General features: G+C 42.8%; 1 protein-coding gene, 1 long non-coding RNA gene and 2 other non-coding genes across 4 annotated transcripts; 2 read left to right on the top strand and 2 right to left on the bottom strand.

Moving 5' to 3' along the window:
* Positions 1–70,670: 70,670 nt before the first annotated feature.
* LOC137315220 (uncharacterized) lies at positions 70,671–95,994 on the top strand. Its single transcript, XR_010961362.1, has 4 exons — positions 70,671–70,846; positions 74,340–74,435; positions 91,097–91,377; positions 95,816–95,994. It is a non-coding gene; the product is annotated as an uncharacterized lncRNA (long non-coding RNA).
* Positions 95,995–96,571: 577 nt separating this feature from the next.
* LOC137315190 (probable G-protein coupled receptor 139) lies at positions 96,572–127,642 on the bottom strand. The gene is made up of 2 exons (XM_067980068.1): positions 127,504–127,642; positions 96,572–97,470 (listed from the first exon to the last, which is right to left on the bottom strand). Exons 1-2 carry the CDS (start codon positions 127,640–127,642, stop codon positions 96,572–96,574), a joined length of 1,038 nt encoding a protein of 345 aa, XP_067836169.1.
* On the top strand, positions 117,429–117,523 carry trnai-uau (transfer RNA isoleucine (anticodon UAU)). The gene is made up of 2 exons: positions 117,429–117,466; positions 117,488–117,523. It is a non-coding gene; the product is annotated as a tRNA-Ile (tRNA).
* On the bottom strand, positions 119,591–119,685 carry trnai-uau (transfer RNA isoleucine (anticodon UAU)). The gene is made up of 2 exons: positions 119,648–119,685; positions 119,591–119,626 (listed from the first exon to the last, which is right to left on the bottom strand). It is a non-coding gene; the product is annotated as a tRNA-Ile (tRNA).
* Positions 127,643–144,179: the final 16,537 nt, after the last annotated feature.

Here is a 144,179-nt window from a genome sequence, read left to right as displayed (position 1 = left end):
GTAAACTTTGGCGAAAGTGAAACGAAATTCAGTGACTGTGAAATGACCAGGGGTTCTTGCAGCACAAGATGAAATTGGCGACATCGGCATCTGAGAGGCTGAAATGGTTCACATTGTTCCCGAGTTTCGGTAAGAGGCAGAACGGATTGATTTGTAGCGCTGGATGTCTCTGCATTCGACCGCCCACGGAGATGATGCTGGAAGTGTCTGCAAGGAGAGGGTGGGGCATAAAAAGTATTTAATTTATTCGAGCAAATAAATACGAATTTTCCTGCACGACACTTCAAACAGAAAAATGTCTGTTTCACGAAAAGAAGAATTGTGTGTTCGGTTCTTTAGATTGAAAGATCTCGTGCCGCCTCCTTTCCCATTCCATGCTTTCGCCAATCGCCCCCTCTTCCGCCTGTTAATAAATAAACTCACACCTGCTATTGCGATACGGCCGGCCAGAGGACTGCAAGTGCCCACATGAAAACATGAAGAAGGAGATGCTTCATGAAACATACCAGCTCCGGTGGAAATGTTCAGAAGCAAAAGGTAAATCTGCTCCAGGTGAGGTTCGAACTCACAACCTCGGGCATTTGCTCGAATCTGATACTGTTATATAAGTACCGCGCGCTAACGGATTGCGCCACGAGAGCCGCCCACGATTAGTATGCACAGCAAACAGTGTCATTTGCGGCCTGTGAGACTGTCTGTTCTTCCAGACAAGTTTCCAAGCAGACAACTGCCGTTCGGACATTGGTGTTTTCGTTGTCGAATTTTTGCCTGCCGCACAGGAAGCTGGGGTTTGATTACCGCCCAATGCAGGAGCATTTTCATCTGCGTTCATGACATCGCGTGAATTGGGATATTTTCTCTTCTCCACGTTCGTTGCGTTGACGAAACCTCGGCATTCTGTCCTCTGAAACAGGATCAGGAATTGAGTCAATTTTCACTGTAAGTAGGGGTACAGCCGTATTTGATTGGGATTTGAACCCGCGACCGCTCACATACACAACCAGTTAAACCGCCCGAAGCCAACATTATACCCCTCAAACAACAGGGAACCACGAATACTACTGTACAGACAATGTATAAATCGCAGCAACGCACAGCAGACCACCCAGTCTTTCAGGCCACTTCTGTTTTTCCAATCTCGTTTTCTAATCCGATGTGCAGCAATGTCAAGTTGAGCACTAACTATTTCAAGTCATCAATATTAGACTCTCTACCACATGCGTTTTGAATGAACGACTTGTATTATCAAGTAAAACTTTGCAGAATGTATTGCTCGAAATCTACATTGTCAACTGTCTCGGCATCCGCAGGTTATCCACTGAACCAAAAGTATAATAAAATTGCTAATTTTTCACTGTGAGGTCGAAGAGATATGAATATGGAGACATTAGCTACGAATTCATCAGCTGGGTTGCACTTTTGCTTTTCCCGCTGTCTCTCTCCATCTTATTTCTATCTCCCTGTCTGTCTCTCTTTGTCTTTTCATCTCTCTCACCCTGTTTCACTTACATTGTCCCTTTTTCTCTGCCCTGTCTCTCTCCCTTCCTTTCTCTTCCCTCTATCTTTGTTTTTCTATCTCTTTTTTCCTCTCTATCTCTCTATCACCCTCTTATCTCCGTCTCTTTTCTTCTTCTGTGTCTCTCTCTCTCTTATCTATATCTCTCATTCTCTCACGATCTCTCTGTCCCTCCACCTTGTCTCTCTCTTTCTCCCTCTTTTCTGTGACTTTTCCTCTCTATCCACTCTCTCTATCTCTCTTACGATTTCTCTCTCTCCCTGTCTTTCTCTGTTTTATTTTACTTTCTCAATCTTGCCTCCGCCTCCACAATTTCCCTGTCCCTCTCTGTCTCTCTGTCTTTCTAGTCTGCTTTGTCTCTCTTCGACCACTCTCTCTCTCTCTCTCTCTCTCTCTCTCTCTCCGTCTTTATTCTCTCTAACTCTACTCTCTCTTTCATTCTCGCTCTATATATCACTCTGTCTCCCTCTTGTCTTTTTCTTTCTCAGTGTCTCCCCTCTGCCCCCTCTCTGCTCTCCCTCTCACTCTCTCAGTGTCTTCGTCTCCCCCTCTTTTTTGTTTCTGTTGATTATTTCAGTGTTGTTTCCTCTGTCTTTCTCTGTCTCACTCTGCCTCTCTCTCTCCTTTTTTCCCTCTGACTCTGTCACACTCTCTCTGTCTCTCTTTGTGTGTCTCTCTCGCTGTGCCTCTCTCTGTCTCTCTCTTTCTCTCTGTCCGTGAATCTCTCTCTGTTTCTCTCTCTGTCTCTATCTCCCCTCTCTCTCCCTTTCGCTCTGACTTTCTCCCCATCTCCCTCTCTCTCTGTCTCCCTCGCACTCTCTGTCGCTCTCTGTCTCTCCCTCTTGTCTTTCGCTCTCTCACTGATTCCCCTTCTGCTCCCCTCTCTTCTCTGTCTCTTGCTCTCTGTCTCTTATCTCTCGCTATCTTCCTCTTCCCTTGGTCTCTCCCTGTCTATCGTTCGCTGTCTCTCTGTCTGCCTTTCGCTCACTCTCTCTTTTTGTTTCTGTTAATCATTACAGATTTGTTTCCTCTCTGTCTCATTGTATCTCTGTCCGTCTCTCTTTGTGTCTCTCTCCCTTTCTCTCTCTGACTCTCCCTGTCTCCCTCTCTCTCTCTCTCTGTCTCTCATTGTCTCTCTCTCTCTGTCTCTCTCATTGTCTCTCTCTCTCTCCCCCTGTTTCTGACTATGTCTCTTTGTATGTCTCTTTCCATCTATGAGACTCTATGTCTGTCTGTCTCTCTCTCTCTCTCCCTGTTTCTCTCCTTCTAACTCTCTGTGTCTCTGTCTCCATCACTCTTCGTCTCTCTCTCCGTCTCGCCCCTCTCTCACTCTCTTTCTCTGTGACTCTCTGTCTCTGTCACTCTTTGCGTGTGTGTCCTTCTCTCTCAGTTCCTTTCCCTCTCGTTCTCTCCCTCTACGTTCTATCTCTCTCTGTCTTTCTATCTCTTGGTCTCTCTGTTTCTCTCCCTCTATCTCGCTCAATCTGCCTCTCTCTCTATCTCAATCTCTGTCTCTCTGCCTCCTCATCTCTCTGTCTCTCTCTCTGTATCTCTTTCTCTCTGACTCGCTGTGTGCGTGTGTGTGTTTGTCTTTCTCTTTCTGTCTCTTCCTCACCCTCTTTCTCCATCTCTCTCCCCTCCTGACTTTTTTTACAAAGCGAGTGATTGTGATCAGGAATGATCACCCTCCTGAGGGGGTGGTGGAGTCTGTTTCAATCGTGGCTTTCAAAAGAGAATTGGATAAGCACTTGAAGGGGAAAAAATCTGTGCTACAGGGATAGAGCGGAGGGGTGGTTCTAGCTGGATTGCTGTTGCAGGGTGTTAGCACCGACTCGACGTGCCGAATGGCCTCCGTCCGTGCATGAACCATTCTCTGAATCTCTGATTCCAACAATCCTCTGGGGTGAGCGAGAACGTTTTCGGCAAAGATGCCATCTTCTGGTAACAGGGAGTTTTACACCTCAACTTTCGTTGAATCTCACAGCACCGGAGGAGGCCATTCAGCCCATCATCGCGATGTCGGCTCGTTTTCGGCTATGCAATTAGTCCCACTCTCCAGCTCTTTCATAATAGCCCTGCAATGTTTTTCTCTTCCATTATTTTCCAATTCCCTTTTTTATAGTCACAATTGAATCTGCCTCCCCCACCCCTTCTTGCAGTGCATTCCAGATTACAACAACTCGATGTGTAAACTTTGCAATGGAGTGAATAATGAGGAAAATTAGCAGAATACTTCTGGAGGACATAGTCAGACTGGTAAAATGTGCAGTCACATGGCAGATGCAATCTAATGCGGATAAGTGTGAAGTGATGCACTTTGTGAGGAACAACATGGAGAGGGGCACTATGATGTAAATTATATTATTTTGAGGCGGAGGGGATGCAATTACAGAGGACCTGGGTGTGCATAGTCACAGAATAGGGCAAGTTTATAAGAAAGCGTATGGGATACTTGGCTTTGTAAACAGTGGCATTGAATACAAAAACAAGGAAGTCCATGCTGAACCTTTACAAATCACTGGTTAGGCCTCAGCTGGAGTATGTGGTACAATTCCGGGCACCACACTTTAGTAAGGATGTCAAGGAATTGGAGAGGTTACAAAGGAGGTTTATCAGGAAGATATCAGGGATGAGGGACTTAAGTTAAGTGGAGAGATCAGCGGACCTGGGTGTAGCCACCAGCCTCTGACCTGAACCGCGGCACTCTGCAGGATCGCTCTAGATTGAATTCACTGATGATCTGTCAAGCAGCCCAAAGTGTCAAGTCACTTTCCACATCTCGAACAGTCAAACACTTTGTTCCTGTATCAATACACTGTTTATGTCCGGGCTCCTCGGTTTTATCCCTGTTTTCAATGTAACGTAACCTATCTTGTCTACAGCCATTCTGTGTTAGGTCCAACAAATCAGCAGCAATGGGACTTGTAATGATGGGATGTTGATGTTCTTGCAGGACCTGTTTCTGCTCTCATCTCACTTGTACATGTAATGCTTATTGGGTTCGGCCCAGAACCACACACTGGAATGAAACAACCTCAGTATCCACGTCATCAGAAACAGTGACATCTGCACACATTCCTTGCAGGCCATTGGTGCTGGGAATGGGCTCGGTTGGGCTGTAGTTCAGCGTGAGACAGACCACATTGTTACAATGAAGCTGGGAAAGCCCTGAGATATGATGCTATTAAGGGCATCACACCAGTAATCTATTGGAGCGGTCATAGCTGCCACTCCAGAAGAATCTCCACCAGACCCCTTGCTGTTGCAGGAATCGCCTGGACTGCCTCATTGTCCAGGGTGCTCTGCACGGCCTTACATTCCTCCTGTGCTGTTTTACAAATGCGGCTCTTGAACTTCTACAACTGATCGTCCATCTCCAGAATGTGGGAGGTGACTGTCTCCACGGCCTGGTCATTCAGCCTGTTCGAACAATTAGAAGTTCTGTTGCAGACTGGAGTCCTGAGATCGGCGGCCTTGGGCCTCTCAGCCAAGGGCAGTTGTTTCTCGGCCTCCCCAGGGGAGAAACGTAGAATTACTTGCAGCTCCTCCTTCACTCTGGTGTTCGGTGCTTCACCATGTGAGATACCCTCAGTCTCACTACATACATTCTCTCGAGAGGGTCCTACTGGGCTGGTGATGGAAACGGTGAATCGGGTGCAGGAATAGACGGTTCGGAGTTACCAAGCTTACTGTCATATCCTTACTTCTTTAAATGGTGAGAAAACTTAAAATTAACAAGAACATTAATTGCTGTTGCCTTTGACACAATAAAATGTCCCAAGGAGCTTCACAGGAGCGTTATCAGATACAATTTAACACTGATCCACAAAAGGAGATATTCGGACAGGTGAACGAAAACTTAGTCAAAAAGTTAGTTTCTAAGGAGCGTCATAAAGGAGTAGAGAGAGGCGGAGGGGTTTAAGTTGGGTATTCCAGAGATTTGGGCCCAGGCAGCTGAAGGAAAAACCGCCATTGGTGGAGCGAATAAAATTTGGGAGTGCACAAGAGGCCATAATTTGAGGTACGCCGTGATCTCGGAGGGTTGTAGGTTTGTGGAAGGTTACATCGAAAGGGAGTGGTAAGGCCGCAGAGGGATCTGAACACAAGGATGAGAATTTTAAAATCGAGGCATTGGCGGACCGGGAGCCAATGGAGGTGACCGAGCACAGTGGTGATGGAGAGTTTCAAAGCGAAGAACCGTGTGCAGGATTAGAGGGACGTCTCCACGCGACCTGAACACAGCACCGGAGGTTCTCTAAATGGTTCAGCGACTGGGATACAATCTCCCCAGTAATTGCTGTCCACTTGCTCGGTGTATGTGGAGGTTTGACCGGGCCGTGCTATCTTGTTTCCCAGGGAGTTGCAGTGATGAGATGTCTGAGGCTGCATTTGCTGCTTTCCACCGGCAGCGGGTGATTGGAGAGAGCGGGGCCGGACAGGCGGCCTCAATGTTGCTGCTTGTCGCGGCATCATTCACTCAGGCAGCTGGGGAACAGGGAAAAACTGATGGCTTTGTTGCCGCGGCTGAAATGCAGTTACAAACTATTGTTGTTAAGGGAGGCAGCGCTGCGGGATCCTTGAATGTTCTCTCACAGATCAACTGAAACCAGTCGAAATGTGCAGCTTTTAGAGGAGCTTTCCGCATCTTCAGAGCAGGAAACGGGAGTGAAGTAGAGATACTGCCGGTATGTGTGTCGTGTTGGACTGTGTGTAGAACTGTACAGAGAAATAAAGAATATACCGGGGCTGTGTAATATGGTATTTTATTCATATTTAACCCCCCAAGTGAAATATTCCACCGTTTGAATTGATTTATTTTCACTGAAGATCGTTTGCAAAATGATGCTACTCGATTTCGAACCGTGAACTTACTGTATATTAGGTAAAAGTGATAACCGCTACACTGCGGAAACTCAGCTCTGTAAATTATTATCGGAACAACTCAGAAGAGAAGAGCGGGATCCAAATATTTTCAATGCGGGAGGTGGATTCGATTCCCGTTCAGGGAATTAACCATTACAAAACAGTTTATTGTATTCATTACACAAAACTCATTAAACTCGGTAAAAAAAGATGAATAATTGTTCTAATCGCCATTAATGAACCGATAACTTTTTGTTTCAGACTGAAGGAAATCCGAACATGGTTACCGAGACAGTCAAAACTTTAAAAAGTTTTTGTGTTTTGCATGTGCGGAATTGTCTCCCGTTCTCATTTTACAGACGGTATTTTAGGACTTGATTAAAAATGTTCCGTGTTTATGACACCAGGACTCTGGTGCAACCTTTGTTAAATTCCCCACCTCATTAAAACACAACGGTAACTACTGCTCCACTCAATCATACAACCCCAACTAGTGCCCCTCATTTAAAGAAACTTAACTAGAGCCCCCCACTATTGTACAACCTCAAGTGTGTATTTTCAAAGTGTGAGTGTGTTTTTTTGACTGTAATATTTAAGTAATGGCAGCCTCCGATCCCTCCGTGTCTATGGAAAGTTTGTTCGTGACGAAAGTCGAATCGCGCCCTGACAATACAGGGAAATGGACTTCACATGTGTGTATTTCAGAACATCTTTCACCATTCAGTAACCAAGGAAGTGAAACACTCACAACGACGAAACAACACTCGAACACTCTGAATTTCATTTATCATGTTATCAAAAACACATTAAGGTTGAAGTTCACATGCAAACCGCCTGCGAATATGATTATTGAGATCACAGGCCCATTTCCCTGCATTGTGTGTGGGAGATGTTTTCCACTAAAATCCGTTCCTGTGGATAAAATGGTGTCGCCATAACCACACCTGCGGTTAATCAGCAATTTCCATTGGACAACACTGGGAGAGAGCGTGGTCAAGTGGCCTGAGCCCGGACATTGATGCTCCAATATTGTGAGGGCGCAATTCGACTTTCGTCACCATCTTTCCATAGACACGGAGGGATTAGAGGCTGCTATTACATAAATATCACATTCAAATAAACACACTCACACTTTGTATTTACACACTAGAGGTTGTACAATAGTGGCGGAGAGGGTGGCGGTATTAGTTCAGGTTTTTTAATTGAGGCGGCACTTGGTGTGGTTGCAAGATCGAATGGGGGCAATAGTTACTGTTGTGTTTTAGTGAGGTGGAGAAATTAAATTATTTTAAGATTCATGGTGACATAAACACGGAACATGTTTAACCAAGTTCCAAAATACCGTCTGTAGAATGAGAATGGATGACGATCAACATGGACAAAACACAAACCATATATTACATTTTTGATGGCGACTCGCGAACCTTGTTAGGCTTTCCGGCAATCTAAAACAGAACGTTACCGGTTGATTAATGGATTTGAATGTTACACCCAGGAGCGAGGATGGCCGCAGGGTCTAAGGCCAGTTATTCAGATTGCGTGGGTTCTTATTCTGGTCGTGATGTTCAGTAATTCAGCACAGAATCAGAGAATGGTTACAGCACGGAAAGAGGCCATTCGGCCCAGCGAGTCCGTGCCGGCTCTCAGCAAGAGCAATACAACGAGTCACACTGCCCCGCCCTATCCCCGTGGCATTGCAATTTTTCCATTGCAGGACTTATCCAATTCCCATTTCAAAGCCCCGATTGACTCTGCCTCCACCGCCCCCTCAGGCAGTACATTCCAGGTCACAACCATTCGCTGTGTAAAAAAGTTTTGCAACACCAGGTTACAGTCCTGGTTATATATAACCTGGTGTTGTAAGACTCCTTACATTTGTCCACCCCAGTCCATCACCGGCATCTCCACATCATAAAAAAGTTTGAACAAAGCATACGGGATCCTGGGCTTTATAAATAGAGGCATGGAGTACGAATGCAAAGAAGTTATGATGAACTTTTATGAAACACTGGTTCGGCCACATCAGGAGTATTGTGCCTAGTTCTGAGCACCGTACGTTAAGAAGGATGTGAAGCCTCGCTGTGCAAAAGAGTTTTTCCTCATGTCGCCTTTGGTTATTTTGCAAGTCACCTTCAATGTTTGTCCTCTGGTTCTTGACCCCTCCTCCAATGGGAACAATTTATCTCTATCAACTCTGTCCAGACCCTTCATGATTTTGAATACCTCTATCAAATCTCCTCTCAAACTTCTCTCCTCCAAGGAGATCAACCCCAGCTTCTCCAGTCTATGCACGTCTCTGATGTGTCTCATCCTTGGCATCATCCTGGTAATTCTATTCTGCAACCTCTCTGAGGCCTTCACATCCTTCCTAAATTGTGGTGCCCAGAACTGGACACAATACTCCAGTTGTGGCCGAACCAATGTTTGACAAAGGTTCATCATAACATCCTTACTTTTGTACTCTGCCGCTATTTATAAAGCCCACGATCCCATATGCTTTCTCCACCGCTTTCTCAACCTGCCCTGCCTCCTTCAACGATTTGTGCACATATACTCCCAGATCTCTGTGTACCTGCACCCATTTCAGTTCATAAGCTTTAGTTTATATTGCTTCTCCTCGTTCTTCCGACCGAAATCCAGCAGCGGAGAGAGAGGGGCATTCTGGGAGAAGTCGGTTCAGTCACCTCCACTGAACAGTGGGTAGCAGAAGAAGCCCTTCAGTGACGACCAGGAGGAAAAGCATCCAACCAGCAGAGCAGACAGAGGGGCATTCTGGGAGAAGTCGGTTCAGTCACCTCCACTGAACAGTGGGTAGCAGAAGAACTGGTGTCGAGGAGCAGTTAAACCCGAAACACAACACTTGTGTTTCCCTCTCTCGCTCCTCCTGCAACCAAAAAAACAGGAGGATCTGTGAGGAGGGCAAGCAAGTTGACGAGGAGGAGGATCGAGCGACTGCAGCTGCTGGAGTTATGAAGTTAAAGCCAACAGGTAAGTGATTGGATAGTGACTGGTAAGTAGTTTTACTTTTTTTTTTCTTGACATTGTAGATGTTGTTAAGCTAATTTAAAGGTTAAGTCATGGCAGGAGATCGCAGACCCGTGTCATGTTCCTCTTGTGGGATGTGGGAATTCAGGGATACTTCCTGTGTCCCTGGTTCCTTCACCTGCAGGAAGTGTGTCCAGCTGCAGCTGCTTGACGGCTCTGGAGCTGCGGATGGATAAACTTTGCGGCATCCGCGACGCTGAGTAAGTCGTGGATAGCACGTTCAGTGAGTTGGTCACACCAGATAAAAATTACTGAGGGTGATAGTGAATGGGTGACCAACAGACAGAGGAAGAGTAGGAAGGCAGTGCATGGGGTCCCCTGCGGTCATCTCCCTCCAAAACAGGTATACCGTTTTGGATACTGTTGGGGGAGATGACTCACCAGGGGAAGGTGATAGCGGCCAGGTTCATGGCACCGTGGCTAGCTCTGCTGCACAGGAGGGCAGGGAAAAGTGTGGCAGAGCTATAGTGATAGGGGACTCGATTGTAAGGGGAAGAGACAGGCGTTTCTGCGGACGCAACCGAGACTCCAGGATGGCATGTTGATCCCTGGTGCAAGGGTAAGGGATGTCTCGGAGCGGTTGCAGGACATTCTGGAGGGGGAGGGTGAACAGCCAGTTGTCGTGGTGCATATAGGTACCAACGATATAAGTAAAAAACGGGATGAGGTCCTACAAGCTGAATTTAGGGAGTTTGGAGTTAAACTAAAAAGTAGGACCTCAAAGGTAGTAATCTCAGGATTGCTACCAGTGCCACGGGCTAGTCAGAGTAGGAATGACAGGATAGCTAGGATGAATACGTCGCTTGAGAGATGGTGCAAGAGGGAGGGATTCAAATTCCTGGGCCATTGGAACCGGTTCTGGGGGAGGTGGGACCAGTTCAAATTGGAGGGTCTGCATCTGGGCAGGATTGGAACCAATGTCCTGGGGGGAGTGTTTGCTAGTGCTGTTGGGGAGGGTTTAAACTAATGTGGCAGGGGGATGGGAACCGATGCAGGAATTCAGTGGGAAGTAAAGTGGTGACAGAAACAAAAGGCAGTAAGGGAGAATGTACAAAACATGACTGGACAGATGGGCTGAGAAAGCAGGCAAAGACCAAGGGAAGTCTAGATTAAAATGCATTTATTTCAATGCACGAAGTCTGATGGGCAAGGCAGATGAACTCAGGGCATGGATGGGTACATGGGACTGGGATGTTATAGATATTACTGAAACATGGCTAAGGGAGGGGCAGGACTGGCAGCTCAATGTTCCAGGGTACAGATGCTATCGGAAAGATAGAGCAGGAGGCAAGAGAGGAGAGGGAGTTGCGTTCTTGATTCGGGAGAACATCACGGCAGTAGTGAGAGGGGATATATCCGAGGGTTCGCCCACTGAGTCTATATGGGTAGAACTGAAAAATAAGAAGGGAGAGATCACTTTGATAGGATTGTACTACAGACCCCCAAATAGTCAACGGGAAATTGAGGAGAAAATATGTATGGAGATGACAGACAGCTGCAAGAAAAATAGGGTGGTAATAGTAGGGGACTTTAACTTTCCCAACATTGACTGGGACAACCATAGCATTAGGGGCTTGGATGGAGAGAACTTTGTTGAGTGTATTCAGGAGGAATTTCTCATTCAGTATGTGGATGGCCCGACTAGAGAGGGGGCAAAACTTGACCTCCTCTTGGGAAATAAGGAAGGGCAGGTGACAGAAGTGTTAGTGAGGGATCACTTTGGGACCAGTGATCATAAGTCCATTAGTTTTAAGATAACTATGGAGAATGATAGGTCTGGCCCAAAACTTAAAATTCTAAATTGGGGAATGGCCAATTTTGATGGTATTAGACAGGAACTTCAGGAGTTAAGTGGGAGAGTCTGTTGGCAGGCAAAGGGACGTCTGGTAAGTGGGAGGCTTTCAAAAGTGTGTTAAAGAGGGTTCAGGGTAAGCACATTCCTTATAAAGTGAAGGGCAAGGCTGGTAGAAGTGGGGAACCTCGGATGACTCGGGAGATTGAGGCCCTAGTCAAAAAGAAGAAGGAGGCATATGACATGCATAGGCAGCTGGGATCAAGTGGATCACTTGAAGAGTATCGAGATTGCTGGAGTAGAGTTAAGAGAGAAATCAGGAGGGCAAAAAGGGGACATGAGATTGCTTTGGCAGATAAGGCAAAGGAGAATCCAAAGATCTTCCACAAGTACATAAAGGGCAAAAGAGTAACTAGGGAGAGAGTAGGGCCACTTAAGGATCAACAAGGTCATCAATGTGCGGAACCACTAGAGATTGGTGAGATCCTGAATGACTATTTCACATCGGTATTTACGGTTGAGAAAGGCATGGATGTTAGGGAACTTGGGGAAATAAATGGTGATGTCTTGAGGAGTGTACATATTACAGAGAGGGAGGTGCTGGAAGTCTTAACGCGCATCAAGGTAGATAAATCTCCGGGACCTGATGAAATGTATCCCAGGACGTTATGGGAGGTTAGGGAGGAAATTGCGGGTTCCCCAGCAGAGATATTTGAATCATCGACAGCTACAGGTGAGGTGCCTGAAGATTGGAGGGTAGCAAGTGTTGTGCCTTTGTTTAAGAAGGGCGGCAGGGAAAAGCCTAGGAACTACAGACCGGTGAGCCTGACATCTGTGGTGGGTAAGTTGTTGGAGGATATTCTGAGAGACAGGATCTACGGGCATTTGGAGAGGCAGGGACTGATTAGGAACAGTCAGCATGGTTTTGTGAGAGGATAATCATGTCTCACAAATTTGATTGAGTTTTTTGAAGAGGCAACCAAGAAGATAGATGAGGGCTATGCAGTAGACGTGGTAAACATGGGCTTTAGGAAAGCCTTTGACAAGGTGCCGCATGGTAGGTTGTTACATAAGGTTAGATCTCACGGGATCCAAGGTGAGGTAGCCAATTGGATACAAAATTGGATTGACGGCAGAAGACAGAGGGTGGTTGTAGAGGGTTATTTTTCAGACTGGAGGCCTGTGACCATCGGTGTGCCTCAGGGATCGGTGCTGGGTCCGCTGTTATTTGTTATTTATATTAATGATTTGGATGAGAATTTAGGAGGAATGGTTAGTAAGTTTGCAGATGACACCAAGATTGGTGGCATTGTGGACAGTGAAGAAGGTTATCTAGGATTGCAACAGGACCTTGATAAATTGGGCCAGTGGGCCGATGAATGGCAGATGGAGTTTAATTTAGATAAATTTGAGGTGATGCATTTTGGTCGATCGAATCGGGCCAGGACCTACTCCGTTAATGGTAGGGCGTTGGGGAGAGTTATAGAACAAAGAGATCTGGGAGTACAGGTACATAGCTCCTTGAAAGTGGAGTCACAGGCGGATAGGGTTGTGAAGAAGGCATTCGGCATGCTTGGTTTCATTGGTCGGAACATTGAATACAGGAGTTGGGATGTCTTGTTGAAGTTGTACAAGACATTAGAAAGGCCACACTTGGAATACTGTGTACAGTTCTGGCCACCCTACTATAGAAAGGATATTATTAAACTAGAAAGAGTGCAGAAAAGATTTACTAGGATGCTACCGGGACTTGATGGTTTGACTTATAGGGAGAGGTTAGATCGACTGGGACTTTTTTCCCTGGAGAGTCGGAGTTTAAGTGGTGATCTTATAGAAGTCTATTAAATAATGAGGGGCATAAATAAGGTAGATAGTCAAAATATTTTCCCAAATGTAGGGGAGTCTATAGACTCCCCTACATTTGGGAAAAGATTTTGACTATCCCCCTGCCACGAGGGGACATAGATTTAAGGTGAGAGGGGAGAGATACAAAAGGGTCCAGTGGGGCAGTTTTTTCACTCAAAGGGTGGTGAGTGTCTGGAACGAGCTGCCAGAGGCAGTAGTAGAGGCGGGTAGAATTTTGTCTTTTAAAAAGCATTTGGACAGTTGCATGGGTAAGATGGGTATCGAGGGGTATGGGTCAAGTGCAGGCAATTGGGACCAGCTTATTGGTATAAACTGGGCGCCAAGGACATGATGGGCCTCAGGGCCTGTTTCCATGTTGTAAACTTCTATGATTCTAAATATATCATTTCACACTTTTCTGCGTTGAAATTCATGTGCCACGTGTCTGCTCATGCCGCCAGCCTGTCTCTATCCTCTTGAACTCTATCACTATCCTCCTCACTGTTCACTACCCTTCCAAGTTTTGTGTCATCTTCAAATTTTGAAATCGTGGCCCGACAATCGGAAAAACAACCGTTCACCACTGCTCCCTGTTTCCTGTTACTGAGCAAATTTCGTATCCATGCTGCCATTGTCCCCTTTATTCCATGGGCTTGAACTTTGATGAAGAGCCTATTATGCGGCAATTTTCACACGCCTTTTGAAGTAAATTTACACCTCATCAACCGCATTGCCCTCATCGACCCTCTCTGCTGCCCCATCAAAAAACTCAATCAAGTTCGTCAAACATGATTGGCCTTCAATAAATTCGTGCTGGCTTTCCTTAATTAATCCACACTTGTCCAAATGACTATTAATTTTGTCCATATTTATTGTTTCTAAAAGTTTCCCCACTCCCGAGTTTAAACTGAGTGGTTGTTGAGTTTATCCTTATACCCTTTATTAACACGTGTGTAACCACTGTACGATCACTGCACCACACATCAGTTCCGGTAGTCTTGCCCCAACATTGCAATTCTGCACACAATACTGCTTGGAAAAGATGGGTTTTCGGGGAGGCAGAGACAGGAGAAATTATTATGGGGAATAAGGAAATGGCAGAGACGCTGAACAAATATGTTGTATCTGTCTTCACAGTAGATGGCACAAAAGGTACCGGAAGTAGTGGTGAACCAGGGGTCCATTGAGAGTGACGAACTTAAAGAAATTAAGATTAGTAAAGACAAGGTATTGGATAAATTAATGGGACTAAAAGCCGACAAATCGCCTTGACCTGATGGCTTTCATCCTCGGGTTTTAAAAGAGATGGCTGCAGAGGTAGTGGGTGCATTTGTTTTCATCATCCAGAATTCCCTCGATTCTGAGGCAGCAAATGTAACCCCGCTGTTCAAGAAAGGAAGGCGAGAGAAAACAGGAAACTACAGGCCAGTTAACCTGACATCAGTGGTAGGGAAAATGATAGAATATTTGATTGGGCTGTGATGAAAGGACACATAGAAAATCATAATGTGATTAGCGAGAGTCAACACGGTTTTATAAAAGGGAAATCGTATTTGACAAGTCTATCAAAGTGTTTTGATGGTCTAACCAGCAGGGCAGATATGGGGGAACCAGTGGATGTGGCATGTTTGGATTTTATAAAGGCGTTTGATAAGGTGCATCAAAAGAGGTTTCCATACAAAATAAAGACTCGTGGAGTCGGGGGCTAATATATTAGCATGGTTTGAGGATCGGCTGACAGACATAAAACACAGAGTAAGAAGAAACAGTTCATTTTCGGGTTGGCCGGTTTTAACTAGTGGGGTGCCGCGAGGATCAGTCCATGGCCCTCATCTATTTACAATCTATATTAATGACTGAGATGAGGCGACCTAGTGTAATGTAGCCAAGTTTGCTGACGGTACAAAGCTAGGTGGGAAAGTAAGCTATGAGATTGACACTTAGAGGATGCAAAGGGTTAAAGGCAGTTTAAGTTATTTGGCAAATCGGCAGCAGATGAAGTATAATGTGGGGAAATGTGAAATCATCCACTTTGTAGGAAGAATAGAAAAGCAGAATATGATTTAAAATGTGAGAGACTGGTAAATATTGATATTCAGAGGGATATCGGTGTCTTTATACACGAATCACAAAAAGCTAAAATGCAGGGACAGCAAGCAATAAGGAAAGCAAATGATATGTTAGGCTTGATGGCATGTGGTTGGAGTATAAGAGTAAGGACATCTTGCTGCAATTAAAGAGGTGTTTAGTGCACGCCTGATTTACTGTGTCCGTTTGGGCGGGCCTCCTTACCGAAGGAAGGATGTACTTGCCTTAGATACAGTGCAACGAAGGTTCACTAAATTGATTCCAGGGATGAGAGGGTTGTCCTTTGAGGAGAAATTGTTTTGATTGGGCATTTTTTCTCTGGAGTTTGGTCCGCCATTTAGGATTGAGATGAGAATAAAATCTTTCCTCACAGGATTGTGATTTTTTGGATTTCTCTACCCAGCGGGCTGTGGAAGCTCAGTCGCTGAGTACAGTCGAAACTAAGGGAATCAAGGTATTTGGGGATCGGGCGGGAAAACGGAATTGTGGTAGAAGATCAGCCATGATCTGATTGAATGGCGGAGCAGGCTCAAGGGGTCGTATAGCCTAATGATGCTCCGATATCTTATGTTCATCTGTATCGGTGCACCGTGGAGAGTAGACTTTCAGTCAGTCCCTATGGTCTATGGATTGCACCAATATTTAGAATGGATGTAGCTGGTGTTCAAATATACAAGGAGAAAACTTAGAGACTGTGCCAATATTTGCAAAGGCTACAGAGTTCTTGCCATTAAATAATGAGAGGTTAAGGCTGTAATTCTTATCTCAGGGGAACCACACGCTCTACAACGATTGCAAAGCGATCCAGAAAAATAAACAATATTTACAATAGATTCCATAGACTGCACTGAAATTCATTGTGCATGGAGAGACTGGACTAATATTTACATGGGATGCAGACAGTTTGATAGGATTTCGAGAGGGATGCAGAGATGGTGCCAATATTTATGTGGGTTATCCAGAGATGTTTCAATAATACTGGGAAATCTTGAGATGGCCCAATAATTTTAGAATTATCCAGAGCCTTTATCGTAGTCTATAGGAATATTTGCAGGGAGACCAATAGACTGTGTGAATATATACAGTACAATCCAACAAATTACCGATACTTAAAGGTAGATCCAGAGACGGTACCAATATTTGCAAGATTATCCTTTGATTTCCAAATATTAACGGGGTATCCAGAGATTACACCAATATTGGCAGGGTGTTCTTCAAGCTGACTGATAAAATGATTCAGTTTCTAACTCTCAGTGCAAACCAAACCCTTTAGAAATGTGTAGAAACTAACTAAAATTAATTAATAAATCACGTTCAGAAATAATCTGCAATCTGTAATTGAAGCTGCTCTCGGTTCACACCGATGCTGTCACATTGCGGGTCTCATAGTTGCTGTTCTTTCAAATATTAGTTATAATAATGTGCTGAGCTTTTAGATTTACAACTGTGAAATATTTGGATAAATATATGTTGTGATATAAAATGTATTGGGTTGAAAGGCGTTAACTGAACCTGTTTATTCTGTGACTGTAATTCAAGTCAGCCTCCACGGGCCCTAATTGTTTCACTGGAGAGTTTCCCTTTGCTATAAATATGGAGCTCCGTGCAATGTGTTATCCCATATGTCAGGTGAAGTACCACCTCCGGCCTGAACAGGGATCAGCGGCTCGACAGAGAGTGGGAGAAAGCGTCTGAATCTGAGAACAATAAATTGAATGTGACAAGAATGGGCCACTATCTGAGGACAATAGATTGGAATGTTACAACAATGGGTCATAATCTGGTTACAATCGATTGGAATGTTACAACAATGGGCAGGAGTTTCTCCTGGGAGTTTGATTATCTTTCTGCAAATTATGATAGACTAAGATTAGCTGTTCGGATATATTTGGCACTTCGGATTATTCAAAAGATTTACTATCCCATCCTCGCTGTTGCAGGTGTCCCTGGTAATATTCTTTATTATTAATTCCCTAAACCATGTTTAACTGTATTACTGTTCTTCTCATTTACTTCCCCTTCCTTGCTGTTAATTCTCTATATCAACCTATCGATTCTATAATCCACGATTAACTGTACGCCTGCTCCTCTCATTTATTTCTTCCAGTTAGCTGATTTTGGTGATCGTGGTGAGTTCAATGTCGAGCTATTATTTATATGTCCCACGTTTTACCGTATTACATTTCTTGTGAGCTACCATCCCCTCCTTTGTGCAGTTAGTGTTCCTGGTTATTCTCTATATTCACCTATTAACTCTATAAAACAGGTTTCACTGTATTATTATTCTTTTCATTTACAATTCCCTCCTCGCTGCTGTCGGTGTCCCTGGGAACTTCTATATCAGCTATTAATTCTATAACACGTGTTTCACTGTAATACTGTTCTTCCCGTTTACTGTCTGCTCCTCGCTGATGATGCCATTTTTGATAAGCCTCTATATCCAGCTTTTAGTTTTGTAAACTACCTTTCACTGTATTACTGTTCTCGTAATTTACTGCCTCATCTTCACTTCTCCTGGAGCTCCTGCCAAGCCTGCATATGTATATGGGGTATTCGGGACGCAATGTGTAACTACGATGTTTGCTGGTAAGTTTCTATATCTATATTGTATCTCTGGGAAAGAGATTTAATTAAGGGGTCTCCTGGTAAGTGTCTATATCTACATGTGTTTTCAGGATGCATGATGTAATTAAGGGGTCTCCTGGTCAGTCTCCATATCTACATGTGTTTCCAGGATGCGAGATGAAATTACGGGGTCGACTGGTAAGCCTCTATATCCACATGTGTTTCCAGGATGCGAGATGTAATTACGGGGTCTCTTGGTAAGTCCGATATCTGCATGTGTTTCCAGGATGTGAGATGTAATTACGGGGTCTCCTGGTAAGTCTCTATATCCATATGGAGTTGTCGGGATCGGAGATTTAATTACCTCCTCGGAAACCTCTATATCTAGATCGGTTTCCAGGATGTGCGGAAATGACGGGTTTTCCTTCTCAGTCTCTGTGGCTGCATGATTTATCCGGGATGGGAGATGTTATTCTGGGCTGTCCTCTTCAGTCTCTGTATCTATATGTGGTATCTCCGATGGGAGAAGTACTTACGGAGGTCTTCTGCTGAGAAATCATATCGATATGGGGTTTCCAGGATTGGAAATACAATTAAGGGATCCCCTGGTCAGTCAACATCAATATTTGGTTTCCAGGATGGAAACTAGGTCTCCTTGGATGTCTTTAAATCTGTATGGGGTATCAGGAATGGAAGTTATAATTACAGGAATTCTTGGTCTGTCCCGATATCTGTATGGGTTTTCCGTGATGGGAGATGAAATTACGGGGACTCCGCGGAAGTCTCTCTATCAATATGGGTTTTCCGGGATGGGCGATGTAATTTTGGGGTCTCCTCGTAAGACTCTGCACCTATATGGGGTTTCTGGAATGGGAGATAAAATTACGGGGTTCTGCTGCAAGTTTTGAATATCTATGTGGGGATTCTGGGATGTTCCATGTAGTTACAGGTGTCTCCTCATAAGTCTTTATATCGATATGGGGTTTCCGGGGTGAGTGATCTCATTACGGGCACTCTTCTTAGGTCTTTATATCTTTAAGCGGTCTCTGGGATGGTTGATGTAATTGCGGAGGTGTCCTGCTAAGTCTTTATATCTGTGTAGGTTTCTAGAATGGGAGATGTAATTCCGATATCGACTGGCATGTCCCTTTATCTGTATGGGTTTTCTGGGATGGGAGATATAATTATGGGAACTCCTGGTGATTCACAGAAATTTATTTGGATACCTGTGCGAGTGTTATTATTTGCAGATCATTCCAGGGTCATTGTCAACATTTACAGGTAGTTCCTGGATGAGTGTCAGTAATTACAGGGTTTTCCTGAGAGAGTGTCATTATTAACGGAATGTCCTTGTAGAGTGTCAGCATTTAGAGGTTGTTCCTGAGTGACTGTCAGTGGTTACAGGATGTTCCTGAATTTGTGTCAGTATTTAAAGGATGTTACTGAGCGAATGTCAACATTTAAAGGATGTTTCTGCATGAGTGTCATTATTTATAGGTTGCTCCTGTGTGAGTGTCAGCATTTACAGATTTTTCCTATTTCATTGCCATAATTTACAGGATGTTCCTGATTGTGTGCCAGTATTTACTTGATGTTCCTCTCTGAGGCTCAGCATTGACAGGATTTTTCTGAGTGAGTGCCAGTATTTGCAGATTATACCTGGGCCATTGTCATTATTTACAGGATGTTCCTGATTGTGTGTCAGTATTTACTGGATGTTCCTCTGTGAGTCTCAGTATTTACGTGTTGTTACTGAATGAGTGTCAGTATTGATAGGATGTACCTGAGCGAGTGTCAGTATTGATAGGATGTTCCCGAGCGAGTGTCAGTATTGATAGGATGTTCCCGAGTGAGTGCCAGTATTTACGCGATGTTCCAGAGTGAATGTCAGTGTTTACCAGATGTTCCTGAGTGAGTGTCCGTATTTAAAGGATGTTCCTGAATAAGTGTCAGTGTTTGCAGGATGTTCCTGTTTTATTGTTAGTATTCACAGGATGTTCCTGGGTGAGTGTCAATGTTTACAGCATGTTGCTGGGTGTGTATCAGTATTTACAGGTTTTTCCTGAGTGACTGTCAGTTTTTCCAGGATAATCCTGAGTGAGTGTCATTATTTACCGGATGTTCCCGAGTGAGTGTCTGTATTTACAAGCCGTTTCTGAGTGAGTTTCAATATTTTCAGGATGTTCCTGAATTAGTGTCTGTATTTATGGGTTGCTCCTGAATGAGTGTCAGTATTTACAGGATGTACCTGAATAAGTGTCAGTGTTTACAGGATGTTCCTGTTTTATTGTCAGTATTTACAGGATGTTCCGTTTTAGTGTCAGTGTTTGCAGGATGTTGCTGAGTGTGTATCAGTATTTACAGGTTTTTCCTGGGTGACTGTCAGTATTTACCAGATGTTCGTGAGTGAGTGTCAGTATTTACAGGATAATCCTGAGTAAGTGTCATTATTTACCGGATGTTCCCGAGTGAGTGTTTGTCTGTACAAGCCGTTCCTGAGTGAGTTTCAATATTTACGGGTTGTACCTGAATGAGTGTCAGGATTTATCGGTTGTTCCTCGGTGAGTGTCAGTACTTATTGGTTGTTCCTCGGTGAGTGTCAGTATTTATCTGTTGTTCCTCGGTGAGTGTCAGTATTTATCGGTTGTTGCTCGGTGAGTGTCAGTATTTATCGGTTGTTCCTCGGTGAGTGTCAGTATTTATAGGTTGTTTCTCGGTGAGTGTCAGTATTTAGACGATGTTCCTGAATGAGTGTCAGGATTTACATGATCTACCAGGTGAGTGTCAATATTTACAGGATGTTCCTGTGTGATGTTTTATTTGCAGGATGTACCAGGTGAGTGGAAGTATTGACAGAATGTTCCTGGATGAGTGTCATTATTTACAGGATGTTCCTGGGCGAGTGTCATTATTTACAGGATGTTCCTGGGCGAGTGTCAGTATTTACAGGATGTTCCTGGGCGATGTTTTATTTGCAGGATGTACCAGGTGAGTGGAAGTATTGACAGAATGTTCCTGGATGAGTGTCATTATTTACAGGATGTTCCTGGGCGAGTGTCATTATTTACAGGATGTTCTTGAGACAGTGTCAGTATTTACAGAATATTCTTGAGTGGGTGTCAGTATTCTCGATTGTTCAGAGGTGCGTGTCAGTATTTATAGGATGTTCCTCAATGAGTGTCATTTTTTTCAGGATGTTCCTTCGTGAGCGTAAGTATTTGCAGGATGTTCCTGTTTGAGTGTCAGTATTTACAGGATATTCCTGAGTGCGTGAGTATTTACAGGATGTTCCTGAATATGTGTCAGTTTTTACAGGATTTTTCTGAGTGAGTGTCAGAATTTACCGGATTTTGCTGAATGAGTGTCTTTTTTTACAAGGTGTTCCCGAGTGAGTGTCAGTATTTACAGGAAGGTCCTGAGTGTGTGTCCGTAATTACAGGATGTTCCTGAGTGTCTGTCAGTATTTTCAGGAAGATCCCGCTTGAGTGTCAGTATTTACAGGATGCTCCTCGGCGAGATTCCTTCCTTATACAATGTTCCTGGGTAGGTCTCAGTATTTAAACGATGTTTCAGAGTGAGTGTCAGTATGTACGGAACGATCCTGAGTGAGCGTCAGTATTTACAGTTCGTTCCTAGGTGAGTGTCAATATTTCAATTATGTTCCAGAGTTTGTGTCATTGTTTACAGGATGTTCTTGAGTGAGTGTTAGTTTTTACAGGATGTTCCTGATTGTGTCATTATTTACAGGATGTTCCCGAGTATCTGTTAGTATTCGCAGGATGTCCCTGAGTGTGCGTCACAATTGACAGAATGTTCCAGTTTGAGTGTTTGTATTTACAGCATGGTCCTGGGTGAGTGTCAGGATTTACAGGATGTTCCTAAGGTGTATCAGTATTTACAGAATGCTCCTGGATGAATTTCAGTGTATACAGTATATTCCTAGGTGAATCACATTATTTACAGAATGTTACTCGTTGACTGTTTGTATTTACAGCAGGGTTCTGGGTGAGTGTCAGTATTTATAGAATGTTCCTGGGTGAGTGTCAGTATTTAGAAGATGTTCCTTGGTCAGTGTCAGTAATTAAAGGATAGAGTCATAGAGTCATAGAGTCATACAGCACGGATAGAGGCCCTTCGGCCCATCGTGTCCGCGCCGGCCATCAGCCCTGTCTACTCTAATCCCATATTCCAGCACTTGGTCCGTAGCCTTGTATGCTATGGCATTTCAAGTGCTCATCCAAATGCTTCTTGAATGTTGTGAGGCTTCCTGCCTCCACAACCCTTTCAGGCAGTGAGTTCCAGACTCCAACCACCCTCTGGGTGAAAAATTTCTTTCTCAAATCCCCTCTAAACCTCCCGCCTTTTACCTTGAATCTATGTACCCTTGTTATATAACCCTCAACGAAGGGAAAAAGCTCCTTAGTATCCATCCTATCTGTGCCCCTCATAATTTTGTACACCTCAATCATGTCCCCCCTCAGCCTCCTCTGCTCCAAGGAAAACAAACCCAATCTTCCCAGTCTCTCTTCATAGCTGAAGCGCTCCAGCCCTGGTAACATCCTGGTGAATCTCCTCTGCACCCTCTCCAAAGCGATCACATCCTTGCTGTAGTGTGGCGACCAGAACTGCACACAGTACTCCAGCTGTGGCCTAACCAGTGTTTTATACAGCTCCATCATAACCTCCTTGCTCTTATATACTATGCCTCGGCTAATAAAGGCAAGTATCCCATATGCCTTCTTTACCACCTTATCTACCTGTTCCGCCGCCTTCAGGGATCTGTGAACTTGCACACCAAGATCCCTCTGACCCTCTGTCTTGCCTAGGGTCCTCCCATTCATTGTGTATTCCCTTGCCTTGTTAGTCCCTCCAAAGTGCATCACTTCGCACTTTTCCGGGTTAAATTCCATTTGCCACTGTTCCGCCCATCTGATCAACCCATCTATATCGTCCTGCAGACTGAGGCTATCCTCCTCACTATTTACCACCCTACCAATCTTTGTATCATCAGCGAACTTACTGATCATACCTTTTACATTCATATCCAAGTCATTAATGTAGACCGCAAACAGCAAGGGACGCAGCACCGATCCCTGTGGTACCCCACTGGCCACAGGCTTCCAGTCACAAAAACAACCTTCGACCATCACCCTCTGCCTTCTGCCACTAAGCCAGTTTTGTATCCAAAGTGCCAAGGCACCCTGGATTCCATGGGCTCGTACCTTCTTGACCAGTCTCCTGTGGGGGACTTTATCGAAGGCCTTACTGAAATCCATGTATACCACATCCACTGCGTTACCCTCATCCACACTCCTAGTCACCCCCTCAAAAAATTCAATCAAATTCGTCAGACATGATCTTCCCTTGACAAAGCCATGTTGACTATCCCTGGTTAATCCTTGCTTCTCCAAGTGGAGACTAATTTTGTCCTTCAGAATTTTTTCCAATAATTTTCCTACCACTGATGTTAGGCTCACTGGCCTGTAGTTCACCGGTTTTCCGTACTCCCCTTCTTGAATAATGGTATTACATTAGCGGTTCTCCAGTCCTCTGGCACATCCCCTGTGGCCAGAGAGGTTCTGAATATATGTGTCAGAGCCCCCGCAATCTCCTCCTTTGCCTCACACAGTAGCCTGGGATACATTTCGTCCGGGCCTGGCGATTTATCCATTTTTAGGCCTGCTAAAACCGCCAATACCTCCTCCCGCTCGATGTTAATATGTTCGAGTATATCACAGTCCCCCTGCCGTATTTCTATGTCTACATCGTCCTTCTCCATAGTGAAAACAGATGCAAAAAATTAATTTAGAACCCCTCCTACATCTGCCGGCTCCACACACAGATTGCCATTTTTGTCCCTAATGGGCCCTATTTTTTCCCTCGTCATCCTCTTACCCTGAATATACTTATAAAACATCTTAGGATTTTCCTTTATTTTGCTCGCCAGTGTTATTTCCTGGCCCCTCCTTGATCTCCTAAATTCTTTTTAAGTATCCCCCTGCACTTTTTGTACTCCTCTCGGGCTTCCTCCGTCTTTCGCCTTTTGTATCTGCCAAAAGCCCTCCTTTTTTTCCTAATCCATTCTCGTATATCCCCTGACATCCAAGGTTCCCGGGAGTTCTTGGAACCACCCTTGACCTTTACGGGAACATGTTGCCATTGTATGGTCTCAATCTCCCTTCTGAAAGACTCCCATTGCTCCGATGCGGATTTTCCTACAAGCAGCTGATCACAGTCCATTTTGGCCAGATCCTGCCTTATCCTATTAAAATCGGCCTTCCCCAATTTAGAACCTTTATTTCCGGCCCCTCCCTGTCCTTTTCCATGACCACCTTAAATCTCACCGAATTATGGTCACTGTCACCAAAGTGCTCACCTACTAGCACTTCTTCCACTTGGCCGGCCACATTCCCTAGAATTAGGTCCAGTCCCGCCCCCTCTCTTGTAGGACTTTCTACATGCTGGCTCAAAAAGCTCTCCTGGATGCACGTTAAGAATTTTGTACCCTCTAAGCCTTTTACACTCTGAGTATCCCAGTTAATATTGGGGAAGTTGAAATCCCCCACGATTATTACCCTATTATTTGCACAATTTTCTGAGATTGGCCTACGTATCTGTTCCTCGATCTCCCCCTGACTGTTTGGGGGCCTATAGTACACTCCCATCAAAGTGCTTGCCCCCTTTTTGTTTTTAAGCTCCACCCATATGGCCTCATTAGAGGAACCTGCTAATATATCATCCCTCCTTATGGCAGTAATTGATTCTTTAATTAATATTGCGACCCCCCTCCTCTTATACCTCCCCCTCTGTCTCGCCTGAAGATTCTGTACCCCGGAATATTGAGCTGCCAGTCTTGCCCCTCCCTCAACCATGTCTCTGTGACAGCAACAATATCATACTCCCATGTGTTTATCAACACCTTCAGTTCATCCACCTTATTCGCAAGACTCCTTGCATTAAAATAGATGCCATCCAGCCTTGCCCTTACATATTTGCCCTGTCTTCCAAGCTGACTTGTTTTTTTCTCTATATTTGGCTGCACATCACCCCCTATTGTAGCTCCACTCTGTATCCCATCCCCCTGCCAAGTTAGTTTAACCCCCCCCCCCCCCCCCCCAACAGTGCTAGCAAACCTCCCCGCAAGGATATTTGTCCCGCTCTGGTTCAGGTGCAACCCGTCCGACTTGTACAAGTCCCACCTTCCCCAGAAGCAGGCCCAGTGATCCAGGAAACTGAAACCCTCCCTCCTGCACCAACTCTTTAGCCACGCATTCATCTGTTCTATCCTCCTATTTCTATACTCACTAGCCCGTGGCACTGGGAGTAATCCAGAGATTACAACCTTTGAGGTCCTGCTCTTTAATCTGCTACCTAGCTCCCTAAATTCTTGATGCAGGACCTCATCTCCCTTCCTACCTATGTCGTTGGTCCCAATGTGGACCACGACCTCTGCCTGCTCACCCTCCCCCTTGAGAATGCCCTGTAGCCGCTCAGTGACATCCATGACCCTGGCACCAGGGAGGCAACAAACCATCCTGGAGTCACGTTTACGGCCACAGAAACGCCCGTCTGTTCCCCTTACGATAGAATCCCCTACCACTATAGCTCTTCCACTCTTTTTCCTCCCAGCCTGTGCAGCAGAGCTACCCCTGGTGCCAGGAAGTTGGCTGCTGCTGCCTTCCCCTGATAAGTCATCCCCCTCAACAATATCCAAAGCGGTATATTTGTTTGAGAGGGGGACGGCCACAGGGGACCCCTGCACTGCCTGCCTGCTCTTCTAACTCTGCCTGGTGGTCACCCAATTATTTCCTGCCTGTACAACCTTTACCTGCGGTGTGACCATCTCACTAAACGTGCTCTCCACGACGTTCTCAGCATCGCGAATGCTCCATAATGACTCCATCCGCAGCTCCAGTGCCGCAATGCGGTTTGTCAGTAGCTGCAGCTGGATACATTTCCCGCACACTTGGTCGTCAGGGACACCGGAAGGGTCCCTCATTTCCCACATAGAGCAGGAAGAGCATAACACGGGGCTGGGCTGTCCTGACATGACTTACCCTTTAACTAATTAATTCAAATTAAATGAATCCCAACAATTTCACTTCAATTAAAAAGGTATACTCAAGGGCCCTTGCTGAACAGCAGTCCCCCACTACACAACAGAGACCAGAGAATCCACAAACTCTAACCTTAGACAAATTCAGCAGGAAAATACTCACCAGCCAATCACTTACCTCTTCCTTGGTGACGTCCCACTTAGATTACTTTTTGCTTCTTATTTATCTTCGGTCCAGGAGTTAAGTCCCTGTGATGTGGCACAGTAGTGGTCTCTTGGTGCAGGTGTGCTGCTGCTTTTATTCCACAATCTCAGTCTTCTACTCTCAGGTCCACTACCGCTCTGCAGGAAAAGCAAGGCAAAGCAGCACCTCCTTCCCCCACTTCACCAAACTCCCACACTTACCGAACTCTCAGCACTCTGTGTTGTCCTCACACCGTGCTGTCCGCACTGACAGACCCCTGTATTTCTACAGTTGAGACTCAGATGAGTCAGGCCTGCCCCACCTTCAGGTACCAAATTGAATCTAGCTAACCAATTAACTTGCTACAGCAGCTCTCTGCTGAAGCCTGACAGAAACTTAGAAATTTAAACTTTTAAATTGACCTTAAACAGTTGAAGCAATATGCACTAGATTTAAAGAGATTAACCCTTCAACTCCCACACTTACCGAACTCTCAGCACACTGTGTTGTCCTCACACCGTGCTGTCCGCACTAACAGGCCCCTGTATTTCCTAGCTGAGTGTCAGTATTTACAGGATGTTACGAGGTCAGTGTCAGTATTTGCAGGCTGATCCTACGTGAGTGTCAGTATTTAAAGCATGTTCCTGTTTGAGTGTCAGTACTTACAGGATGCTCCAAGCTGAGTGTTGGTATTTACAGGATGTTGCTCGGTGAGTGTCAGTATTTATAGATTGTTAATAGGTATATGTCAGAATTTAGAGGATGTTCTTGGGTGAGTTTCAGTTTTTTCAGGGTGTTTCTGAGTCAGTGTAAGTATTTGCCGCCTGTTACTAGGTGAGTGTCAATATTTACAGGATATTCCCAGGTGAGTGTTTGTATTTACAGTCTGTTCCTCGCTTAGTGTCAGTATTTCAAGAATGTTCCTTAGTGAGTGTCAGTATTTTTAGGGTATTCCTGAGTGAGTGTCAGTATTTACAGGATGTTCCGAGGTGAGTATCATTATTTACACAATTTTCCTGAGTGAGTGTCAGTATTTACAGGATGTTTTTAAATTAGTGTCAGTATTTACAGGATGTTCCTGGTTGAGTGTCAGTATTTTTAGGATGTTCCTGGTTGAGTATCAGTATTTACAGGATGTTCCTGGTTGAGTGTCAGTATTTGCAGGATGTTCCTGGTTGAGTATCAGTATTTACAGGATGTTTTTAAATTAGTGTCAGTATTTGCTGGATCTTTCTATTTGTGTGTCAGTAATTATAAGTTATTCAAAAGTGATTCTCACTCTTTACTGGATGTTCCTTTGTGCGTGTCAGTACTTGTGGGATGCATAAACTTTTTTGTATTCCCTTTCGTTTAAAATCTGAGAAGTTATCTAATCGAAGTGTTTAAAGTCATAAATGGATTGAATCGGGTAGGTCCCGACAAATGTTTTCTATTCTGGTGGAATCCAAAAGTAGCGGGCAAATTATTCCATTCAGGAGCGAAATCAGGAGGCACTTTTTGACCCAACGGGAAGTGGAAACCTTGAACACTCTTCCCCAAACGGCTGTGTGCATTGGGTCAATTGACATTTTCTGGACTGAAATCGATAGCTTTTTGCTTATTAACAAATTATATGGATCAAAAGGGGTTTAAAAGGTGTTGAGATGCAGATCAGCCATGAACGAATTGGATGGTGAACAGACTCGAGCGGCTGAATGGCCTACTCCTGGTCCTGTGTCCCAGGTTTGCATTGACTTATTGTTACAGAATCTGTAGAATATCAACGCACTCGGGGTTTCCTGAATGGGCACGCTCCCTGGTAACCCTGTAAATATTGACTCACCCACGCATGTAAACACTGGAGCATTCTGGCGTCTGCCTGAATATGTAAACGCTCTGCCACTGCTTCGTTCGGCCTCAGCTGGATTATTGTGCCCAATTCTGGTAACCATACTTTTGAAAGTTCGTCAAAGAAAGAGTGCAGAGGCCATTAGCTAAAATGGTAGCAGGGATTAAGGATTTCATTGTGTGGAGAGACTAGAGAAGCTGGGATTGTTCACTTGGAGCAGAAAAAAGCCATGGGGAGATTTATTAAAGGTGTTCAAATTAATGAGGGGTTTTGAGAGAGTAAAAAAGTAGAAACTGTATCCACTGGCAGGAGGGTCGGCAACCAAAGGAACGGATTTAAGTTCATTGGGAAATGAAGCAGGGGGAGATGAGGAGATTTTTTTTAATGCAGCGACTTGTTATGATCTGGAATGTATTGTCTGAAAGGTGGTGGAAGAATATTCAACAGTAGCTTCCAAAAGGTAATTGGACAGACACTTGAAAAGGAAACATTTTCAGGGATATACGGAAAGGGCAGGGGAGTGGGACTAATTGGATAACTCTTCCAGAAGAGCCGGCACGGGCACGGTGGGCCGAGTGTCCTCCTTGTATGCTCTGAGATTATTTTACTGTCTGAAATATTGACACTGTCCATTGACGCTTGTCCAGACTAACACGGTCTGGAGATTGAATGGAAAGATCAACATTAATGGGGGATTTAGTGACTGTACCAAAATTTCAGAGGTTTTCAGAGACGATAGCACATTAACACGGGATCCGGAGAATTTACCAATCCTTAAAGTTGGATCGATGGACTTCCCGAATGTTTATCGTGGCGCCGAGAATCTGTGGCCATATCGACAAGAGTTAAAGTGACGGTGCGATGTTGACAAGTGGGTCCACAGATTATGTCGAAGTTTACTTTGGAATCACGGATTGTACTAATATTTACACATGGATCAAAGGCTCTACCAATACAGGCTCTACCAATACAGGGGGATGTGATTCATTGGAAACCGATTATCTTTCAGGTGTAATTTAATTCCTTTATTTTATTTAGTTCTCAATCCACTCCTGATTCCAGCAGAAATCCCTGTTTGTTTCTCTATTCCCAGTCCAATCACTGTTATTATATTTAAACTCTGTCTCCAGTAGAAAGCCGTATCACAAGTATAATAATCAGACCCATCACTTTATGCAGTAACAAATCATCAAATTTCACCCCGAACTCCATCAAACTGCTGCTTTTGCTCCCAGCCTGATGTATAATTTCCCTCTTCATTTCCCTTCCTTACAGTTAACTTGGTGACGATTGTGATCCTGTCCCGAGGAACGTGCGGCCTCTCCAAATGTGTCACTCGCTACCTGGTGGCCATGGCAGCGGCGGATCTACTGGTCGTTATCATCGATCTGATATTGAGACAGATTCCGATTGTTTATTTCGAACAATTTCTTTTCCTGTACGACATCCCCGTGTGTAATATCCACGCCGTCCTGCTTTATGCAGCGACAGACTGTTCTGTCTGGTTCACCGTCACTTTCACCTTTGATCGATTTGTGGCCATTTGTTGCCAGAAACTGAAAACTAATTATTGCACCGAGAAAACGGCGGCTGTGGTTTTGGGAACAGTGACTGTGCTGAGCTGTTTGAAGAACATCACCTGGTACTTTATGTTATGGCGTCGGTATAATCTTGGCAACCTTCCCTGGTTTTGTGCTGCAGATCGTCGTTTTACAGATTCCCTGGTGTGGGGAGCAATCGAACTCCTTCATTTTATTCTAACCCCGGGGGTCGCATTTGTTCTGATTCTGCTGCTCAATGTTTTAATCGTCAGACACATTGTAGTGGCCAACAGAGCCCGCAGGAGACTCCTGGACCACAGCAGTGAAGAGAGTCCCAGTGACCCAGAAATTACGAGTCGAAGGAAGTCCATTATTTTACTGTTCGTCATCTCGGGGAATTTCATGCTGTTATGGGCGATGCTTATGTTGAATTCTATATGGGTGCGGGTGTTAAGTTACAAAGGTCAGACTGCAATTCCGCCTATCTTTCTAGTGGAACTGGGATTCATGCTCCAGCTCCTAAGTTGCTGCACAAACACTTTTATTTATGCTGCGACCCAGACTAAATTCAGAGAGCAGTTGAAGAATATGCTGAAATATCCCTTTTCTCTAATTGTTGAAATCATTAAATGATGAGAACAACAAAATAATTCCCAGCATCAGAACTCAATCCTCTTTTATGTTCTGTCGGAACCGCTCCGCCCCCGGGTTCTGTGCCATAGAGATATTGGGGTCAATCGGCTATGACACTGAACCAGTCCAAAGTACTATCATCGGTTCCTAATTTGAATGGAAGTTTGCGGACGATCACAACCTCTGAGGTCCCTGCGGTGAATCTTGAATGTGGCCGGGAATTTCACTACAGCTTCCTGTCGAGACATTGTGGGACTGGAAAATCGTTGGAAGGTGTTTTAAATTATTGAAAGAAATGATCACTTAAACGTTCAGTAACATGACGGAAGACTCCTTAGAATAATAAAAAACATAAATGGAGAATAAGTGAACAATTACACAGGAACAGAAACACCCAGTAAACATTAACAGACTCAAGGAAACACGCTGCAAACATTAACAGTCGCTCCGAATGGCCCTATAAATAATAACCGTCTCACAGGAACGCACTGTAAACATTAACATTCACAGAAACCACCTGTAAACATTAACAGTTTCACCGAAACGCCACATAAATATTAACAGTCTCACAGACACACTCTGTAAATATTAACAGACTCACAGAAACACTCTGTAAACATTAACAGTCTCACAGAAACAACCTGAAAACATTAACAGACTCACAGAAACAGATTGTAAATAACAATATGCTCGCAGAAAGACACTGTAAATATTAATAGAATCACAGAAACACTGTAAACTTTAACAGACTCACACAAATACACTGTAAACATTAACAGACTGTCAGAAACACTGTAAACATTGACAGATTCAAGGAAACAGCCTGTAAACATTAACAAGTCTCACAGATACACGCAGCAAGTATTAAAATACTGACATCATTCCATACTAACACATTGCCAGGCACTTCTTATCAGCAACGAATCACTCCCAGAGACCCCCAAGATCTGTTAACAAAATGACAGAAGCATACTGTAAATATTACCGTTGATGAACAGACACCCTGTACCAACAACAACACTGCCAGAGACTTCCTGTAAACAATAACATACTCCCAATGACTCATGAATAGAAACACACCGATAGATTACAGAGATTAATATTAACATTCTCACTGAGACACTCTGTGCTTCATGGCCCACGGCCAGAGACACCCTGTGAACTGTAAAACACTCCCACTGATGCCAGGGATATTAAGAACCTGACAGAGACACAGGTGAATATTAACAACAATAACTCCCATTTATGCAGCGCCTTTAACGTAGTAAAACGTCCCAGGTCGTTTCACAGGAGCGATTATCTAACAAAGTTTGACACCGAGCCGCCTAAGTAAATATGAGGACAAGTGACCAAAAGCATCGGTAAAGAGGTAGGCATTAAGGAGCGTTTTAAAGGGGGAAAGAAAGGGTGAGAGGCAGACAGGTTTTGCGAGGGCACTTCAGAGGTTCGGCAGCTGAAGGCATGGCCGCCAGTGGTGGGGGGATGAAAAGCGGTGAGGGGATGAAAAGCGGTGAAAGGCAAGAGGCCAGAATTGGAGGGGCGCAGAGATCTCGAAGGGTTGTCGGGCTGGTGGAGGTTACAGAGATAAGGTGGGGCGAGGCTGCAAATGGGTTTGAAGACAAGGATGAAAATTTTAAAATCGAGGCGTTGCTGGACTGGGAGCCAATGTCGGTCAGCGAACACAGAGGGGCGGTCGGAGAACGGGACTTGATTCGAGTGAGAATTTGGACAGTATAGTTTTGGATGAGCTCAAGTTTGCAGAGGGTACAAGGTTGGAGGCCGGCCGGGAGGGCATTGAAGTAGTTGATTCTGGAGGTAACAAAGGCATGGATGAGAGTTTCAGCAGCGGATGAGCTGAGGCAATGGGTGGAGACCGGCGATGTTACAGAGGCGGAAGTCGGCGGTCTTGGTGATTGAGAGGATATGGGGTCAGAAGTTCATCTCAGATTCAAACTGGGCGCGAAGGTTGTGAACGGTGTGGTTCAGCCACACACATTAGCCAGGGAGAGGGATGGCGTCAGTGTCTAGGGAATGGAGTTACTGGCAGGGACAGAAGACAAGGGCTTCAGTATTCCCAAAGTTTAATGGGAGGAAATTTCTGTTCAACTAATACTGGATGACGGAGAAGCAGCGTGAAAAAGCAGAGGCAGTGGAGGGGATGGGAGAGATGGTGGGGATGTGGAGCTGGGTCTTGTCAGCAGCCTGAACTGGTTCCTCCCGGACTGAGCAGGATTACGATTGCAACAACACATCATCAGTGGTGTGAAACTTAGCTGTCTCACGACGGTCTAATCCGAGCTCCCGTTCAATATTCGAGTGTGAACAATCCAGCGCTGGGTGAAGTCTACTTCACAATGAGAGGAACAGCCGACATCGAAGGATCAAAAAGCGACATCCCCACGAGCGCTGGATCGCCACAGGCCGTCTGGAACCTGACGTTGTGTTTTCGGATGATGTCGGCGAGGCGCAGCATGTAGAGGAGAAATAGGCGGGGGCCAAGGAGAGATCATTGGGTTTTCCAGAGGTAAAGATGGAGGAGCAGGAAGAGAAGCCGTCGCGGGTGATTCTCTGACTCGACTGGATAGATGGGAATGGACCAGGCGAGGACAGTCCCAACTCGGCAAAGAGTGAGGGGAAAGAGCGAACCAAAGTCAGAGGGAGAGAGAGAGACACACAGTGAAAGAAGTGGTGAGAAATAGAGCGGGACAGATTGGAGATAGTGTCGCAGAGAGAGAGGGGGAGAGAATTAAACAGAAACAGAGAAAAGCTGTGACACAAACTCAAACAAAGTACGAGAGAAAAAGAGCATCGCACATTGGTCAAGAATTAATCTAGAATCGCAAATAAGACCCGGTTCAACAGGCCCCCGTGAACCCTATTTTTAAACCTCCTTTTATTACCTCCTTTTTATACCAATTTTATTCCCCTTTTTAAATCCACTTCAAATTGTCATTTGCAACGTCATTAAACCCCTTTTAATCCCTTTTAAACCTCATTTTTAAACCCAACTATTGAAGCCATTTTGCCCCCTTTTTAAACCCATTTTTTGGAGAGATTGTCTTTCTCCAAACTCTCCCACTGTGGTTCCTTTTGAAACCCATCTCTTTCTCACCAAGCTTAGTCTCTCTCCGGAAACCTTTTTAAACCCGTTTAAAACCTCACTAACCTCCTTTTAACTATTTAACCTCATACACCGCTTATTACGATCGTTTTTAAAACTTTTCACCTCTTAAACCAAAATTTTACCACCAACCCCCTTTTAAACTTTCACCCCCGTTTAACTCATTTTGACCACTTTCCTACCCTTTCAACCAGTAACTTATTCAACGCGTTTCAACCCTCTTTTTAACCCGTTTATAACATTAGTCCCCTTTTAAACCCTTTTTAAGCTCTTTAACATTCTTCTTAATCCCCTCCTGTGAGAGAAGCAAAGCGACCCCCAGACATTGAGCACAATGGAGGTTTGCAGACTGGAGGAGGGGGCAGGGGCTCTGGCATCGGTGCGTCTCACAGGAAGTGACCTCACCGCGTAAGACACTGACGACTCACATGGTCGACTGCAACGCTGCTGACCAGCCCGCTCCGCATCCGACATTTTGTCCATACCCAGAAGTGACCTCGTCACGTCGATGCCAGCTCAACATGTCCGCAGCCGGGCCCAGCTGGGCTCCGCCTGCTGCCCCGCACCCGAGTGACCGGTTGAGGATTCACCTGGTCAGGTGAAGCCATCTCCCAGAGTGCAACGCGGCCAGAGCTGTGGTTCGATCGGGGCTTGTCTCGGCCGCGCTGCATTATGGGAAGGCGGGGTCGTCATCTCCGCATCCGTCCAACCAGCTCCTGAAATCCGCAAAACCGCCGCACTCCAACGTGGACAGGCACCGAAAGGAACTGGAGTTGGGATTCAAACCCCGGGAGGCAACCAGGATCGCTCTTCGGCTCCTTCCAACCACCTGAACACATTGCCCACCCCATAAACTCCTTCCCACTCCCTCAAGCCCTTCCCCAAACACTGAACGATTTCCCTTAACAGCTTCCCAACCCCTGAAGCTCTTCCCACACTTTGAATTCCTTATACTCACAATGAGCCCCTTCCCATTCCCTGAACCCCTTTTCAACCCCATGAACGAATTCTTGATACACTCAACCGCTTCTCCTCCCCTAAACCCCTTCCCATCCCCTGAACCCCTTTTAACCCGCTGGTATGATTCCAACATCTTCCCCAACTCCTCACCATCCCCTGAACCTCTTCCCACTCCCTGAACACCTTCCCACTCCCTGAACGCCTTCCCTCCCACTGATACCCTGCCCCACCCGCTAAACCATTTACAATACTCTCGACCACTTCTCCTCCCCCTGAACACCTTCCGACCCAATAAACCCCTTCCCGAGCCCATTAATCCCGAATCCCTTCCCAAACCCTTGAACCACTTTCCCACCCTCTGAATCCCTACCATCCACTTCCCACCCTTGAAGCAGTTCCCCACACCCTGATCCTCTTCCCCAACACCTGAACCCACAAGGATCTGCGCTGGGGCATCAACTTTTCAGTCTATTTATTATTGACATGGATAACACAATAGAGAGCCATTTATCCAAGTTTGCAAATGACACAAGGATTGATGCCATAGCAAGTCGTGTACACGGGAGCAGAACATTACAAAGAGATATTTGTAGATTCAGGGAGTGGGCAAAACCGTGGCAGATGGACTTCAAACCAGTTAAATATGAGGTCATCCATTTTGGACCAAAAATGAGTAGATCCTAGAATTTATTTAAATGGCTGTCATTCCCTTGAGAATCGAAGCTTCTAATTCTAATGGAAGATCTAATTGAAGCGTTTCAGATGATAGAGAGGAATTGTTTCCTCTGGTTTGAGAGTGCAGAACAACGGGAATAACATTAAAATTAGGGTGAAGTCAGATAGAACTTCTTCAAACAAAGGGCAGTGTAAATCTGGAACTCTCGCCCCCAAAAGCTGTTGAGGCTGGGGATCCATTGAAAATTCCAAAACTGTGATTTATGGACTTCTGTTAGGCACGGGTATTATGAGTTATGGAACCAATGCGGGTAGATGGAGTTAAGATTCAGATCAGCCATGATATATTTGATCGAAACAGGCTCGAGGAGTTGCATGGTCTACTCTTGTTCCTTTGTCCCTTTGTTCCTATGTTCCCTTGTAACTATGTTCCAATGGAGGAGGGGTGGAAGTGATTATCCTCGGGGTCAGTGCTGGGCCCAGATCCCCACTCCGTATATATCGACTGTTCGGATTTGCAATCGCCATCACAATCGGAACATTTGCTGATGACACAAAATTAGGAGATTTGACAGCCAGTAACGAAAATTTAAATGAGTTCAGGAAGACATTGATGGTTTGGACTGGAATGGATTGACAGGTGCCAGATGTCTTAATGTGTAGAAGTATGAAGCACATTGAATAATGGTCCAGCAACACCTCGAATTTAAAATTTCCATCTTCGTGTTAAAATCCTTCCAGGGCCTCGTCGCTCCCTGTCTCTGTATCCTCCTCCAGCCCTACAACATCCACCCCCTCCCGCCCCCGCCCGAGGTCTCTGCACTCCTCCAATTCTTGCCTCTTGTGCATTTCCGATTTTCATCGTTCCACCATTGGCGGCCGTGCCTTCATCTGCCTAGGAAGTAACCTCTTGAATTCCCTCCCTAATCCTCTCCGCCGCTCTACCTCTGTCTCCTCCTTCAAGACGTTCCTTAAAATCGACCTCTTTGACCAAGCTTTTAGTTAACTGTCCTTATGCCTCCTGATGTGGCTCAGTGTCAAACTGTGTTTGATAATGTTCCTTTCATGGGACTTGGGAAGTTTTGATATTTTAAATGTGGTATATAAATGCAAGTTGTTGTCGATTATAGATATCGAATCATAGACTCACAGAATGGTTACAGCACAGAAGGAGGCCATTCGGCCCATCGTGCCCGAGCCTTCTCTTTGTAAGAGCAATCCATTTACTCCCATTCCCCTTCTCTTTCCTTGTAACCTGACTATTTTTTTCCCTTAGAGTATTTGTCCAATTCATTTTTGAAAGCCACGATTGAATTTGCTTCCACCGCCCTTTCAGGCATCGCATTCCAGATCATAACTACTCGCTGTGTAAAAAAGTTTTTCTTCATGTCGCCTTTGGTTCTTTTGCCAATCACCTTAAACCTGTTCCCTCTGGTTCTCGACCCTTCCGCTAATGGAAACAGTTTCTCTTTATTTACTTCATCTAAACCCTTCATGGTTTTGAGCACTTACCATCTCCTTTCAAGAGATAGAGGCGGAGGGGTCTAATTCAGTTATTCCAGTGATATGGGCCCAGGCAGATGAAGGCAAGGCAGCCAATGGTGGAGCGATTAAAATCAGGGGTTCACAGGAGGCCATAATTTGAGGAACGCCGTGATCTCGGAGGGTTGTCGGGCTCAGGGTGGTTACAGCGATTGGGAAAGGCAAGGCCGCGGAGGGATCTGAACACAAGGATGAGAATTTTAAAATCGAGCATTGACGGACCGGGAGCCAATGTAATTGAGCGAGCACATGGATGATGGACAGTTTAAAAGCTAAGCACCGTGTGCAGGATTGGAGGGACAGGGCGACTCGGGATAATTGGCCTAGGGCAGTGAGAATATCTCTTGAGCATTCAGATATTCAGCAGCTCAAAGTGGCAGGGAGATGAGATCTGTGTGTCAATTTATCCTGGCATGTGCAAAATCCATCGTCTCTCAATGACCAATATATTTCTTCACCTCTCCCTGCTTTCCTGGAAAGCGTTTTATTTTCCGTCGCTGCATTTGCTTCGAACATCTAATTCCCCCGGCATCTGGAGGAACAGAGGAAGATGGATTAAAATAATAGACAGAAGCAGAAGGAGGTGGCAGGTGAAACTGGCAAAAAATGTGAGTGTCACTTGCTTCAAATGAGGCCTGAGAGGCCGGGGTTGCCTTGCACCTTTCCAAGGAGATGCGTTGATCAGGTAGGTGTATTTTGGAAATGGAAACAGTTGCACCAGCAGCTTGTGATAGTATTTCCCCTCACTGTCCATTCCATATTCATGCCTACCCGCACTTGGTGCTTTCATTCTCTGAACACGTATTTCGTGTTCTGACAGTAAAAGCCAGCTTGTCTGGGGCGAAAGTGACCTGAACTTCAAAGGAACAATTAGGAAAAGCAGCGTTGGTCGGCTTGAAAGCAGTAAAATTGCAGCAGGTTCCATGGTGGTGAGGATTCGGATGCAGGTCGGGTAGGTTTTCTGGAAGGAACATAATAACAAGACTGAAAAATCACCTCCAGCCAAATGCACCAACAATTGTTCCGTCTTTGTAAAGGACTGAACGTCAGGACTGGGATTCAAACCCACGGCTCCACGCGGCCTGATACGCAGACGCCTGAGACTCCTGACTCCTGGGTGCAGTGGTCAGATTCTCTCATTTCCACATTAAAACCGCTCCGCCGCCCTATCCCCGTAGCCCTGCAATTTGTTTCCTTTCAAGTACTTTCCAATTCCCTTTTGATGACCATGATTGAATCTGCCTCCAACACTCCCTCGGGCAGCGTATTCCAGGTCCTCACCACTGGCCGGTGAAAAACGTTTATTCTCATGTCACCTTTTGTTCTTTTGCCAATCACCTTAAATCTGTGTCCTCTGGTTATTGATCCTTCTGCCAATGGGAACAGTTTCTCTTTATCTACTCTGTCTAGCCCTTTCATGATTTTGAATACCTCTATCAAATCTCTTCGCATCCGCCAATGTTCCAAGGAGAACAACCCCAGCTTCTCCAGTCTATCCACATACCTAACGTCCCTCATCCCTGGAATCATTCTAGTAAATCTCTTCTGCACCCTCTCTGACGCCTTCACATCCTTCCTAAAGTACGATGCCCAGAACTTGACACAATACTCCAGTTGTGGCCGAAACAGCGTTTAATAAAGTTTCTTCATGACTTCCTTACTTTTGTAATCTATGCCTCTATTTATACAGCCCAGGAATCCGTGTGCTGTTTAAACCGCTTTCTTATCCTCCCTGCCCCCTTCAATGATTTGTGCACATAAACCCCCAGATCTCTCTGTTCCTGTGCCGCTTTTAGAATTGTGCCCTCTAGTTTATATTGCCTCTCCTCGTTCTTCAACCGAAAAGCATGATTTCGCATTTTTTTGAGTTAAATATCATCTGCCACGTGTCCTACTATTCCACCAGCCTGTCTATATCCTCTTGAAGTTTATCACTTTCCTCCTCACTGTTTACTACACTTCCAAGTTTCACTGTTGATCTGACAGTGGAACACTAACCGATGAATTAAATACTTATTGATTTACTCTCTGCACTCTTCCTCGCCTTGTTTTGAGGCTTCCTTTATAAAGAAAAGCTCAGGAAGTGAGGTGGAATCTTTGGAGAAAGAAACTGAGTTAACGTTTCAGATCGAAGAACTTTCGTCAAAAGTCTTGGCGAATTTTCACTTTAATTTTAGATTTGCAGAAACCGCAGTATTTTGCTGTAAACAACCGAGATTGGCTTCACGCAAATCAGAATTCTTCTTGACAGACAAGGTCCGAAGGGAGGATTTACTGGTTACAGGAGAGCTGGCTCACTGTGACATGGATATTTCTGCAGTGAGCGACACCAGACTCTTTCCCTGTTTCCACAATGAATGTCGCTCTCTTAATTTTATTCACATTCCCACAGGATTCTGTGGATTTCTGAGCGATCATGAAAGGATCCCGCAGCGCTGCCTCCGTAAATAACAACAGTTCCAAGCCGCATTTCGAATGCAGCAACAAACCCATCAGTTTCTCGCTGATCCCCAGCTCCCGGAGTGAGTGAGGCCGCGATAGGTGCAATATTCAGACCGCCTGTCCGGCCTCGCTGATGTCATCACCCGCTGCCGACGGAAAGCATCGAATCCAGTCTCAGTCCGCGCGTTACTGCTCCTCCCCAGGAAAAAAATATATCACGGCGCAACCAAACCTCCACATACACCGAGATCAGGCACAAGAAAATCCGGGAAGCTTGGACCCTGGTCACTCGGTCTCCCACCAAGATTTACCGAGAAACAGAATGAAATTATCATTGGCCCACTGCGGGAAAACCAGTGTCAGCAGCGTAAGTGGTTTGGAGTCAGGACGGCTGAGCGATCTCAGGCGCTGCGCTCAGGTCGCAGTCTCTCCTCGAGGCGCAGGTTCGAATCCCCCTTCTGACATCTGGTTCTGAACACGCACCAACCTGTTCCTCGACCGGAGTTGATTTTTACGAGGAGTTTTGAAGAAGAAATTGTTTCCACTGGCAGGATGGTCGGTGAGCAGAGGAAACAGATTAAAGATAATTGGTCAAAGAACCAGAGATGGATGATGGGGAGAAATTCCGTTTCCGAAGCGAGCTGTTATGATCTGGAATGCACTGTACGAAAGGGTGGAGGAAGCAGATTCAATTGTGACTTTCAAAAAGGGAATTGGATAAACACTGGAAGGGCAAAAACTTGCAGGGCTGTTGTGAAAGAGCAGGGGAGTGGGACGAATTGGAGAGCCGACATCGCCATGATGGGCTGAATGGCCTCCACCTGCGCTAAAAGATTCAACGAACGGTGAGGCGTAAAACTCCCTGCTACCAGAAGATGGTACCTTTGCCTAAAACATTCTCGCTCACCGCAGAGGACTGTTGGAATCATAGATTCATAGAATGGTTACAGCGCGGAAGGAAACTCGTCGGCCCGTCGAGTCCGTGCCAGCTCTCTGCAAGAGCAATCCAGCTCGTCCCACTCCCCCGCTCTATCCCCATAGCCCCGTTCTTTTTTTCCCTTCAAGTACTTATCTAATTCCCTTTTGAAGGCCACGATTGAATCTGCCTCCACCACCCCCTCAGGAGGGTGATCATTCCTGTTCACCACCACTCACTGTGTAAAAAAGTTTTTTCTCATGTCGTCCTTATTTTTTTTGACAATCACCTTCAATCTATGTCCCCTGGTTCATGACCCCCCCCCCCGCGCCAATGGGAAGTTAATCTCTATCTACTCTGTTCAGACCCTTCATGATTTTGAACACCTCTATCAAATCTCCTCTCGATATTCTCCACTCTGAGGAGAACAACCCCAGTTTCTCCAGTCTATGCATGTATCCGAATCCGTCATTCCTGGAATCACTCTAGCAAATCTCTTCTGTACCCTCTCTAAGGCCGTCACATATTTCCTAAAGTGCGATGCCCAGAACTGAAGACAATCCTCCAGTTGTGGCCGAACCAGTGTTTTATAAAGTTTCATCATATCCTCCTTGCTTTTGAACTCTATGCTTCTATTTATAAAGCGCAGGATCCTATATGATTTCTTAACCGATTTCTCAACCTGCCCTGTCATCTTCAATGATCTGTGCACATATACCCCCAGATCTCACTGTCCGATGAAATGCAGCCAAATTTGATCGTCCACATTTAATAATAACTTTGGTAACATCAGTGATTCACTTAATATTGAACTTTCCTGTCTCCCTCCACCCACCCCCTGCAGGTACTGACTGTCGCTGAGGGACGGCCTCCACAAAGATAGGATGCCTTCTTGGCCCTTCACCCCAAGGGCCTGAACTTGTGTCTCAGAAAGGAGACTCGGTGTTAGCACCTACCGCACTTTCCACCAGGGGGCACTGCTGACCAGGAGTGATCGAGTGAGAGGGGGCGAGATGGGGAGAGAGAAAGACAGATGGAGGGAGAGAGACAGAGACAGAGCGAAAGAGAGAGAGAGACGGAGAGAGAGACCGAGAGGGAGAGATAGAGAGAGACGGAAAGAGAAAACCCGACAGAGAGACAGAGAGGGGGATAGAGACAGAGAGAGAAAGAGAGAGAGATAATGAGAGACAGAGAGGGGGTGAGAGAGGCAGATCGAGGGTGAGGAAGATACAGAAAGGGAAAGACAAACACACACGCACACATAGAGTCAGAGAGACAGAGATATAGACAGAGAGTCAGAGATAGAGATAGATTTGGAGACAGATACAAAGAGGGAGAGGGAGAGATACAGATAGAGTGACAGATAGACAGACAGTGAGAGAGAGGCCGTAGAGGGAGAGAACGAGAGAGGAAAGACAGACAGAGAGAGAAGGGCACACTCGCAGAGAGTGACAGAGACAGAGAGTGAGGAAAATAGTGAGAGAGAGGGGGAGACAGAGAGAGGGAGAGAGAGAGAGAGAGAAAGAGATAGAGACAGAGTCTTATGGAGGGACAGAGACGTAGAGAGAGACAGAGTTCATGGACATAGAGAGAGACGGAGTGAGAGAGACAGAGAGAGAGAGACAAGGAGTTGTAGAAAGAGATTGAGAAAGGGTGAGGCAGAGAGATAGAGAGAGACAGAGAGAGGCAGAAAGGGACAGAGAGAGAGGAAACAAATCTGTAATGATGAACAAAAACAAAGAGAGAGAGTGAGAGAAAGGCAGATAGAGAGACAACGAGCGAGAGAGAGAGAGAGAGAGAGAAATAGATAGCGAGAGATAACGAGAAAGGGAGCGAGAGACAGAGTAGAGAGTGGGAAGAGGGGGAGTCAGTGCGAGAGAGAAAGACAAGAGGGGAGACAGAGAGAGAGAGAGAGAGACAGAGAGAACCACACAGGGAACGATATGGAGAGACAGAGGAAGAGTGTGTGGGAAAGAAAAATATAGACAAAGAGAGATAATGAGCGAGAAACATAGAAGCATAGGAAATAGGATCAAGGGTAGGCCATTCGGCCCTTCGGGCTTGCGCCGCCATTCAAAATGATCATGGCAGATCAATTAACTCAGTACCCTTTTCCCGCGTTTTCCCCATATCCCTTGTTCCATTTAGGATTAATAAATGTATCTATCTCCTTCTTGAATATATTTAATGAATTGGCCTACACTGCCTCCTGTGGTAGAGAATTCCACAGGTTCACCACCGACTGAGTGAAGAAATTTCTCCTCATCTCGGTTCCAAATAGCATACTCCATATCCTGAGACTGTGACCCCTGGTTCTGGACTCCCCAGCATTCGGGATCAATCTCCCTGCATCTAGTCTGGCTGGTCCTGTTAGAATTTTATATGTTTCGATGAGATCACCTCTCATTCTTCTAAACTCGAGTGAATATAGGCTTAGTCGACCCAATCTCTCACGCGTCAATCCTGCCATCCCAGGAATCAGTCTGGTAAAGCTTCGTTGCACTTCCTCCATGGCAAGGACATCCTTCCTCAGATAAGGAGACCAAAACTGCACACAATGCTCCAGATGTGGTCTCACCAAGGCCCTGTATAACTGCAGTAAGACATCCCTGGTCCTGTATTCAAATCCTCTTGCAATGAAGGCCGACATACTATTTGACTTCCTAACTGCTTGCTGCACCTGAATGCTCGCTTTCAGCGAATCGTGTGCAAGGACACCCAGGTCTCGTTGCACCTCCCCTTTTCCCAATCTATCACCATTCAGGTAATAATCTGCTTTTCTGTTTTTATAAGGAGCTATGAACCTGTACTCCTAGATCTCTTTGTTCTATAACTGTCTCCAACGCCCTCCCATTAACGGAATAGGTCATGGCCCGATTCGATCATCCAAAATGCATAACCTCACATTTATCGAAATTAAACTCCATCTGCCATTTATCGGCCCACTGGCACAATTTATCAACATCCCGTTGCAATCCTAGATAACCTTCTTCACTGTCCACAATGTCACCAACCTTGGTGTCATCGGCAAACTTACTAACCATACCTCCTAAATTCTCATCCAAATCACCAATATAAATTACAAATAAAAGCGGACCCAGCACCGATCCCTGAGGCACACCGCTGGTCATGGTCCCCCAGTCCGAAAAACAACCCCACACAACCACCCTCTGTCTCCTATCGTCAATCCAATTTTCTATCCAATTGGCTACCTCACCTTGGATCCCGTGAGATTTAAACTTATGTAACAACCTACCATGCGGTACCTTGTCAAAGTCTTTGCAAAAGTCCATGTAGACCACGTCTACTGCATAGCCCTCATCTATCTTCTTGGTTACCCCTTCAAAAAACTCAATCAAATTCGTGAGACATGATTTTCCACTCACAAAACCATGCTGACTGTTCCTAATCTGTCCCTGCCTCTCCAAATGACCGTAGATCCTGTCTCTCAGAATACCCTCTAACAACTTACCCACTACAGATGTCAGGCTCACCGGTCTGTAGTCCCCAGGCTTTTCCCTGCCGCCCTTCTTAAACAAAGGCACAACATTTGCTACCCTCCAATCTTCAGGCACCTCACCTGTAGCTGTCGATTATTCAAATATCTCTGCTAGGGGAAGCGTAATTTCCACCCTAACCTCCCATAACGTCCTGGGATACATTTCATCAGGTCCCGGAGATTTATCTACCTTGATGCGCGTTAAGACTTCTAGCACCTCCCTCTCTGTAATATGTACACTCCTCAAGACATCACTATTTATTTCCCCAAGTTCCCTAACATCCATGCCTTTCTCAACCGTAAATACCGATGTGAAATATTCATTTAGGATCTCACCCATCTCTTGTGGTTCTGCACATAGATGGCCTTGTTGATCCTTAAGAGGCCCTACTCTCTCCCTAGTTACTCTTTTGCCCTTTATGTATTTGTAGAAGCTCTTTGGATTCTCCTTTGCCTTATCTGCCAAAGCAATCTCATGTCCCCTTTTTGCCCTCCTGATTTCTCTCTTCACTCTACTCCGGCAATCTTTATACTATTCAAGGTATCCACTTGATCCCAGCTGCCTGTGCATGTCATATGCCTCCGTCTTCTTTTTGACTAGGGCCTCAACCTTGCCTTGCCACCTATAAAGATTTCTATATGTTCACACCCTGGTCGCTCCAGTCCTGCACCCACTTAATTTATATTGCTTCGCCTTATTCTCCCTTTCAAAATGCATCACTTCACAATTAAATGTTAGCTGCGTGAATTTATACATATTTACAGGTTGTTTCTTTGAGTTTGTCCCTGTCTATATGATAGTTGTGTGATTCTGCAAATACTGACAGGTTGTTTCTCTGATTGTGTTTATCTATATATGATAGTTGTGTGAGTTTATACATATTTACAGGGTGTTTCTATGAGACTGTTAAAGTTTACAGTTTTATTCTGCGAGACTGCAAAAGTTTCGATTGGGTTTCATTGAGTGTTCAGATGTTTCCAGGGTATTTATCTCATATGTTAATATTTTATACGTTTTCCTTTGATTCCTTGGTGTCAATCCTTTGCTCCTTTTATTTTTCCATCCCCTCTGTAAACACCATAATATGTTTGGCTGGGTAATGTCACTCTTCAGAAACACGTTGTTGTTGTCTTGTTCTAGTTTAAGGCCTGAGTCGGGAGCAGCTCATCGTTCCATCGCCGGGATCCTTGCTTGGTAAGATTCTGCTAGTTTAGGAAAAGTTATTTGTCGTGAAATTTGTACCCTGATGGCTTGGGATGGAATAAAACAGAGAACCAGGTTCTGCGATCCAGCTTTTTTCTGCAGTTATTCCTTGCTTTTCTCTGTTATTATCTCGTATTTGTTCCTCCGCTTTAGCTCAATACAGGAGGAGGAACTCCGCTCTATCTGTTTTCTCCTCGGTATTTTATGGGCAGATGAAATATTTCGCATTCGCTTACCTTCAATTTAAAAATGTGGATTATCTGTTAAGCTATGTTCTAATGTAGAAAAGTGTTATTCTGACAACAAGTCTGTTTGTTAAATGACTGTGATTAATGTCAGTTGCAATGACGCTTAATTATGTGACTTGGGGATTTCTCCCTGCTTTAAATAAAGAACTCTCTTCGCCGTTTCAACCCATACAGTCAGTTCATTGCTTTCAGCAAAAAAGCCATCAGGCACTCTCACAGAATTAAAATCATGGATTGGCGGTTCGATCTTCAATACTTTTTGCATCAAATTCGGATAATAAATGTATTTCAGGATATACAGAAGATTTACTATCCCCTCCTCGCTGCTGCTGGTGTTCCTCGTAAGTTTCTACGTCCAGTTATTAATTCAATAAACCATGTTTAACTGTAATATTATTCTTGCTGTTTACCTTGGGACATACAGTTTTTAATGCCATTCTGTGTTATAATTTTTTGTGTCTTTGTTAACATATTGATTGATAAATATACTGGCATATCTTTGCTGCTATTGGTGTGGCGGGTAAATCTCTATATCCAGTTGTGAATTCTGAAAATTATGCTTAACTGTGTTTCTCTCCTTGTCATTTCCCAATCTATCCAGGCTTCTATCGGCTATTGATACTGCACGTGATACCGTGTTACCAAGATTCAAATATTCTGTATCAAACTTCAGCAATGATATTGGACGAGTCTATTTTTTGAACAACTTTCAGTCTGCTATCTGCACTGAACGTTTCTAACAGATCAGACGAATGTGCTGTTGGTTTTGGACACTTTCCACCTTCTGCTCTCCATGGTAACTTGCACAGAGTCACAGGAGCAAATCCTGGCACATCACAAACACGCCTTTAAATGTCTGAAAATATCCGCAAATGGTTCAATTCCAGTCATAGTATCATAATAGGCACATCACCGGAGGAGGACATTCTGTCCATCGTGCCTGTGCTGGCTTTTCAAAAGAGTTATCCAAATAGTACCATTCCCCTGCTCTTTCCCATAGCGCTGTATTTTTTCCCTTCAATTGTTTGTCTGATACCCTTTTGAAAGTTACTGTTGAATTGCCTTCAGCCATCCTTTCAAGCAGTGAATCACAGATCATTACAACTCGCTGGGTGAAAAAAAATGTTTCCTCAAGTCGCCTCTGGCTGTTCTACCGATCACCTTAAATCTGTGTCCTCTGGTGACCGACAAGGAAACATTTTGTCCTTTTTGACACTTCCAAATGCGTTGATGATTTTGAACAGTCAGTGTCTCATTTCCTAACATCTCCAGTTCTTTATTAGTGTCAAGGTTTCTGCCGGTTAGAATATGATTACAAGTATAATTTACATTCTCACAAAATGTTCATTCAGTTACATTGCTATATATTTATTTCTCATCTTTGTTTTGAAATTACAGTTGAAACCTACGCCCGTCTGGCACAATTGAGTGAATCTCTCAGTGAGTCCCAGAGTGACCCTCTATTGTCTTCTTCTGTACTTTAGGATAAGCGATCACAGCTGATGGGAACTGAAGTACTGAGGATAAGGAAAAAAATTGACAACCCCCCGTCTATTTTTCCATTCACGATTTTCAAACAATGGTGAAAAAAGTACCAGTACAATCCTCTCCCAATTATATTCGGATGCTTTACAAAATCAATCACCGACCACATTGCCTATTGGATAATTCGTCTGATTTCGACAATAATCAATGCAATTAATGGAACATTACATGGTCAATGATATCACACTATTTGAAGTCACAGCCCATTCTTACTGATGTTATTGTGATGTTATTTGGAAAATCTTCCTTTCACTGAGCTGCAATTTGTGTATTTCAACACAAATGTAGACAAATCAATCTTTAAAACACTTTTTACGCCTAGTTATCTTTAGAACTGCAGTGCACTTGTATTTATTATCTTAAAATTTACATGAGTGCATTTTAAATACAATTACTTGTAATTATTGCATGTCAAGGTTGCATTTTCTGCAGTTTACTGTTGCATTCATTTCAGATCTCAATATAATGAAACCGCATTAATAATCTAACCAGGAGCAGGAATCCAAGTGGCATTTTCCACTTCCCTAATACAGGGCACAGAAGCGAATCGCACCGCTCCAAATGTTGACTGATCCCGGGACACGAAGGATTCCTGAGAATTTCTGGTGTTTCAGTCCCCGTGACCTCGGGTGGTGTTTTTATCTGCTGGGCTGTAGGCAGCTGTCATTTAATCTCTCATTGATCTTACACCTGTTACTTTCATCATGTATTTATTCCCATTTATTTATTGTGTTCACGGATTATGTTAACAATAAACCCTCTCGTCAGCTCCAAAGGTAATGGAATTAGATTCTATTATTGAATGTCAGGAATGAGTTGCAGATTTCACTCTGAACTCCTTCAAACTGCTTTTTTGTTCTCAGCCTATTGGATAATTTCCCTGTTAATTTGCCTTCCTTACAGTTAACTTAGTGACGATTGTGATCCTGTCTCGGGGAAAGTGCGGTCTCTCCAAATGTGTCACTCGCTACCTGGTGTCGATGGCAGCGGCGGATCTACTGATCGTTATCATCGATCTGATATTCAGGCAGATTCCGATTGTTTATTCCGAACAATTTATTTTTCTGTTGTACATTCCCGTGTGTAATATCCACGCCGTCCTGCTTTATGCAGCTACAGACTGTTCTGTCTGGTTCACAGTCACTTTCACCTTTGATCGATTTGTGGCCATTTGTTGCCAAAAGCTGAAAACTAAACATTGTACCGAGAAAACGGCGGCTATGGTTCTAGGAACAGTGACTGTGCTGAGCTGTTTAAAGGACATCACCTGGTACTTTATGTATACGGGTAAATATGCACTTGATAATGACCCGTGGTTTTGCTCTGTTACGCCCGAAGTTACTGATTCACAATTGTGGACAGCAATCGAACTGCTTCATTATATTCTCACCCCGTTTGTCCCGTTTGTTCTGATTCTGCTGCTCAATGCTTTAATCGTCAAAAAACATTTTAGTGGCAAACAGAGCCCGCAGGAGACTCCGGGGCCACGACAGTGGGGAGAGTGCGAGAGACCCAGAGATGGTGAGCCGAAGGAAATCCATCATTTTACTGTTTGTTATCTCGGGGAATTTCATCCTGTTATGGGCAATGCTTATGATGCAATCTGTATGGAACCGTATGTATTATGTTCTTGGTGTTTTTTCAGCTCTTCCTAGATTTGTACAAGAAGCAGGATTAATGCTGCAACTTCTTAGTTGTAGCACAAACACTTTTATTTATGCAGTGACCCAGACTAAATTCAGAGACCAGTTGAAAAATGTGGTGAATTATCCCTTCACTGTAATTGTTAAATTCATTAAATAACGGGTTGAGACGCAGGTTTTTCTGAATAGAACTCAACTCTATTTAATATTGTGTCCAATCCACTCTACCCCGGTTTCATCCCAGAGTGACCAATGATCTGGAGAGAGGGAGTCTCAAATTTAAACCAGGCCATTAAAAAAATCTGCCTGCGCACAATCTAAGGTGACTTGTCGAAGGAACGAGTACGAGTACAATCCCAGAGTTCGTCCATCAAACACTTACATTCCCAGAGTTCGTCTGGTAAAAACTTATATTCCCAGGGATCGTCAAGTAAACACTGACATTCCCAGGGATTGTCCAGTAAACACTTACATTCCCAGGGATTGTCCAGTAAACACTTACATTCCCAGAGTTCATCCAGTAAACACATACAATCCCAGGGATCGTCCGGTAGACACTTACATTCTCAGAGATCATGCAGTAAATAATTGCATTCCCAGAGACAATCCAGTCAACACTGACATTCCCGGGGACCATCCAGTAAACACATACATTCCCTGGGGCCCTCTGATAAACACTTACATTCCCAGTGATCATCCGGTAAACACTTACATTCCCAGGGAGAATCCGTTAAACACTTACATTCCCAGGGAGAATCCGTTAAACACTTACATTCCCAGGGAGAATCCGTTAAACACTTACGTTCCCAGGGAGATACGTTAAACACTTCCATTCCCAGCGACCAACCAGCAAATATTACAATTCCCGCAGACCACCCGATAAACACTTGCATTTGCAGCGAGCATGTGATAAAACATTTTTATTCCCAGGGATTTTCCGTTAAACACGTCAGTTTCCAGGAACTATCCGATAAACTGTAACATTCCAAGGGGCCATCCATTAAACACCTAGGGATCATCCAGTAAAGGCTTGCATTCCCAGTGACCATCCGGTAATTACGAACCGTCCCACGCACCATCCGGTAAACACTTGCATTAACAGTGAGCATGCGATAAACACTCATATTCCCAGGGATTTTCCGGTAAACACGTCAATTCCCGGAGATCATCCGATAAACTCTTATATTCCTAGGTACCATCCAATAAACTTACATTCCCAGTGACTATCCAGTAAACACTTACATTCCCAGTGACCATACGATAATCACTAATATTCCAAGGGAGCATCTGGTATTCCCTTAAATTCTCAGGGACCATCTGGTAATCATTAACATTCTCAGGGAGCATCTGGTAAACACTTCAAATCCCAGGGACCATCCGGTAAACACTTCAAGGGACCAGAAACCATCCGATAATAAAAACGGTAATTCCCAAGGACCATCCTGTAAACATTTAGATTACGAGCGACCATCCAGTAAATAATTGCATTCCCGTTTATCATCCGGTTAACCCTTAAATTCCCAGAGACCATTTGGTATTCACATTCCTTCCCAGAGACCATTCGGTCAACACATCCCTTCCCAGAGACCATTCGGTAAACACATCCCTTCCCAGAGACCATTCGGTATTCACATTCCTTCCCAGAGACCATTCGGTCAACACATCCCTTCCCAGAGACCATTCGGTAAACACATCCCTTCCCAGAGAGCATTCGGTAAACACATCCCTTCCCAGAGACCATTCGGTAAACACATCCCTTCCCAGAGACCATTCGGTAAACACATCCCTTCCCAGAGACCATTCGGTAAACACATCCCTTCCCAGAGACCATTCGGTAAACACATCCCTTCCCAGAGGCCATTCGGTAAACACATCCCTTCCCAGAGACCATACGGTAAATAATTACATTTCCAGGGACCATCCAATAAACACTTATGATCCGAGGGACAAGCCGGCAAACACCTAAATTCTACGGGACCATCCCAGAAACACTTTTATTCCCAAGGACGATCCGTTAAACATTTAAATTTCCAGGGACCAGCCGGCAAACTCTTACATTCTAAGGGACCATCCCTTAAACAATAACCTTCCCAGGGACCATCCGACAAACATTTACATTTCCAGGGACCATCCGTGCATTACTTACATTTCCAAAAGACATAGGGTAAACATTTACGATTCACATAACCTTCCGGTAAACAAGAACATTCCAAGGGGCCATCGGTAAACACTGACATTCCGAGGGGCCAGCCAGCAAACACTTAACATCCAAGGGACCATCCAGTAAAAACTTAGATTCCCAGCCACCATCCGGTCAGCACTTACATTCCCAGCGGCCATCCGGTAAACACTGCTATTCCCATGGACCACCCGGTCAACACTTATATTTCTAGGGACCGTCCGGTAAACACTTACATTCCTAGAGACCGTCCGGTAAATATTTACATTCCTAGGGACCGTCCGGTAAATATTTACATTCCTAGAGACCGTCCGGTAAATATTTACATTCCTAGGGACCGTCCGGTAAATATTTACATTCCTAGAGACCGTCCGGTAAATATTTACATTCCTAGGGACCGTCCGGTAAATATTTACATTCCTAGGGACCATTCGGTAAAAAAAAATGACAATTCCCAGGGACCACCCGTAAACACTCAAATTCTCAGGCACATTCCGGTAAACACTTCAGTTTCCAGGTACCATCTGGTAAACACATTCTCAGGGGCACCCGGTAAACACTTACATTCCCAGAAACCATCCGGCGCCTACAAACCTTGGACCTGCTTTAGCTCCCGCCCCATTCACACACTGGTCACCGGCACCTACAGTCCCGGGATCTCCCCTACCTCCCGTCTCATTCACACACTGGTCACCGGCACCTACAGTCCCGGGATCTCCTCTACCTCCCGCCCCATTCACACACTGGTCACCAGCACCTACAGTCCCGGGATCTCCTCTACCTCCCGCCCCATTCATACACTGGTCACCGGCACCTACAGTCCCGGGATCTCCTCTACCTCCCGTCTCATTCACACACTGGTCACCGGCACCTACAGTCCCGGGATCTCCTCTACCTCCCGTCTCATTCACACACTGGTCACCGGCACCTACAGTCCCGGGATCTCCTCTACCTCCCGCCTCATTCACACACTCGTCACCAGCACCTCCATTTCCTGGATCTCCTCTTCTTCCCGCCCCAATGACAGACTGTTCAGCGGCACCTTGAGTCCCGGGATCTCCACTACCTCCCGCCCCAATAACACACTGGTCAAAGGAAACTACATTCCCGGGATCTCCTCTACCTCCCGCCCCATTAACACACTGATCACCGGCACCTACAGTCCCGGGATCTCCCCCACCTGACACCCCAATAACACACGGGTCACCGGCACCAACAGTCCCGGGATCTCCGCCACCTGACGCCCCATTAACGCACTGGTCACCGGCACCTGCAGTCCCGGTATCCCCTTTACCTCCCGCCCCATTAAGACACTGGTCACCGGCACTTCATTAATTTTATTTCGCTGTTTATTTTATTTCCTTGTACTTTCTCCAATATGATCAAACATTTGGTGCAATTAGTAGCCTCATATTATTTTACAACTTATAACTGCATGAGATGTAAACATTCACAAACGCTGTAAATTGAGTTCATAGACAGCATCAGGTTACAAATGTTTCATTGATTGCTGGATACACAGTCTTTGCAGCATCGCGGCCTGATGGAGAGAGGATCAGACTCTCTTTGACACAGGACTGACTCTGCTGTTAGAAAGTCTTCAGATCTTCACATTGGTCAGCGGCACCTGTAGTCCCGCGACCTCCTCTACCTCCCGCCTCATTCACACACTGGTCACCGGCACCAACAGTCCCGGGATCTCCTCCACCTCCCGTCCCACTAACACACTGGTCACCGGCACCTACAGTCCCGGGATCTCCCCTACCTCCCGTCCCACTAACACACTGGTCACCGGCACCTACAGTCCCAGGATCTCCCCTACCTCCCGTCCCACTAACACACTGATCACCGACACCTACAGTGCCGGGATCTCCCCTACCTCCCGCCCCATTAACACACTGATCACCGGCACCGACAGTCCCGGGATCTCCCCTACCTCCCGCCCCATTAACACACTGGACACCGGCACCGACAGTCCCAGGATCTCCCCTACCTCCCGCCCCATTCACACACTGGTCACCGGCACCTACAGTCCCAGGATCTCCCCGACCTCCCGCCCCATTCACACACTGGTCACCGGCACCTACAGTCCCAGGATCTCCCCGACCTCCCGCCCCATTCACACACTGGTCACCGGCACCTACAGTCCCAGGATCTCCCCTACCTCCCGCTCCACTAACACACTGATCACCGGCACCTACAGTCCCGGGATCTCCCCTACCTCCCGTCCCACTAACACACTGATCACCGACACCTACAGTCCCGGGATCTCCCCTACCTCCCGCCCCACTAACACACTGGTCACCGGCACCTACAGTCCCGGGATATCCTCTACCCCTCGCGTAATTAACGCAGTGGTCACTGGCACCTTCATCGTTTCATAATATAAGAGTAGGTAAATCACAGGATGAGGCCATTCGGCCCATCGTGCCTGTGCCGGCTTTTAGAAAGAGCTTTCCAATTAGTCCCATTCCCTGCTCTTTCCCCATAGCCCTGATTTTTTTTCTTTTAAGTATTTATCCAATTATCTTTTGAAAGTTATAATTGAATCTTTTTCCACCATCCTTTCAGGCAGAGCATTCCAGATCACTACAACTCGCTGCGTATCAAAGTAGTATAATTTTATGTCACAGCACAGAAGGAAGCCATTCAGCCCATCCTACCTGTGCCGGCTCTTTGAAAGTGCGATCCAATTAGTCCCATTCCGCTGGTCTTTCCCCATAGCACTGTATTTTTCCCCATCAATTATTTTCCAATTTCCTTGAGAAATATTGGATTGAATCTGCTCCCGCCAATCGTTCAGCCAAAGCATTCTATGCCATAACAACTCTCTGCTTAAAAAAAGTTTCCTCATGTCGACTCTGTTTCTTTTGTCAATTAATTTAAATCTGTATCCTCTGGTTTCAAATACGTCTGTCACTGGAAACAATTTCCGCTTATTTATTCGGTCAAAAACTTTCATGACTTTGAACACCTTTAGCGAAGAGTGCTGGCTTTTCTAAGTGCCAATTAATGCTTTCCAGGGTTATTGTGTTCAATTTTTTGAACAGGCGTGTAACATTTGCAATTCTCCATTCCTCTGGAACCGCCCCCATATCTAAGGAGGATTTGAATATTGTCGCCAGAGCCTCCGCAATTTCTACCCTTACTTCCATCAGTAAATTGGGATGCATTCCATCTGGACCGGGTGACTGTTCTACTTTGAGTACTGCCAACCTTTGAAGTACCTCCTCTTTATCTATTTTAGCCTGTGCAATATCATTCCTACCTCCTGCTTGACTGCTACATTGGCAGCGTCCTCTTATCTACTGAAGACCGATGCGAAGAATTCATTTAGTACCTCAGACAGAACTTCTGCCCACACAGGAAGATCTCATTTTTGTCTCTAATCGGCCCCACCCTTCCATTACCTATCCTTTCACTATTAATATGTTCATAAAATACGATTGTATTCCTTTTTAATATTGCTCCTAATCTATTATCACATTCTCTCTTTGCTCCAATTATTCTACTTTTCAGATTTAGTTTGGTTCTCTACTGTGTTATGAACCGTACACGTGTCATAAACCTCCTTTATCTGTTTCATTTTAATGTCCACATCTTTAGTCTTCCAGAGAGCTCTCGCTTTCGATGTCCTTCCTTTCCCCCGTGGGAATGTGTCAACTCTGTACCTGAACTCGCTCATCGTTCAAGGCCTCGCATTGTTCAATTGCTGCTTTGCCTCCCAATTCATGATTCCAATTCACCAAGGATTTTCAAAATGGAATTGGATAAATATTTAAATGGAAAATATTTAGGACCACAGGGAAAGAGCGGGGGAATGGAACTATCTAAACTCCGCTTATTAGAGCAGGTACGGGTTAGATTGGCCAAATGACCCGTCCTCTGCTGAAACCATTATAAAATTCTATAAGGCAAGGTCTCTTTTCAACTGAATGAAATTAGCCACCCTCCAGTTAAGTATTTTTATACTTGGTTGTTCCATGTCCTATTCAATAACGATTGTAAACCTAATAATATTGTGATCATTGTTCCCCAGGTGCTCCCCCAATGATACATGCTCCACCTGCCCACTTCATTCCGCAGAACTAGGTCCAGGACTGCTTCCTTCCTCATTTGGCTGGAAACACACTGATCAAGAAATTGAGTACATTTCAGGAAATACTCCACTGTTTGCCATTTACACTGTTACTGTCCCAGACTATATTTGGGATAATTCAAGAACCGCATTATCACTACTCTATAGTTCTTTCATCTTTCAGTTATTAGCCTGCCATTTGCACCTCTATCTCCTTCCCACTATTTGGTGGCCTGTAATATACACCCATGAGTGAAATAGCTCCTCTTTTGTCCCTTAATTCTAAACAAACAGATTCTGTCGTTGACCCCGCACTACATCATCCCTTTCCAGTGCTAAAATACTTTATTTGATCAAAACTGTCTTCGACCCATTCCTTTCTTCCCTTCCCTATATTTCCAGAATAGCGTATAGCCCAGAATATTAAGTATCTAATCCTACTCGCCCTTGAACCAGGTTTCTGCGATTACCACTATATCATAGTCCATGAGGCGACTTGTGCATGGAGTTCACCAACCGTATTTTCCACGCTACCAGTAATTACACACACTCACTCCAAACACATCGTAGACTGCCTCATCACTTTGGCTCACTGCTTGATTCCTCCTATATCTGTACTACTATTTAATCTACTGAAATTTGTCTCTCCCAGTCCTCTGTGCACCTTGTTACTCCACGCCAATGTTTCGTTCTGGTGCCCACCCACTGCCAAATTATTTAAAACCCTCCCCGACAGCACCAGTTAAACTCCACGCAAGGAAATTTGTTCCAGCTCTATCGAGGCGCAAACCGTCCAGCTTGTACAGATCTCTCCTGCCCCAGAACTGATCTCAATGTCCCAGGAACCTGACGCCATCCCTCCTGCACCATTGCTCCAGCCACGCATTTACCTGACTTATCTATGTGTAATTTAATGCAAAATGTCTATAAATTAAAATCGCTTATCTAAAATTTTAGAGAACAAATCTAACTTCAAGCAGTGGATGAATCATTTGAAACCATGTATTTATTAAAGCAGCTTTTATTTATTTAAAGTGACATTCTTGTGATCGAAAGCAGCTATTCTTATACACGATATAGATAATTTAAACCAGCTTGTGGCAATCGATATCTATCACCTAATTTGAAAGCACTTGTTCCATTGTTTCTTATTATTTATATGTCCATGTTCAAGGTAACGGGACACTGACCAGTTCAATGGGAGTAAGGAGACAATGGATGTTCTTAAATGGACATTTATTCCTCACTCCCTCCAATTATATCCTGCTCTTTCACCGAGCTCAGTTGGTCGCTCCATTGCATCTGAGTGGGTCGTGGATTCGTTCTCCACTCCAGATGCTTAAGCCCACAATCTCGGTCGCCAATGCCGAGGGGGTGCTGCACTGTCGTCGGTGCCGTCTTTCGGATGAGACGTTAAACTGAGGCCCCCTCTGCCCTCTCAGGTGGATGTAAATGATCCCACGGCCACTGTTGGAAGAAGAGCAGGGGAGTTCTTTGCGGCGTCCTGGCCAACATTTATCCCTCAACTAAAATCACGAAAAACAGATCATCTGATCATTCTCCCATTGCTGTTTATTTGACCTTTTGGCTGCCACGTTTCCAACATTAGAACAGTGACTATTTTCATTGGCTGTGAAGCGCTTTGGGACTTCCCGATGCCCTGAAAGGCGCTAGATAAACGCAAGTTATTTCCTTCTGTTGCCTGAAGACTGCGTGTGATCTTTCCTCCGAACTTGTTCAACAGTCTCTCACGGGAATATCTCCGGATTCTCTCTACTTCATATACTTGGGATAATGGCCAGGTACTCAAATTGACAGGATATGAATGGTAGTGTCCCACAGGGATCTGAGGTCGGACCACAAATATTCACTGTGTTTATTAACGACTTAGATGTCGGGGTAGGGAGCCACATAGGCAAATTTGTCGATGACATAATGATAGGCAGCATTTTAAAAGTGTAGATAGAAGCATAGAATTACCGAGAAATATTAATAAATTAATTAAATGGGCAAAACTGTGGCAAATGGATCACAATGTAAGGTACTGTGAGGTCATCCATTTTGGACCTAAAATGATAGATCAAAGTACTTTCTATATGGTGGAAAGCTCGAACCTGTGGAACTCCAACGAGACTTAGGGTTCCATGTACATGGATCATGAAAATATCATGGGCAGGTCCAGAAAATAATCAAAAAGCCTAATGGAATGCCAGCCTTGATTCTAGAGGACTAGAACACAGGGGGTACAAGTTACGATACAGCTACACAAAGCCCTGGTTAGACTACAGCTGGAGATCTGTCTTCAGTTCTGGACAACGCACCTTCGGCAGGATATTTTGGCCTTGGAGGGAGTGCAGCGTAGATTTACTAGAATGATAACTGGACTCGAAGGGTTAAATTATGAGTTGAGATTATACAAACTAGGGTTGTATTCCTTTGAATTTAGAAAATTACGGGGTGATTTGATCGAAATTTTCAAGATGTTAAGGGTAACTGATAGAATAGATGGAGAGAAACTATTTCCGCTGGTTGGGGATTCTGGGACGAGGGGACAGAGCCTACAAATTAGAGCCAGGACTTTCAGTAGTGAAGTCAGGAAACACTTCTACACGCAAAGCGTGGTATAAGTATGGAACTCTCTTCAACAAACGGCAGTTGATGTTTGTTCAATTGTTGATTTTAAATCTGAGATTGATAGATTTTTGTTAACCAAAGTTATTAATTGACTTGGATATGAATGTAAAAGGTATGATCAGTAAGTTCGCTGATGATACAAAGATTGGTAGGGTGGTAAATAGCGAGGAGGATAGCCTCAGTCTGCAGGACGATATAGATGGGTTGGTCAGATGGGCGGAACAGTGGCAAATGGAATTTAATCCGGAAAAGTGCGAGGTGATGCACTTTGGAGGGACTAACAAGGCAAGGGAATACACAATGAATGGGAGGACCCTAGGCAAGACAGAGGGTCAGAGGGATCTTGGTGTGCAAGTTCACAGATCCCTGAAGGCGGCGGAACAGGTAGATAAGGTGGTAAAGAAGGCATATGGGATACTTGCCTTTATTAGCCGAGGCATAGAATATAAGAGCAAGGAGGTTATGATGGAGCTGTATAAAACACTGGTTAGGCCACAGCTGGAGTACTGTGTGCAGTTCTGGTCGCCACACTACAGGAAGGATGTGATCGCTTTGGAGAGGGTGCAGAGGAGATTCACCAGGATGTTACCAGGGCTGGAGCGCTTCAGCTATGAAGAGAGACTGGGAAGATTGGGTTTGTTTTCCTTGGAGCAGAGGAGGCTGAGGGGGGACATGATTGAGGTGTACAAAATTATGAGGGGCACAGATAGGATGGATACTAAGGAGCTTTTTACCTTCGTTGAGGGTTCTATAACAAGGGGACATAGATTCAAGGTGAAAGGCGGGAGGTTTAGAGGGGATTTGAGAAAGAACTTTTTCACCCAGAGGGTGGTTGGAGTCTGGAACTCACTGTCTGAAAGGGTTGTGGAGGCAGGAACCCTCACAACATTCAAGAAGCATTTGGATGAGCACTTGAAATGCCATAGCTTACAAGGCTACGGACCAAATGCTGGAATATGGGATTAGAGTAGACAGGGCTGATGGCCGGCGCGGACACGATGGGCCGAAGGGCCTCTATCCGTGCTGTATAACTCTATGACTCTATGACTCTATTTGGGGCTAAGGCGAGTATATGGAGTTAGGTCACAGGTCAGCAATGATTTCATTAAATGACGGAAAAGGCTAGAGGGGGTAAAAGGCCTACTCCTGTTCCTATAATCCTTCGAAACCAAGAGAGGTGATCCCAGGCTTCAGTCTGTCCTCATCCAGCAGAGAGAGCTGGTCTTCCGCTGAACGTTCCTCACAGAAGTTGTCTCTACATTTCAAACACTGTCAGTATTGGATTCACGGACAGGGCACAATGAAAAGGAAACTTTCTTGCTGCTCACCTTCTGAATCCAGGACTTTGGCTTTTTGTTGGATCCTCCACAGTGAACTGGATATAGTTATAAAACAATGTTAGGCAACACCTTTATAAATCGCTGGGTTTGGCCTCGGCTGGAGCATTGTGTCCAATTCTTGGGCACTACACATTAGGAAAGCCTTGGAGAGGATGCAGAGGAGATTTAATGGTATAGGTCCAGGGATGAGGGAGTTCATTTACGTGGGGAGACTGGAGAATCTGGAATTGTTCTCCTTGGAGCAGAAAGGCATAAGGAGAGATTGTCGAGAATAGAGCCAATGATAGGCGACTTCAACCGGAAAGAAAGTCGGTAACCAGAGGAGACAGATTTAAGATAATCAGCTGAAGAACCAGAGTGCGACGATGAGGAGAATTCTCCTTTGTTAGCGAGCTGTTATGATCTGGAATGCACAGCATGAAAGGGTGGCGGAAGTTGATTCAATTGTGACTTTTCAACCGGAATTAGATAAATACTTGAAGGGCTAAAATTTGCAGTGCTATGGGGAAAGAACAGTGGAGTAGGGCTAATTGAATAGCACTTTCAAAGAGCCGGTCTCAACAGAAAGGGCCGGGTGGCCTTTTCCTGTGATGTGGGATTCAACGAACGATGAGGTGTAATACTTCCTGCTTCCAGACAACCTTTGTCTGAAACATTCCTGCTCCCACCAGAGGCCTGTTGTTGAAATCCAGCTGAGTTTAACCCTCCGCATTCAACAGTAACTCTGGTAACATTAGTGATTCACATGATTTTGAAGTTTGCTTTTTCCCAGCCTCCCACCCCCATAGATACTGACTATCCTTGAGGGGCGGGCTCCACAATGACAGGCTGCCTCATTGGTATTTCACCCCAAGGGCATAATCTCCTGTGTCAGAATGGACGCACCGTGTCAGCACCTACTGCACCTTCCACCAGGGGACCCTGCTGACCAGGAGTGATGGAGAGATAGAAGGGGAAGAGAGGGAGAGCGTGTGAGAGAGGGTGACAGAGTGAGGGAGCAAGGCAGATAAAGATAGAGAGAGAGGGTGACAGAGACAGAACGAGAGAGAGAGAAACATGGAGACATAGCGGGACCGAGAGAGACATGGAGAAAGGGGCTGATAGAGAGAGAGAGAGAGACAGAGACAGAGCGAGCGAGAGAGACGGAGAGAGGAACAGATAGGGAGATAGATAGAGAGAGGGGAGAGGGAGAAAGAGCGAGAGAGAAAGGGAGAGAAAGACAGAGAGACGGAGTGAAACAAAGAGAGCTGGAGATAGAAAGACAGTGAGAGAGACAGATTGCAGGAGGAGAGAATGGGAGATAGAGGGTGAGAAGGAGATCGAGAGAAAAATACAAACACTCACACACACACACATGGAGTCGGAGAGAGACAGAGAGAGAGAGACATAGAGATGGGGAGACAGAGAAAAAGAAAGAGAGTGGAAGGAGAGAGTAGGAGATAGAGGGTGAGAAGGCAACAGAGGGAGAGAAAGACACACACACACGACATCAGAGAGAGAAAGAGACAGAGGGAGACCTAGAGATGTGGAGGCAGAGAGAGAGCAACAGATAGAGAGAGGGAGATGTCGAGAGACAGAGAGAAACCGAGAGAGAGAGAGAGAGCCTTTTAAAGGGACAGAGGCAGAGAGAGAGGCAGACAGACAGAGAGACAGACAGAGAGACAGAGGGAGAGAGAGACAAGGAGTTCGACAGGGAGAGTGAAAGATAGATTGACAGTAATAGAGACAGACAGGAGTGGGAAGGAGAGGGAGATAGAGGGTGAGAAATAAACAGAGAGAGAGAAATACACACATACACAGAAATTAAAGAGAGACCGAGAGAAAGGGAGACAGAGCGAGAGGCACATATAGCGTTAGACAGGCAGAGAGAGCGAGGGATAGAGGCAGAGGTAAAGAGACAGAACGGGAGAGAGAGACCGAGAGAGAAACGGAGAGATAGAGAGAGACCGGAGAGGGAGAGGGAGTGAGAGAGAGACGGAGAGAGACAGAGAGAGAAAGAGAGAACGAGAGAGACAGACAGAGACAGAGCGAGATAGAGAGCGAGAGTCTCATAGAGGGACTGAGACAGAGAGAGAGGGGGAGAGAGAGATTGAGTGGGACACAGATAGAGAGAAAAGGAGTGGGACAGAAAGAGTGAGACAGAGAGAGAGAAAGAGAGAGACGGAGAGGTAGAGAGAGGGAGAGACAGAGAGAGAGGGAAAAGTCTGTAACGATCAACAGAAATAAAAAGTGAAAGAAAGAGAGATAGACACACACACAGAGCCAATCAGAGAGTGAGACAGATAGCGAGAGATAGAGAGACGGAGAGCGAGAGACAAAGCAGTGAGGGGGCAGAGGATAGTCAGGGAGAGAAGAAAGACAAGAGGGAGAGACAGGGAGAGAGACAGAGATGGGGACAGAGTGGGAGAAAGGGTGAGAGAGAAAGAGAGAGCCAGAGAGAGAGAGAGACAGAGCTCGATCGGGAAAGAGAGAGGGGATATCGAGGCAGAGAGAGACAGAGCGAGAAACAGATAGAAAGTCACAGACAGCGAGAGTGAAAGGGATTGGAGCAGACACACAGAAAGAAAGACAGGGATAGTGTTACAGAATCATTGTCAAAAAGGGAGAGAGCGGGACAGAGAGAGACTGTGCTGTGTTAGGAAACAACTCTCTAATCATCAACAGAAACAAAAAGAGAGGGGGAGAGAGAGACATAGGGAAAGCGAGAGATGGAGAGAACAGAGAGGGGGACGGGATGACAGTGAGAGAGAAAGTCAAGAGTCGGAGACGGAGAGAGATACAGAGCGAGAGTGAAAGAGAGAGTAGAGACAGAGACAAAGTGCTTGGAGGGAGAGAGAGACACAACAGACACAGAAAGACGGAGAGACCCAAAGAAATGGAAAGGGAAAGAGTTGAGGTGGAGGCAAGAATGAGAAAGTAAACTAAAGACAGAGAGGGAAAGCCAGGGAGAGAGGGAAATAGAAAGATAGAGAGAGTGGTGAGAGAAAGAGGAAGACACACAGAAAGGAGGGAGAGAAAGAAAGACAAGATGGAGGGAAAGAGGGATAGTGAGAGATTGAGATTTAGAGAAAGAGACAAGAGGGAGAGAAAGAGAGAATAGAAAGAGAAAGAGACAGCGAAAAGAGGGAGAAAAAGAGATAGAGAGAAAAAGGAGGGAGACAGAGAAACAGAGATAAGGGCAGAGAAAGAGAGAGATGCAGGGCAGAGAGAGTGTGACCAAGAAAGTGAAAAAGTGTCAGATAGAAAAAGAGACAAAGAGAAACAGAGACAGAGAAATACATATGAACAGGCAGAGAGAGACAGGGAGACCGAGATGGGGAGAGAGAGAGAGGCAGATGGAGAGACAGAGATAAAAGGAGAGAGAGAGGTAGCGACAAGGAGAGAGACAGAGAGAGACACACACACGGAATTACATAGAGAGACAGAGAAAAATAGAGACAGAGAGAGATAATGAGCAAGAGGATGAGAGAGTGAGCGAGGGACAGACAGAGAGAGGGCGAGAGAGAAACAAAGGTAAACAAGCAGAGACAGAGAGGGAAACGGTTGAGAAAGAGTGAGGAAGAAAACCGGAGCGACAGGTAGATAGAGAGACGGGGACACAGGATGACAGAGAGTGAGTCAGAGAGAGATAGAGATCTGTGTCTTTTTCTGTTTAAAAGAGGTGTGTGATCAGTCCCCGATCATACCGTGTCTGTTAAAAAGGAGTGTGTGTAACATGAGCCAGAAACATCTCTAATCTCTGCAGAAATGTGTGAAATAGGCCTGAAACATCTCCACTCATTGCAAAATGTGCAACATGGACCTGGATCACCTGTCATCTTCACAACAATTGGTAACATAGGCCTGAAAAATCTGTAATCTCCACAGTAATGTATCGTATAGTCCTGAACCTCATCTAATATCTACAACAACCTGTAACATAGGCCTGAAACATCTGGATTTTCGCAAAAATGCGCAGCAAAGACCTGAGATATCTGCAATATTTCTAACAATGTGTAACTTTGTTCTGAACGTCTCTAATCCCTGCAACATTGTGTAACATAATCCTGGAACATCAATAATCGCTCCATCAATGTGTAACACAGGCCTGACCTACCTGTTTCAGGCCTATGTTATACAATGTTACAGAGTTTAGAAATGTTTCAGGCCTATGTTACACAATGTTACAGAGTTCAGAGATGTTTCAGGCCGATGTTATACAATGTTACAGAGATTAGAGATGTTTCAGGCCTATGTTACACAATGTTACAGAGTTTACAGATGTTTCAGGCCTATGTTATACAATGTTACAGAGTTTAGAGATGTTTCAGGCCTATGTTATACAATGTTACAGAGTTTGTAAATGTTTCAGTCCTATGTTATACAATGTTACAAAGTTTAAATATGTTTCAGGCCTATGTTCTACAATGTTGCAGAGTTTTAAGATGTTTCAGGCCTGTGTGAAACAATGTTACAGAGTTTACAGATGCCTCAGGCCTATGTTATACAATGTTACAGAGTTTATTGATTTTTCAGGCCTATGTTTCAGTTTGTTACAGTGATTACAGATGTTTCAGGCCTATGTTATGCATTGTGGAAGAGATTACAGATGATTCAGGCTTATGTTGCACATTTTTGTACAGTCCTTTGTTGTCTCTCCCTTGTATCACTGCATCTTTCGAGTTGATTTCCTTTTGTCACTTTACTCTATCAGATTTTATGTTGTTTCCATTTGACATTCACTTGCAGAGGTTTCTGAACAATCGTTGTTTTGAAGGTTACTGGTTTGTCTTTCAGCAGGTTACAGTTGTTCATGAGATTCATTGCCTGAAACGGAAGAATCTGGGCTGGGGAATCGTTTTTATTTTTGTCTCAAACCCCCATTGAAAACAAAACAAAGTGCGCTGAGTACTTTCTCCACCTATTATTTTGCACCGGACTCGGGCCGAGGAGCAGATCTCAGCTCCGGCTGAAATCTCCGTTTTGCTGAAACAGACGGACAAGCTGAATTTAAAGCGGCGCCGACAGCTCCAGGTGGTCGGGGAGGGGCGGAAAGTGGACGGGGAGCGAGGTTCGCTGCAGTACGGAAGGTACCGAAAAACTGATTCCTGCACCGGATAGTGAAAAAGCTGCTAGGTATATTTTGCATTAACCGAATGTTACAATTTGGGGAAATGTTCAGATAAACGCAGCTGCAATAACATCTTTATTCTCAAACAGCCAGTGAAATAAACGTCAGCTTTGAAAAGCAAAGTCCGATCAAAAAAATGTGAGCAAATGGTGATTGAATTCCAGTGTTTAAAAGGGGTGTACTGTCAGTCCCGGATCACTCTGTGTCTGTTTAAAAGGGGTGCACTGTCAGTCCCGGATCATTCTGTGTCTGTTTAAAAGGGGTGCACTGTCAGTCTCAGATCAGTCTGTGTCTGTTTAAAAGCGATGTGCTGTCAGTCCCGGATCATTCTATCTCTGTTTAAAAGCGATGTGCTGTCAGTCCCGGATCATTCTGTCTCTGTTTAAAAGCGATGTGCTGTCAGTCCCGGATCATTCTGTCTCTGTTTAAAAGCGATGTGCTGTCAGTCCCGGATCATTCTGTGCCTGTTTAAAAGCGATGTGCTGTCAGTCCCGGATCATTCTATCTCTGTTTAAAAGCGATGTGCTGTCAGTCCCGGATCATTCTATCTCTGTTTAAAAGCGATGTGCTGTCAGTCCCGGATCATTCTGTCTCTATTTAAAAGCGATGTGCTCTCAGTCACGGATCATTCTGTCTCTGTTTAAAAGCGATGTGCTGTCAGTCCCGGATCATTCTGTCTCTGTTTAAGAGCGATGTGCTGTCAGTCTCGGATCATTCTATCTCTGTTTAAAAGCGATGTGCTGTCAGTCCCGGATCATTCTGTCTCTGTTTAAAAGCGATGTGCTGTCAGTCCCGGATCATTCTGTCTCTGTTTAAAAGCGATGTGCTGTCAGTCCCGGATCATTCTGTGCCTGTTTAAAAGCGATGTGCTGTCAGTCTCGGATCATTCTATCTCTGTTTAAAAGCGATGTGCTCTCAGTCCCGGATCATTCTGTCTCTGTTTAATAGCGATGTGCTCTCAGTCCAGGATCATTCTGTCTCTGTTTAAAAGCGATGTGCTCTCAGTCCCGGATCATTCTGTCTCTGTTTAAAAGCGATGTGCTCTCAGTCCCGGATCATTCTGTCTCTGTTTAAAAGCGATGTGCTGTCAGTCCCGGATCATTCTGTCTCTATTTAAAAGCGATGTGCTCTCAGTCCCGGATCATTCTGTCTCTGTTTAATAGCGATGTGCTCTCAGTCCAGGATCATTCTGTCTCTGTTTAAAAGCGATGTGCTCTCAGTCCCGGATCATTCTGTCTCTGTTTAAAAGCGATGTGCTCTCAGTCCCGGATCATTCTGTCTCTGTTTAAAAGCGATGTGCTCTCAGTCCCGGATCATTCTGTCTCTGTTTAAAAGCGATGTGCTCTCAGTCCCGGATCATTCTATCTCTGTTTAAAAGCGATGTGCTCTCAGTCCCGGATCATTCTGTCTCTGTTTAAAAGCGATGTGCTCTCAGTCCCGGATCATTCTATCTCTGTTTAAAAGCGATGTGCTCTCAGTCCCGGATCATTCTGTCTCTGTTTAAAAGCGATGTGCTCTCAGTCCCGGATCATTCTATCTCTGTTTAAAAGCGATGTGCTCTCAGTCCCGGATCATTCTGTCTCTGTTTAAAAGCGATGTGCTCTCAGTCCCGGATCATTCTATCTCTGTTTAAAAGGGGTGTACTGTCAGTCCCGGATCATTCTGTCTCTGTTTAAAAGCGATGTGCTGTCAGTCCCGGATCATTCTGTCTCTATTTAAAAGCGATGTGCTCTCAGTCACGGATCATTCTGTCTCTGTTTAAAAGCGATGTGCTGTCAGTCCCGGATCATTCTGTCTCTGTTTAAGAGCGATGTGCTGTCAGTCTCGGATCATTCTATCTCTGTTTAAAAGCGATGTGCTGTCAGTCTCGGATCATTCTGTCTCTGTTTAAAAGCGATGTGCTGTCAGTCCCGGATCATTCTGTCTCTGTTTAAAAGCGATGTGCTGTCAGTCCCGGATCATTCTGTGCCTGTTTAAAAGCGATGTGCTGTCAGTCTCGGATCATTCTATCTCTGTTTAAAAGCGATGTACTGTCAGTCCCGGATCATTCTGTCTCTATTTAAAAGCGATGTGCTCTCAGTCCCGGATCATTCTGTCTCTGTTTAATAGCGATGTGCTCTCAGTCCCGGATCATTCTGTCTCTGTTTAAAAGCGATGTGCTCTCAGTCCCGGATCATTCTGTCTCTGTTTAAAAGCGATGTGCTCTCAGTCCCGGATCATTCTGTCTCTGTTTAAAAGCGATGTGCTCTCAGTCCCGGATCATTCTGTCTCTGTTTAAAAGCGATGTGCTCTCAGTCCCGGATCATTCTGTCTCTGTTTAAAAGCGATGTGCTCTCAGTCCCGGATCATTCTGTCTCTGTTTAAAAGCGATGTGCTCTCAGTCCCGGATCATTCTGTCTCTGTTTAAAAGCGATGTGCTCTCAGTCCTTGATCATTTGGACCGATTCTCTGACCCTCTCCATTCACGGGCCGCGCTCCACGTTTGAAGCCCGAGCTGAGCGAGTGTTGTCTCCCATTGTGACGTCAGAGGCGCAGCGACAGGATCCCGAGACTCAGTCACCCGGTCCCACGAGCACTGATTCTGCACGATATCCGGGGCTGAATGTTCCCCAATGGAGCATTGTCTCAATGTACAGACAGGAATGGACAGAGCAGCACTCAGTCTGGGCTACAATTGGACACGAGTTCAATGTACAAACAGGAAGGGCTCAGTGTGGGGCTCAGTCTGGGCAACAGTGTGACACTGGTTCAACATACATACAGGAAGGGAACAGGATACGACTCAGTCTGGGCTACAGTGTGACACTGGGTAAATGTACAGACAGGAAGGCAACAGAATAGGACTCAGTCTGGGCGACAGTGTGACACTGGGTCAACGTACAGACAGGAAGGGAACAGGATAGGACTCAGTCTGGGCGACAGTGTGACACTGGGTAAATGTACAGAAAGGAAGGTCCCAGGGTAGGACTCAGTCTGGGCTACAGTGAGACACTGGGTAAATGTACAGACAGGAAGGGAACAGGATAGGACTCAGTCTCGGCTGCAGTGGGTCACTGGGTCAAAATACAGACAGGAAGGGAACAGGACAGGACTCAGTCTGGGCTGCAGTGTGGACTGGGTAAATGTACAGAAAGCAAGGTCCCAGGGTAGGACTCAGTCTGGGCTGCAATGAGACAATGTGTCAATGTACAGAGAGGAAGGGCCGAGGCTGGCGCTCATTCTGGGCTTCAGTGGGACACTGGGTCAATTTACAGATGGAAAGGGCCCAGGGCGGGTCTCAGTCTGGCCAGCAATGGGACACTCAATGTACAGAAGGGTCCAGGAGGCCCTCAGTCTGGGCTGCAGAGGGACATTGGGTCAAGGTACAGACAGGAAGTGCCCAGTGCAGGTCTCAGTCTGGGCTGCAGTCAGACACGGTGTCAATGTACAGATAGGAAGGGCCCAGGGTGGCGCTCAGTCTGGGCTGCAGTGGGACACTAGGTAAATGTACAGACAGGAAGGGATCAGGCTGGGTCTCAGTCTGCGCTGCAGTTAGTCACTTGCAATCGGACTCAGTGTTCCTGGGTTTGTGGAGTGAGAACACCCAAGTTTCCCGGTGACTGCTGGAAAGTGCACCTGTGTGGGTCTCCCATTGGCCCTCAGTGTGGGATGAGAATGTATTCATAAATCTCTGATTGGCCCCTCAGTGAGGGAGGAGGTCAAACCCGCTGTACTCTTGAGGAGGAGTGGGGATCTGGGGTTAAAAGGGATTGGATTTTTTTATACCCGGTTTACGCGGGAAGTAAATCACCCGAATTTCACGAAAACCGGGATCCAGGGGGAGGCGTTGTTATCCCGATTCGAAGCATCAGACCGACCACTGAGCCGCTGATATAATGTGGCGGGTGAATGTGGCCTGGTATTGGCGATTCGAGACTGTTTCAAAGTGCAAGTCCAGTTGTTATAAAGTAGCGCTCGTATCGTTAAACTAAAAAGTACTGATATTACTGACAGTATCTGTATTGATTATATTGCTGATATTACTGAGAGTATCTGTATTGATTATAGAGCTGATATTACTGACAGTAACTGTATTGATTATAGAGCTGATATTACTGACAGTAACTGTATTGATTATAGAGCTGATGTTACTGAGAGTATCTGTCCTGATTTTCGAGATGATACCACCGACAGTATAAGTTTTGAGTATAGAGCTTATACTTCTGAGAGTAGCTTTATTGATCATAGAGCTGATATTACTGACTGTACCTTTGCTCAATATAGCGTTGATATTACTGACTGTATCCATGCTCAATATTGGGCTTTTATTACGACAGTATCCCTGCTCATTTTCGGGCTGATAATTCTGACACTGTGTGTTGATGAAAGAGCTGGTGTAATAAAAATATTCACTGACTGACAAAGAATTTTACAGATCAGGAACAGCCCACTTGGCCCAACAGATCTTTGTCTGGATTTATGTTCCACACGAGCGTTCCCCACACTACTTCTTCGCATCCTATCAACTTATCTTTCTATTTCTGGCCCCCTCGTGTATTTATCCACCTTCCCCTTAAATGCATCTGCACTTTTCGCCTCAACCATTCCACGTGGTAGCGAGTTGCACATTCTAACCACTCTCTGGGTAAGATGTCTCTCCTGATTTCGTACTTGGTTTCATTAGTAACTACCTAATATTCATGGCCTCTAGTTTAGGACCGCCCTCAAGGGGTAACATCTTCTCTAGGTCCACCCTATGGAAATCATTTTGAATATAAAGACCTCCATCAGGTCGTCTATCAGTCTTCTCCTAAATAGAGAACAGAGCCACAGCCTGTTAAGTCTTTCCTGATGATGCATTGAACCAGTGACTCCAGGAATTAAAAGAAAGTAATGGCAGGAAGGAACACCCAGGCCACAATCTTCTCCCCTAGGACCGGATTAATGCCGGCAATGTCGGCACAATCCAGAGCACGTTAGAAGGGGAACTTAAAACTGCACCAATAAAATACCCGGAGCCGGCAGGCCGTGTTTGTGCATTGCTGCGGTTAAAGCAGATTAGTTAGAAGGACTGCACTGTCAAACTCACAAATTAAAAAACAACTTTCTGTACAATTGTTGTCTTGTCCTGCCAGGTGGGTGCGGGAGAACTGCTGGGACTCGCCCGGCAGAGGCGGAGACTCCGAAACGGCGCCAGAGAGTTCGATGTTCTGACCTGTCTCACTGTTTGTCGACTGAACGACAAGATTCTTATGATAGCGTGGGTTTGGGTGGGGGGTGAATTGAGATCCAGAATCCTGGACACATCAGGTCAGCATCTCGGCAGATACAAAAAGCATCAATTTCAGGACCTTAGTATTTAAAATCGACAGAGACAGAATCTCTTGTACTGAACTTTTAACCGTCCCCGAAATAAAATCGCAGGTTGGTTTCAGGGTTTCACTGTTTAATTCTGACTGGACACAGGGTGGAACAATGGGTGTGTTTACTATATTTAACAAAGTTTACCTTCGATTCCCTTGCACCGATTATCTGATCTTTTCAGTTGACCTATAATCGACAACCTATTGGAGGAGGGCATTCCGCATGTGTGAAAAAGTGCGTCCAGGTTTCACACCTGGAGGGCCCAGCGCTAATTTTAGTATTGTGCCCCCTTGTCCTGGACACCTCCATCAGAGGAAATGACTTCTCTGTAACTAATGAGTGTGGTGTATTATATTTTGGTGGGAAAAATAATGGGGCCACATACTGCTTGGATGATAAGTGTCTAAATAGTGTTGAGGAGCAGAGGGTTCTGGGGGTAAAGATACAGAAATCACTAAATGTGACGATGCAGGTTAATAAGGCCATTAAAAAGCAAATCAAGCACTGAGGTTCTTTCCAGATGGATAGAATTGGAAAGCAGAGAAGTTATGTTAAAGTTGTATAAAACCTTGGTTATGGCACACTTAGATTTCTGTGTACAGTTCTGTTCTCCATATGATAAAAAAGGATATAGAGGCACTGGAGAAGGTGCAAAAAGGATTTATTAGGATGATACGAGAACTGAGAGGTTATAACTATCAGGAAAGATTGATCAACATGGAGCTCTTTTCTCTGGTAAAGGGAAGATAGAGGGGTGACCTGTTAGAGGTCTTTCAGATCATCAAAATTGCGGGAGAAACCAGAACTAGGGGCCATAAATAAATGATAGTCACTACTAAATCCAATAGGGAATTCAGCAGGAACGTCTTTCCCCAGAGAGTAGTTAGACTATGGAACTCACGACCACAAGGAGTCATTGAGGCGAGTCGCCTAGATGAATGTTAGGGAAGCTAGATAAACATCCGAGTGAGAAATGATATGGTGGGAGGAGAAGATGAATTAAGGAGGGAGGAGTCTCGTGTGGATTATGGACCAGTTGGGCCGAATGGAGTGTTTCAATGCCGTACGTTCGATGTAATTCTGTGCAATTCTCTATTGAATCGTTTTATCAATTTATAAATCTCAATTAACGAACCCAGAGTCCATGCAAACCTATCATTTACCAACACTGTCCACGTAACAATGTACTTAATGAGATATCAACCCACCATTTAAGCACAATGTCCATTTAACGGTGCATTAAATGATATATAAACCCACCATTTCCCCACAATGCCCATTTAACAGTGCATTTAATGTTACTTAAACACACCATTTACCACACTGTCCATTTAACAGTGTATTTAATGAGAAATAAACCACCATTTACTCACATTGTCCTTGTAACTTTGTATTTGGTGATATATAAAACCATCATTTACACACATTGTCTCTTTAACAGTGTATTAAATGATATATAAACCCACCATTTACCCACACTGTCCATTTAACAGTTTATGTAATTATGACCACAATCTGTCCCTGTGATTGATCACAACAATCCGTCCCTCGGAATTATCATCACAATCTGACCCTGGGATTGATCACAACAATCCTTCCCTCGGAATTATCATCACAATCTGACCCTGGGATTGATCACAACAATCTGTCCCTCGGAATTATCACCACAATTTGTCCTCAAACACTTTCTCTCTTCGGACCTCTGAAAATGAGTGAAATTCGATCCTTATACCGATCACAGCACAGAAATGGTCATTTCCGGATTTAACAATTTAACTGCTGTATCTTCAGAATATTTACGATGATAAATATAACTGGGGAAAGACAGTGCTCATTCCACAAGTGACTGAGGTGGTTGATGCTCAGCGACAGCTGAATTCGGCGGTTAAATGGTTAATGTCCTCACTTTCAGAAACAGCCTCTCCTCAGCTCACTGACTAAACACTGTCTTTTGGCCCCAGGTTTGAAAGCGCAAACATCAGAAAATCGATGGGACTTTGAGCAAACAATGTCCCTGATGCAAATGTAACAATTTATTTCTAACCAAGTATCTTTTTTTACTGAACCTCCCTGGAAAAAGAAGAGAAGAAGTAAAATTTATAACTGACTTTGTTCGCAATTGGCAGCGAATCGTCAAACCGGTTCGATTAGATTCCACCAGAAAGGCCGCTCCCTGTTCTGAAACAAATGAGGAATGTTTGTGTTGAAATCCATCCTGATGTCTGGCAGCAGCTTTCACAGAAGGCGGAGCTCTGAATCTCACATAACAAGGATCAGATCAAATTCCCAAGTTGTGAACTGCTAAAATAAAGCAAGGAACTTGTACTCGATTGGTTTCAATGAAATAACAAGGATATAATTTGCAAAATCTGCACGGACAGTGAGAGACGGAAAATCCTCGCGGGATCAAGGTAAGGTTCATGTTGTGTCAATTTGTTTTATTAATTAACTTTTTCTGCCCCTTCCTCCTTTCTAAAGCCGATTTCCCGCGGTCTGATATGTTCCCCAGCGGATGGAGCTCTCTTGCTCGCGGATGGAACAATTCACTAATTGTTCGCTGAGACACGAACTGAAGGTCGGCTATTTTATACCGGGAATTTCAGGGCTTATCCCTTCATGGGCCCCACCAATCTCCCCACAGAAACATTTTAAAGCGGTTACAGGACAGAAAGCAGGAACACGAACTCTGGAGATTTACACAACCGTAGTCCAGCGGTGCCTCCTCCCCAACTTAGAAATTGATATTCAGTGAACAGGGGTGGGAACCTGACCTTTCTCACTCTATATGCATTTATTTGTAACTGTGACACTGGCTTTTTTTACTCACTGAATCGTTTTCTGCACGGTACTCTTTTATTTAACTGACCAAAAACTCATGGAACATACAGTTCAACTTAGTAAAGTTTTAACACAGTCGCAATGGCCGATTCTCGCGCTCTACCGGGCACCTGGAAAATCAGCCGATTACAACTCCGAGCAGGTCGGAGGATCCATCACTAAACTTTATATAAAAAGTAACCACTGAAATTACCAACAGGTGGGAGGGACCATCACTAATATTTAGAGAAAGATTAATACTGAATTACAAACAGGTAGGAGAGTCCATCACTAATCATTATATAAAAAGTAACCACTGAATTCCAAACAGGTGGCAGGGTCCATCACTAACCTTTATATAAAAAGTAACCACTGAAATTACCAACAGGTGGGAGGGACCATCACTAATCTTTATACAAAGAGAAACACTTGAAATTACGAACAGGTAAGAGGGTCCATCACTAATCTTTGTATGTAAAGTAACTCCTGAAATTACCAACAGGGAGGTGTGTGGATCACTTATCTTTATTTGAAAAGTAACTATTATATTACAAAAGGTAGGAGGCTGCATCACTAATCTTCGTTTAAAATGTAATTACTGAAATTACCAACAGGTAAGAGGGTCCATCACTAATATTTACATAAAACGTAACTACTTTAATTACCAACAGGTCGGTAGGTCCATCACTAATCTTTTTAAAGAAAATAACTAATGAAATTACCAGCAGGAGGAGTGTCCATCACTAATCTTTATATAAAAAGTAATCATTTAAATTACCAACAGTGAGGATGGTCCTTCAATAATCTTTATATAAAAAGTAACGACTGAATTACAAACAGCAAGGAGGGTCCATCGCTAATCTTTAATGAAAATTAACTACTGAATTACAAACAGCTACCACGGTCCATCAATAATCTTTATATAAAAAGTAATTACTGAAATTACCGACAGGTAGGAGGGTCCATCACAAATCATGATATAAAAGTAACTGCAGTTATTAACAACAGGTGGGAGGGTCCATCACTAATCTTTATAGAACAGTAACTAGTGAATTACAAACAGGGAGGAGGGTCCATCACTAATCTTCAGATAAAAAGTAACTACATAAATTACCAACATGTAGGAGGGTCCATCACTACTCTTTATATATAAAGTAACTCCTGCAATTACGAAGAGGGAGATTTGTCCATCACTTGTCTTTATTTAAAAAGTAATTATTGGATTACAAGTAGGTCGGAGGGTGCATCGCTAATCTTCTTTTAAAAAGTAATTACTGAAATTACCAACAGGTAGGACAGTCCATCACGAATCTTTAACTAAAAAGTAACGACTGAATTACAAACAGGAAGAAGAGTCCATCGATAATCTTTATATGAAAAGTAATTAATGAAATCACCAACAGGTGGGAGGGTCCATCACTAATCTTTATATATCAAGTAACTACTGAATTACAAACAGCAAGGAGGTTCCATCGCTAATCTTTAATGAAAATTAACTACTGTAATACATCAGCTACCACGGTCCATCAATAATCTTTATATAAAAAAGTAATTACAGAAATTACCGACATGGAGCAGTGTCCTTCAATAATCTTTACATGAAAAGTAACTACTGAACTAGAAACAGGTTGGAGGGTGCATCACTAATCTTTGTATAAAAAGTAACTACTGAAATTACAAACGTGTAGGAGGGTCCATCACAAATCTTTATTTAAAAAGTAACTACAGTAATTACCACCCGGTAGGAAGGTCCATCACTAATCTTTATGTAAAAATAACTACTGAATTACAAACAGGTAGGAGGGTCCATCACTAATCTTCAGACAAAAAGTAACTACAGAAATTACCAACAGGTAGGAGGGTCCATCACTAATATTGATATAAAAAGTAACCATTCAAATTACCAACAGGTTTGAGGGCCCGATCTCTAGTCTTTATATGTAAAAGCAAGTAACTGCTCAAATGAATCTTGTGTTTGATCACACTAATGTAATTAGTGTAGGTGTAAATTTAAGTTTTTGTTGCTGTTGTCCGTTTAAAGCACTGGTGTGAGCGTGACTGAAACAACAGATAACTGCATCTTACAAGGTCTCAAACTTGGTCGTACATTTATGGTAGAGAATAACTTCAACTATAGTTTGCAGAAATTTCCTGACCGACATGAACCGCTTTTACATTCAAACAGTGTGGAAAGGAAAGCACCGGTACTGATAGTTTGATTGGTTGCTCTTGCATTTGCGCACACATACAGCAAGGCGCACACAAAATGGAGAATTATAATTATAAAACAGCCGTCAAATCTTCAACTTAGAAATTTGTGGTGTTTTCTGAGATTGTACGACCCCAAAAGATAACGCAAAGATAAATGTGCAGCATCTGTTTAAAGTTACACGATTCATAATATTATACATTAGTGTTGATATTATTGAACGGAAATTCCTCACCTCCGACAGTGCTCATCAGTCAGGTGCTGATACCATGAGAGATACGGTAAATATATTCAAATAGAAGCACCAACCAAAACACATCTCCATGAACACACGGACAATGTCACTGTCCATAGAGAGCAGAAAATTCTCACACAGCTCCAAACTGTGTATGTAGATAGATATCAGATTCATAAAATACCGGAATTTAATATCAAAACTCAACACATTAAAAATATTAAAAATAAATCTGTGAATAAAATAATACAACAGCGCCAGACTGGGTAACACCGAGTGAAGGATCATTTAATTCATCACCTCGCTCCATATTGCCCTCCAGAATATTCACTACCTCAGGAATAAGTCTGGTGCTGGCCTGCACGGTGAGTAAACCTGACCAATTGGTGCTCCCAGTGCAGAATCTCGGCCGGCTACAACTGGGTTGTGAAGATCAGTGGGTCTCATTGGATTTCACTGGGCAGCTGTCTTTGCCGCACCTCATGTGGAGAGTTGATCCTTCCAGTCGGGAAATGCTAGATTCCAGAGCGAACAGCTGTTGTACTGATGGGGGAGGAGGGACTTGATATCGCGACAAGGCGACGTTTTATCATTCTCATTTCAATATTTCACTCTAACCCTCCTATTAATATATTTATTACAGAGCATCAGAATCTTGGAACGCCTGTCACCTCCATGGCTGAAGGACCAAACAGGGGAGAAGACCCAACATCATCAACAAGAATGAGAATAGACACCGGTAGGTTCAGAACAACCTTTAAAATATCAATTGTGTCCTGATAAAGGGTCCAGCTCACGAACAAGAACCTGCAGCTCACACAAGAAGAGAAAACCGAGCAGATATTTTGTGGATAGAGAGAAGTGAGTGAACATCTAGTGGGGCAGTGCAGTCACAGGTAGAGGGACATCAGTACTGGAACTGTCCGGTAGATAACTGGTGTTAGGGACTGCAAGGTGGATAGAGACAGTGACTCAGGCTGGCCTTCCTGATTAATAGTGTGACACCAGGGAGTAGGGGGACACCCCGAGTGGCGCAGGTGTGACAGGCAGGTTAGGCACAGGAATAGGAGCGCGATAGTGTTGCGAGATTCTATAGTCAGGCGAGCAAACAGACTGTTCTGAGGCCCTGAGCAGGTCCCAATTGGTAAGTTGCCTTCCTGGTATCAGAGCGAAGAACTTCCTGGAACAGGTTGGACACTCTCTGGGAAGGAAAGGAGAGAGGAAAATAGTCATGGCCGGAACGAATAACAAGGAAAGAGCTCCGTTTATAGAATGAATATTAACTCTGGAGCCCAAGACTGAACAACAAGGCCTGATGGTGGTGATCTCTGGATTGTTTTGCGCTGGGCTGCTTAAGGAGGACAATATGAGGCAGGTCAATGTGCGGCTGCAGGGCTGGAGCAGGAGGGAAGGGTTCATGTTCTTGGGACACGAGGGTGAGTTGAGGAAGACGGGAAGGGAAGGTTACGATCTGAACCGACAAACAACAATAGGGTGAGTTCAGGACGAAGGGAACTGATATATAAACCCAGAATTTATCGACATTGTCCGATTAACAGTGTATTTAATGATAAATGAACCTACCATTTACACACACTGTCCATTTAAAAGTGTATTTAATGATATATGAACCCACCATTTAACCAGACTGTCCATTTAACAGTGATTTAATGATATATAAACGAACAATTGACACACACTGTCCATTTAACAGTGTATTTAATGATATATGAACCCACCATTTAACCAGACTGTCCATTTAACAGTGATTTAATGATATATAAACGAACAATTGACACACACTGTCCATTTAACAGTGTATTTAATGATATATAAACCCAACATTTCCCACACTGTCCGTTTAACAGTGTATTTAATGATATATGAACACACCATTTACCCACACTCCCCATTTAACAGTGTATTTAATGATATTTAAACGAACCATTGACACACACTGCCCATTTAACAGTGTATTTAATGATATATAAACCCACCATTTACACACACTGTCCTTTTAAAAGTGTATTTAATGATAAATAAACCCACAATCTATTGACATTGTCCATTTAACAGTGTATTTTAAGATATATAAACCCACCATTTACACACACTGTCCATTTAAAAGTGTATTTAATGCTAAATGGACGAAGCATTTACACACACGGTCCATTTAACAGTTTATTTAATGATAAATGAACCCAGCATTTACACACTGTCCATTTAACAGTGTATTTAAAGATATATGAACCCACCATTTACAAACACTGTCCATATTACTGTTTATTTTCTGATATATAAACCTACCATTTACACACACAGTCCATTTAACAGTGTGTTCATGATATATAAACCCACCATTTAACCAGACTGTCCATTTAACAGTGTATTTAATGATATATAAACCCACCATTTGCACACACTGTCCTTTCAACAGTGTATTTAATGATATATGAACCCAACATTTAACCAGAATGTCCATTTAAAATTGTATTTAATGAGCGATGAACCCAACATTTAATCACACTGTCCATTTAGCAGTTTATTTAATGATATATAAACCCATCCATTTACCCACACTGTCCATTTAATAGTGTATTTAAGGATATTTAAACCATGATTTACCCACACTGTCCATTTCATAGTGTATTTTATGATATATAAACCCATCGATTACACACACTGTACATTTAACAGTGTATTTAATGATATATAAATCCATCATTTACCCACACTGTCCATTTAACAGTGTATCAAATGATATTTAAACCATCATTTACCCACACTGTCCATTCAACATGTATTTAATGATATATAAACACACCATTTACCCACACTGTCCATTTAACAGTGTATTTAATGATATATAAACCAACCATTTAACCACACTGCCCATTTAACAGTGTATTTAATTATTTATAAAGTGTCCATTTACCCGCACTGTCCATTAAAAAGTGTATTTCATGATATCTTAACCCACATTTATCCACACTGTCCATTTAAAGGTGTATTTATTGGTATAGAAAGCCACCATTTACCTGCACTGTCCACTTAACATTGCATTTAATGATATATAATCAAATATTTATCCACACTGTCCATTTAACAGTGTATTTCATGATATATGTGCCAACATTTAACCAGACTGTCCATTTAACAGTGTATTTCATGAGATATAAACCTAACATTAACACACACTGTCCATTTAACAGTGTATTTAATGATATATGAAACCAGCATTTAGCCACACTGTCCATTTAACAGTGTATTTAATGATAAATAAACACACAATCTGTTGACATTGTCCATTTAACAGTGTATTTAAAGATATATGAACCCACCATTTACCAACATTGTCCATTTAACAGTGTACTTAATGATATATAAACCCACCATTTACAAACACTGTCCATTTAACTGTTTATTTTCTGATATATGAACCCACCATTTAACCAGATTGTCCATTTAACAGTGTATTTAATGATATATAAAGCAACCATTACCCACACTGTCCATTAAACAGTGTATTTAATGATAAATAAACCCACAATCTATTGACATTGTCCATTTAACAAGTGCTTTTAAAGATATATGAACCCAACATTTACCAGCACTGTACATTTAACAGTGTATTTAATGATATATAAATCCACCATTTAGTCGCACTGCCCATTTAACGTGTATTTAATGATATAGGAAAACACCATTTACCAGCACTGTCCATTTAACATTGTATTTAATGATATATGAACACTCCATTCAACCAGACTGTCCATTTAACATTGTATTTAATGATATATAAACCCACCATTTACCCACACTGTCCATTAAATGTTTATTTCATGATATTTAAACCACCATTTACCCAAACTGTCCATTTAACAGTGTATTTAATGATATATATATACCCACCAATGACCCGCACTGACCATTTAACAGTGTATTTAATGATTTATAAAGTGTCCATTTACCCGCACTGTCCATTTAACAGTGTATTTAATGATATCTGAACATATATTTATCCACACTGTCCATTTAAAGGTGTATTTAATGTTATATAAAGCCGCCATTTACCCACACTGTCCATTTAACAGTGTATTTAATGATAAATAAACCAACAATCTATTGACATTGTCCATTTAACAGTGTATGTAAAGATATATGAACCCAACATTTACCAACACTACATTAAACAGTCTATTTAATGATATATGAACCCACCATTTACCAAAACTGTCCATTTAACAGTGGATTTCATGATTTATAAAGTGTCCATTTACCCGCATTGTCAATTTAACAGTGTATTTAATGATATATGAACTCAACATTTAACCAGACCGTCCATATAACAGTGTATTTAATGATATATAAAAATACCATTTACACACACTGTCCATTTAAAAGTGTATTTAATGATAGATGAACCCAACATTTACCCACACTGTCCATTTAACAGTGTATTTAATGATAAATAAACCCAACATTTACCCACACTGTCCATTTAACAGTGTATTTAATGATATTAGAACCCAAGATTGAACCAGACTGTCCATTTAACAGTGTATTTAATGATATATAAACCCAACATCTACTCGCACTGTCCATTTATCAGTGTATTTAATCATATATGAACCCACCATTTACCAGCACTGTCCATTTAAAAGTGTATTTAATGATATATAAACCCACCATTTACCCACACTTTCTATTCAACAGTGCATTTAATGACATTTGAACCCAACATTTAACCAGACAGTCCATTTAACAGTGTATTTAATGATATATAAACCCAACATCTACTCGCACTGTCCATTTATCAGTGTATTTAATCATATATGAACCCACCATTTACCAGCACTGTCCATTAAAACAGTGTATTTAATGATATATAAAACCACCATTTACCCACACTGTCCAGTTAACAGTGTATTTAATGATAAATAAACTCACAATCTATTGACATTGTCCATTTAACAAGTGTTTTTAAAGATATATGAACCCAACATTTACCAGCACTGTACATTTAACAGTGTATTTAATGATATGTAAATCCACCATTTAGTCGCACTGCCCATTTAACGTGTATTTAATGATATAGGAAAACACCATTTACCCGCACTGTCCATTTAACATTGTATTTAATGATATATAAACCTACCATTTACCCACACTGTCCATTTAACAGTGTATTTAATGATATATGAACACTCCATTGAACCAGACTGTCCATTTAACATTGTATTTAATGATATATAAACCCACCATTTACCCACACTGTCCATTAAATGTTTATTTCATGATATTTAAACCACCATTTACCCACACTGTCCATTAACAATGTATTTAATGATAAATAAACCAACAATCTATTGACATTGTCCATTTAACAGTGTATGTAAAGATATATGAACCCAACATTTACCAACACTGTACATTAAACAGTGTATTTAATGATATATGAACCCACCCTTTACCAAAACTGTCCATTTAACAGTGGATTTCATGATTTATAAAGTGTCCATTTTCCCGCATTGTCAATTTAACAGTGTATTTAATGATATATGAACTCAACATTTAACCAGACCGTCCATATAACAGTGTATTTAATGATATATAAAAATACCATTTACACACACTGTCCATTTAAAAGTGTATTTAATGATAGATGAACCCAACATTTACCCACACTGTCCATTTAACAGTGCATTTAATGATATATAAACCCAACATTTACCCACACTGTCCATTTAACAGTGTATTTAATGATATTAGAACCCAAGATTGAACCAGACTGTCCATTTAACAATGTATTAATGATATATAAACCCACAATTTATCGACATTGTCCATTGAACAGTGTATTTAATGTTACATGAATACACATTTTAACAATGCTGTCCATTTATCAGTGCATTTAATGATGTATGAACCCACCATTGAACCAGACTGACCATTCAACAGTGTAATTATTGATATATAAATAAACCAATAACACACACTGTCCATTTAACAGTGTGTTTAATGATATATAAAACCACCATTTATCCACACTGTCCATTTAACAGTGCATTTGATGACATATAAACCGACCATTTACCCTCACTGTCCATCTAACAGTGTATTTAATGATATATAAACCCACCATTGAACGCACTGACCATTTAACAGTGTATTTAATGATATATAAAGTGTCCATTTACCTGCGCTGTCCATTTAACAGTGTATTTAATGATATATGAACCTACCATTTACACACACTGTCCATTTTACACTGTATTTAATGACATATTAACCCACCATTTACTTGCACTGTCCATTTAACTGTGTATTTAATGATATATGAACCCAACATTTAACCATTCTGTCCATTTAACAATGTATTTAATGAAATATAAATCAACCATTTACACACACTGTCCATTTAACAGTGTACTGAATGATACACGAACCCAACATTTACCAAACTGTCCATTTAAAAGTCTATTTAATGATATATAAACCCACCATTTAACCAGACTGTCCATTTAACAGTGTATTTAATGATATAGAAACCACCATTTACACACACTGTCCATTTAACGGTGTATTTAATGAAATATGAACCCACCATTTACCCACGCTGTCCATTCAACATTGTATTAATGATAAATAAACCCACAATCAATTGACATTGTCCATTTAACAGTGTATTTAATGATATGTAAACCCACCATTGACACGCACTGACCATTTAACAGTGTATTTAATGATATATAAACCCAACATTTACCCACAATGTACATTTAAAAGTGTATTTAATGATATATTAACCCACAAGTTATCGACATTTGTCCATTAACCAGTGTATTTAATGATATATGAACCCAACATTTAACCAGACTGTCCATTTAACAGTGTATTTAATGATATATGAACCAACAATTTAACGAGACTGTCCTTTCAACAGTGTATTTAATGATATGTGAACACAGCATCTACTCGTAATTTCCATTTAACAGTGTATGTAATGATATATAAACCCACCATTTACACACACTGTCCATTTAACAGTGTGTTTAATGATATATAAACCCACCATTTACCAATACTGTCCATTTAACAGTGTATTTAATGATATATAAAGTGTCCATTTACCTGCACTGTCCATTTAACAGTGTATTTAATGATATATGAACCTACCATTTACACACACTGTCCATTTTACAGTGTATTTAATGACATATTAACCCACCATTTACTTGCACTGTCCATTTAACTGTGTATTTAATGATATATGAACCCAACATTTAACCATTCTGTCCATTTAACAATGTATTTAATGAAATATAAATCAACCATTTACACACACTATCCATTTAACAGTGTACTTAATGATATACGAACCCAACATTTACCCACACTGTCCATTTAAAAGTCTATTTAATGATATATAAACCCACCATTTAACCAGACTGTCCATTTAACAGTGTATTTAATGATATAGAAACCACCATTTACACACACTGTCCATTTAACGGTGTATTTAATGAAATATGAACCCACCATTTACCCACACTGTCCATTCAACATTGTATTAATGATAAATACACCCACAATCAATTGACATTGTCCATTTAACAGTGTATTTAATGATATATAAACCCACCTTTGACACGCACTGACCATTTAACAGTGTATTTAATGATATATAAACCCAACATTTACCCACACTGTCCATTTAAAAGTGTATTTAATGATATATTAACCCACAAGTTATCGACATTTGTCCATTAACCAGTGTATTTAATGATATATGAACCCAACATTTAACCAGACTGTCCATTTAACAGTGTATTCAATGAAATAGAATTCAACCATTTACACACACTGTCCATTTCACATTGTATTTAATGATACATGAACCCACCATTGACCCGCATTGACCATTTAACAGTGTATTTATTGATTTATGGAGTGTCCATTTACACGCACTGTCCATTTAACAGTGTATTTAATGATATATGTACGTACCATTTACACTCACTGTCCATTTACCAGTGTATTTAATGATATATGAACCAACCATTTATTCGTACTGTCCATTTAACAGTGTATTTAATGATATATGAACCCAACATTGAACCAGACTGTCCATTTAACAGTGTATTGAATGAAATATAAATCAACCATTTACACACACTGTCCTTTTCACAGTGTATTGAATGATACATGAACCCACCATTTAACCAGACTGTCCATTTAACAGTGTATTTAATGAAATATAAACCAACCATTTAACCACACTGTCCATTTAACAGTGTATTTAATGATACATGAACCCACCAATAACACACACTGTCCATTTAACGATGTATTTAATGATATATAAACCTACCATTTAAAAACACTGTCCATTTAACAGTGTATTTAATGATATATGAACCAACAATTTAACGAGACTGTCCTTTCAACAGTGTATTTAATGATATGTGAACACAGCATCTACTCGTAATTTCCATTTAACAGTGTATGTAATTATATATAAACCCACCATTTACCCACACTCTCCATTTAACAGTGTGTTTAATGATATATAAACCCACCATTTACCCATACTGTCCATTTAACAGTGTAATTATTGATAAATAAACCCACCAATGACACACACTTTCCATTTAAAAGTGTATATCATGATATATGAACCCACCAATTACACACACTGTCCATTTAACAATGTATTTAATGATAAATAAACCAACAATCTATTGACATTGTCCATTTAACAGTGTATGTCCAATTAACAGTTGATTTAATGATATATAACCCACGATTTACACACACTGTCCGCTTAACAGTGTATTTAATGATTTATAAAGTGTCCATTTACCCGCACTGTCAATTTAGCAGTGTATTTAATGATATATGAACTCAACATTTAACCAGACCGTCCATATAACAGTGTATTTAATGATATATAAACATACCATTTACACACACTGTCCATTTATAAGTGTATTTAATGATATATGAACCCAACATTTACCCACACTGTCCATTTAACAGTGTATTTAATGAAATATGAACCAACCATTTAACGACACTATCCATTTAACAGTGTATTTAATGATATATAAACACACAATTTATCGACATTGTCCATTTAACAGTGTATTTAATGGTATATGAACACACATTTTAACAACACTGTCCATTTAACAGTGCTTTAATGATATGTGAACACACCATTGAACCAGACTGACCATTTAACAGTTTAATTATTGATATATAAACCCACCAATAACACACACTGTCCTTTTAACGGTGTATTTAATGATATATAAAACTACAATTTACAAACACTGTCCATTTAACAGTGTACTTAATGATATATGAACCCACCATTTAACGAGGCTGTCCATTTAACAGTGTATTTAATGATATATAAACCCACCAATTACCCGCACTGTCCATTTAAAAGTATATTTAATGATATGTAAACCCACCATTGAACCAGACTGTCCATTTAACAGTGTATTTAATGAAATATGAACCCACCATTTAACGAGGCTGTCCATTTAGCAGTGTATTTAATTCTATATGAACCCACCATTTACACACACTGTCCATTTAACAGCGTATTTAATGATATATAAACCCACCATTAACCCGCACTGACCATTTAACAGTGTATTTAATGATTTATAAAGTGCCCATTTACACACACTGTCCATTCAACGGTGTATTTCATGATATATGAACCTACGATTTACACACACTGTCCAATTAACAGTGTATTTAATAATATAAGGACTCACCATTTAACCAGACTGTCAATATAACAGTGTATTTAATGATATATAAACCTCCCATTTGCACACACTGTCCATTTAACAGTGTATTTAATGACATATAAACCCAACATTTACCCACACTGTCCATTTTAAAGTGTATATAAGAACTCACGATTGAACCACACCGTCCAATTAACAGTGTATTTAATGATATATAAACACACAAGTTATCGACATTGGCAATTTCTCATGGTATTTAATGATATATGAACCCAACATTTATCCAGACTGTCCATTTAATAGTGTATTTAATGAAATATAAATCAACCATTTACGAACACTGTCCATTTCACCGTGTATTTATGATATATAAAACCCACAATTTATCGACATTGTCCATTTAACAGTGTATTTAATGGTATATGAACACACATTTTAACCACACTGTCCATTTAACAGTGCTTTAATGATATATGAACCCACCATTGAACCAGACTGACCATTTAACAGTGTAATGATTGATGTATAAGCCCACCAAGAACACACACTGTCCATTTAACGGTGTATTTAATGATATATAAACCGAACATTTACAAACACTGTCCATTTAACAGTGTATATAATGATATATGAACCCACCTTTTAACTAGACTGTCAATTTAACAGTATATTTGATGATATATGAACCCACCAATTACCGGCACTGTCCATTTAACAGTGTATTTAATGATATATAACCCCACCATTTACCCACACTGTCCATTTAATAATGTATTTAATGATATATAAACCCACCATTTACCCACACTGTACATTTAACAGTGTATTTAATAATATATGAACCCACCATTTACACACACTGTCCATTTAACAGTGTATTTAATGAAATATGAACCCACCATTCACATACACTGTCCATTGAAAAGTGTATTTAATGATATATAAACCCACCATTTAACCAGACTGTACATTTAACTGTGTATTTAATGATATATGAACCCACCATTTACACACACTGTCCATTTAACATGTACTTCATGATATATTAAACCACCATTTACACACACTGTCCATTTAAAAGTGCATGTAATGATAAATAAAACCACAATCTATTGACATTGTCCATTTAACAGTGTATTTCATGATATATAAACCCACCATTGACCCGCACTGACCATTTAACAGTGTATTTAATGATTTATAACGTGTCCATTTACCCGCACTGTCCATTTAACAGTGTATTTAATGATATGTGAACCTACCATTTACACACACTGTCAATTTAACAGTGTATTTAATGAAATATGAACCCACTATTTCACCAGACTGTCAATATAGCAGTGTATTTAATGATATATAAACCTACCATTTACACACGCTGTCCATTTTACAGTCTATTTAATGATATTTAAACCCACCAATTGCACGCACTGTGCATTTAACAGTGTATTTAATGATATATAAACCCATCATTTACCCATACTGTCCATTTAACAGTGTATTTAATGATAAATAAACCCACAATCTATTTACATTGTCCATTTAACAGTGTATTTAAAGATATATGAACCCACCATTTACCAACACTGTACATTTAACAGTGTATTTACTGATATATAAACCTAACATTGACACACACTATCCATTTAACTGTTTATTTAATGATATATGAAACTACCATTTACAAACATTGTCCATTTAACAGTGTATTTTATTATATATAAAACTACCATTTACCCACACTGTCCATTTAACAGTGTATTTAATGATATATCAAACCACCATTTACCCACACTGTCCATTTAACAGTGTATTTAATGATATATGAACCCGCCAATTACACGCACTGTCCATTTAACACTGTATTTAATGATATATAAAACCTACCATTACCCACACTGTCCATTTAACAGTGTATTTAAAGATATATGAACCCACCATTTAACCAGACTGTCCATTTAATAGTGTATTTTATGATATTTAAACCATGATTTACCCACACTGTACATTTCATAGTGTATTTAATGATATATTATCCCATCATTTACACACACTGTCTATTTTTAGTGTATTTAATGACAGATGAACCCAACATTTAACCACACTGTCCATTTAACGGTGTATTTAATGTTACATGAACCCACCATTTAACAGGACAGTCCATTTAACAGTGTATATAATGATATATTAAACCACCATTTACACACACTGTTCATTTAAAAGTGTATTTAATGATATATAAACCCACCATTCACACACTCTCCATTTAACAGTGTATTTAATGATATGTGAACCAACCATTTAACCACACTGTCCATTTAACTGTGTATTTAATGATTTATTAAGCACCATTTACGCACACTGTCCATTTAAAAGTGTATTTTATGATGTATGAACCCACCATTTACACTCACTGTCCATTTAACAGTGTATTTAATGATATATGAACCCACCATTTAACCACACTGTCCATGTAACAGTATATTTAATGTTACATGAACCCACCATTTAACAGGACAGTCCATTTAACAGTGTATATAATGATATATTAAACCACCATTTACACACACTATCCATTTAACAGCGTATTTAATGATATATAAACCTACCATTTACCCACACTGTCCATTTAATTGCGTATTTAATGACAGATGAACCCAACATTTAACCACACTGTCCAATTAACAATGTATGTAATGATACATGAACCCACCATTTAACAAGACTGTCCATTTAACAGTGCATTTAATGACAGATGAACGCACCATTTACACCCACTGTCCATTTAACAGTGTGTTTAATGACATATAAACCCGGCATCGACTCACACTTTCCTTTTAACAGTGTATTTAATGATATATAAACCCATCATTTACACACACTGTCCATTTAACAGTGTGTTTAATGATATATAAACATACCATTGACAAACACTGTCCATTTAACAGTGTATTTAATGATATAAGAACCAACGCTTGAACCACACTGTCCAATTAACCGTGTATTTAATGATATATGAACCCACAAGTTATCGACATTGTCCATTTAACAGTATATTTAATGATATATGAACCCAACATTTAACCAGACTGTCCATTTAACAGTGTATTTAATGAAATATAAATCAACCATTTACACACACTGTCCATTTAACAGTGTATTTAACGATATATGAACCAACCATTTAATGACACTATCCATTCAACAGTGTATTTAATGATATATAAACACACAATTTATCGACATTGTCCATTTAACAGTGTATTTAATGGTATATGAACACACATTTTAACTACACTGTCCATTTAACAGTGCTTTAATGATATGTGAACCCACCATTGAACCAGACTGACCATTTAACAGTGTATTTATTGATATTTCAACCCACCATTGACTCGCACTGCCCATTTAACGGTGTATTTAATGATATATGAACCCACCATTTAACCAGACTGTCCATTGAACAGTGCATTTTCTGAAAGGTGAACCCACCATTTAACCACACTGTCCATTTAACAGTGCATTTAATGATATATAAACGCACCATTACCCACACTGTCCATTTAATAGTGTATTTAATGATATATAAACACATAATTCACTCGCTGTCCATTTAATTGTGTATTTAATGATATATAAACACATCATTAAAACACACTGTCCATTTAACAGTGTATTTAATTCTATATAAACCCACCATTACCCATACTGTCCATTTAACAGCGCATTTAATAATATATAAACCCATCATTTACCCACACTGTCCATTTAATAGTGTATTTAATGATATTAAAACGATGATTTACCCAAACTGTCCATTTAACAGTGTGTCTAAACAGATATAAACCCACCATTTACCCACACAGTCCATTTAAAAATGTATTTATTGTGAAAAATCCCACCATTTGCACACACTGTCCATTTAACAGTGTATTTAATGATATATAAACCAACCATTTACCCACACTGTCCATTTAACAGTGTGTTTAATGATATATAAACCCACCATTGACCCGCACTGACTATTTAACATTGTATTGAATGATTTATAAAGTGTCCATTTACCCGCAATGTCCATTTAAATGTGTATTTAATGATAGATACACCCACCATTTACACGCACTGTCCATTTAACAGTGTATTTCATGATATATGAACCCAACATTTACCCGCACTGTACATTTAACAGTGTATTTAATGATATATAAACCTACCATTTAAACACACTGTCCATTTAACAGAGCATTTAATGATATATCAACGCGCCATTAACACACACTGTCCATTAAACAGTGCATGAAATGGGAAATAAACCCACCATTTACCCACACTGTCCATTTAACAGTGTATTTAATGTTATATGAACCCACCATTTAACAACTCTGTTCATTTAACAGTGTATTTAATGATATATTAACCAACCGTTTGCACACACTGTCCATTTAACAGTGTATTTAATGATATATAAACCTAACATTTACACACACTGTCCATTTAAAAGTGTATATAATGCTATATGAACCCACCATTTACACACATTGTCCATTTAACAATGTATTTAATGATAAATAAACCAAAAATCTATTGACATTGTCCATTTAACAGTGTACTTAAAGATATATGAACCCAACATTTACCAAAACTGTACATTTGTCAGTGTATTTATTCATGTATGAACCCACCATTTACCCACACTGTCCATTTAACAGTGTATTTAATGATATATGAACGCACCATTTACCAACACTGTCCATTTAACAGTGTATTTAATGAAATATAAACCCACCATTTACCCACACTGTCCATTTATCAGTGTATTTAATGAAAGATGAACCCACCATTTAACCACATTGTCCATTTAACAGTGGATTGAATGATATGTGAACCCACAATTTAACCTGACTGCCCATTTAACAGTGCATTTAATGATATATGAACGCACCATTTACACACACTCTCCATTTAACAGTGTATTTAATGTTATATGAACCCACCATTTAACCACTCTGTCCATTTAACAGTGCATTTAATGATGTATTAACCAACCGTTTGCACACACTGTCCATTTGAAATTGTATTTAATGATATATGAACCCTCCAATTGCACACTCTTTCCATTTAACAGTGTATTGTATGATTTATGAGCCCACCATTGAAACAGACTGTCCATTTAACAGTGTATTTAATGATATATAAACCCACAATTTATCGACATTATCCATTCAACGGTGTATTTATTGATATAGGAACCCAACATTTAGCAACACTGTACATTTATCAATGTATTTAATGATATATGAACCCAGCTTTTAACCAGACTGTCCATTTAACAGTGCATTTAATGATATATCAACCAACCATTTACACACACTGTCCATTTAACAGTGTATTTAATGGTATTTGAACCCAGCATTTAACCACACTGTCCATTTAACAGTGTATTTAATGATATATAAAACCACCTTTTACACACACTGTCCATTTAAAAGTATATGTAATGATATATAAACCCACCATTTAACCAGACTGTCCATTTAACAGTGTATTTAATGATATATAAACACACCATTTACGCACACTGTCCATTTATCAGTGTATTTAATGATATATGAACCCACCATTTAACCACACTGTCCATTTAACAGAGTATTTAATGATACATAAAACCAACATTTGCACAGACTGTCCATTTAAAAGTGTAATTAATGATATGTGAACCCACGATTTACCCACACTGTCCATTTAACAGTATATTTAATGATAAATAAACCCACCATTTACACACACTTTTCATTTAACTGTGTATTTAATGATATATAAACCCATCATTACCCACACTGTCCATTTATCAGTGTATTTAATGATATATAACCCCTGCATTTCCCGAACTGTCAATTTAACAGTGCATGAAATGGGATATAATACAACCATTTACCCACGCTTTCAATTTAATAGTGTATTTAATGATATATAAACCCAACATTTTCCCACACTGTGCATTTAATAGTGTATTTAATGATATTTAAACCATCATTTACCCACACTGTCCATTTAATAGTGCATTTAATGATATATAAACCCATCATTGACCCACACCGTCCATTTAACAGTGTATTAAATGATATATAATCCCATATTTATCCACAATGTCAAATTAACTGCATGTTTAATGATACAGAAACACAGCATTTTCTCACACTGTCCATTTATTAGTGTCTCTGATGATATATAAACCCACCATTTACACGCACTGTCCATTTAAAAGTGTATTTAATGATATATGAACCCACCATTTACCCACACTGCCATTTAACAGTGTATTTAATGATATATAAACACATCATTTACCCACACTGTCCATTTAAATGTGTATTTATTATGAAAAATCCCACCATTTACCCACACTGTCCATTTAACAGTGTATTGAATGATATATAATCCCATATTTATCCACACTGTCAATTTAACAGTATGTTTAATGGTGCAGAAACACAGCATTTTCACACACTGTCCATTTAGCAGTGTATGTAATGATATATAAACCCACCATTTACAAACACTGTCCATTTAACAGTGTATGTAATGATATATAAACCCACCATTTACAAACACTGTCCATTTAATAGTGTATTTAATGATATGTGAACCCACCATTTACCGAACTGACAATTTAACAGTGCCTTAAATTGGATATAAACTGACCATTTACCCACATGGTCCATTTAACAGTGTATTTAATGATATATAAACCCACCATTTACCGAACTGTCAATTTAACAGTGTATTTAATGATATATAAACCCACCATTACCCACACTGTCCATTTAACAGTGTATTTAATGATATATAACCACACCATTTACCGAACTGTCAATTTAACAGTGCATTAAATGGGATATAAACCCACCAATTACCCTTACTGTCCATTTAACAGTGTATTTAATATTATATGAACCCACCATTTGCACACACTGTCCACTTAACAGTGTATTTGATGATATATAAACCCATCATTTACCCGCACTGACCATTTAACAGTGTATTTAATGATATATAATCCCATATTTATCCACACTGTCAATTTAACAGTATGTTTAATGGTACAGAAACACAGCATTTTCTCACACTGTCCATTTAAAGGTGTCTCTAATGATATATAAAGCCACCATTTACCCACAATGTCCATTTAACAGTGTAATTAATGATATATGAACCCACCATTTTACCACACTTTCCATTTAACAGTGTATTTAATGATATATGAACCCATCATTTACCCACGCGGTCCATTTAACAGAGTATTTAATGATATATAAACCCATCATTTACCCACACTGTCCATTTAACAGAGTATTTAATGATATATAAACACATCATTTACCCATACTGTCCATTCCCCCAGTGATTGAGCTGATTGATGCTCAGACATAGTTTAGTTCGGCGGTATAATGGTTAATATCCTCACTTTCAGAAACAGCCTCTCCTCAGCTCACTGACGAAACACTGGCTCTTGGCCGCAGGGTTGAAAGCGCCAACATCAGAAAATTGATGGGACTCAAGTAAACAATGTCCCTGATGCAAATGTAGCAATTTATTTCTAAACAAGTATCTATTTTACTGAAATTCCCAGGAACAAGAAGAGAAAAAGAAAATTTAGAACCAACTTTGTTCACAATTTCTGAAACAAATGAGGAATGTCTGTGTTGAAATCCATCCTGATGTCTGCCAGCAGCTTTCACAATGGGCGGTGCTCTGAGTCTCACAGAACAAGGATCGGATCAAATTCCCAAGTTGTGAACTGCTGAAATAAAGCAAAGAACTTGTACTCGATTGATTACAATGAAATAACAAGGATATAATTGGCAAAATCTACACGGACATTGAGAGACGGAAAATCCTTGCGGGATCAAGGTAAGCTTAATGTACTGTCAATTTGTTTTATTAATTAACTTTTTCTGCCCCTTCCTAATTTGTAAAGCCGATTTCCTGCGGTCAGATATGTTCCCCGGCGTACGGAACTCTCTATTCCTCGAGGACGGAACAATTCACTGATTGTTCGCTCAGACACTGACTGAAGTCCGGCTATTTCACACTGGGAATTTCAGGGCTTCTCCCTTCATGGTCCCCACCAAACTCCCCCAGACACAATTTAACGCGGTTCTGGGAAAGAAAGCAGGAACACGAACTCTGGAGATTTGCACCATTCTCGTCCAGCGGTGCCTCCTCCCCATGTTAGAATTTGATATTCGGTAAACAGGGGTGGGAAACTGTCCTTTCTCACTCTTTAAGCATTGATGTGCAACTGTAATACTTGCTCTTTTTACTCACTCAACCGTTTTGTGCCCGGTACACTTTTATTGAACTGATCAAAGACTGATCGAACACACAGTTCAGCTCAGTAAAGGGTTAACTCTTTCGCAATGGCCGATTATCGCTCTCTGCCTGACACCTGGAAAATCAGCATATAGTTACCCGAGGGGTCGGAATGAACGCGATCCAATGACAGGATAGGAGCAACATCGGAGACAAAACGTATTCCTGACTAATTATAATCAATTAGTTTGATTCCAATTAATAGGAGAATGGAGCAGGGACGTCTGTTTTTGCTAAAATATGTTAGCGAGGGTGTTATTTGTTAAACTGGCTCAACTGAAGAAAGGCCGTTCCCTTCAGACAGAAACAAACTTCACGAATGTTTTAAAGGGATACCGGTTCAGGGCGGAAACCATCTTTCACACAGATAGGTGGTTTCTGATCGTTCATCATGGTAATTTGAGTAGTTACTTTTAATATCAACAGTTCGGAGGGCCACAGCACTGAGTGGAATAAATGAAACTTTTGCAGCAGGAACAGAAGATTTATGAAATAGTGAAAAGTTATGAGCAGGAAAACGGAAGGAGGTTTTGAAGAAGTAACTCGATATTAAAAATTGAAAACGTGAACGGGTCAACATTCCAATGAATTTGAGTTCAGATTGTGTGTTATCTGTGAATGTACAAAATATTCAAAACACGTTTGGAAAGTCAGAATCATGAGAGATGTGATCTAGTATCTATAAATCAGGGCCTGGGTTTTCACAGAACACAGTGAAATGTTCCTGGTTATCACATTTTGAGGAGAGAGGACGCCAGTATGAATAAATGGTTCCATGACAGAGGTGGAAAATCATCAACAAACTTTCAGGGCCCCAGCACTAATCTTGATATAAACAGTGACGACTGAAATTACCAACAGGTAGGAGTGTCAATCACTAGTCTCCGGTCCCCATTGGAGGGCGGCGGTTTCGCCAATTTGAGCAGCTGGTTGGACGGATGCGGCGATGGCGACCACGCCTTCCCACAATCCAGCACGCGGAGAACATCCCCTCTCGAACCACAGCTCTGGCCGCGCTGCACTCTGGGAGATGGCATCACATGACCACGTGACTCCTCAACCTTTCGCTCGGCTGCGGGGCAGCATGCGGAGCCCAGATGGTCCTAGCGGTGGCTCCGTTGAGCTGGCATCGACGTGGCGAACTTACTTCTGGGAAAGGACAAAATGTCGGATGCGGAGTGGGCGCGGCAGCAGCGTTGGAGGCGGCCATGTTGGGTCATCATTGTCTTACGCGGCGAGGTCACTTCCTGTGAGTCGCACCGAGACCAGAGCTCCTGCCCCCTCTCCCTTTCTGCAAACCTCCATTGTGCTCAATGTCTGGGGGTCGCTTTGCTTCTCTCACAGGAGGTGATTAAGAATAATGTTAAAGAGCTTCAAAAGGGTTTAAAAGGAGACTAATGTTATAAAGGGGGTTAAAAAGAGGGTTAAACGGGGTGCAATAAGTTACTGGTTGAATTGGTATTAAAGAGGTTAAAAAGAGGGCTAAATAAGTTCAATGGTTAAAAAGGGGGTTAAACTTTTAAAAAGGGGTTGGAGGAAAAAAAGTGGTTCAAGAGGTTAAAATGTTTAAAAAGGACAGTTGGAAGCGGTTCAAGGAGGTTAAATAGTTAAACGGGCGGTAAAGGGGTTTAAAAGGGGTAAGGAGAGAGACTGTGAGCTCGGTGAGAAAGAGATGGGTTTCAAAAAGAACCACATTGGGAGAGTTTGGAGAAAGACAGTCTCTCCAAAAAATGGGTTTAAAAAGGGGCCAAATGACTTAAATAGTCGGGTTTAAAAATGAGGTTTAAAAGGGATTAAAAGGGGTTTAATGAAGTTTCAAATGATAAGTTAAAGTGGATGTAATAAGGGGGGATAAAATTGGTATAAAAAGGAGGTTTAAAAAGAGGGTTCAGGGGGCCGATTGAACCTTGTCTTATTTGCGATTCTATATATTAATTCAGGACCAGTGTGCGATGCTCATTTTCTCTCGTGCTCTGTCTGAGTTTGTGTCACACCTTTACTCTGTTTCTGTTTAATTCTCTCCCCCTCTGTCTCTCCAACTCTCTCATCTATCCCGCTCTATTTCTCACCACTTCTTTCACTGTGTGCCTCTCTCTCCCTCTTACTTTGGTCCGGTCTTTCCCCTCACTCTTTGCCGAGGAGGGAATGCCATCGCCTGGTCCATTCCCACCAATCCAGTCATCGTCCGAGAATCAACTTCAATGGCTCCTCTTCCCGCTCCCGCACCTTTACCCCCGGAATCCCCCATTGCTCTCTCCTTGGCCCCCGCCTATTTCTCCTCCACATGCTGCGCCTCACCGAGATCATCCGAAAACACAACGTCAGGTTCCAGACGGCCTGTGGCGATCCAGCGCTCGTCGGGATGTCGCTTTTTGATCCTTCGATGTTCGCTGTTCCTCTCATTGTGAAGTAGACGTCACCCAGCGCTGGATTGTTCACACTCCAATATTGAACGTTAGCTCCGATCAGACCGTCATGAGACAGCTTAGTTTCACACCACTGATGATGTGTTGTTGAAAAAGCAATCCTGCTCAGTCCGGGAGGAACTGACGAGACCCAGCTCCACATCCCCACCACCTCTCCCGACCCCTCCACTGCCTCGAATTTGTCAGGCTGCTTCTCCGTCATCCAGTATTGGATGAAAAGAAATTTCCTCTAATTAAACGTTGGGAAAACCGAAGCCGTTGTGTTCGGTCCCTGCCACGAACTCCATTCCCTAGACACTGACTCCATCCCTCTCCCTGGCCAATGTGTGAGGCTGAACCACACCGTTCACAACCTTAGCACCCTATTTGACTCTGAGATGAACTTCTGACCCCATATCCTCTCCGTCACCAAGACCGCCAACTTCCACCTCCTTAACATCGCCCATCTCAACCCCTGTCTCAGCTCATCTGCTGCTGAAACCATCATCCATGCCTTTGTTACCTCCAGACTCAACTACTTCAATGCTCTCCCGGCCGGCCTCCACCCTTGCACCCTCTGCAAACTTGAGCTCATCCAAAACTCTTTTGCCGTAATTCTCACTCGAATCAAGTCCCGTTTTCCCATCACCCCTCTGTGTTCGCTGATGGACATTCGCTCCCGATTCAGCAACCCCTCATTTTTAAATTTTCATCCTTTTCTTCAAATCCATTTACGGCTTCGACCCACCTTATCTCTGTAACCTCCACCAGCCAGACAACCCTTCGAGATCTCTGCGCCCTTCCAATTCTGGCCTCTTGCCTTCCCCCGCTTTTCATCGCCCCACCAAGGCGGCCATGCCTTCAGCTGCCTGACCTCTGAAGTGCCCTCGCTAAACCTTTCAGCCTCTCAACCTTCCTTTCCCCCTTTAAAACGCTCCTTAAAACTTACCTCTTCACGATTAATTTGGTTACTTGTCCTAATATTTCCTTCGGCGGCTCGGTGTCAAATTTTGTTTGATAATCGCTCCTGTGAAAGGCATTAGGACGTTTAACAACGTTAAAGGCGCTGTATAAATGGGAGTTATTGTTGTTAATATTCACCTATGTCCCTGTCAGGGTTTTAATATTGCTGATATCAGCGGGAGTGTTTTACAGTTCACAGGGTGTCTCTGGCCTTGGGCAATGAAGCACAGAGTGTCTCAGTGAGAGTATTAATATTAACCTCTGTAATCTATCGGTGTGTTAATGTTCATGAGTCATTGGGATTATGTTCGTGTTTACAGGAAGTCTCTGGCAGTGTTTTGGTTGGTACAGGGTGTCTGTTCATCAACGGTAATATTTGCAGGATGCGTCTGTCAGTTTGTTAACACATCCTGGCAATGTATTAGTATGGAAATATGTCAGTATTTTCGTACTTGCTGCGTGTATCTGTGAGACTTGTTAATCTTTACAGGGTTTTTCCTTGAATCTGTGAATGTTTACAATATTTATGTGATTATATTAATATTTACAGGTCTTTCAGTGAGTATGTTATTATTTACAACTTGTTTCTGTGAATCTGTTCTTTACAGGTTGTATCTGTGAGACGGTTATGATTTACAGGAAGTTTCTGTGAGTGCATTAATGCTTATAAGGTCTTTCTGTGACACTGTTGATATTTACAGGGTGCTTCTGTGGGACAATTAATATTTTTAGGGTGTTTCTTTGAAACTGTTAATGTTTACAAGTGGTTTCTGTGAGTCTGTTAATATTTACAGGGTGTTTCTGAGAATGTTAATAATTATATGGTTTTTCTGTGAAACTTTTAATGATTACATGTTGTTTCTGTGAATGTTAATATTTACAGGGTGTTTCTGTGAGACGGAATTTATTTACAGGGCCATTCTGTGCGACTGTGAAAGTTTACAGCGTGTTTCCTTGAGTCTGTTAATGTTTACCGGGTGTTTCTTGTAAATGTTCACTTGTTGTCTATTTAAGTTGGCTGATATTCAAAGGAGTCTTCCGTCATGTAACTGAACATTTAATTGATAATTTCCTTCAATAATTTAAAACACCTTCCAACGATTGGCCAGACCCACAATGTCTCGACAGGAAGCAGTAGTGAAATTCCCGGCCCCATTCAAGAGCCACCGCAGGGACCTCAGAGGTTGTGATCGTCCGCAAACCTCCATTCAAATTGGGAACCGATGATCGCATTTTGGACTGGTTCAGTGTCACAGCCGATTGACCCCAATATCTCGATATCACAGAACACCGGGGCGGAGCGGGTCGGACAGAATATTAAAGAGGATTGAGTTCTGATGCTGGGAATTGTTCTGTTCTGCTCATCATTTAATGATTTTAACAACTAGAGAAAAGGGATATTTAAGCATTTTCTTCAACTGCTCTCTGAATTTAGTCTGGGTCACAGCATAAATACAAGTGTTTGTGCAGCAACTCAGGAGCTGGAGCATGAATCCCAGTTCCATTAGAGCGATAGGCGGAATTACAGTCGCACCGACGAAATCCAACACCCGCATCCATATAGAATACAACATAAACATCGCCCATAACAGAATGAAATTCCCCGAGATGACGAACAGTAAAATAATGGACTTCCTTCGACTCGTAATTTCTGGGTCACTGGGACTCTCTTCACTGCTGTGGTCCCGGAGTCTCCTGCGGGCTCTGTTGGCCACTACAATGTGTCTGACGATTACAACATTGAGCAGCAGAATCAGAACAAATGGGACCCCCGGGGTTAGAATATAATGACTGAGTTCGATTGCTCCCCACACCCGGGAATATTGAACACGACCGTCTACAGCACAAAACCAGGGAAGGTTGCCAAGAGCATACCCACTCGATAACATAAAGTACCAGGTGATGTTCTTCAAACAGCTCAGCACAGTCACTGTTCCCAGAACCACAGCCGCCGTTTTCTCGGTGCAATATTTAGTTTTCAGTTTCTGGCAACAAATGGCCACAAATCGATCAAAGGTGAAAGTGACGGTGAACCAGACAGAACAGTCTGTCGCTGCATAAAGCAGGACGGCGTGGATATTACACACGCGGATGTCGTACAGGAAAATAAATTGTTCGAAATAAACAATCGGAATCTGTCTCAATATCAGATCGATGAAAACGACCAGTAGATCCACCGCTGCCATGGCCACCAGGTAGCGAGTGACACATTTGGAGAGACCGCACTTTCCTTGGGATAGGATCACAATCGTCACTAAGTTAACTGTAAGGAAGGGAAATAAACAGGGAAATTATACATCAGGCTGGGAGCAAAAGCAGCAGTTTGATGGAGTTCGGGGTGAAATTTGCTGCTTTATTACTGCATCCATTGATGGACCTGATTATTATACTTGTGATACGGCTTTCGACTGGAGACAGAGTTTAAATATAATAATAGTGATTGGACTGGGAAATAGAGAAACAAACAGGGATTTCTGCTGGAATCAGGAGTGGATTGAGAATTGAATAAAAGAACGGGATTAAATTACACATGAAAGATAATAGGTTTCCAATGAATCACATCCCCCTCTAAATATTGGTAGAGCCTTTGATCCACGTGTAAATATTAATACAATCCGTGGTTCCAAAGTAAATATTGTCATAACCTGTGGACCCACTTTTTAATCAAGGGATATGGGGATAAAGCGGGAACAGGGGACTTAGTTGGACGATCAGCGGCGATTATTTTGAATGGCGGAGCAGGCCCGAAGGACCGAATGGCCGACTCTTGCTCCTATTTTCTATGTTTTTGTGTTTCTATGTACCGTCCCTTTAACTCTTGTAGGTAAGGCAACAGATTCTAGGCGCCCCTATAAACATTTGGGAAGTCCATAGATCCAACTTTCAATATTCCTACAGTCTCCGGATCCCGTGTTAATGTGGTATAATCCCTGAAACCCCTGAAAATTTGGTACAGTCACTAAGTCCCCCATTAATGTTGATGTTTTCATTCAGTCTCCAGACAAGGGTCGGTGGACAGTGTCAGTATTTCATACAGTAATATAATCTTAGAGCACACAAGGAGGACACTCGGCCCACCGTACCCGTGCCGGCTCTTTGAAAGAGTTATCCAATTATTCCCACTCCCCTGCCCTTTCCCTATAGCCCTGAAAATGTTTCCTTTTCAAGTATATATCCAAATACCTTTTGAAAGCAACTGTTAAATGTTCTTCCACCACCTTTCAGACAACGCATTCCAGATCATAACAACTCGCTGCATGAAAAAAAAATCTCCTCATCTCCCCCTGCTTCATTTCCCAATGATCTTAAATCCGTTCCTTTGGTTACCGATCCTCCTGCCAGTGGATACAGTTTCTACTTGTTTACTCTCTCAACACCCCTCATTATTTTGAAGGCCTTTATTAAATCTCCCCATGGCTTTTTCTGCTCTAAGTGAACAATCCCAGCTTCACTAGTCTCTCCACATAATGAAACCCTTCATCCCTGCTGCCATTTTAGCCAATGGCCTCTGCACTCTTTCTTTGACGAACTTTCTAAAGTATGGTTACCAGAATTGGGCACAATACTCCAGCTGAGGCCGAACGAAACAGTACCAGAGCTTGTACATATTCAGGCAGACGCCAGAATGTGTCAGTGTTTACATGGGTGGGTGAGTCAATATTTACAGGGTTACCAGGGTGCGTGCCCATTCAGGCAAAGCCCGAGTGCGTTGGTAAGTACAGGTTCTATAACAATAAGTCAATGCGAATCTAGAACAAAGGACCAGGAGTGGGCCATTAAGCCGCTCGAGTCTGTTCACCATCCAATAAGATCATGGCTGATCGACATCTCAACTCCTTTACCGCCCTTTTGATCCATATAATTTGTTAATAAACACAAAACTATCGATTTCAGTCTCGAAAATGTGAATTGACCCAATACACACAGCCATTTGGGGAAGAGTGTTCAAGGTTTCCACTGCCCGTTGGGTCAAAAAGTGCCTCCTGATTTCGCTCCTAAATGGAATAATTTGCCCTCTACTTTTGGATTCCACCAGAATAGAAAACATTTGTCGGTATCTACCCGATTCAATCCATTTATGACTTTAAACACGTCGATTAGATAACTTCTCAGATTTTAAACTAACGGGAATACAAACAAAGTTTATGCATCCCACAAGCACTGACACGCACAAAGGAACATCCTGTAAAGAGTGAGAATCATTTGAGAATAACGTATAATTACTGACACACAAATGGAAAGATCCAGCAAATACTGACACTAATTTAGAAACAACCTGTAAATACTGACACTCAACCAGGAACATCCTGTAAATACTGACACTCAACAAGGAACATCCTGTAAATACTTACACTCAACCAGGAACATCCTGTAAATAGTCACACTCAACCAGGAACATCCTGTAAATACTGACACTCAACCAGGAACATCCTGTAAATACTGACACTCAACCAGGAACATCCTGTAAATACTGACACTCAACCAGGAACATCCTGTAAATACTGACACTCACCCAGGGACATCCTGTAAATACTGACACTCAACCAGGAACATCCTGTAAATACTGACACTCAACCAGGAACATCCTGTAAATACTGACACTCACCCAGGGACATCCTGTAAATACTGACACTCAACCAGGAACATCCTGTAAATACTGACACTCAACCAGGAACATCCTGTAAATACTGACACTCAACCAGGAACATCCTATAAATACTGACACTCAACCAGGAATATCCTGAAAAAACTGAGTTCACCCAGGAAGATCCTCTAAATACTGACATTCACTCAGGAACAATCGATAAATACTGACACTCACCTAGTAACATCCTGTAATTACTGACACTCACCAAGGAACATCGTCTAAATACTGACACTCACCGAGGAACAATCTATAAATACTGACACTCACCTAGTAACATCCTGTAATTACTGACACTCACCAAGGAACATCGTCTAAATACTGACACTCACCGAGGAACAATCTATAAATACTGACACTCACCAAGTGACATCCGGTAAATGCAGACACTCAGAATGGAACATTCTGTAAATACTGACAGTCGAACAGGAAATTCCTGCAAATACTGACACACAAACAGGAACATCCTGTAAATACAGATACTCAGCAAGGAACATTCTGTAAATACTGACAGTCGAACAGGAAATTCCTGCAAATACTCACACACCAACAGGAAAAATCTGTAAATAATGACACTCACCAAGTCCGTGCTGTAAATACAGACAGTCAACGAGGAACATTCTGTAATTAATGTGACTCACCTAGGAAAAGACTGCATATCCTGACATTCAACCAGGAGCAATTTGTAAATACTGGCACTCACCTAGGAACATCCAGTAAATCCTGACACTCAACCAGGACCATGCTGTAAATACAAACACTCAAACTGGAACATTCTGTAAATTGTGACACACACTCAGGGACATCCTGCGAATATTAACAGACACTCGGGAACATCCTGTAAATACTGACGCAATCAGGAACATCATGTAAATACTGACACTCACCCAGGAACATCCTGTAAATAATGACAATCAAACAGTAACATCATGTAAATACTGACATTCACTCAGCAACATCCTGTAATTACTGAAAATCAGTGAGGAACTTTCTGTCAATACTGACACACTCAAGAATAACCTGTAAATACTGACTCTCGCTCAGGAACGAACTGTAAATACTGACAATCACCCAGGATCGTTCCGTACATACTGACAATCACTCGGGAACATAGTGGAAATACTGAGACCTACCCAGGAACATCGTATAAAGAAGGAATCTCGCCGAGGAGCATCCTGTAAATACTGACACTAATTCAGCAACAGCCTGTAAATACTGACACTCATTTAGGATCATCCTGTAAATACTGACACTCAAGCGGGATCTTCCTGAAAATACTGACACACACTCAGGAACAGCCTGTAATTACGGACACACACTCAGGACTTTCCTGAAAATACTGACACACACTCAGGAACATCCTGTAATTACGGACACGCACTCAGGACTTTCCTGTAAATACTGACACTCACTCAGCGACATCGTGTAAGTAAAGATACTCATTCAGGAACATCCTCTAAACACTGACACTCACTCAGAAAAATCCTGTAAAAACTGACACATATTCAGGATCATCCTGTAAATACTCACGCACTCAGGAACATCCTGTAAATACTGACCCTCACTCGGGAACATGCTGTAAAAACTGACATTCACTCGGCAACATCCTATAAATACTGACACTCGCCCAGGAACATATTGTAAATACTGACACTCGCCCAGGAACATATTGTAAATACTGACACTCGCCCAGGAACATATTGTAAATACTGACACTCGCCCAGGAACATCCTGTAAATACTGACACTCACCCAGGAACATCCTGTAAATACTGACACTCGCTCAGGAACATATTGTAAATACTGACACTCAATCAGGAACATCCTGTAAATACTGACACTCACCCAGGAACATCCTGTAAATACTGACACTCGCCCAGGAACATATTGTAAATACTGACACTCACACAGGAACATCCTGTAAATACTGACACTCGCCCAGGAACATCCTGTAAATACTGACACTCGCCCAGGAACATATTGTAAATACTGACACTCGCCCAGGAACATATTGTAAATACTGACACTCGCCCAGGAACATATTGTAAATACTGACACTCGCCCAGGAACATCCTGTAAATACTGACACTCGCCCAGGAACATATTGTAAATACTGACACTCACCCAGGAACATCCTGTAAATACTGACACTCACTCAGGAACATCCTGTAAATACTGACACTCACCGAGTAACAACCTGTAAACTAACACTCTCCCAGGAACATCATCTGAATGCTGACACTCAACTAGGAACAACCGATAAATACTGACACTTTCCCAGGAACATCCTGTAAATACCGACACTCAACTAGGAACAACCGATACATACTGACACTGACTCGGGAACAACCTGTAAATACTGACACTCATTCAGGATTATGCTGTAAATACTAAAACTCACTTAAGATCATCCTGTAAATACTGACACTCACTCAGGAGTATCCTGTAAATACTGACATTCACTCAGGAACATCGTTTAAACACTGACAATCAAGCAGGAACATCCTGTAATTACTCACACTCACTGAGGAACATCTGGTAAATACTGGCACTCACTCAGGAACATCGTTTCAATACTCACAATCACTCAGGAACATTCCTGGAAATGCAGACACTCACTCAGGAACATCCTGTAAATATTGAAACTCACTCAGGAACATGCTGTAAATATTGAAACTCACTCAGGAACATCCGGTAAATAATGACACTCAGGATTATCCTGTAAATACTGACATTCACTCAGAAACATCCTGTAAATAAAGATACTCAGCAGGTACAGCCAGCAAATAATGACAGTCACTCAAGAACATCCTGTAAATACTTACACTCACCTGGTATATCGTGTAGATAAAACATCACGCAGGAACATCCTGTTAATATTGAAACTCACCTGGTACATCATGTAAATACTGACACGCACCAAGGAACATCCTGCAAATCCTGACACTCACCCAGGAACATCCTGTAAATCCTGACACTCACTCAGGAAGATTCTGTAAATAATCACACTCACCGAGGAACAACCTGTAAACACTGACACTCATTCAGGAACATCCTGTAAATACTGACACTCACTCAGTAACACCTGTAAATACTGACACTCACTCAGTAACAGCTGTAAATACTGACACTCACTCAGTAACACCTGTAAATACTGACACTCACTCAGTAACACCTGTAAATACTGACTCTCACTCAGTAACACCTGTAAATGCTGACACTCACTCAGTAGCACCTGTAAATACTGACACTCACTCAGGAACATCCTGTCAATACCGATACTCACGCAGAAACAGTCAGTAAATACCAACATTCACCCAGGAACATCCTATAAATACTGACACTCATACAAGTGCATTCAGTTGATACTGACACTCTCTCGGGAAAAAAAAAACCCTGTAACTTCTGACACTCACCCAGGAACAACCTGTAAATCCTGACACTCACTTACGAACAATCTATAAATACTGACACTCACCTAGTAACATCCTGTAAATACTGACACTCACCCAGGAATTTCGTCTAAATACTGACACTCACGTCGGAACAACCTATAAATACTGACACTCACCTAGGAACAAACTGTAAATACTAACACTCACTTGGGAACATCCGGTAAATAATGACACTCACTCAGGATTATCCTGTAAATCCTGAAATTCACTTAAGATCATCCTTTAAATACTGACACTCACTAAGGAGTTTTCTGTAAATACTGACACTCACTCAGGAGAATCCTGTAAATACTGGACATTCACTCAGAAACATCCTGTAAAGACAGATACTCACCAGGTACATCCAGTAAATACTGACACTCACTCAAGAGCATCCTGTAAATACTGACACTCACTCAAGAGCATCCTGGAAACACTGACATTCACTCAGGATCGTCAAGTAAATACTGACACTCAATCAGGAACATACTGTAAATATCGACATTCACTCCGGATCAACCTGTAAATACTGACAGTCACTCCGGAACGCCGTGTAAATATTGAAACTCACTCAGGAACGGCCTGTAATACTGACAGTCACTCCGGAACTTTCAATAAATACTGACACTCAGGAGCATCCTGTAAATACTGGCACTCACGCACGAACCTCCTGTAAATACAGGACTCACAGAGGAATATTCCGTCAACACTGACATTCACTCAGAAACATCCTATAAATACCGACATCACTCAGGATCGTCCTGTAAATACTGACACTCAATCAGGAACATACTGTAAATAATGATCCTCGCCCAGGAACATCCGATAAATACTGACACTCACCTGGTACATCCTGTAAATACTGACATTCACTCATGAACATCCTGTAAATACTGACACTCACTCATGAACATCCTGTCAATACTGACATTCACCTGGTTCATTCTGTAATCACTGATACTCACCCAGGAAGATCCTGTGAATTCTGACACTCACACAGGAACATCCTGCAACACCGAAATGCACTCATGGACAACCTGCAAATACTGATACTGACTCAAGGGCTTTTCTGTAAATACTCTCACTCAATCGGGACGTCCGGTTAATACAGACGCTCATCCTGGAACATCGTTAAATACTGACAGTCGTAAGGATCATAGAGCTAATTACGACACTGAACCAGGAACATCCTGTCATAACTGAGAATCACCCAGGAACGTCCTGTGAATACAGACACTCACTCAGGAACATCCTGTAAATAAAGACACTCAATCTGGAACATCCTGTAAATACAGACACACAATCAGGAACGTCCTGTAAATACTGACATTCGCCCAGTGTCATCATCTAAATAAAGACGCTCACCCAGGAACATGCTGTAAATACAAACATCACGCAGGAAGGTCCTGTAAGTACTCGCACTCACACAGGAAGATCCTGCAAATATAGAAACTCATTCAGGAAAAAAAGCAGCAAATACTGACATTGACCAAGGAATAATCCGTAAATAATGACGCTCACTCAGGAACATCCTGTAAACACTGACAATGACCCAGGGATAATCTGTAAATACAGACATACACTCTGGAACATCCTGTAAATACTGACACTCACTCAGTAACACCTGTAAATACTGACACTCACTCAGTAACACCTGTAAATACTGACACTCACTCAGTAACACCTGTAAATACTGACACTCACTCAGGAACACCTGGAAATACTGACACTCACTCAGTAACACCTGTAAATACTGACACTCACTCAGGAACATCCTGTCAATACTGATACTCACGCAGAAACAGTCAGTAAATACCGACATTCACCCAGGAACATCCTATAAATACTGACACTCATACAAGTGCATTCAGTTAATACTGACACTCTCTCGGGAACAACCTGTAAATCCTGCCACTCACCCTCGAACAAACTATAAATACTGACACTCACCTAGTAACATCCTGTAAATACTGACACTCACCCAGGAACATCGACTAGATACTGACACTCACCTCGGAACATCCTGTAAATACTGACACTCATTCAGGAACATCCTGTAAATACTGATACTCAAGCAGAAACATTCTGTAAATACCAACATTCACCCAGGAACATCCTGTAAATGCTGAAACTTATACAAGTAAATTCAGTTAATACTGACACTCTCTCGGGAAATAAAAACCTGGAAATTCTGACACTCACCCAGGAACAACCTGTAAATACTGACAATAACACAGGAATGATCTGTAAATACTGACACTCACACAGGTACATCCTGTCAATACTGACAGTCACCCCGGAACATCATGTAAATACTGACACACACTCAGGAAACTCCTTCAAATCCTCACACTCACACAGCAACACTCTGTACTGTTGGCACTTACCCAGGAACATTCTCTAAATACTGATGCTCACTCAGGAACATGCTGTAAATATTGACACTCACTCAGGAATATCCTCTAAATATGGACACCCTCATAGCTACATCCTGTGAATAGTAATAATCCATACGGTACTTCCTGTAATCACTGAGACTCATGCAGCAAAATCCAGTGAATAACATGAATCGCATACCGACATGTTTTAATTACTGGCACTCATGCAGGAACATTCTTCAAATACTGAACTTTACGATAGAACATCCTGTAAATACTGATACTCACTGAGAAACATCCTATAAATCCGTGAACTCGCCTGCGAACATCCTACGAATAATGTGACGCAACTCGCAACATGTTGTATACAATGACATACTGCCAGACACTGTGTATATAGTGACATATTCCCAGACCCTGTCTATATAGTGACATAATCCCAGACCCTGTGTATATACTGACATACTCCCAGACCCCGTGTATATACTGACATACTCCCAGACCCGGGCTACATAGTGACATTCTCCTAGACCCGGTCTATATAGTGACATACTCCCAGACCCGGTCTATATAGTGACATACTCCCAGACCCGGTCTATATAGTGACATACTCGCAGACCCTGTGTATATACTGACATACTCCCAGACACTGTGTATATAGTGACATACTCCCAGACCCTGTGTATATAGTGACATACTCCCAGACCCTGTGTATATAGCGACATACTCCCAGACCCGGTGTATATAGTGACATACTCCCAGACCCGGTGTATATAGTGACATACTCCCAGACCCGGTGTATATAGTGACATACTCCCAGACCGAGTGTATACAGTGACATACTCCCTGACCCGGTGTATATAGTGACATACTTCCAGTACTATTTATTAATAATGACATTCTCCGAGGATTCTATGGCATCTCTGAGACTCTCCAAGGTTCAGAACTTGATTGTAAACATTCCCGGGGATTCCCTGTGAATCCTGTCTTACTGTACGAACCCCTGTAAACGCTCAACCACTCCCAAACATTCTGTAAATACTGACAACTAAAATTACACTTCCTGTGAATATTGACACAATACCAGGGATTATATATCAATATTGACATTCTGTCCGGGACCCACTTTAAATACTAACACACCCCAAGGGCCCGCTTAAAACAACATCACACTCAGGCTCCCGATCATACAGCTAAACTCCCAGGGACCCATGTTGCATTAAATCTCACAACCAGAAGACCTGCGGAAACACATCTCCCATCCTCGAAACCCCATATAGTAATAGAGGCGATGCAGGAGACCCTGCAATTATATCTTCCATCACGGAAAACCCCATATCGATCTAACGACTTACCAGGAGACTCCGTAATTATATCTTCCATCCCGGAAACACCATATCTCGATCGAGGCTTACCAAGAGACCCTCTGATTAAAAATTCCATCCCGAAAAAACCCATATAGATTTAGAGACTTACCAGGAGACCCTGTAATTATATTTTCTATCCCGGAAACCCCATATGGGTATAAATACTTACCAGGAGACCCCGCAATTATGTCGCCCTTCCCAGAAAACCCATATCGATATGGAGACTTACCAGGAGACCCAGTAATTTCTCTTCTATCCCAGAAACCCTATATCGATATCGAAACTTACCAGGAGACCATGTCATTACATTTACCATCCCAGAAGATCCATATAAATTACAGAGAATTAGCAGGAGTTCCCGTAATTACATCTCCCATCGAAGAAAACCCATATAGATAAAGGGACATGCCAGTAGATATCGGAATTACATCTCCCATTCTGGAACCCCACAGAGATATAAAGACTTAGCAGGACACCTCCGCAATTACATCAACCATCCCAGAGACTGCTTAAATATATAAAGACCTAAGAAGAGTGCCCGTAATTAGATCACCCATCCCGGAAACCCCATATCAATATCAAGACTTATCAGGAGACGCCTGTAATTGCATACAACACCCCAGAAACCCCACATAGATATTCAGAATTAGCAGCAGAATCCCGTCATTTTATCTCGCATTCCAGAAACCCCATAGAGGTGCAGAGTCTTACGAGGTGACCCAAAAATTAGATCGCCCGTCCCGGAAAACCCATATTGATATAGAGACTTACGTGGAGCCCCCGTAATTACATCTCCCATCAGGGAAAACCCATACAGATATAGGGACAGACCACTAAATCCTGTAATTATAACTCCCATTCCTGATACCCCATACAGATTTAGAGACATCCAAGGAGACCTAGTTTCCATCCTGGAAACCATATACAGATATAATTTCTCAGCAGAAGACCTCCGTAATTATATCTCCCATCGGAGAAACCCCAGATAGATATAGAGACTGAAGGGGACAGCCCAGAATTGCATCTCCCATCCCGGAAAAATCATTTAGCGATGGAGACTGAGAAGGAAAACCCGTAATTACCTCACACCCTGAAACCGATATAGATATAGAGGTTTACGAGGAAACCCCGTAATTACATCTCCGATGGCGACAACCCCATCTGGATATAGAGACTTACCAGGAGAACCCGTATTACATCTCGCATCCTGGAAACACATGTAGATATAGAGACTTACCACGAGACCTCGTAATTACATCTCGCATCCTGGAAGCACATGCAGATATCGGACTTAACAAGAGACCCCGTAATTAAATCTCGCATCCTGGAAACACATGAAAAATAGAAACTGACCAGGAGACACCGTAATTACATCTCGCATCCCGGAAACACATGTAGATATCGAGACTTACCAGGAGACACCGTAATTACATCTCGCATCCTGGAAACACATGAAGATATGAAGATTTACCAGGAGACCCCGTAATTACATCTCCTTCCCAGAGATCGCATATAGATATAGAAACTTACCAGCAAACATCGTCGTTACACCTTGCGTCCCGAATCCCCAATATATATATACATGCTTAGCAGGAGCTCCAGGAGAAGTGAAGATGAGGCAGTAAATTACGAGAACAGTAATGCAGTGAAAGGTAGTTTACAAAACTAACAGCTGGACATAGAGGCTTAGCAACAATAGCATCATCAGCGGGTAGTAGACAGGAAACGGCAAGAGCAGTATCACAGTGAAACACGTGTTATAGAATTAATAGATGATATGGAAGTTAACAGGGACACCAACAGCAGCGAGGAGGGGATTGTAATTTACAAGAACAGTAATACAGTGAAACATGGCTTGGAGAATTAATAAGCTGGATATTGGATATAGAGGATTACCAGGGACACCAATGGAAGCGAGGAGGGAATTATTAATGACATGAATAATAAAACAGTGAAACCTGTTTTATCGAGTTAATGGGTGAATATGGAGATTAACCAGGAACACTAACTGCAGAAAGGACGGGATGGTAACTCACAAGAAATGTAATACAGTGAAACGTGGGACATATAATTAAGAGTTCGATATAGAACTCACCAGGAACACCAAAATCAGCGAATTTGAAGGAATAAATGAGAGGAACAGGCGTACAGTTAATCGTGGATTATAGAATCGATAGTTTGATATAGAGACTTACCAGGCGCAGCAACAACCGCAAGTAAGGGGAAGTAAATGAGAAGAAGAGTAATAAAGTTAAACATGGTTTAGGGAATTAATAATAAAGAATATTACCAGGGACACCTGCAACAGCGAGGATGGGATAGTAAATCTTTTGAATAATCCGAAGTGCCAAATATATCCGAACAGCTAATCTTAGTCTATCATAATTTGCAGAAAGATAATCAAACTCCCAGGAGAAACTCCTGCCCATTGTTGTAACGTTCCAATCTATTGTCCTCAGATTATGGCCCATTCTTGTCACTTTCCAATTTATTGTTCTCTGATTCAGACGCTTTCTCCCACTCTCTGTCGAGCCGCTGATCCCTGTTAAGGCCGGAGTTGGTCCTTTACCTGACAATATGGGATAACACATTGCAAGGAGCACCTTATTTATAGCAAAGGGAAACTCTCCAGTGAAACAATTAGGGCCCGTGGAGGCTGATTGAAGTACAGTCACTGAATAAACAGGTTCAGTTAACGCCTTTCAGCCCAATACATTTTATATCACAACATATATTTATCCAAATATTTCACAGTTCTAAATCTAAAAGCTCAGCACATTATTTAAATTAACATTTGGAAGAACAGAAACTGTGAGACCCGCAATCTGATAGCATCGGTGTGAAGCGAGAGCAGCTTCAATTAAAGATTGCAGATTATTTCTGAACGTGATTTATTAATTAATTTCAGTTAGTTTCTAACCATTTCTAAAGGGTTGGGTTTACACTCAGAGACAGAAACTGAATCATTTACCAGTCAGCTTGAAGACCACCCTGCCAATATTGGTGTAATCTCTGGATAACCCGTCAATATTGTTCAGTCAATGGATTATCTTGGAAATATTGGTACAGTCTCTGAGTTTACCTTTAAGTAACGGTACAATTTTTGGATTGTACTGAATATATTCGCACAGTCTATGGGTTTCCCTGCAAATATTCCTACATACAACGATAAAGGCTCTGGAAAATTCTAAAATTATTGGGCCATCTCATGATTTCCCATTATTATTGAAACATCTTTGGATACTCCCCATGAATATTGGCACCAACTCTGCATCATTCTCCAAATACTAACAGTTTCTGGATCACATGTAAATATTACTCCAGTCTCTTCACGTCCAGTAACGTTTAGTGCAGTCTATGGATCTACTTGTAAATATTGGAATAATGTCTGGATCGCTTTGCAACCGTTGTAGTGTGTGAATCCCCTTAAATAAGAGTTTTGCCTTACCCTCTCATAAGTTAGTAGCAAGAACACGTAGCCTTTGTAAATATTGGTAGAGTTTCTAAGTTTTCTAGTGTTATATTTAAACACTAACTACTCCCGTTCTCAATATTTGTGCGTTCCCTGAGACTGACTATCACATTATTGGGACTGACCGAAAGTGTACTCTCCACGGTACACCTATACATAAGAACATAAGACGTAGGAGCAGCATGAAGCCATACGGCCCCTCGAGCCTGCTCCACCATTCAATCAGATCACGGCAAATCTTCAACCTCAACTCCACTTTCCCGCCCGATCCCCATATCACTTGATTCGCTTCGTGTCCAAAAATCTATCGACCTCAGTTTTAACTGTACTCAACGACTGAGCTTCCACAACGCTCTGGGGTCGAGAATTCCAAAAATTCACGATCCTGTGGGTGAAGATTTTTTTTCTCATCTCAATCCTAAATGAACGATCTCGTAATCTGAGACCATGACCACTTGTTCTAGACTCTCCAGCCTGGGGAAACCACCCCTCAGCATCTGCCCGGTCAAGCCCTCGAAGAATTTTGTTTGCGTTTCAATGAGATCACCTCTCATTCTTCATAACTACAGAGAAAAAAGGCCCAATCAACACAATTTCTCCTCAAAGGACAACCCTCTCATCCCACTAATCAATCTAGTGAAACCTCGCTGCACTGAATCTAAAACAAGTATGTCCTTCCTTAGGTAAGGAGGCCCAAACCGCACACAGTAAAACAGGCGTGCTCGAACTGAAGAGCTTTTTAATTGCAGCAAGATATCCTTACACTTATACTCCAACCACATGCCATAAAGCATAACATATCATTTGATTTCCTTATTGCTTGCAGTCCCTGCATTTTAACTTTCTATGATTCGTGTATAAGGACACCCATATCCCTCTGAATATCAATATTTACCAGTCTCTCAAATTTTAAAGAATATTCTGCCTTTCTATTCTTCCTACAAAGTGGATGATTTCACATTTCCCCACATTATACTTCATCTGCTGCCGATTTGCCCAATCACTTAAACTGTCTTTAACCCTTTGCATCCTCCATGTGTCAATCTCACAGCTCACTTTCCCACCTAGCTTTGTACCGTCAGCAAACCTGGCGACATTGCACGAGGTCGTCTCATCTAAGTCATTAATATAGATTGTAAATAGAGGAGGGCCATGGACTGATCCTTGCGGCACCCCACTAGTTAAAACCGGCCAACCCGAAAATGAACCGTTTATTCTTATTCTGTGTTTTGTGTCTGTCAGCCGATCCTCAAACCATGCTAATATATTACCCACAACACCACGGGTCCTTATCTTGTATGACAACCTCAACTGATGCACCTTATCAAACGCCTTCATAAAATCCAAACATGCTGCATCCACTGGTTCCCCCTTATCTGCCCTGCTGGTTAGACCCTCACGAAACTTTAATAGATTTGTCAAATACGATTTCCCTTTTATAAAACCGTGTTGACTCCGGCTAATCACATTATGAGTTTCTATGTGTCCTTTCATCACAGCCCAATAATAGATTCTATCATTTTCGCTGCCACTGATGTCAGGCTAACTGGCCTGTCGTTCCCTGTTTTCTCTCTCCTTCCTTTCGTGAAAAGCGGGATTACATTTGCTGCCTTTGAATCGAGGGAATTCTGGAAGATGAAAACAAATGCATCCACTATCTCTGTAACCATCTCTTTTAAAACCCTAGGATGTAAGCCATCATATCAAGGCGATTTGTCCGCTTTTAGTCCAATTAATTTATCCAGTACCTTTTCTTTTCTAATCTTAATTACTTTAAGTTCCTCACTCTCATTGGACACTTGGTTCACCACTATTTCCGGTACATTTTGTGCCTTCTACTGTGAAGACAGATAAAACATATTTGTTCAACGTCTCTGCAGATGAAGTTCAACGCAGAAAAGTGCGGAATGATATATTTGGTTGGAAGCACGAGGAGAGGCAATATAAACTAAAGGGTATGAACTGAAAGGGGTGCAGGTACAGAGAGATCTCGAAGTATATGTGCACAAATCGTTGAAGGTGGCAGGGCAGGTTGAGAAAGCGGTTAAGAAAGCATATGGGATCCTGGGCTTGATAAAAAGAGGCACAGAGTCCAAAAGCAAGGGTGTTATGATGAAGTTTTGTAAAACACTGGTTCGGCCACAACTGGAGTATTGTTTCCAGTTCTGGGCACTGGACTTCAGGAAGGATGTGAAGGCCTTATAGAGGGTGCAGAAGAGATTCACTGGGATGATGCCAGGTATATGAGACATCAGAGACGTGCATAGACTGGAGAAGCTGGGTTTGTTCTCCTTATAGGAGAGAAGTTTGAGAGGAGATTTGATCGAGGTGTTCCAAATCATGAAGGGTCTGGACAGAGTCGATAGACAGAAAGTGTTCTATTGGAGGAGGGGTCATGAACCAGAGGACATAGATTTAAGGTGACTGGTAAAATCACCAAAGGTGACATGAGGAAGAACTTTTTGCACAGCGAGGCTTCACATCCTTCATAAAGTGCGGTGCTGAGACCAAGGCAGAATATTCCTGTTGTGGCCGAAGCAGTGTTTTATAAAAGTTCATCATAACTTCTTTGCATTACTACTCTATGCCTGTATTTATAAAGCCCAGGATCCCGCACGCTTTCTTAAAATATCTTTACACAGCGAATGGTTGTGATCTGGAATGCACTGCCTGAGGGGGTGGTGGAGGCAGATTTAATAGCGCCTTTCAAAAGGGTATTGGATAAGTACGGGAATGGAAAATAATTGCAATGCTACGGGGATAGGGCGGGGGAGTGGGACTAGTTGGATTGCTCTTGCTGAGAGACGGCACTGACTCGATGCGCTGAATGGCCTCATCCCGTGCTGTTACCATTCTATGATTCTATGCTGAAGTACTGAACATCACGACCAGAATTCGAACCCACGCAATCTGAACACATGGCCTTAGACCATGCGGCCATCCTCGCTCCCGGGTGCATCATTCAAATCCATTCATCAACCGGTAACTTTCTGTATCAGATTGCCGGAAATCCAAACATGGTTAGCGAGTCGCCGTCAAAAATGTGATATGTTTTTTGTGTTTTGCCCATGTTGATTGTCATCCATTCTCATTATACAGACGGTATTTTGGGACTTGGTTAAAAATGTTCCGTGCTTATGTCAACAGGAATCTAGAAAGAATTTAAATTCTCCACCTCACTAAACACAACGGTAACTATTGCCCCCATTCTATCTTGCAACCACACCAAGTGCCGCCTCAATTGAAAAACCTTAACTAATACGATCCCCCTCTCCGCCACTATTGTACAACCTCAGGTGTGTATAAACAAAGTGTGAGTGTGTTTGTTTGACTGTGATATTTTTGAAATAGCAGCCTCCAATCCCTCCATGTCTCTGGAAAGTTTGTTAGTGACGAAAGTCGAATCGTGCCCTGACAATACTGGAGCATCAATGTCCGGGCTCAGGCAACTCGACCGCGCTCTCGTCCAGTGTTGTCCAATGGAAAATGCTGACTAATCGCAGGTGTGACTGTGGAGACACCGTTTTATCCACATGAACGGATTTACTGGAAACATCCCCCCCACACAATACAAGGAAATGGACTTCACATGTGTGTATTTCAGAACATCTTTCATCATTCAGTAACCAAGGAAGTAAAACACTCACAACGACGAAACAACACTCGCACACTCTGCTTTTCATCTTATCGTTTTACCAACAACACAAAAAGGATAAAGTTCACATGCAAACCGCATGCGAATATGAGTATTGAGATCACAGGCCCAAAGACTGTGTTCATTACTCATTTTTCAATTTAATAACTTCAATTGTAATTAACCACATCTGAATTCCCATTTGGCCATAAGAGCCCAGTTGCAACGGTATTGAACGACACGGAGGGATTGGAGGCTACTATTACTTAAATATCACAGTCAAAAAAACACACTCACACTTTGTATATGCACACTTGAGTTTAAAAATAGTGGCAGAGAGCAGGGGTGGTATTAGTTAAGGTTTTTTTTTAAATTGAGGCGGCACATGGTGTGGTTGCAGGGTAAATAAACACACTCACACCTTGTATATACACACTTGAGGTTGTACAATAGTGGGGGACATTAGTTAAGGTTCTTTAATGAGGCGGCACTATTTCGGGTTATATGATAGAGTGGAGCAGTAGTTACCGTTGTGTTTTAGTGAGGTGGGCAATTTAACAATTCAACACATGCAAAACACAAAAACTTATTTGAGCTTTGACTGACTCGGTAAACATGTTCGGATTCCCTTCAGACTGAAGCACAAAGTTATCGGTTGATTAATGGCGAATTGAATAATTATTCATCGTCTTTGAAGAGTTTGCTGTGGTTCTCGTAATTAATACAGTAAACTGTTTTGTAAAAAGTGAATTCTCTGAAACGGGAATCGAATCCGCCTCCCGCACTGAAAACATTTGTTGACCGCTGTTCTCTTCTCAGTTGTTCCTATAGTAATTTACAGAGCTGAGTTTCCGTAGTGTAATGTTTAGCACTCTCGCCTAATACACGAAAAGGCCCTGGTTTGAAATTGCGTTGAATTATTTTGAAAACATTACTCATTAAAGGCGCAAAATTTTAAAAGTTAAAGAATTCATGTTGAGGTTAAATATGAATAAAATACAATATCTCACCGCCCCGGTGTATTCTTTCTTTCTCTGTACAGTTCGACTCAGACAAACATCACACAGATACCGGCAGTGTATCTCCCTCACTACCAATCCTTGCCCTGACGATGTCGAAAACCCCTCTCAAAGCTGCACATTCAGTTGATTTGTTAGAGATCATTAATGGAACCTGCAGCGATGCCTCTGTTAATAACAATAGGTTTTAACCGCATTTCATCAGCGGCAACAAAGCCATCAGATTTTCGCTGTTCCCCAGCTCCCAGAGTGAGTGAAACCGCGACAAGCAGCAACATTGAGGCCGCCTGTCCGGCCCCGCTCTCTTCAATCACCCACTGCCGGTAGAAAGCAGCCAATGCAGCCTCGCATTCCTGCCCCTCCCTGGGAAACAAGATGCCACGGTCCGGTCAAACCTCCCCATGCACCGAGCACATGGGCAGGAAATTTTGGGGAGATTGTATCCCAGTCACTCAGCCTACCGGAAACATTTAACGAAGTCCGGAATGAGTGAAAATGTATTTGGGTTTTAATCTAGAAATGAGAGAATGTGACCACTGCAGCCAGGAGTCGGGAGTCTGAGGCGCTGCGTTCACGTCACGTGGAGCCGTGGGTTCCAATCCCAGTCCTGACGTTCAGTCCTTTACAAAGACGGAACTATTTTTGATGCATTCGGCTGGATGGGTTTTACGGCGTTGTTGATTTGTTCCTTCCAGAAAACGAACCTGACCTGCATTCGAATCCTAACCAGGGAAACTGCTGCAATTTTCCTTCAAGCAAGCCGACCAACGCTGCCCTTCCTGCTTCTCCCTTTGAAATTTAGGTCACTTTCGCCGCAGACAAGCTGCTCAAACAAAATGACATTTACTGCAAGAACACGAAATACTTGTTCAGAGAATGAAATCACCAAGTGCGGGGAGGCATGAACATGGAATGGACAGTGAGGGGAAATACTATCACAAGCTGCTGGTGGAACTGTGTCCATTTGACAAACCCACCCAGCTGATCAATGCATCTCCTTGGAAAGGTGCAAGGCAACGCCGGCCTCTCAGGCCTCATTTGAAGCAAGTGACACTCACATTTTCTGCCAGTTTCACCTGCCATCTCCTTCTGTTTCTCTCTTTTATTTTCCTCCAGCTTCCTCTTTTCCTCCAGATGCCGGGGAATTAGATGTTCGAAGCAAATACTGCGGCTTAAAAAAAATCTTTACCAGGAAAGCAGGGAGCGGGGAGGAAAGATGTTGGGCATTGTGAGACGATGAATTTTGCAGATGCCAGGGTAAATAGACACATAGATCTCATCTCCCTACCTCTCTCAGCTGCTGAAAATCGTAATGCTCAAGAGATGTTCTCACTGCCCCAGGCCCATTCTCCCGAGTCACACTGACCCTCCGATCCTGCACACGTTACGTAGCTTTGAAACTGTCCATCACCCCTGTGCTCGCTCATCTACATTGGCTTCCGGTCCGCCAATGCCTCGATTTTAAAATTCTCATCGTTGTGTTCAGATCCCTCCGTGGCCTCGCCTCTCCCTATCGATGTAACCTCCCACAGCCCTACAACCCTCCAAGATCACTGAGTTCCTCAAATTATGGCCTCTTGTGCATTCCTGATTTTAATCGCTCCACCATTGGCGGTCTTGCCTTCAGCTCCCTCGGCCCATACTCTGGAATACCCGACTTAAACCCCTCCGCCTCTCTCTCCTCCTTTCTGACGCTCCTTAAAACCGACCTTTTTTGACAAAGTTTTCGGTCACCTGTCCGAATATCTCCTTTTTTGGATCTGTGTCAAATTTTACCTGATTACGCTCCTGTAAAGCGCCTTGGGACATTTTATTTTGTTAAAGGCGCGATATAAATGCAAGTTGTTGTTAATTGTAAGCTCTCCCACCATTTCAAGAAGTCAGGGTATGTCAGTCACCTTGGTAACTCCGAACCATCTATTGCTGCACCTGGTTCACCGTTTCCATCACCAGCTCAGGTGCACCCTCTCGAGAGGATGTATATAGTGAGACTGAGGGTATCTCACAGGGTGAAGCACCGAGCACCAGTGAGCAGGAGGAGCTGGAAATAATTATGATAATTATTATTACATAAACTTTGAACAACCCATACCTTAAACAATGACCCAATATAAAACCAATCGCCAGTCCGTGAGTCGAGAAACTCAAGTCGTGATTTGCACACGGCCGAATGGCAGTTGGCGACATGTGTCCTCTTGGAAACCGATCTGAAAGATCATACAGTATCACCGGTCGGAAATTAGAGTATTTGATGGCAGCTTCAATTGTGCGCAGCTCAAGTGGCGCAATCGGTTAGCACGCGGTACTTATATAACAGTATCAGGCTCGGGAAATGCCGAGGTTGTGAGTTCGAACCTCACCTGGAGCAGTTTAACTTTTTGCTTCATGAACATTTCCACCGGAGTTCAAAGGACAGCTGCTTTGTTCCATGAAGTATCTCCTTCTTATTGTTCTCTTCTGGCACTTCGGGTCCTCTGGCCGGCCGTATTGCAATAGCAGGTGTGAGTTTATTTGTTAATAGGCGGGAGAGGGGGCGATTGGCGACAGCATGAAATGGCAAAGGAGGCGGCACGAGATCTTGAAATCTAAAGATCCGAACACACGATTCTTCTTTTCGTGAAACAGACATTCTTCTGTTTGAATTGTCGTGTTGGAAAATTCGGAAGGTAAATGTGTTTCCCGGTGTCACTGAGTAACGGGTGGAATTATTCCGCTTTCTGTTGTTGATCCGCTAACAGGTCGAGAGACCTTTTCCAGCTCCGGTGTGGGACAAGTTTAGCTTTTGAGCCACTGGGTGAAGTTTTTATTTAATTGGTGTTAACGAATGACAGGACATTTGGCACAAACAAGAAGAATTGTAAACTCACGAGTTTCCTCTCCATGTTTCTTACATCAGGTTCAACTCAATCAAGGATTCTCCTCAAAACGTTACTGAGAATTTTATAAAACGGACCCTCACCCGAGTTCGACGCCCACAATGGAAAATTCAGAGACCGACCATGAATCTGTATGATGCAAACTCACGAATAGCGACCCTGGATAGTTCAGTCGGCAGAGCATCAGAATTTTAAGCGAAGTAGTGAACTGAGGGTCGAGGATGTAAGTCCCGACTCAGGTTGTTAGTTTTACAACAGTTGGCAAGTTCTGCCTTTCCAGCGGAACAACAACTGCGGGAGAGACGATGCCTGTGATGTGTTGTCAATATGTTGACCTTTGGTGAGCATTCTCAGAAAAGGGCTTTGTTCTTCTCTGATCAACATTTTTACCAGAAACATTTGGACAGTAGATGATCAGTTAGAAAGACCACAGATTGCCCGTTCACACCACCCGTCCCTTCTTTGTACAGATATTGCTAAATGTCTAAACTGCTTCAAGTAAGTCTCTTCCATAATTATCTGGAAATGTTTGGATTGGTGCAGTTATCTGTAGCTTGTCAATTGGATGGTGAACACTGAGTTTAGTTGGGCTGATCTGATTTCTTTGTTCCAATCAATTAGATACCTTTTAACCGCCACCCACTCCTTGCAGACACTTCCAGCATCATCTCCGTGTGCGGTAGAATGCAGAGACATTCAGCGCTACAAATCAATCCGTGCTGCCTCTTACCGAATCTCGGGAACAATGTGAACCCTTTCAGCCTCTCAGATGCCGATGTCTCCAATTTCATCTTGTGAGCCAGAACCCCTGGTGATATTACAGTCACTGAAGTTCGCTTCACTTTCCCAAAGGTTTGCTCCAAGAGAAAACAACGAAAAATAAGGAAAAAGTGAGCATTTCGTCATTGGTGGCGAAGCAAAATCGCTGCTTTCATTCCTTGCAATGTTTGTCTTCCTGCGGGCTCTGAACCTTCTGCACTCCGCTATTTTTATCACATGACCAGGAAGTGAAACAAGTTGAATGTGAAAGTTGGAACAACAAACTGGATCAAGCAATAGGCGGGGGTGGCGGGGGCGGAGGGGGGTGCGGGGTGGGGGGGGTGGATATTGGAAAACAAACAGCGAAGCAACGAAAAGCGGGTCAGCTGTTATATAAGAACATAAGAAATAGGAGCAGGAGTCGGCCTTACGGCCCCTCAAACTTGCTCCACCATTCAATAAGATCAGGGCTGATCTTCGACCTCGAATCGATTTTCCCGCCCGATCCCCATATTCCAACACGACACTTCAAACAGAAGAATGTTTATTTCACGAAGAGAAGAATTGTGTGTTCGGTTCTTCAGATTGAAAGACATCGTGCCGCCTCCTTTGTCATTTCACGCTGTCGCCAATCGCCCCCTCTCCTGCCGATTCACATCTAAACTCACATCTGCTTTGCAATACGGCGGGCCAGAGGACACCAAGTGCCCACATGAGAACACGAAGAAGGAGATGCTTCAAGGAACAGACCAGCTGTGCCTTGAACTCGGGTGGAAATATTCAGAAGCAAAAGTTAAAACTGCTCCAGGTGAGGCTCAAACTCACAACCTCGACATTTTTCAAGCCTGATACTATCATATAAATACCGCGCGCTGACCGATTGCGCCACTGGAGCCACGTATGACAAGCAGTCTCATCAAACACTCTCATTTCCGGCCTGTGAGACTGTATGTTCTTTCCACCATGTTTCCAATTGAACAAATGCAGCCAACTGCAGTTCGACCATGGATGTTTTGGTGGTCGAATTCTTGCCTGCCACACAGGAAGCGAGCGTTCCATTACCGACCAGTGCAGGAGCATTTTCATTCTGCATTCATGACATCGCTGAATTGGGATCAATTCATATTCAGCTTCAATCTGCACAACATCTTGAGACATTTTCTTTTCTCCAGGTGTGTTGCGTCCACTTAACCTCGGATTCTGCACGCAAAGGATGGGAGACGTTTTGAACGCTCTTCTGCTGACAAAAGAACATAAGAACATAAGAAATTGGAGCAGGAGTAGGCCAATCGGCCCCTCGAGCCTGCTCCGCCATTCAATAAGATCATGGCTGATCTGATCCCAACCACAAATCAAAAGAACACAAGAAGTCGGAGCAGGACAAGGCCACATAGCCCCTGGGCCCTCTCCGCCACCCACAGGGCATTGACCGATCCGAACTCAGCTTCATGTCCAATTTCCTGCCCGCTCCCCATAACCCCTAATTCTCTTTACTTCTAGGAAACTGTCTATTTCTGTTTTAAATTTATTTAATGATGTAGCTTCCACAGCTTCCTGGGGCAGCAAATTCCACAGACCTACCACCCTCTGAGTGAAGAAGTTTCTCCTCATCTCAGTTTTGAAAGAGCAGCCCCTTATTCTAAGATTATGCCCCCTAGTTCTAGTTTCACCCATCTTTGGGAACATCCTTACTGCATCCACCCGATCAAGACCCTTCACAATCTTATATGTTTCAATAAGATCGCCTCTCATTCTTCTGAACTCCAATGAGTAGAGTCCCAATCTACTTAACCTCTCCTCATATGTCCGCCCCCTCATCCCCGGGATTAACCGAGTGAACCTTCTTTGTACTGCCTCGAGAGCAAGTATGTCTTTTCTTAAGTATGGAGACCAAAACTGTATGCAGTATTCCAGGTGCGGTCTCACCAATACCTTATATAACTGCAGCAATACCTCCTTGTTTTTATATTCTATCCCCCTAGCAATAAAAGCCAACATTCCGTTGGCTTTCTTGATCACCTGCTGCACCTGCATACCAACTTTTTGATTTTCTTGCACTAGGACCCCCAGATCCCTTTGTACTGCAGTACTTTCCAGTCTCTCGCCATTAAGAAAATAACTTGCTCTCTGATTTTTCCTGCCAAAGTGCATAACCTCACATTTTCCAATATTATATTGCATCTGCCAAATCTCCGCCCACTCACCCAGCCTGTATATATCCCCTTGCAGGTTTTTTATGTCCTCCTCACTCTCTACTTTCCCTCCCATCTTTGTATCATCTGCAAATTTTGATATGTTGGACTCGGTCCCCTCCTCCAAATCGTTAATATAGATTGTAAAGAGTTGGGGACCCAGCACCGACCCCTGTGGAACACCACTGGTTACTGGTTGCCAGTCCGAAAATGAACCATTTATCCCAACTCTCTGCTTCCTGTTTGATAACCAATCCTCCACCCATGCCAGAATATTACCCCCAATCCCGTGATTTTTTATCTTAAGTAATAATCTTTTATGTGGCACCTTGTCGAATGCCTTCTGGAAGTCTAAATACACTACGTCCACTGGTTCCCCTTTATCCACCCTATACGTTATATCCTCGAAGAACTCAAGCAAATTTGTCAGACATGACTTCCCCTTCATAAAGCCATGCTGACTTTGTCCTATTAAATTATGCTTATCTAAATGTTCCGTTACTGTCTCCTTAATAATAGACTCCAAAATTTTACCCACCACAGATGTTAAGCTAACTGGCCTATAATTTCCAGCCTTCTGCCTACTACCCTTTTTAAATAACGGTGTGACATTAGCAGTTTTCCAATCTGCCGGGACCTCTCCTGAGTCCAGGGAATTTTGGAAAACTATCACCAAAGCATCCACAATCCCTACTGCCACTTCCCTCAAGACCTCAGGATGGAAGCCATCAGGTCCAGGGGATTTATCCGCCTTGAGTCCCATTATTTTACTGAGTACCATCTCTTGAGTGATTTTAATCGTATTTAGCTCCTCCCCCCCGAGAGTCCCCTGTTTGTCCAGTGTTGGGATATTCTTAGTGTCCTCTACTGTAAAGACTGAAACAAAATATTTGTTCAGCATTTTTGCCATCTCCATGTTTCCCACCATTAATTTCCCGGTCTCATCCTCTAAGGGACCTATGTTTGCCTTAGCCACCCTTTTTCTTTTTATATAACTATAGAAACTCTTGCTATCTGTTTTTATATTTTTTGCTAATTTCTTTTCATAATCTAACTTCCCTTTCTTAATCAATCCTTTAGTTACTTTTTGCTGTCTTTTGAAGAATTCCCAATCTTCTATCCTCCCACTAAGTTTGGCTACCTTATATGTCCTTGTTTTTAGTCGGATACTATCCTTGATTTCTTTACTTAGCCACGGGTGGCTGTCATTTCTTTTACACCCTTTTTTCCTCAGTGGAATATATTTATTTTGAAAGTTGTAAAATAACTCCCTAAATGAACACCACTGCTCATGTACCGTCTTACCCTTTAATCTATTTTCCCAGTCCACTTTAATCAATTCCGCTCTCATATCATCACAGTCTCCTTTATTCAAGCTCAGTACGCTTGTTTGAGAATCAACCTTCTCACCCTCTAATTGGATATGGAATTCAACAATGTTGTGGTCGCTCGTTCCAAGGGGATCTTAACTAGGACATTATTAATTAATCCTGACTCATTACACAGGACCAGGTCCAAGGTTGCCTGCCCCCTTGTAGGATCAGTTACATACTGCTCAAGAAATCCATCCCTGATGCACTCAATGAACTCGTCCTCAAGGCTGCTCTGCCCAATTTGATTTGTCCAGTTAATATGATAATTAAAATCCCCCATAATTATGGCTGTTCCCTTATTACATGCCCCGACTATCTCCTGATTAATACTTCTTCCAGCAGAGTTGCAACTATTAGGAGGCCTATATACTACGCCCACTAATGTTTTTTTTCCCTTATTATTCCTTATCTCCACCCAAACTGTTTCATTATCTTGATGCTTTGTCCCAATATCATTTCTCTGTATTACAGTGATTCCTTCCTTTATTAACATAGCCACCCCACCTCCCCTTCCTTCCTGCCTGTCCTTCCTGATTGTTAAATACCCTGGCATATTTAATTCCCAGTCGTTGTCACCCTGCAGCCATGTTTCTGTAATGGCCACAAGATCATCCCCATACGTAGTTAGCTGAGTTACCCCTTTTAAATTACGTTGAAATTAAAAAATGTTAACTATACTAGGGACCTAGGTTCACTAAAAAAAAACACTATCTGCTATAAAACCTGCAGATCTTCCCTTTCTTATTACTTTACTTACAGTAAAATGGTAGAAATACTCACCTGAACCTACTCAACAATTAGCTGCCTCCCCTGTGCCGCGTCACTTTCTGACTGGTGACGTCACCCCGAACTCTGCCGCTGGTCTCAGAGTCTCGCTCTCAGAGTAAGCTCTGGTCTCACTCTCTCCGCGCTGTTTATATCCCCGCTCTGGTCTCGCTCTCTCCCGCCGCTCACCGACTGGACTCTCGCTCTCTCCGCGCTGTTTATATCTCCGCTCTGGTCTCGCTCTCTCCCGTCGCTCACCGACTGGACTCTCTCTCTCTCCGCGCTGTTTATATCCCCGCTCTGGTCTCGCTCTCTCCCGCCGCTCACCGACTGAACTCTCGCTCTCTCCGCGCTGTTTTTATCCCCGCTCTAGTCTCGCTCTCTCCCGCCGCTCACCGCTCTCAGGTCCACTACCGCTCTGCAGGAAAAGCAAGGCAAAGCAGCACCTCCTTCCCCCACTTTACCAAACTCCCACACGTACCGAACTCTCAGCACACTGTGTTGTCCTCACACCGTGCTGTCCGCACTGACAGGCCCCTGTATTTCTACAGTTGAGACTCAGATGAGTCAGGCCTGCCCCACCTTCAGGTACCAATTGAATCTAGCTAACCAATTAACTTGCGACAGCAGCTCTCTGCTGAAGCCAGACAGAAACTTCGAAATTTAAACTTTTAAATTGACCTGAAACAGTTGAAGCAATATGCACTAGATTTAAAGAGATTAACCCTTAAAGAGATTAACCCTTCAACTCCCACACGTACCGAACTCTCAGCACACTATGTTGTCCTCACACCGTGAAGATCCAGCTTCTCCAGTCTATGCACGTAACTGAAGTCCCTCATCCTTGGAATCATTCCAGTAAATCCCTTCTACTCCCTCTCTAAGGCCTTCACATCCTTCCGAATGTCCGTTGCCCAGAACTGGTAACAATACACCATCGTAGCTGAACCAGTGTTTTTTAAGGTTCATCAGAACCTCCTTGCTTTTCAAGATTGGTTAACGGAGAGAAAACAGAGAGTAGTGATAAACGGGTCATTCTCAGGTTGGCAGGCTGTAATTAGTGGGGTGCCGCAGGGATCGGTGCTTTGGCCTCAGCTATTTACAATCTACATTAATGAATTAGATGAAGGGACCGAATGTAATGTATCCAAGTTTGCTGACGATACAAATCTCGGCGGCAAAGCAAGCTGTGAGGAGGACACAAAGGGTCTGCAAAGGGATATAGAAAGATTTATTGAGTGGGCAAGAAGGTGACAGATATAGTATAATGTGGAGAAATGTGAAGTTATTCACTTTGACAGTCAGGATAGAAGAACAGAATATTGTTTCAATGGTGAGAATCTATTAAACGTTGGTCTTCAGAGAGACTTGGGTGTCCTCGTTCAAGAAAAAGTTAGTATGCAGGTACAGCAGCCAATTAGGAAAGCAACTAACATGTTGGCCTTTATTGCAAGGGGGTTGGAGCACAAGAGTAAGGAAGTCTTACAAAAGTTTTGGTCTCCTTATCAAAGGAAGGATATACTTGCCTTGGAGGCAGTGCAACGAAGGTTCACTAGATTAATTCCTGGGATGTCTGGGGTTGTCCTATGAAGAGGTGTTGAGTAGAATGGGCCTATACTCCGTGAAGTTTCGAAGAATGAGAGGTTATCTCAAAGAAAAATATAAGATTATGAGGGGGCTTGACAGGGCAGATGCTGAGAGATTGTTCTCCCTGGTTAGATAGAATAGAACTCGGGGCATAGTCGCAGGACAACGGGTCGGTCATTCAAGACTTTGACGAGGAGGAATTTGTTCAGGCAGAGTGTTGTGAAATTTGGAATTCTTTACCCCAGAGGGCTGTGGATGGTGCGTCATTGAATATATTCAAGGCTGAGATAGAAAGATTTTTGGACTCTAGGAGAATCAAGGGATATAGGGATCAGGCGGGAAAGTGGAGTTGAGGTCGAAGATCAGCCATGATCTGATTGAATGACGAAGCAGGCTCGAGGGGCCGGATCATCTACTTCTGCTCCTATTTCTTACGTTCTTTAAACAGGAAGTGTCGAGTTGGCTGTTTACCTTCCATGAAGGGCATCAGTGAACAGCTTGGGTTTTTATTACAAGGTCCCACCCTTCAGCATCATTACTATGGAGCCGTTATCTGAAATACAACGCCATTGGGATTGAAACCCACAACCTTTAAAACCGCTTCATTTACTCACAATGACGTATCAATGCGCTATCCTTTGCGTCACAGAGCCAAAAGCTGCAAGGCTTTTTTTGCTGAGCGGTGAACTGACACGGAAAGCAGTTCGGTAGATTTACACTTGCCAATACAGTCTGTGGGGTTTTGAAAGGCACGTTTTTATCAGCCAAACATCTAAACGGAGCGACAGAGCTACGACAGCAGAGTGAGAGATGGGGGTTGAGAGATATGGTGAGAAGCTTGATCGGTGGGCTTGAGGGGCATGGGGAGAAGGACGCAGTTGGGGTTGATTGATATGGTGAGAACTGGGAAGCTGGGGTTAGATGGGGAGTAAAGCTCCCTCAACACTGACCCGTCAAACTCACCTAGGGCAGGTTCAGCACGAGTTACATACAGAGTAAATCTGCCTCTATATTGTCCCATGAAACAGTTACAGGGCAGGTACAAAACGGGTTAGATACAGAGCCAAGCTGCCTCTAAACTGTCCCATCAAACATTCCAAGGGCAGGAGACCGGAGCGCGGGGATATCACAGTATCATAGTCGGTGTAGCACAGGAAGGGGGGAGGGGGGGCATTCCGCCCCTCGAGTCCGTTCAGCCATTTGATTAGATCCTGGCTGATCTGTACATAGGAACAAATGGAAACTATTCATCTCCTCGACCCTGTTCCATCATTGAGCTATTTCATCGCTAATCTGTACCTCAGCTCCATTGACCCGCTTTTCCTCCAAACCCTCTGATAACCTAAACCAACAAAAATCTCTCGATCTCAGTACTGATATTTTCATTTGAAGAAGTTGCCACAGCCTTTTCGGAGAGACGGTTCCAGATTTCATGAAGAAGCAGTGCCCGTGGTAAAACCGGATCTCGATCTACAACCCACTCCTCAATGTGCCCGGTTTCCTGGACGGACAGAGAAATTGAGGGGCAGCAGATCCTTACATATCCTACGCTCAGCTCCAACACTCAACAGCAACTCCCCAATGTTAGAGAAAGAGTTTGCTTTCGACATTCCAAGCTCCTTGTATCTGAAATGTTAAGTTGAGAATACAGCATGCGCAGACAATGGGACAGGCAGAAATGCAGATTTGGTAAATAACACGCAAAATACATCCTCACAAATTAAGCACACTGTGCAAGGAAATGGGGAAAATAATAAACAATAACGAGAATAATAAAAATAACCATAATAATCTTCATCATTATCATATTTGAATTAATGCAGGATAATTGATTGTGGGGAATATCCGTGAACGAGTTATTTCATAGGACGGTTGCTTTTATTAAATGTAAAGAATTTGCAACAGTAAACAGTGACGACGATGGTAACAGACTCCAGGAGGACACAGACAGACTGGTGAAATGGGCAGACACTTAGCAGATGAAATGTAACGCAGAGAAGTGTGAAGGGATTCATTTTGTTTGGAAGAACGAGGAGAGGCAATGTAAAATAATTGGTCCAATTTTAAAGGGGGTGCAGGAACAGAGAGGCCTGAGGTTGTACGTATACAGGTATTTGAAGGTGACAGGACAAGTTGAGAAGGCTGTCGAAATGCCATAGAAACATAGAAAATAGGAGCAGGAGCAGGCTATTCGGCCCTCCGCGCCTGCTCCGCCTTTCATTGTGATCATGGCTGAGCCTGTATTTCAGTACTATATTCCCGCTCTCTCCCCATACCCCTTGGTGCCTTTTGTGCCTCGAAATCTATCAAGCTCTTTCTTAAATATATTCAGAGACTTGGCCTCCCCAGCCTTCTGTGGCAGAGAATTCCACAGGTTTACCATTATCTGAGTGAACAGGTTTCTCCTCACCTCATTCCTAAATGTCGTACCCGGTATCCTGAGATTGTGACCCCTCGTTCTGGACATCCCCAACCGGGGGAAATATCCTCCCGCATCCATTACGTCAAGCCCTGTCAGAATTTTATATGTTTCAATGAGATCCCCTCTCATTCTGAACTCGAGTGAATATCGGCCGAGTCGACCCAAACTCTCCTCATACCACAGTCCTGCCATCTCAGGAATCAGTCTGGTGAACCTTCGCTGCACTCCCTCCATGGCAAGTATATCCTGACTTAGGTAAGAAGACCAGAACTGCCCACACTAATGCAGGTGTGGTCTCACCAGCGTCCTTTATAACTGCAGTAAGACATCCATGCTCCTGTACTCAAATCCTCTTGTAATGAAGGCCAACATACCATTTGCCTTCCTAACTGCTTGCTGCACCTGTATGTTTGCTTTTAGTGACTGGTGGACAAGGACAACCAGGTTCCTTTCTACATCGAAATTTTCCAAACTATTTCCATTTGAATAATACTCCGCCTTTCTGTTTTTCATTCCGAAGTTGATAACTTCACATTTTTCTACATTATACTGCATCTGCCATGCATTTGTCCACTCACTCAACTTGTCTAAATCGCCATGAAGCCTCTTTGCATCTTCCTCACAACTCACGATCCCACTTATTGTGGTATCGTCAGCAAACGTGGAAATATCATATTTGGTTCCCTCATCCAAATCGTTGACAAGGAAAGCACCGGATCCAGTCTCAGACCGGGCGTTTGTGTCCCTCCCCGGGAAACAATATACCTCGGCCCCACCAAACCTCCCCACACACCGAGCACAGGCATTGTAATATCCGCGGAGCTGGTAACCTGGTCACTCGACCTTCCAGTCGGATTTCCCGAGAACCAGAGAGTGAAACTGTCATTGGCCCTCTGTGGGAAAATCAGGATCAATGACAAAGAAATTGTGGAGTCAGGATAGCCGAGCGGTCCAAGGCGCTGTGTTTCAGTCGCAGTTTTTCCCGGAGGTGTGGGTTCGGATCCCAGTTCTCACATTCAGCCCTTTACACGCATCGAACTAATTTTTGTTCTTTCGACTGGAGTTGATTTTTCTGCCCAGTTGATTTGTTCTTTCCAGAAAACCAGCCCGCCTTCCGTCCACGGCAGGTTTATTTTCATTTGTTGTAAGAATGTATAGTGTTGGGGTTCAGCAGAACACGGCCCGTGCAATCAATCCATTGTGACACAGACCAGTGTTGTCCAATACTTTGGCCACTAAATAAAAATGAGGAATGAACACAGTCTTTGGGCCTGTGATCTCAATACTCATATTCGCATGAGGTTTGCATGTGAACTTTAACCTTTATGTGTTGTTGGTAAAATGATAAGATGAAAAGCAGAGTGTGCGAGTGTTGTTTCGTCGTTGTGAGTGTTTTACTTCCTTGGTTACTGAATGGTGAAAGATGTTATGAAATACACACATGTGAAGTCCATTTCCTTGTATTGTGTGCAGGCGATGTTTTCTACTTAAATCCGTTCATGTGGATAAAACGGCGTCATTAGAGCCACACCTGCGTTTAGTAATCAATTTCAATTGGACAACACTGGCAGAGAGCTTCGTCGAGTGGCCTGAGCCCGGACATTGATGCTCCAGTATTGTCAGGGCGCGATTCATTTTTCGTCACTAACAAACTTTCCATAGACACGGAGGGATTGGAGGCTGCTATTACATAAATATCATAGTCAAATATACAAACTCATACTTTGTATATACACACTTGAGGTTGTACAATAGTGGAGGGGGGGCACTAGTTAATGTTCTTTAAATGAGGCGGCACTAGGTGGGGTGGCATGATGGAGTTGAGCAGTTGTTACCGTTGTGCTTTAGTGAGGTGGCGAATGTAACAAAGGCTGCACACTGGTGTTGTCCATAGGAACAGGAGTAGGCCATTCAGCCCCTCATGCGTGCTCCGCCATTTGATAAGATCATGTCTGATCTGTGATCGAACTCCATATACCTGCCTTTGGCCCAGATCCCTTAATACCTTTGCTGCCAAAAAGCTATCTATCTCAGATTTAAATTTGGCAATTGAGCTAGTATCAATTGCCTTTGCGAAAGAGAATTACAAACTTCTAACACCCTTTGTGTGTGGAAGTTTTTTCCAATCTCAGTCCTGAAAGGTCTGGCTCTAATTTTTAGACTGTGCCCCCTACTCCTAGAATCCCCAACCAACGGAAATAGTTTCTCTCTATCCAGCCTACCTGTTCCCCTTAATATCTTATAAACTTAGATCAGATCACCCCTTCAAAACGGTAGAGAACACCACCTCAATTTGTGTAACCTCTCCTCGTAACTTAACCTTTGAATTCCGGGTATCAATCCAGTAAACCTACACTGCACTCCCTCCAAGGCCAATATGTCCTTCCGAAGGTACGGTACCCAGAACTGTTCACAGTATTCCATTTAAGATGAGCTCGGAGAGGACATGAGGATAGATAGGGGAAATTCGACGAAGGTGTGAGTTCAGGGCTAGGGCAGGGTGGAGCGTAGGGAATGTTTGGCTTGGTGGGCTAGGGGAAAGGAGGGAAGCGGCAGAAGAAGTCTCGAATGGTCTCAATATTAGAGAGAAAGAAATCCATGAGCTCCTCGCACTTTTCGTTGGAGGTGATGGTGGAGAGTCTAGGGGTTTAAGAAAACGGTATTCTATCACATTGGATATATTGATGACATAATACAGCACGGCACAGAAACAGGCCTTTCAGCCCAACTGGATAAATAAGTATCCCAGGGTGTCGGCGCAGTCTCCCATTGATCCCACGTTGATGCCACAGTGATCCCACAGCGTTCCAGTGATTCCATAGTGATTGCACAGTGTTCCAGTGATTCCATAGTGATTGCACAGTGTTCCAGTGATTCCATAGTGATTGCACAGTGTTCCAGTGATTCTATAGTGATTGCACAGTGTTCCAGTGATTCCATAGTGATTGCACAGTGTTCCTGTGATTCCATAGTGATTGCACAGTGTTCCTGTGATTCCATCGTGATTGCACAGTGTTCCAGTGATTCCATAGTGATTGCACAGTGTTCCAGTGATTCCACAGTGATTGCACAGTGTTCCAGTGATTCCATAGTGATTGCACAGTGTTCCAGTGATTGCATAGTGATTGCACAGTGTTCCAGTGATTCCACGGCGCTCCCAGTGATCCAAGAGTTGAAGCTACACTTGTGTAAAAGGCCGAGAGATAATTTTTATATGCAACAACTTATATATAATATATAAATTATATTTTATACATTACATAGAATAGGTAAAGTAGGTAAAGACGTTTTCCCTGTAACACCATGAACCTGAAACAAAATGTCCGCCAGTGCCCCAGTCATCCGACTGTGTCTCACTGCCCTAGTGATCCCGCAGCGATCCCACAGATCTTCAGAGATTCAACAGTGGTCTCACAGTGATCTATTGATTCCACAGAGATCACACTGTGATCCCACAATGAAGCAGTGATCTCACATTTACCCAGTGATCCCACAGTGACCCAATGAACCCACAGTGATCCCACAGTAGACTGAACACACGTGAGCCCCATTGGGTGCAGTCTGTGGTCAAGGCCTTGGTCAGTCTCTTCTGGAGAGAAAGCTTCTTGGCCAAGGAATCCTCCTCCACCCAAAAATTTTCTCGCCATTTCTTTCATGATGCAGTGTTTCCACCAAAAAGTTCATCTGGAGAGAGGGAGAAAATGACTTGACTAAAAATAAAGCAAGATATTTCAACGGCACAGCTGGAGCCCAGAGATCACGCACACCCCCTCACACTCCCTCCCTCACTCATTCCGTTAAACAGGAAATCTCTCAGCAAATACCACTGACGGACAAAATCTCCAGTTAAAAGCAGAGAATGTAATAAAAGGGAGAAGTTGGGAGAGAGTGAGACAGAATGACACCCAGGACAGGCTAAAGAGCACATGTTGCTTCTCTCTCTATGTCTAATACAAGTTTGCAGGATTTCCTCTGCTGCTTTGCCACTCACTAACTCACTTACTCCCCCTAAAACGTGCCGGTCAGTCTCCCTGTCCCGGTCAGTGTTTGCTGCAGAGCCCAAACTGCCACTGTGTTCGTTTGCACTTCTGTTCCTGGAGCAGGGGACAAAAAAAAACTGTAGTTTCTTGCTACTTCACTACTTTTGTTGCAGTTTGCAAAGGTGGAAGAAATTTAAGTTTGCATTTTTCTTTTGTTTTAATTATCAGTTGACAAAAAAAGGCCTGTAGTTTGTGGTCAGCTTACATTTTGTGGCTTTTTTCAATCAGCCAACGAGTTAAAACAAATTCATGACATTTAAAAGAGTCAAAGCAAAGAAGATGTAAAACAAACAAATGCTTTAGAAAGATCCCTAACTGAGTCACCGCGACAATATCTCAGCAACATTAATTTACACAGAAACAAAGCTCAGTTTATGAAGCAGATCAATCCGAAGTGTAAACGATTGAGAAAATCTTTAAAGACAACAACGACTTGTATTTATTTATTGCAATAAAAACTATATATATCTTACGATGCAGTCTCCTCTACATTGGGGAGACCAAACGCAGATTGGTTGATCGCTTTGCTGAACACCTCCGCTCAGTCCTCAAGAGTGACCATGACCTTCCGGTCGCTTATCATTTTAAATACCCGCCCCTCTCCCAATCCAACCTGCGTGTCCTCGGCCTGCTACATCGATTCAATGAAGCTCACCCTTTGCTCGAGGAGCAGCACCTCATCTTTTGATTCGGCACTTTACAACATTCCGGATTCAACACTGACTTCAAGAAATCAGAACCACTGCTCCCATTTTGTTGGACAGCAGGTGTTGGTAATGGTCCTGCAGTTGCCATTTACAGCTGCTCAAGACCCATCTTTTGTTTCTTTACTTGTCCAACTAACACCCTCCTTGCCTTAAAATATCATCCCATTTGTCGTTACTCCTGCCCTCCACCCTATCACAAACGTTCCCGTTTATTCTTTCCTGCCATCCCCTTCCTCACCCCATTTCCTTGTTCTGTACTTGATTAAAAACTGTTAAACCTTTGACTTCTTCCAGTTCTGACGAAAGGTTTTCGACCTGAAACATTAACTTTGTTTCTTCTTAACAGTTGCTGCCTGACTTGCTGATTATTCCAAAAATTTCTGTTTTCATCTCAGGTTTCCAGCGTCCGCAATATTTTGCTTTTGATTTAGAATACTGTACAAATTTCTGGTCACACGATTATAAAAAGGATATTGAAATACTGGAGAAGGTCCAAGTTAAATTGACAGGAATGATACCAGAACTGAGAAAAGACTGAACAGGCTGGGCATTGCTTTTCTAGAAAAGAGAAGACGGAGGGTGACTTAATAGAGGGCTTCAAAATCGTGAAAAGGTTTGATAGGATAAAGGAGGAGAAGATGTTTGCACTTTAGGGTGAGTCTAAAGCGAGTGGTCAAACATACAAGGTAGTCAATAATAAATGCAATAAGAAATTCAGGAGACAATTCTTTGCACAGAGAGTGGTTAGAATGTGGCACTTGAGGCCAATAGCATAGGTGCATTTAAGGGGAAGCTCGATTAGTACATGAGGGAGAAAACAATAGAAAGTTCTTCTGATCGCTTTAGATGAGGAGGGGTGGGGGGAAACTTTGTCGAGCTTAAGCACGGCATAAACCAGTTGGGTCGAATGGCCTATTTCTGTGCTCTATATTCTACGTAAAATCTATGTATTGTTACATCCATGGGTTACACTATTTAATTGATAGATATTTGGCACTTCAGTATCACGAATATCCAGTTCAGATTTCAAAGGATATTGTTGTTACAATCCTGGGCTGCCCAATCGTATAGTTTTATATTGAAAATTGCAGAAACACGAATATCCAGTTCATATCGTCAGGACGAACTACTGGATCCGGGAATTGGAAGTACAATTTCAAAATTTGCGGATGACACCAAATTGAGGGTTAAAGATAATACCGAGGAAGGATGCGACACAATACAAGAAGACGTTAATAAACTTACAGAATGGGCGTGAAAATGGTAACTGAATTTCAATAGAGATAAGTGGGAAGTGGTACATCTTGGTATTAGGAATAAGGAGGCCACATACTCTGGAAAACAAGTGTGTAAATGGGACAGAGGAGCAAAGAGATCGAGCGGTACAGATTGAAAAATCATTAAAAGTTGCAACGAAGGTTAACAGCGCCATAAAATCCAAACAAATTAAAAGGGTTCAATTCTAGAGGAATAAAATTGAAAAAATGAGATGTTATGTTAAATTTGTATAGAATTTTGGTTAGGCCAGACTTAGAATACTGTAATCAGAACAGAAAACGCTCCAACACTCAAATGGTCGGGCAGCTTCTGTCGAGAGAGGATCAGAGTTAATCTTTCAAGTCTGTGCACAGTTCTGGTCTCCATACCATAAAAAGGATATAGAGGCTCTGGAGAAGGTGCAAAAAAGACTGACAAGAACTATACCTGAACCGAGAGTTTATAACCATCATGAAAAACTCAACAGACTGGGACTTTTATACCCGAGAAAAGAGAGGGTGACCTAATAAAGGTCTTTACAGTTATGAACGGTTTTGATATGGTGAAAGTCGAGAAGATGTTTCCACTTGTGCGGAATCCAAAACTTGGTTTCATCAATATGAAATTGTCACTAATCAATCGAATAAGGAAATCAAGAGAAACTTTTTTACACAGTGAGTTGTTGGAATGTGGAACCGGCCTCCATATGGGGTGGTTGAGGCGAATCGCATTGACACATTTCAGGGGAAGCTAAATAAATGTATAGAATCAAATAATCATAGAATGGTTATAACACGGAAAGAAGCCATTCAGCCCATCGAGCCCATGCCGGCTCTTTGTAAGAGCAAGCCAATTAGTCTGATTCCCCAGCTCTTCCAATTTTTTCCATTATCCAATTACTTTTTTGGAAGCCACGATTGAATCTCCTTCTACCAACCATTCAGGCAGCGCATTCCAGATCATAACTACTCTCTGGGAGTAACTATTAAATTCTGATAGAGTTAGATGAGGTGGTGTGGGAGAAAATGGTCTGTTTCTGTATTGTAAATTCTATTTAGAATCTATGTAAAATTTATATATTGTTACATCCCTGTTTACGTTTTCATAGTGTTCGATATTGGACAATGTAGAAACACGAATATCAAGATCAGATTATCAGGGACGCTATTTTTACATCCCTGGGTTAAAGCAATTCAAAACGTATGTCATGGCAAACTTCCTTCCAAATGCCATTAATTGTTGTCACTTAAAATATTTATTCCATTTGCTCTTAAACGATGCAATGGTTAAAGATGCAATGATCTCTTTTCTGTTTCTTCCATTAGCCGTAGTAAAACATTCCATGCTCCAAAAACCGCTGATTGAAGAATTTACATTTAAACACATTCACGATGAGCTAAAATTCTCACTGATCCTAACAACCAGAGGATACGGTAAATCTCTATTACTTTATCAGCCACCTTCATAATATTAAATTGGAGTCTCCTTTTCTCAGTTCCTGTGGAGATAATCCTGGTTATTCAAGTCTTTGATAGTCGCTTTCCCTTCCCTGGCCTCATTCGATTGATTCTACATTGTGTCCTCGATGGCTTTAATTTTGCTTCTATATATGGGCAACAAAATTGGACACAATATCCTGGAACTACCGGCTTTAACCATAGGGAAAAACTAATAACTGATTCATCATGGCCATCATCCCCAGAGAGCAGTAAAGCTGTCTCGAACCAAACAGAATAAAGACAAATATCGAATAAAGTATCATCCGAGTCACAGTTGCTGCTCCCATCTTAAAAAGAGGATTCCCTGAAAGTTGCCTCATAGTTGTGCAGACCTATTTCAACGTGATCACTCCACATGAACCAGGTTATGCTGTTCGAACGAAAAGATGCGCACGAGTTGTTTCCAATGTTAATTTATTTCAACAAGTCCGTCGATGATATTAACCACTTTCTGGTGCAAGAATATTAGCGCAGAAATCACTTCTGCTCCGACAATGGACAACTAGTGAACGCATTACAATGAAAATCAACAACAACGTGCATTCATAGACCGCCTTTAGCATGATAAAAATTCCCAAGGGGATTAAGAGGAGTGAGGAAAAGCGATTTGGTTTAAGGCGTGTGTCAAAGGAGGAGATGGAATTGGAGAAAAGGAGATAAGAAGGTTGATTATAGAGAGTAGAATTTAGATGTCTGAAAGAATGGCCAACAGTGGAGGGATGAAGAGAGTGGAGGATGGTAAAATATAACAATAACTACTTGCATTTATATAGCGCCTTTAACATCGATAATTAACCTAAGGCGATTCAGTGAGACATAATTAGATATCAAATGGATCCCCGGCTAAAGAAGGAGATATTAGGAAGGATGGGAAAAGCTTGAAGCAAGAGTTGAGTTTGCTGTCATGTGTGAAAGAATGAAAGAACTTGCATTTATTGATCACCTTTCAAGACAAGGGCTAAGAGGAGGAGGAATTTCTGAAGAGTGTTCAAGAGAACTTTCTGGAACAGTGTGTTACCAGTCCAAAGAGGATGGAAACAGTTCCGAATCTAGCTCTTGGGAATGAAGTGGGACAAGTGGAGCATGTTTCAGCAGAAGAGCAGTTCGGGAACAGCGATCATAATATTATTAAGTTTAGAATATTTATGGGAAAGGAAAAGGAACAATCAAATGTAAAAATGCTTAATTGGAGGAGGTCCAATTTCAGTTCGTGTAATGGGGATCTTGCACAGGATTGGAATCTAAATTGGTAGGCAAAACTGTAATTGAACAGTGGAAAGCTTTCAATGAGGAGTTGGTTCGGGTACAGAATAGACACATCCCGACGAGGGATAATGGAAGAACATCCAAAGCTAGTGCTCCCTGGATGACTAAAGAGATAGAGATTAAAATGAAATAGAAAACGGAGGCTTATGACAAAGCTAAGCTTCACAACATTGTACCGAACCAGGCTGAATAGAAAAAGTAGAGAGTAGGTATAAAAAGGGGAAAAGAGGGGCATGAGAGTGAATGTGAGAATAGATTAATGCTAACATAAATGGGAACCCAAAATCTTTAACGAACATATAAATAGTGAAGGGTAGTCAAAGGAAGCGCGGGTCGGATTAGGGACAGAAAATGCGATCCTTTTATGAAGGCAGAGGGCGTGGCTCAGGTACTAAATAAATACTTCACATCGGTCTTCACTAGAGAAGAGGATGCTGCCATTGTAGCTTTGAAGGAGGAGGGAGCAGCGATTTTGGATAGGATGAAAATAGATAAAGACGAAGTACTTAAAAGATTGGCAGGAATCAAAGTAGAAAAGTTACCCGGTCAGGATGGGATGCATCCTTGGTGACTGAGGGAAGTTAGAATGGAAATTGCGGAGGCTCTGGCTACAATTTCCCAAATACTCCTTAGCTTATAGAGGATAGTGCCGGAGGACGGGAGGATTGCAAGTGTTACAACCTTGTTCAATAAAGGGGATAGGGATCAATCCAAACTTACCCGCCAGTCAGCTGAACGTCGGTGGTGGGGAAATTTTGGAGGCAATAATCCGGGAGAAAACTAATTGGCACTTGGAAAAGTCTGGGCGAAGAAATGAAAGTCAGCAAGGATTTATAAAAGGAAAATTGTGTTTGGGTAACTTGATTGAGCTCTTTTTAAAATAACTGAGAGGGTTGGTGAGAGTAATGTTGTTGCTGTTGTGTATATCAAGGCAGCATTTGACCGAGTGTGGCGCCAACAAGCACGAGTAAAATTGAAGTCAACGTGAATCAGGGGGGGGGGGGGGGGGAAACTCTCCAGTGGCTAGTGTCATACCTAGAATAAAGGAAGATGTTAGTGGTTGTTGGAGGCCAATCATTTCAGCCCCAGGACATTGCTGCAGGAATTCCTCAGGCCAGTGACCCAGGTCCACACATCTTCAGCTGCTTCATCAATGACCTTCCCTCCATCATAAGGTCAGAAATGGGGATGTTCACTGATGATTGCACGGTGTTCAGTGCTATTCGCAACCCCTCAGATAATGAAGAAATCCGTGCCCCCATGCGGCAAGACCTGGACAATATCCAGGCTTGGGCTGATAAGTGGCAAGTAACATTCGCGTCAGACAAGTTCCAGGCAGTGACCATCTCCAACAAGAGAGAGTCTAACGACCTCCCCTTGACATTCAATGACATTAAACGAAACTGGACCAGCCATATAAACACTGCGGATACAAGAGCAGGTCAGAGGCTGGGTATTCTGCAGCGAGTGACTCACCTCCTGACTTCCCAAAGCCTTTCCACCATCTACAAGGCACAAGTCAGGAGTGTAATGGAATACTTTTCACTTGCCTGTATGAGTTTTGCTCCAACAACACTTAAGAAGCTCGACACCATCCAGGACAAAGGAGCCCGCTTGATTGGTACCCCATCCACCACCTTAAACATTCACTCCCTTCAACACCAGCGCACCGTTGCTGCAGTCTGTACCATCCACAGGATGCACTTCACCAACTCGACAAGGCTTCGTCGACAGCACCTCCCAAACCCGCGACCACCACCACTTAGAAGGTCAAGGGCAGCAGACACATGGGAAGAACACCAACTGCACGTTCCCCTCAAAGTCGCACACCATCCCGACTTGGAAATCTATCGCCGTTCCTTAATCGTCGCTGTGTCAAAATCCTGGAACGCCCTACCTAACAGCACTGTGGGAGAACCTTCAGCACACGGAGTGAAACGGTTCAAGAAGGCGGCTCACCACCACCTTCTCAAGTTGGTTCACTCACCACCTGCCGCAGACACAGTCTGGCAGCTATCTCCTTCAGGGCTCGGCCAGTCTTGGTGCTGCCGAGCCACTCTTGGACATTGAAGTCCCCCATCCAGCGGAAATGTTGTGGCTTTGCTTCCCTCACTGCTGCCTTCTGGTGGTGCTCAAGATGGAGGAGCAATGATTCATCAGCTGAGGGAGGGCGGTAGGTGGTAATCAGTAGGAGGTTTCCTTGCCCATGTTTGACATGATAATATAAGATTTCATGGGATCCGGAGTCAATGTTGAGGAATCCCTGGGGCACTTCCTCCTGATTGTATATCACTGTACCGCCACCTCTGTTCGGTCTGTCCTGCCGGTGAGATGGGACATACCCAAGGATGATGATGGAATAGTATGGGACGTTGGACAGCTCTCCCAATTTTGGCACAAATCCCCAGATGTTAGTGAGCAGGACTTTGCAGAGTGTTCTGGGATTGGTTTGCCTTTTTCGTGTCCGGTGCCCAGTGCCTCCATGTCGGGTGGTCCGTCCGGTTTTTTTGCTTATTATGACTTTTATGTAGCGAGATTACACTACTGAGTGGCTTGCTCGGCCTTTTCAGAGGCTGATTAAGAATAGTTACATAGCTATCATTACTGATACTAGTGTTTTTTATTCCAGATTTTATTTAATTAATTCAAATTAAATTCTCTAGCTGTTAGTAGCAGGATTTGAACTTATGACTCCGGATTATTAATCCAGTAACATGACCACTATGCTACCGTACCCTTATTTTGAAGAAGGAGGTCACGGGTCGGTTTGCTGTAGATGTGGAGATGGGGGAGGGTGGGCAATGGAGGGATGTGAGAGAATTTTAAATTTGACGGGTATGGAATTGGGAGCCAGTGAGTGTTAGTGAGATCGAGCAGGACTTGGTGGTGGTTGGAAGGTGGAGGTTGTGTGGCCGGCCAGGAGTGCATTGGAGGAATGGAGCCTGGAGAGGAGAGAGACATTGATGAGGGTTCAATGGCAATGGGCCGAGGAAGGAATGGAGGTGGCTGAGGGAATCATAGGGTCTTTGTGATAGAAGTTAAATCGGGTCGTGATCTCAGCTCTGTGTTCCATGGCGAAAATTTTACTGGAGCCGTTAACCAATGTACAATAAAAAGGTAAACATTTGCAGTAAAATAGCGGAGAGAGGAATGTCAATGTGGAACGTTCAGTATCTGTCCCCTGATATCACCCACAGTCATTTCTCGGCTGCAATAATCAACCTGCCCTTTAACACGTTCAGTGTCCGTCCCCTAATATCACCCACAGTCATTTCGAGGCTGCAATCCTCAACCTGCCCTTTAGCACGTTCAGTGTCCGTCCCCTGATATCACCCACAGTCATTTCTAGGCTGCAATAATCAACCTGCCCTTTAGCACATTCAGTGTCCGTCCCCTAATATCACCCACAGACGTTTCGAGGCTGCAATTCTCAAACTGCCCTTTAACTGTCCCCGTGTCAGAGACTTTTAACTGGGAAACTGCAGGAGCAGAATGAAACGTGTCTGCTTGTGTCCCTGGATTCAGTCAATACTGCGGGGAAGTCGGTATAAATTATAAATGAATCACCAGGAGTGAACACGGTCAATACAACAATAGAAAAACTGTAAATGATGCCGCTCATTATTCTTGGATCAGTCCTGTATGAGAACAGCGTTTAACTTTATTCCTGAGAGAGATTTGATTCAGATAATGTGTTGGACTTAGAGTTGCTTGTGTTATATCCACTACATTATTTCCATTGGAGTCAAAGCTGCTGATGTAATGTGTTTGTTCCACGGACTGTAACTAATTGCAATGATCAGGAGTATAACCGTGTCAGTGGAGACCTATCCCCTGTATAAATAAGGGCTTGTGTGGTTGCATCGGCTCAGAGTGTCTGCCGGAGCTGTAGTTTACAGGCCAACAGAAGTCAGTGCTTCATACAGAAATGGGATATCCAGTAATTCATCAGATACAAGAGAATTACTATCCTCTTCTTGCAGCCGTTGGAATTCCGGGTAAGCCTTTATCTCAACTGTTAATGTTGTAAATCGGTGTTAACTCTGCTGCTGTATTTGGCAAATTATTTTTTCTCCCTGCATGTTTCACACAGTCGCCTATTCTGTTTTATCGGTTGAATGATGGAATGTGTTAAGTCTCTGCTCTTTCGGTATTGTGGCAGCTGCATTATGATCGTAACGAACTTTGTATATCCAACCCTGGCATTGTTACTGGTTTATTCTCTGCACTGAATGTACTGTGGAATAATAGTATGTCATTAGCTTCGAAACATTCGGTCTTGTAGGAGTTACATTTAATCTGTAATGACCTTTGTATATACACACCTGACATTGTTACTGGATTATTCTCCATAATGGAAACAGCTGTCTGGGCTAATGGCTGGTATCAGACCAACAGGAGCTGTTAACAGTTTCATGTTGTGGAACTAAACTGTCCTAGAATATTGTTTCGTAAATGTGTTTTCAATGATTGATAAGGAGACAGCTCACGGTCTCAGTGTTACAAGGAGGCAGTACAATGTCCTCCCTCCACAATAACATGGTTCAGTTTAATTGGGATTTCAATGTATTTATTGGTTATCACTGTTATGAAATGTTACCTCATTATGTACGTATCTGACGCCGCTTCAGATGTCTGGTCATTGAACGGAGTGTGATGCTGAATCTTTCACATCTCCTCCTCTGCTTCACTGTGGATTAATTTACTGACTGTCACTGGACTTCTTTGTAAAATGAAATGTTTTGATGTCATGTTGTCTCAGTTTGCATTGTATCTGTTGGAATCAGGAACCTTTCTATTTATTTGTAGATTCTAATTATAATGTTTGCGTATTGTTAATTGGACAGTCCCGCCATCTCTCCCTTTACTTTATAACGACAGGGTAAGCAATCTCAATCATTGTCAGATCTGTCTGGAAGAGGCACTTGATTCTGTTTATTCAATTATTTGCAGATGAAGTGAACAGTGTAGGTGAACAGGTGGAGATTGAATGGTCTGTAGAAATATTAAACTATTCAACAGACGCTTCACTATTCAACAAACTGACACTGAAAATAGGATCGGTGGAACACGGGGCTGTTGAACAGAATGGAGGGGCAGGATGATAAGATTTACTCGGATATGAAAATGGACTTGACGAAGAAAGTGGAGTGAGTGATAGAGAGGGCGACTGAGAGGGAAAGCGCGAGGCTGTGGTGTGAATAATTCATCAGAATGACCAGCTGAAACTTCCAGTACAATTAAACATAGAAAATGAGACTTGAAGGTGTTATTATGATGTGTTCAGATTGGGTGAGTTTTTATTGTGGGACTCGCTCCTCATGTTCATATCGCTGTCAGGTCCTCAGTCTGTTTTTGTAAATGTTCCTTGTTTTCCAACTTAACACTAAACATAATTAAAAATTACTTCAAGAATAGAATCAGTAATTTCTTGATCCTGATGAATAATTCGCATATTGTATTTATTAAGCTCGGTTGAATTCAATGAACAACGAGGATGATTTAATTAATAGTTTTCAATTTAATTTTAATTGAATGTACAAAGTAAATTTATTGAACACATTTGATATACAACACCGGTTTCCAACCTCAATAACCACAGAAATGAACTGTTGAATTTATTAGTTGGTTTGTGTTATTTGGACCTATAGATTAGATTTCCTCCAACACTCTGCTGCAGTCTCTCCCTGTGGAATCTCAGCCTCTCCTCCCACTGCATTGAATCCTCTGTCTCCTCATCCCTTGCTTCAGTTTATCCGCTTTTCCAAACCATCTGCTCCTGACTCCCCTTCAGCTCCTTCATGTCCTATTCCTTTTCTCCCTCCGAATCTCACTCACTGGCTCGGTCTCCAGCTGCCTTTCCCGTTTAGTTCCAGCCCCTGTCGGCTCTCTTAACCCAGCTCAACAAACCAGCTGCAACTCCCCCTGTCCACTCACCTTCCCGACACTTCGCACTCTTTCCCCTCCGTCTGCGCCCCAAATCCGACTTAATCCGCTGGATTTCCGGTGTATAAAACCCCTTCTTCCTTCCCCACCGGCACTGCGCCCTCACTCAGCCCTTCCAGTGGCTCCAGTGCTCACTTTATTCACTTTCTGTGTCGATTTCCCAATTCATTATTGATCATTGTGTTTAAAACATCGCTGCCCGAAAGCGCTGCCCAGGCCAATGAATCACTTTCCACCGTTCGATGCAGCATCAAAGCTGGAAATTTCACCCCAGATCCTCTCAAACTGATGTTTTGGCTCCAGATCTGATCAGTAATTTATCTGCTTCCTTTTCTCTCTCTTACAGTTAACTTGGTGGCGATTGTGATCCTGTCCCGAGGAAAATGCGGTCTCTCCAAATGTATCAGTCGCTACCTGGTGGGAATGGCAGCGGCCGATCTCCTGGTCGTTATATCTGATGTGATATTGAGGAGGGTTAAAGTGATTTATTTCCCAGTGTCATTCATGGACATTACACCCGTGTGTAGTTTTATTTTCTACTTGAGTGTTGCAGCCACGGGGGTTTCTGTTTGGCTCACAGTCGCTTTCACCTTTGATCGATTTGTGGTCATTTGTTGTGAGAAGCTGAAAGTTAAATATTGCACCGAAAGAACGGCGGCTGTGGTTCTGGGAACAGTAAGTGCGCTGGGCTGTTTAGAGAGTCTGCCCTGGTACTTTGTATATGAACCTCGAGATATAATTGATGATGTTCCCTGGGGTTGTGAGAATATACGGAGCTACCGCACTTCCCCTGCATGGGCCGCATTTGACGTGTTTGACCTAATTTTAACCCCTTGTGTCCCGATCTGTCTGATTTTGCTGCTCAATGTTATTACGGCCAGACGTATTTTTGTGGCCAGTAGAGTCCGCAGAGGACTCCGGCGCAGCAGCACTAGAGAGAATCACAAGGACACAGAGAGTGAGAACCGAAAGAAATCCATTATTTTACTCTTCAGTATATCGGGCAGTTTTATATTGTTATGGGTGACTAAGGTTGTCTTTTACATTTATCTGCGAATTGCAGACATTCGTTTTTTTTACTCCTTCACTGACCCTGTTTATATTATACAACAAATAGCAATTATGTTGCAGCTTCTCAGTTCCTGCACAAACACGTGTATTTATGTCCTGACCCAGACTAAATTCAGAGAGGAGCTGAAGAACGCGGTGAAATACCCACTCAATCTAATTGTTCAATTAGTGAAATCATAGAAAGAGCTGAAGGGTTTCAAGCAGGAGAACTAAATCCCATTTCATACTCCATCCCCTACACTCCCCAGGGGACGGAAAGTACATGTTATATTAGCAGCACAGAGCCATGAAATTACCTTAAATCGGATTGAGATATATTGTATTGATAACCTGACCTATTATGGCCGGATTCACTCTGCAGACGGCACGTGAATTGTTACTAAAATGACGGCATTCAAGAACTCAGCTGGACTTTAACTTAATGGCAGCCGGGCAAATTGGCCAAAGCTGCTGATCAAAGTCACTGCTGTGGGTCTGTAGAGAATGGGTGTACTGCACAGAAATGGAGAGAGAGAGAGAGGCGGACAGAGGTGGAGAGAGAGGCAGAGAGAGAGACAGAAAGAGAGAGAGAGAGGCAGAGAGAGGGAGAGAGCAGGAGAGGGAGAGAGAGAGATGCAGAGAGAGGGAGAGGTAGAGACAGAGAGCAAGCGACACAGAGAGAGACAGAGACAGAGAGAACGAGAGAGAGGGGGACTTGGAGAGAGACAGAGGGAGAGACAGAGAGAGAGGGAGATAGAGAAAAAGGGAGAGAGGGGGACAGAGACAGAGACAGAGACGAATGGAAAGAGAGAGAGTGAGTCAGAGGGACAGAGAGAACAACGACAAAAGAATTGTAACGATTAAAAAAGTGTAGAATATTAAAACAGGTTCACACAAAAGGGAAGGAGTGTGTGTGTGAGAGAGACAGATAGAAATAAAGAGGGACAGAGACAGAGTTACTCGAGGGCGGAGAGAAATAAAGAGAGAAAGAAGGAGTGAAGAAAAGCTTATATATATATATATATATATATATATATATATAGAGAGAGAGAGAGAGAGCAAGCAGACATGGATGGAACGAGAGACAAGCACTGACAACGAATTACAAAATGATAGAAGTAGAATTGGAAATAACAAGATAGAAAAATACACAGAAAATAAACAGATACACGATATTCACGGAGAACAGATACAATGAAAGACGGACAAACATATATTGAAAGGAGGGTCTAGACAGGAGTGAGAATAGAAAGCAGAAAGCATGAAATAAACAAACAAACTGTAA

Source organism: Heptranchias perlo, unplaced genomic scaffold (assembly GCF_035084215.1).
Source record: "Heptranchias perlo isolate sHepPer1 unplaced genomic scaffold, sHepPer1.hap1 HAP1_SCAFFOLD_54, whole genome shotgun sequence".
NCBI classification, from domain to species: Eukaryota; Metazoa; Chordata; class Chondrichthyes; order Hexanchiformes; family Hexanchidae; genus Heptranchias; species Heptranchias perlo.
The sequence above is the reverse complement of the archived record's forward strand: the minus strand, read 5'-3'. Positions and strand labels throughout refer to the sequence as shown.

What these genes read in the sequence shown, in the direction of transcription:
- LOC137315190 (XM_067980068.1), bottom strand. Translation starts at nt 127,642, where the DNA reads ATGAAAAACAGAAAGGCGGAGTATTATTCAAATGGAAATAGTTTGGAA. An exon ending in AGCAGTTAGGAAGGCAAATG is followed by an intron (nt 97,471 to 127,503) that starts GTATGTTGGCCT and finishes CCTTCCTTACAG; the next exon opens with TTAACTTAGTGACGATTGTG.